This window comes from Cupressus sempervirens, chromosome 6, assembly GCF_028749045.1.
Source record: "Cupressus sempervirens isolate cs-2001-9-10 chromosome 6, ASM2874904v1, whole genome shotgun sequence".
Lineage (NCBI taxonomy): Eukaryota > Viridiplantae > Streptophyta > Pinopsida > Cupressales > Cupressaceae > Cupressus > Cupressus sempervirens.
Window position 1 is genome coordinate 169730100 of NC_143123.1, and position 144179 is coordinate 169874278.

Consider the following 144179-nt stretch of genomic DNA (forward strand, 5'->3'; position numbering starts at 1 on the left):
CAACCGTTCTGCAATTTTAACATAGAGTGAAGTTGAATGAGCAACAACACTTTGTAGGACAACATTAGTAGACTCCATTATAGCCAAGCGATTAGTGAACTGCTAGAGTGTAATTGGATCAGTAAAAGGTGCCATAGCATATAAAAGAAGGTGCCCCTAGAAGCTCATAGCCTTACCACAAACCAGACAGTTTTTCAAATAGTTTATAGACAACTATGTGATGTACAAATCATCAAATAGTTGTAACATGTTTGAAGACATTGGCACCAAACTAGTCCTTGGTGATTTCCCTGTGATAAAAGCCTCTAACCTCTAATAGAAGACATGGAAGGAGTGATTGAGGAGTGGAGTCAAAACAATGACTACTCCCGATCAAATCACTGCAAGGGTCATCAGAGAGCACACTGGCTATGATAGACACATAAGCCGTGGAAAAATCAATCAATTTTTCTACCAGATATCCTTGCAAACAATCCCCATGGCAGACACAAAGGAGAAGAGTAAATCATTACCATGTGATTGATGATGCAATTCATCTAGTGAACAGTGACTATGTATGAGGAAGTAGAGGTGCATGTCCCATAGGGACATGACAATATGTGGCCAATGGCCATGTAGAGTCATGGCCCTACGGGGCCATGCCCTTCTAATTAACTAACTATTTCAATAACAAACTAATATTAATCAAACACCGATAACATATATGATTAAGTGTATGACAATTAGTAGTAAACATATATTAGAGATTATATATGTGTGTGTGTGTGTGTGTGTGTGTGTGAGGAAATCACAAATCATATACTCAACATATATGCAAACTTCACTTCTTTTGAAGCTACACATTAACAAAAAATGCTTTCCACCATTGAAAATTACTTCTGTGCTATTGCATAAATTATTAAACAATAATCATTACATTCTTAGAAGAAGACTTTGATTCTCTAAAATCAATAATTATTGTAGTTGCATCCATAGAGAAAGTGGATAATCCTACTTAAAATTTTTGTATTGGGGTATCAACCTCATGAGTATAGAATGACAATGTTGTAAGTAGACGTGAAACCCTCATGATGATCAGGTGCTTTGAGGTAGCATTATACGGTGGTTAAAATGCTTGCATTTTTGGGGAAGTTCCCTCAAATACTATTGTTGCTTCTCAGTGATAGGATGGTATAGCTATCCCTTCTCTTGGTCTTTTGTTGGAAGCTAGCTCCATTCAATTGGATGTTGTCATTGCAGTCCCTCTTGAGGCTAGTTCTGTAAGTAGAACAAGGTGGTACTTCTACCGTTGTTGCTGATTAGAAAAAGATTGATGTTGTTGGTTCATTCCAGCATGGTGTTGTCAAGTTTGTTGTGGCTAGAAGTGATGTGGCTTTTGTGGAAAAGATTAATGATGTTGGCTCTGTTCAAAATGGCTTTGTGAAGGGTGGATTTTATGCTTCTGGGGTTTTGCTACTACTGGTCCTATCATCAATGGTGTTGGTTCTAGTTTTGTTGATTCGATGGCTTGACACTCTGTAGTAGCCAAGATTGAAGAAGGATGGATTATAGTTAAATGAAAACATTCAAAAAAATTTCCCTCTCATTCTTCTCCTAATTCCCACAAGCAGGGGGTTAAGGGGAAATTTTAAAATTTGTTGTATTTTTTACAGGGTGGTTGGTTTATTAAGTGTTTATCCTTTCCTTGTCCACTAGTTTGGGTTGGTGGGGGGCTGCAAGATGTTTGGGCTCCTCCTTCTCTGTCTATGTTATGTTTTATCTCTACCTCATATTTCTTTGAAGAATGTATTGTATATCTTTTGAATTGGTCTATAGGTTTCTTGACTTTGCACCTACTTTGTATTTGGGTTTTAGGGCCCCTTTAAAACTTGTTTTGCTTAATCAAAAACAATATTGTAAATTGACACAATTGATCTCTCATTTATATTACTCTTATGATGCTTGACACAAAAGGCAACCAGTCACACTAGGTTTCTCTTTTAGTTATTTAGTTCAAGCGTTGTGAAAGCCTATATCAATCTGACACAAGGTAAGTAATTTGTAGATCACTACTTGAAAAACTTGCTTCTCTACATTATTTGGCATTCTTGTTGGCACGAAAAATATACTAGCAACCATCAAATTTTTCTACCTCTTTTCCCAAGGGAAGAAAACCATGTTGGAAGTTTGAGGTTGAACTAGAAAAGGTCAAGTTTAAGATTGAGGGGATTAGGTTGAAGGCATGTAAAGTGGGTTTTGAAGTGGATTTGCTATGATATTTGCACCTTGACAATGACATGGCATAAGATTTATGTATATCCTTTTGAGAGTGGAATTATCAGCTGATCACATAATCATGTTGATAGAAAATGGTTTGTGACCTTGGGCTAGTCTCTAATGATTGTTTTACACTACATGCAACCATGTCATGACCTTGAATATCATGGAACAAAGGATATTTGAAAATGCCTTAGGCCTTATATTTTTAATTTGGGTAGATTTTTTAAGCTGAATGTGGTTTTGCTTCATATGTTATGAGAGTTCAACAATTTTGATGGTATGATTTGGGTTTATGTTCTTTCGCCTTTCATTTTTGTTCGTGTTTCTATTGGCTATTAGTACTATTGTTGAGTTTCCCAACTAGGAGGGAGTGAGAAATACCATGTAGTATGTCATTCTTATTTCTCTTGCTGATTTTAGGGGTTGAGCTAGTGTTTCTTCTCATGCTTGCTAATCTCTTGTTACACGTGCATGTATTCTTACCATTTTTATGGTACATGATCAATTCAAAAGAGCACCTCTTTATAAGACTTATATAGGGAAATTTGAACCTCCTTTTGTCTCATTGTTCAAGGAATGTTTTAAAATGTCACCCAACCCTTAAGGATTCACATGGGAAGTACTAATGGATGAAATACAAAACTTGTTGCAACCTTGTTATGCAATGCACAAAAAGATTTTTTTTTTTGTATTGCATTCAAGAATTTCCTTTTGTTTTCTTTGAGGAACATACATACATCAAATGCTATAAATTTTTTGATATGCTATTTAAAGGAATGAACTAGTCCTCTTGGTAACAAATATTACTAATCCATAATGACTCCTTTGAAAGTTTGAGAGAAAATTGTGAGGATTGCATTTCAAGTGGAAAGTTCCTTAACAAGAAAGTGCAAGATTTCATGAATGAGTTAGGATTTCTTTCTCCCTTGTATATATGAAGCTAATAGCAGGGTCTTCATCAAACTACTTAAATAGTAACATGATATGATAAATTTTTAAGCTACTCAAGATACAATAGCTACAAGATCATAGCGAGGAGTGTTTGAGTATCTTAGATTTGTAGCCTATATAGGATGAGTGGGTAGAATAAATATTAACGTTGAGTGGTTGGAGAAAATTTTTGTTTGTCTATGTGTAATTATCATATAATGTGTGGAGCTGGAATATAAATCATAATAAAAGTGAGATTCAATTGAATTGAACATCTCAAGGTTAATTATGGTTTGATTATCCTTAATGATTATGAAGTATTTGAATAATTGGGTTTGAGGGCTCTTGTGGGGAGGTCTCACTAGAGATTGGCTATAGGGTTGTATGATATGGCGAATGGTTTTCTTAGTAGAATTATTGGCCTTCAGGGTCTAGTTGTGCCTAAGAAGTGTGGATTTGTGAACATATCTAGGTTATTAGTATCAAGAATTCTTTGAGATGCCCTTGTATTGCAGTGTAAAGTGTGCATTGTTACATTTGAATTGACATTAAGAAGAAGAGACTTGGGAACATTTTTCTATGCATTGGAAGGAATGGATATGTTTGGGATTTTCATAGGTGGAGTTTATACATGGACTGACTTCTCTAAGGTTCTCACTTGCAAGTTCCTTCTATTTCTCTTTAATCATTTTCTTTAGATTTGTGTCTATATTTAGTTTTAGAAGTTTGATGTCAAGGTTGGTTAGAGTTTTAGGATACAATTTAGTTCTAGTTAAAATATGAATGTGTTTAATAGGTGTAGGTATTCAAGAACAAATGGAAAGAGATGAAATATTGATGAAAGAGGAAATAAAGGATTAGTGGAAAGGTTGATCTTGTAGATTGAGTTCATATAGACATTTCGATGGTAGGTCAAGAGAAATTGAAAGAAAAATGATTCATAAGGATATAAAAACTTATACTTGATATAGAAACGTATTATATGAATAAGATGTCATGATCATATGCCAAGACACACAATAAATAATAAGTAATTACATGTTAACTAAGTACACATATAACAATGTTAATGTAAGTTTGATAAGATATTGAAAATGAATTAAGGACAACAAAAAAGGATGAAGCATACAATTCAAGGAATGAAATTGACAAATTTAAAGAGAAACAATAGAAGAAAGTTGTAATGACATGACACTACACAAACTAAGCTCTTAACCACCAATTATAAAACAATAAACTACAAACTAATATTAATGATGATATGCTAAGAAGATAATGAAAATCCACAACTAAACAATAAAACAATACTAAACATTAAACCACCAACCCATATTTGGTGGCACTTAAGGAATATGAGGTTATCTATATGAAATAACTACTACCAAAACTAAAACTTTGTAATTTGAAATTAAGAATACTAATAAATGAAGTTGTAATTAAGAAAAAAAACTAAGTGATACATGATATGTTATGTGGAAGATGTTATGTTTTATGAGATGAGATAATGAAGAATTATAGTCTATCCTTTTTGTACTTTTCTTTGAGACAAGATGAAAAAGGCATATGCAAAATAGCAAGCTATAAAGAATTGGAAAGGTAAACAAGCAAACATATAACAATCTTTCATTTTATTTTTTTAAAAGTTAATGATTTATTAAAGAAAGAACATTATTGTTTTTGTAGGAGACATTTTTTTTGAGATAATCGAAACAAAACTATGAAAATTTTCAACTTCAACAAAAATTTCTTTATATTTAAAACCTAGCATGGATCAACATTTTTCATGTTTGAAAAAGAAAAAGAATATTACTTCCACTCTTCTCCTTGCTAGGGTTTTGTCTTTGGCAGGAATGGCCTTGCAATTGGTGTTATGGTGGATCCCACTTCTGCTAAGCTTGCATTTGATTTTTTTTCGGGTGGAGGTAGGGGCCAAGGAACTCCCTCTACGGGTTAAGGTTCTCCTTCTTGGACATAAATAAATTATCTTATCAATGAGGATGTTTGGTCACTCTTCCAAGTTTGCACTGGGGCATGATCTGAAGAAGTATGTGGAGAAAGTGCCTTTCCCTATCTCCACGTCTATTTCTATTTCGTTGGGGATGGAGATGATGGTAGCTATTGATTAGGTTGTCTTTGTCTTTTCTTTCCATGGTCCAATATCTTGAAGTTACATGCTTGGATCTCCCATTATTCATACTATCAAATATATTTCTTATGCTAAGGGATTTTTTATTGCTAAATTTGAGAATATTGTGGCGCTTCTTGCTAATGGCTAAACCATGGCATCCTAATTTCAACCCTTCTATGAGAAACTAATAATTTAGGTCAAACTCCCCTATCCTTCCCATGTCATAACCCCACCCCCCCAAAATAACATATGGGTTGATCCTATTTTAGAAGAAATGGGTGAGACTCTTGCAAACTTTCTAATGGTGAATGAGGAATCTTTTGATTTTTTAATTCTACCTTTGCCTAGATTTTGGTGGATAAGATGTTTCTAAGGGGCTTCCTACATAGATTAAGTTTGTTTTCCTAAAGGTAGCTAGATTCAATCTTTGGACTATATGCTTTAAAATGGTCATGTGGTGGCTCAAGGTGAGCTAGAGAAAATGAAAAATTCAACATGGTAGAAATATGCTTCAACAAAACATTACACAGTTGAGAAGAATTCCTCCCAAAGGAGCTTCTCTCATGTGGTTGTGCAAGAAATCCATGTTTGGTGTTTGTGTTGAGGCCATTAAGTTGCATGTTGCTTGTTTGGTTTTTTTTCTTGTTGGCGTTATTGGGATAGTTGTTACTATTAGTTTTACTCTTGTCGTGTCATTTGATTTTTCTACTTCCTTTGAAAGGGTTCTTGTTGTTCAGAGTGGTGTTGTCTCTTTAGTTGGTTTTGGCCATGTCTCTGAGGCAGTTTCTCTTTATGTTGACAATGTTGTCAGTTCTCTCTTTGGCTTTTGTTGGCTCCATCTCTTGGGAGCTTTTTGGTACAATGTTTGGTTTTGCTTAAGGTGCTACTAGCCTCCCCACTTTGTGTGTTGGGTGTTCGGAACTAGATTTGTTGGCTTTGTAGGGTGAGGTTTCTAAGGTGGACGGGGGTTGGATTATTGTAAAAGGTAAAAATTCTAAGTGGTCTTTACCCTCTTTCGAAATGACCCTTCATTCCCTCAAGAGCAGAGCTAAAGGAAATTATTAGTGTTTGCTTGTTGTGGGTAGTTGGATTGAAGTTTTTTCTAGTTCTATCATGCAACATTTGTTTCAAGTTAAGCTTGTTGGTAAAACCCTCATTTTGTAAATGGTTTTAGGTCCTACAAGACCTACATCTTCCTCAATAAAAACATTTTTCATGTTTGAGGGTGCAACAATATAACATTAGGGTTGTTTGCAACGTATAATTAAGTAAAAATAATTCATCAAAGTTAAACTTTCAATTTAGTATAATATCGTAAGATCTATTGTCTTGGTCATCTATCTGAATGCAATAATGTGTTTTTTTTGTAATGACTATGAGAAAGGAGAGAATCATTCAAGCATTTACCTCCAACCATAAATTAGGTGGTCCCTTTCTTGTTTCGCCCTTCAATGAGAGTGACAAACAATGACATGTATAGTTGTAGCATAACCAAATCTAAAAACCAAGGGTATGTAATTTCCATCACCATCACACAACTAGTTATGTAGATGTTAGATATCCTCTAGCTATTGATGAATTATAATTATTATACAATATTGAGAATAAAGTTAATTAACAGTAAATACAATTGTTGTAGCATCACTTTTCTATTAGTGTATTAGAATAAACACATTTTTACAATACCAAAATGTGGTTTATTTATTTATGACACTACTAGTTTTTGTTTGACTTGTCAATATGGTCATAAAAAAAATATTCAAATATAAGATAAAATTTATATAATAAGTTTTTGGTAAAATGTAGCACATCCCCTATGCTTGACCTCTTGCCCTTGGGTAATGATATTAATAGTATTAAATGTCAATTTTTTATTATACTAGACAAGTACATTTAATATGTTCATAGTAGTAAGACCTAAATCTTCTAATAAAATTTCAATTATGTGTACACAACACACACACACACACAATACTGATGATATTTTGAAAGGTAGATTTAAACTTTATTGAATATCCCTATATAAGATTGTTGTCTCACTAGATGAACACATTAAATGTACTTGTCTAATAAAAAAAATAAAAAATTTAAACTATTAAGTTTATCTCCCAAGGGCAATAGGTATCAAGTGTTTGGAAAATGTTGTGTTTTAAATTTTCACTTGCATTCCAATAGTTATTTTTTGACCATGTTGATGAGTCAAACAAGAGATAGTAGTGTCATGAATAATAGCCCACAATTTTTGCATAACAAAAATGTTTTTATTATTAAACACTCTAACAAAGTAGTCCTACACTTGTATATTGTGAATTAACTATATTCTCAAGATTGCATGGTCGTCAGATTTCATTGATAGCTATAAGGTATCTATGATCTACATAACTAATTGTATGTAATCTTGATTGTAATTATATAACCTTGATTTTTAGATTTGGCTACTTTAATACTATACATTTCATTATATATTAGTCTCTTTTAAGAGTTAAATGAGGAAGGAGCCACCGAATTTAACAGTTGAAAGTAAAATGCACAAACAATCTTATTCATCCTTTTTTAAATTAATATAAAAGAGATCTTGATTACAATACAAATTGAACCCAAAAAGCTTGAATCAACCATTATGCCCATACATTGCAACAACCACAACCACCTGACCCTTATGACTTCAACAACACCCTAACTACACCAAAGTAGAACACAAGAGAAAATAATCCCTACGACAAAACGGGCATGCAAATGTCACCAGACATTAACATAGACTTAAACATTATGACCTCAATGACTCATCATCTCCTCCTTGGATTCATTCACCATGAGTCTTGCCACCATGAAAGACTCCCGTGCAGTACAATCTGTGACCTTTGTTAGCGTATGTTTTTGCTTCCTCATCCTTTAAAACCCTGCACAACAAATGCAACCTACACTTCGAAGACCAACTTTAAAACTCCACCCAAATTTAGAAAGGTGAACCTTTGATCTTTGCGTCGCAAAGAATGACACCATCTGAATCCTTTAATTTTTTTTGGTCTCTTAAATCCTTCTCACGTGCTCAATGTCACCATTCCACTTCCACTTCAGTTAATCAGTCTATGCCATCATTACTTAGTCATGCCAATGTCTACATAATTTAAAAAAAAAATGGAAACACGGACTAAATAAGAGTTGGGTTTAAATCTCTAAAATACTCCACCAAATCGGCTTGATCATGCATTCTCACTCCAACATTGACTATCTTATCGGCTATCGCATTCCCAACCCTCAAAGTGTTAGAGACATGGAATTCTTCCAAAGCCTTCTAGTCCTGCTGATGTGCTTATCCAGAAACCAAGTGTTCATATTTTCTTTAATTATTCCATTAATCACTATTCTTCTTTCTCATGAAACATCCTTTGATTTCTCTCTTTCAAAATTCTCACACTATTGTCAATGGGATCACCACCCAAATATCTACAAATGTTGATTTACCTCTAATTCTTGGCAAGGATTCTAGCCAATCTTTAATTCTACATGAGAGAGGACTAGCCCATCCCAGTTTTTAAAAAAAAAATTCCCAACATTGCCTAGAGAATCTACAATTGAGGAGAAGTTGATCAACATTCTCCTCTACCTCACGAAACACAAAGCATTTGAAGGGACCAACAAATGATAACCACTAAAACCTTTCCCCTATTAAGATTTTCTTGACCCTACTTGCTAGCCAGGTGAAAGCCCCAACCTTAGGAAGGCAAGCTTGATGCTAACAAGTTCTTAAGGCCCACTTCTCCCTTGACTCCTCATTTGCTAACAATTTATACCCCAACTTCACTATGTACTCATCACCACTTTTTGAGAAGCATTATATAATTCTCCCTTCTTCCTCATTAAATGATATATCCCTCTAAACCGTCAATTTTTAAGTCATTGGATGATCCTTCGTCGAATCCCAATATTCCAATGTCTTTCCATTTCACCATCCACTCTATCTACGATATCCATGTAGTCCTGAATCTCACTTCCCCAACTTCATTTTGCTACAATGATAGCTTCCCCATCACTCATCAAGACTTCCATTTTTTCTTGCCCATCCCACAAATCTTCCCAAAAGTCCGCCTTCCTCCCATCTCTAATCTTCCAAGAGATGTTCTTTGTGATAACTGATCTACAACTCACTATGAAGTTCCAAAGAGCTGAGCCCCTGGGAGGGTCTTTCACCTTTAAAATACTCTCCTGGCTTCCTCCCCTTAAGTATTTCTTGTTGAGAATATGATCCCATCTTTGTTGTGGTTTGTCTTACATCTCCTACACAATCTTTCCCCTTGGTGCTTCATTCACCATGCTCCAGTTTTTAGTACTGTTCCACCATTAGATTTAGGCTTGCAAACTTTGACCCAACCCAACAATGAAACTTTTACCTGATCACTATTGTCATTCCACAAAAACTTTTGAATTATTTGCTTAATTTGTTTAACAACCTTTTGAGATATTTGATTACAAGACATTGAATATATTGGAAGTGCTGGCACAACATATTTAAGTTAAGTTAATATACTTTCCAAAGTTAATAACTGCAACTTCTCCCCTTCCATGACCTTGCAACACCTATCAACTAATTGATTCCAATGGTTGGTTGTCCCAACTCCTACATAAAGAGGGATTCCTAAAAGATTACTTGGGAACGTTCTCTTGCATACACCAAAGGTTCTTGCTATGTTCCTTTGTAGGTTTTCCTTCGCATTGAATAAATAAAATTTTAATTTATGTGAGTTGATATCCTGACAAGATGCCTCTTTATAAATATACAATATGTTTTCCATTGCCCTTGACTCCCTCATAGTAGCCTCCCCCACTAGAAAAGTATCATCAGAAAACTACAAATGAGAAGAAGGATCAAGATTGTCTGTAATTTTGACTTCTTTCCATAGTCCTTGACTCCTTTGCTTAGTGATGAACCTCCCTAGAACTTTTGCTAGCAAAATAAATAGGAAAGGTAAAATTGGGTCACCCTAACATAGACCCTACAATGTTGGAAAGAATCCCTATGGAGTACCATTGACATATAAAGAAGACTTATAATCTCCAGTCATACTTTTTATCCAATCAATCCATCTTCTATTAAAACCAAATCTTTCTAACACTTGATATAAAAAACTTATATCAACCCAATCATAGGCCTTCTTAATGTCTAATTTCAACTCATTCCAAAAGCGTTGCACTTTTCTTTCAAGTGGAAATAAAATGTACCACCTCATGAGATAGAATGATGCCATCTACAATATGTCTCCCTCGAGTGAAAACACTTTTCTCTGGGGAAATAAGTTTATCCAGGACTTTCTTCAATCTATTTGTAGCAACCTTTGAGATTATCTTATACATTGTATTACAGTGATAAATCAGCCTAAAGTCCTCTAGCTTTTCTGCTTTGTCTTTTTAAAGAATCAATGCCACCAAAGTATTATTGAATTCTCTCAAGATGAAACTGAAAAGCTCTCGACTCCTCAACTACACCCAACAACTCCTTGATGATTACCTTCCAGAATGTATGGAAGAAGAACACCTGAAAACATCGGGACCTGAAGAGTTATCTCCTACTAAAACAAAAGTTGCCTCTTTCAATTCTTTAAGGCTACCAAGATCCAAGAGCCTTTTGTTATCTTCTTTTGATAAAGAAAGTTGTATTACATCCAGAATTTGATTCTTTCTCAACCTCCTCCCAATATCCCCTTCACTCTACAGCTGAGAGAAGAAATCAACAACATGAATATTAATCTCCTCAACCTTTGTAATTTCTTCCCCTTGAGGTATTCAAAGCTTATATATCCTATTAGTAGATCTTCATTTTTAAGCTAGGCAATAGATAAACTTTGTGTTCTTGTCATTGAACCTGAACCACGACGCCCTTGATTTATGTTTCCAAAATATCTCCTTCCTAACAAGAATCTCTCCATAGTTATGGATTAGTTCCTTCTCATTTTCAAAATCTATCTCATCCATTCCTTCTTCAATGATCTTCTTGTTCAAGGCTGCCAACTATCCCTCTAAAGTCTCCTTCTCTTTCAAGATATTTTTGAAAGTGATCACTATTCCAAAGTTTGAGCAACCTTTTTATGTGTTGCAATTTTTTAAATATTTATTATACTTGGAGAGATGAATAAAATAATGTATCTTATAATATTGCAATGAATTTGAAAGTTTAATTTTGCATGGATAACTTCACTTGCTTATATTGTATAAGAGAACAATCTTAAAATTGTATTGTATTCTTCAATATTCAAACATGAAAATGATGATCCATGATAGTTATTAAATTTAAAGTATTTATTTGATCAAATTAATAACATTAAAAAATGACATTTGATAAAATAAAAATAAGATCCTCACTTTTTTTTTATACCAATAAATAGAAATTATAGAGTTACACCATTTAAATTGATATTTAAAAATATTGCTTATGCATATTAAAGCTTTTGTTGTTCTTCTGACCTATAGTAATCAAATCCCACTTTATTATATGTCTTTGCAAAAAGATCCCACACCTTAATAGGTGAATAGGAAATGAAAAAAGGGTTTCCTTGTGCAAAATGAAGACAATCTTAAATGTACAATTGACCTTACATTATAAAACTTCCTATCATAACACACAATATTATTTTTTAAAAACATAGTGATATGACACCTACATACAAGTGTACACTATCTCCTTGACTAACCATTCAATTTGTAGGTTACATTGTCCTTTTCCTCCCCCTCTATCACATCCATGTTTGTAATATATATCACTTATTTAATTCAGATTGAATTCCTTATTCTCTTCATAATCTCCCACCAATTTTTCCTCCAACTATTTTTGAAGCCACCCTATCCCACCACCAAGAACCAACTCTATCATATTCTTTTGAAAAGGATGTTTCATTCCATAGCTAGCTTCCCTCAAGGGAAAAAAGAAAGATCTCCAAAGAGAAGATGAGAGGACATCTTTGCACCTCACAACCCCCACATCTAATGACATAATAGTCTTTGAGCATAAAAATTTCATAATCCAATTTTAAATTCTCTAGCACCATATTAGTTTCCCCCAAGAAGTGTTTCCATATTAACAATCTCCTTACTACCCATAACATTTAGTAGTGTAGTGAAGAACATCATAGAAACATTAATTCTTTCTCTAATAAAAACTTGACTATGCTTATTAGTTTTTAATTAGAAGATTGCTACTTATTTCATTGTTTGTTTTCACCAATTCCTCATAGCTTACTATATTTTCATATTCCTATATCTTTTGTTTCAAAGAGTAGTATGGGAAGTTGGACTATTATTACTATAGTACATTGAGATATTCATATAAATAATTTAAAAATATTTATGATTTTTAAATTATTAAAAAATAAAGTTGTGAATAGTCATCAAAATAATCAAATGCTTATATATGTGTGGATGAGCATAAACATTTTTTTTTGCATAAAGATAAAGTATAGGAGACCATGTATATATAGTCTATTGTATTTCTAATCAAGGTAAGAAACCAAATTTTGAAAGGGCCCAAACCCTTTTATAAGAGGAAAGCTTTAGTAATGAGAATAAAACAAAAAGGGATAGTTAGAGAACAACAAACAAACTACAAAACATAGGACAAAAGAAATATTACAAACAAACAACCTAAAATCAGGTGATTTACAAAATTGTTTCAATGATGTTTTCTTAACCACACTAAAATATACTTCTCCTTTAAATTTATTTTCATGGAACAAGATAAATTCATAAGACCACAAACTGAATCCTCTCCAATCTTTAAAGGCTTAAAATATAAATCCAACTTCATACTAGGTACCAGATGAAGTTTCCCTTTATTACTTTCCTTTTGCACCTCCTCAAAGGATGTAATAGGCTCTTACTTTCCATGTCCAAATGAATTATTGTTTTTTGTTTTCAAGAAGCTCATAAAGTATGGCCCACTTTATAAATACAATATCAAGTAACATGAGGTTCTTCAAAATCAATGTGCAACGCTTAAACCCCTGATTTGGAAGACAAGTAATTTGAATAGGAAGCACCTTATATTTATCCACAAACAAACATAGTATAGAAAACAAAAAATACTTTTTGGATTTTCTTATTATACCAATAACAAAATATTGCTTAAAACAATAGAAAATAAGCATAAAATGTTTTTCATTCAAAAACTCCAAAGGTGGCCTTGATAATCTAACCTGATTGGGGAGCTTGAAGCTCATCCTATTATTCCAATTGGAAAAAATAAAAGAGGAAAAGATATCTAACATAATAGTGAATTAAACCTCACTTCTAAGTTTCCAAGTCAATAGTGTATATCTTCTAATATATCAATGTTGTGATAGTTATGGCTAAATATTCCAATAAGAGAATTCCTAAGCCTAAAAGATGACTCAACAATTAGAGAATTGAGGATATCAACTTGAATCTACTCCTTTGATATTATCCTTAGTTGAAACCCTAGAGAAACCACCCTTACCAAATCACCCAATAGTTACATCACAAACATAACCTATCTACACTCTCAAAGCATTGAAATCCTACAACATGCAACACTCCCATTTTAGAAAGATCCTTCAAAAGCTTAGGGGAAAATGAGAGAAAAAAGAGGAAACAACTAGCACAACATTACCCACATTAACAAAGTTAAATTAAACAAGATTAGCATTGATCAACAATTTATTAACCTTTAATTCTTTTCAAGTACAAGCCACAAACACCATCTAGTCATTACTATAATTGACTAAAAAAACCAAGCTAAAATGAGAAGAAAGCCTTTCCTGGCCCCCCAAATACCCTCAAGAATACCATCATCACCAAGAACACTATTGGTTGCATCCAAGTCCCCTTTTCCTTCACCAAATTTGACTTCACTTGAAGTAGATTTATCCTTTACTATTGGTAGGGTTCAAAATGTCATATTTTTTATTTCTCTAGAGCTCTTCACAAGTCTATCATCTGAAAAAAAATCATAATAGTAAAATGTATGAGAATATTACAGGTGTAAAACTAACATGTAGCTATAAAGTTGTTCATGAATGAAAATGGCATCAACCATAAACTCATTATATTACCATTATTCAGTTACAACCCTTTACTTTAATACTTTGATAACTTTTATGTAACAATATCACACGCCTTTTAACTCTTCTCTAAGTAACATCCTAAGCATTTTATGTAACAATATTGCATGCCTTTTAACTCTTCTCTAAGTAATATCCTAAGCATACTTCAGCATGTTATATATCTCTTCACAAAGTATTCATTAAAAAATACTTCTATTTACTATTTATTTTGTTGGTCATACATATGCATGATTTGGCTTAAATCACACTTCTTGAAACATCTCCTTTGCAAATATTTAAAAAAAATCATCTTATATAATCTCAATATTAAAATAAATAATATGAAACAAATTCATACATTTCACATTATTATTCTTTGTTAATATTTATTTGTAAGAGGTTAAGAGTTTTACCCCCACTATAACATTTTTTTACTTATTCTAATTACCTAGACATAAAATAAATTGTTTAGCAAAATAAGATCAACTTCATTTATAGTAACCTTAATCAATTAAACAAGAGAGGTGGGCAGAGTGAAGTGGAGGAAGCAATTTTTTGAATTTGACATTGAGCAGGAAATCTATAGAAAAGGGATAGGATGATCAGACTATGGGCCTGGACCAAAGAAATGACAAAGAAAAAGGGGATGCAATAGAAGATGGGGACCCACTAGCTTTGCAGTTAGATCTAGGCAAAAAAGAGGGTAATGCTCCAAAACAAAGTGCACCTGGAGGCACCCTAGGTCCTTTGGGATGATGGACGAATTTGGTTCGAGTCAAACCTTCTGGAAAATCCTCTTTCCCCAAGATTATATATATCTCAAACAAAGAGAAGGGGAATTTTGCCTTAAAAGTGCCTTTTGAGCTTATTGATCATAATATTCTAAGTATGGTTGCAACTCTTGTTGGAAAGTTCCTGGTCCTAGGCTAAACATAGATTTGGTTCAAATATTTGCTAAGGACAAGTGGGATTTAAAAGGATAGTTTGAAGTTACTGCTATGGCCAAAGGCTTTATGTCCTTTGATTTTTCTTGCCCTGAGGATTACTCAAAGATTCTCTGTGCGGGAAATTGGTCGCTAGGAAAATTCACCCTCGTCTTCAGAAGTGGACCTCCAACATTGACCTCAACAATTATTTCTTGACCCAGGCCTCGATCTAGATAAGGCTTCCAGAACTCCCCCTAAACTACTGGCACGAAGATGTTTTTGATGACATTGCTAGCTCTTTTGGGGAGTTGCTATCTATTGATCCAGTTACAGTAGCCAAGAAAAAACTTACCTATGCCAAAATATGTGTTGGGGTGGTTGAAGGCTAGGATATGCTAGAAGTGATTGCATTCCAATCAAGATTGGGGAGGTGTGTGCAACAGATAGATTATGAAAATGTGCCCTTTGCTTGTTTCCATTAGAAAAAGGCAGGACACAAGGACAAATTGTGCCCTATTTTCGTAAAAAAGGAAAAAGTTTGCAAGGCTCAAAATAAACAAGGAAAAAGAAAAGAGACCCAAAATCAACAAAAAGGACTAAATTGAGCTAATGGTACAATGAAGGTGTGGAAGGAGAAAGCCCCCAATGGAAAGATCCTTGAGGGAGAATCTCTAGGGGAGGGTCTCAATGACAAATTGGCAAACCTTCTTGATCACCAGTGCTCAGAAGGAAAGAAAGCAAATGAGGATAAGGAGCAGCAAGAGGCCTAGATTATTAAAAAAGGCAACAGTAGAAAGGGAGATTTTGAGGCCAACCCTAATATCATATATCTTGAGGTTGGGGAGGAAGACAAAGGATTTAGGAATGATCCTGAGGAAGGAGAGATCATAGTGGAGGAAATCAATTAGGACTCCTTCGTTCTAATCACCTAGGAGAATGGGGGAGCTTTGGGGTTGCAGGGCCCTTCTCAATCTTAGGAACCAAACTTAAGTAGAAGCACTTGGGTGTCTCTAAGGAAAATTAATAGATTTTTAGAGATGGTTTTCACTTCTACTCCTGGAAAAATTCCAAGAATTGAGGCTTTGTTTGATAGCTAGAAGGATGACAATGCAAGACCTTGGATAATAATTAAGGAAAAGAAAAAGAAAAATAGTAGAGACCCATCACTAGTCTCTCCTGCTGCTACGAGGAGCAAATTTAAAGCTGACACATGAAATAAATCCAATACTCCAAGCATAAAGAACTTGAATCAAATTAGAAAGGAAGAAACAAGGAGAAATATAGTGGATGGAACCCAGAAAACCATCCAAGAAACATGTTCCCAAAAGAAATTATGAAGGCCATATCTTGGAATACTCGTGGACTCAATGGAATCCATAAACATGAAATTGTTAGGAATACAATAAGGGATCATAGGCCATAAATATTTTTGATTCAGGAAACAAAAATGAAAAAGAAGAAAGTTGAAAGCATTATTTTCAATAAAGGGATGAAGACTATGACTACTGATTCTTAGGGTGCTTCAGCAGGTTTTCTTGTGATTTGAAAGGAAAACTTAGAAGTAGAACATTTTTTATGAAGGTAACATTTTTCTTATTCAATTCAAAAATCTCATGGATTAGGAAAACTAGTTTATCATGAATATTTATGCCCCAAACACTAAGAATGGTAGAAGACTCTATTGTAATAAAATTTATAATATGATGGCCAAGTTGGGAGATCCTAAGGGCATTATTATGGGAGATTTCAATACCCCTCTTTTGGCTATGAAGAAACTAGTTGGGCTCCCTCCAGATTTTGAAATCAGACAACATTTGGTTGATCTAATTAGTGATCTGGCCCTTCTGGACATTGAGTTAGGAGGTGGAAAATATTCTTGGTCTAATAGGAGAGTTGGAATGGATTGTATTCAGGGTAGGCTAGATAGAGCCCTTATAACCTTGGATTGAATGAACCATTATCATTGCAAACTTTCTTCTATGGCTAGACTAGGCTTGGATCACTCCCCTATTGCTCTCACCTTAGAAACTATTAATAGGAAAAAGGATTTCCCTTTCAAATTTGAGAAGATGTGGTTTGCACACCCTGGTCTTTATGACAAAATTAGGGATTTGTGGAGTATAGATGTGGATGGCACAACTATGTATAAGGTGGCTAAAAAACTCAAAAACATTAAAATGGAGACAAAAAATTGGAACAAAATGGACTTTGGAAATATATTTCAATCAAAAGAAAGGATTTTGTAGGAAATTGCAGAGGTGCAAGAATAGATACAAAATGTGGGTTATGATGAAAGTAGGTTAAATGCTGAAAAGAATATTTTGGCTGACCTTCACAACATTGTGGAGAAAGAGGAAATATTTTGGACGTAGAGGTCAAGATCGGTATGGTTAAAGGAAGGGGATAAAAACTCTAGATTCTTTCACCTTTCTACTATGAAACACAGGGTGACCAATAGAATTAGTGGTATTAAGAAGGGGTCCAACACTATAGGGGAAGATAATAAGATTACAGAGAAAGCTATTATGCTTTTCTCTTCTATCCTATCCAAAGAGGACCAGAAGATAATTCTCAATAGTATCCCAAGTGTGATAATTGCTACCTAGAATAAGTTTCCAGTGGCTATTCTAGGGCTTAAAGAAATCAAGGAGGTTGTTTTTTCTCTACCATTTGAAAAAGCTCATGGCCCTGATGGTTTCCCAACTTTTTTCTTCCAGATGTATCAAGAAGTTATTAAAGATGACCCCGTTAAAGTGGTTCAAGAATTTTTTCGAGCTAGGAATTTGCTTAAGGAGATAAATGCTACTTTTCTAGTTTTGATTCCTAAAGTCACATGTGCAGATTCTTTTGAAAATTTTAGGCCTATTAGTCTCTGGAACTCTTTTTACAAGATCTTTTCAAAGGTTTTAACTAGTAGAATTATTAAATTATTGCCAAAGATTATTCCACCTTAGCAATCGAGAATTGTCCTTGATAGAAAAATCCTTGATTCCATCATTGCAGTGCTTGAGGTGATCCATTCCTTAGAGATAGGTAAAAAAGAAGGATTTCTTTTCAAATTGGACCTATCAAAGGCTTATGACATGGTGGACTGGATGTTCATGGATAAAGTTTTGGAAGCTTTTGGGTTCAATGATAAAACTAGAAAGATTATATCTCTACTGATCTCCACCCCCTCTTTTGTAGTGATGATTAATGGGAACCCCTCTAATTTCTTTAAATCTTCTAGGGGTCTTAGGCAAGGTGACCCTCTTTCATTGGTCCTCTTTATCATTCTAGTAGAATACCTGGGAAGACTTATTCATGACAAAAGGAGCAGAGGTGAAATTGTTGGTTTAAAACCATCATTTGGTCCCCTGATCTTCTCTCATTGGCAATTCATGGATGACACCATTTTAGGGGGAGAAGCTTCGATGAAAGAAGTTGGAAATGTGAAGAGCATTCTCAACACCTATTCCAAAGCCATTGGCCAACTCATTAACTGGAGTAAGAGCTCGATTTTCTTTATTAACACCCCTGTTGAGAGATAGAGGAAAATAGTAGGCATTTTTGGGGTGTGATATTGGTTCTCTTCCTTCTACATATTTGGGGCTTCCTCTACAGACCAAACCTCCTAACCTCTTTTGGAAAAATCTCATTGATAGATTCAATAGAAAGTTGGTGAGTTGGAAAGGCATTACCCTGAGTCAGGTGGGAAAAGTGCTTCTGATTAAATCTACCCTAGAGAATTTTCCTACTTATGCTTTAAGTCTTTTCTCTATTCCTACAAAAGTGGCTGATACTTTGGAGTCCATTCAAAAAAAATTCTTGTGGGCTGGTGCTGAAGGAAATAAGAAATACCTGCTGGTAGCATGGGAGACTATTTGTAGACCCAAAAAGTAGGGGGGGCTGCAGATTAGAAACTTGAAATAGTTCAATAGGGCTCTTCAAGAAAAATAGATTTGGAGGATTTTTAACTCCACAAGGGAATGGAGGGATATTTTGAAGGACAAGTATGTAGCTAATATAAATTTGAAATAGTTCATAAGTAGGGACCTTGACCCAAGGGGATCCAATATCTAGAATGACATTTTGAGGACGAAGGGCATAGCCACTAAGAAAGAAAAGTGGAAATTGGGCAATGGTGAAGATATAACTTTCTAGCATGATGACTAGCTAAGACAAGGGCCATTATGAAATATCAAACTACTTAATAGATGGGAAAACTTATGTATGGAGAGATTTGGTTGTAAAGTGAGGGACTAGATGGAGAATAATGAATGGGTGAATCTGACTGATTTTTCCCATGAGCTAAAGCCATTCATGGACAAGATTAGGCATATCCCTATATCCCACAAAAAGGATGCCATTATTTGGGGGGAGATGAAGGATGTCAACTACACTATTTCCTTGGGCTATGAAACCATGCATAAAAAGGAAACAATTCTTGTTTGGGCCAAAGCCTGGTATCCAAATCTTATTCCCAAAATCAACATTTTTTCTAGATAATGCTCCAAAACTGCATCTTGACGGTGGAAAACCTCACCAAGAGGGGGTGGTTGATTCCTAATAGATGCATTCTTTTTAAAAATTGTAGTGAGATTTTGGATCATATATTTATACACTACCACTTCACAAGGGATATATGATCTTATTTCCTATCTTTCTTCAAAATGGCCTGGTATTTTCCTAATACCACTACAGATATCTTTGAACAATGGTGCCATGGGGCTAATGAGGATGTGAATAAAGGTTTGTGGGAATGGATTTTTCCTCATGTTTATTGGGGAGTGTGGAAGGAGCACAATAACATAAGTTTTAGGGAGAAATAAATTAATGCTAAAGTTGTCTTCCACAAAAGCCTTAATGCTTTGTTAGAAAACTACATTACCAATAAAGGACATAACCCTCTTCTCAGCGCAAAGGAAATTGATAGAAATAAGAGGGAGGATTGTAGATGGACTCTCCCGCCTGAGGGTTGGTGTAAAGATAATTTTCATGGAGCTACCAAAGGCAACCCTAGTAAGGTTGGGGTGGGTGGAATCATCAGAAATGCCCAGGGAAAAGGAATTGCCACCATTTTGGCTCCTCTACGTATGCAAACTAACCACTATGTAGAGGTGACTGTGGCACATCAAACAATCAAACTTTCTTAGGACATAGAAGTCAGAAATCTATGGCTGGAAGGAGACTCCAAGAATGTCATTGATTGTCTTAATGAGAAGAATGAGCCTACGTGGACAATAATGAATATCATTGAGGATTGCATTCAAATCCTTAAGTCTTTTGATAATATATATGTGGCTCTTGAGTATAGGGAAGCTAATCAAGTGGCTGATGGGTTGGCCAATTGGGTAGTTAAGAAAGATGAAATGAGGAAGTGGATTAATAGGTATAATTTTCCACCAGAAATCCTAGAGTTGATAGAAAGGGGAGGATCTTGGGAAAAGATCTTGGGAAAATTGGGAAATATTAAAGGTCAATTATGAAAGTTTATGTGCTATAGGAAATGTTCTAAAATATGATGTGTAAGTATGATTACCAAAGTATGAAACTCATTACTAATTTCCATCATCACACTTTGAGGATCAATTTTGGTAATCAAGTACATAAGGTGAAAAGGAGTTTTGCAAAAATACTTCATATCAATTGGAATCAACCTTCAAAGCATATTACTACCAAAAGAAAAAATTGCAGAGAGGATGAAAACATGGTGGGGGAAAGACATAGGAGGGAACTAAGGATGAAGCAGAGAAGTGACGTTGGCGCTCTAGGGTGTGGACCATTTTGAAAAAAGGTGACGTTACCACTTTCATTGAATGACTTCATGGGTGGAAACCCTCTATTAAGCATAGCATGATCAAGAGTTGGAAGAGGGGATTGGTAAGATCAATGGGGTGGATTTTATGGTGATAGAGGAGGTTATCTCTGCAGTGATGGGAATACCCATTATTGGAAAGAAATTCTACAAAGATAGACGAATTTTGGGGCAGGTGGTGATCAAATTTACCAAGGATGTGGAGGAAAAGAAGGTGTTAGTGAAAAAAAGAACCTACTACCTAGCGAGCTCTATAAAACTGTTATGGAGGTTTGTGCTGAGAGTTATCATCGAGTACATTTCCCTAGATATGAGATTTGACTGCCTCTACACTCATCATTTCGTGATGCTTAACCATTTCAAGTATGGGGTAAAGATTTCTATCCCTTTTTTTGCTATACATGTCTATTAATGAGAATATCAATGTTTATAGGGAGAAGCACATAGGTAGTCCCACCTTCCATAAGGGGCTTTTGTTTTTAATCTATGAATTTTAAGGCTAGGACTTTGGGGAAAGAAATTAAGAATAGGAAGGTGAGAAAGGACAGTCAGGAGGAGTCATATGTGTTGGGAGAGGATTATACCCCTGATGCTGAGGACAACCAAGAGATGCATTCAGATACAAAGGAGGAGGCCATCCAATAGCAAAAAAAGGGGAAAAAGAGAATCAAAATGGAGAAAAAGGTGAAAAAGAAGAATATTGATCCTAAATAGGGCATCAAGATTTCATCTAATAGAGACTACAATGAGAGGGCAGAGGGCATGGAAATGGAGGGTGATAGTGCTGAAGGGGAGAAAGATACTATTCTCAGAGAGGAGGTAAATGGGGAGAGGATAGGTGGAAAGAAAAACATTACTATTAAGATACCTACTAATAGAGAGGAGGATTATGTGGGAAAGCCTTTCAAGAAGTTGAAAATATGGAGAGATATGGATTCCTAGGAGGAAAGGTAGGAGGGGAAGGATAGTAGTGAGGAAGATGAGAAGTGGGGGAGCGGGGAATAGGAGTAGGATTTTGAGGAATTTGGGTCCAACCACTACACGCATGATTTTGGGCAAAGACAAGAATGTGGTTTGGAGGAATCTCAATAATGTTTTTTCAAGGATAGAGCTTAAGAGAGACATGATTAAAACTCTAGTTAAGGAGAATAATGAGGGAAGAATCCAAATGGAGGAGCTAATTGACCCCACCCTTATTATTTTGAGCGACAACACCAAGGAAAACCCTGAGAGGGATGTGCTTAAAAATGCAAAAAATAGTGCTATTTATAATTATCATACCACTAAATGGACTTACCATGAAATATAGGAGCTCAAATATAGAGTGGGTAGATTGGAGAGGGATAATTACAACACTCAAAATAGGAAAACTGAGGAGGTAAAGGATATGGAAAATAGAGTGGAGGAAGTGAAGAGTAGAGTTTAGAGCATGGAGGTCACTCTGCATAAAATTGTTGAGCAAAGCTATAACATTCTGAAAGCATCGAATAATAACATAAAGGTGCTCATAAACAAAATTGAAGAACACATGGTATGTAAGGAGGATGAGCAATCTCCCAACAATGACAAAGATAAGTCTCCTGAGGATGGATAGAGGAAGAGAACCAGATCCAACACAAAGAAAAAGGATATCCATGAACCTCACAAAAATCTTTCAGACCTGAAAGAGCTAGTTGGAAGAATGTCTAAGTTGGAGATTTGAGTTGCGAAAATCCTTAGAGAAAATGTCTAAGCTGATCTCCTAGCTTTTGGGCCTTTCTTGGTTTTTTGCACTACTTCCCTCTTTTTTTATCTAGTTTTTTTTTTTTTTTTTTTTTTTGTGAGGGGTTGTTTAAACTTTTGGCTTTTATGTTGTTGATACTTAAAGCACTTTATATATGTTAGTCTTTTAGTATTGTAGGGCTTCAGGGCCCCATTAAGACCTATTTTCCTTAATCAAAAACTTCATTTGTAGTAACAACTCATGTATATATATTGAGTTTGATTTTGAGGACACAATGGCTCTCGCTCACTTCCATAATTAAAAATTTGCATCTCTTTTTTACCCTATTCCTATCCGCTTGATTGTTTTATCCAAGTTTATTGGTGGAGTGAATGTTGGGGCTAGTTCTTGCCTAGCTATGAACAACTCTCCTCTTGCCATTCCTCTACCCAATTTTAGGTTCTCTTCTAGCAACAATCACAATGAATGTTTCTATTGCATGTACATATAATAACTCTTTTATGGTAGGTGTGAATGGTGTTGCCCCTACCTATGTTGCTAGGGCTTTTCTTGGCCAACTATTTATGGGCTAGGGAAGTTTAGTTGGTTTTTAGGTGCCCATTTTCTCTTATCCTGCCAAAGATTTCATTCCAATTTCTTGTGTCATTTCTTTGAAGGTAAACGTAGGCACAAAGAAGGAAATAGACCACAATATGTCTATTTTTCTTCTCATGTTGTCACTTGTAGGTTTTGGGGTTTTTGGCATTGTCTTGTTGAACTGCATGAAAGGATCTATATTATTTGGGAGCCTATTCTCTCTAGTATAGTTCATATCTACCCTATAGCTAGAGTTTTCTTCATCAAATTTTTTGAAATATACCCTATGGGTAGAGGTTTTCTTAGTGAAAATTTTGAAATTATAGAGGATGAATAAAAAATATTGTTTGGACATTTTTTTAGAATAAAGAAGAAACATCCACTTATGGTTAAACCCTGGTACCAAGTTCAATCCTTCTTCTCAAAAGTTTGATAAATATTTTATTTGAGTTTTCTTTTCTCACCTTCCCTTTATCTCTAGGTTGACTCTCTATTTGAGGATTTTGGAAATTCTCTTGGGGATATTCTATTGGTGGATGAAGAATCTTTTGATATTCTTTATTCCACCTATGCTTGAATTTTGGTTAACTTGGATGTCTCAAATGGACTACTAAGATCTTGATCCAGACTTCTATGGGTTGTTGGGCTCAACCCTTGGACTATGAAGGGATTACCTTTAGATGTCTTAGATGTTTTAAAACTAGACATTCACTTGATCGTTGTGAGTTAAGTAAGAAGAGAAGGTTGGCTTCTCAGTGGATTGATTGTTGTGAGTTAAGGAAGAAGAGAACATTGGCTTCTTGGTGGAATGGTGTGTCAAGTCATCATTAACTGGTTGAGAAGAAACCAAGTTGTTGTTTCCAGTGGTTTTATATGTTGAGTATTGTTTTTCTCTCCATTTCCTTTGTTTGTGGGATGGGCAATTCTAGGAATGCTAGAATTTATGGTGATAGTGTTGCAGGAATGAGTACTATTGTTTGATCTCCTCTTCTGGTGTCTCAAGACCCCCTTGATAGTGTTGTTACTAAGACTTAAGTTGGCATTATTGCTTCTCCTATCTCATGGAGTGTTATTGGCTCTATTTTTTATCCTTCTTTGTATGTTGTGAGTCTCTCATCTCTGGGTATGAAGAGTCCAACACTAGATTTGTTGGTTTGGAAAAATGTTGTTGAGGTGGAAGAGGGTTTTGGAAAAATGTTGTTGCTAAGGAGGAAGAGGGTTGGGTCAATGTCAAAGGAAAAAATTCCAAGATGTTTATGCCCTCTTTTGATATGACCCTTTCAACTTTATAGGGTAGGGATAAAGATATATCTTAATGGTTTACTTATTGTAGGTTTTGGGGTTGGATTTTTTCTTGTCTATTTTTCTTTTTCTTTTGGCTTCATGTTGGTTTGTTTATGTAGTGTGCATGTCAGGTTGCAAGATCCTTCTAGTAAAATCCTCATTTTGGTCTTGAGTTCTTCCTTATTGAGGGATGTTTTCGTGACCATCTTGTAAATGGTTTTCGATAAAACCTATTTTTGTATTAATAAAAAAGAAATTGTGTATATATCTAGTTATAGCCACCTTTCACTTGCATGAAAATTTCCTTAGTAAAGACATTGATATCTTCATTCACTAGTATTTTCCCTTTTGCACATCTGCACTAGTTCCTTTGAATTTTCAAGGTTATGAGTTAAACACTCATATCAACCTAAATTACTACTTTGTTTCATACTAAAATATTTTATCATCATTAGGGAAGGCTACATACTCTTTTTATCCTTTCAAGTTAACAAATTCATGTGTCAAAATTGATATATATTTTGGTTTTCATAGTAGCCTAGATTTTCTTCCTCTTTGAACTTTGTGCATGTTTACAATCCACATGCATCCTTGTTGGTAGGAACTTTTAATATAATCTATTGTATTGTGCTCTTGTACTATAGAGATAATTGAAAGGGGGGTTTATGTTGATAAATTGGATTTACAAGTTGTCCCTTTTACCCTAGGTTTATTTGTTTAGGAACCACTTTCATATCATAATGTGTTGGTTTACTAGACCGATATATATTATAATAACTTATTATGTAGTATGTGACCCAAATACTAAACTATCTAGTGACATCATTTTTCATTCCTTGCAACCTTTTAGGAGAGATTTTCTATTGCTTTCATAGGCCTTGTCAAGTTTATTATTAGTTATTATAATATTTCTTTGGTTCTATGTCATTTGGTTGTAAGGTTTTAACATGATCTCTCTTAATGTGTTTGTTGGATGTCCTAATCTTGCTTAAAATGTTATAGTTTGTGGTGCATGATTTCATTCTAGAGTTTAAGTATTATTTTCCCTAAAAAAGTACTCCAACATTTAGGCGTCAAAATATCCCATTGATTCCCTTGTTTTATGTGTCAAATCATGTGTGTGGATTTTTGGGTCTATTATTTCTCCATACTACAATCTAATGATCCTCCTAAATTATTTGCATTGATCTATGTAGTTATTAAAAGAAAATTTATACCATTGTCTTGCAACATCCTCTAGGGATTACACAACTGATTTCAATATGACAACCCCATGGTCAATCACATAGCTATGAGTTATGATGATAAAATGTCTAAAGGTGATCTTACCATGAAATTGCATTATTCTCTTGAATTTTAGAATCTCCCTGCATAAATTATAAGCATTCCTTGTTGATGGGAACCTTTGAACTTGTCCATTGAATGATTTTGTTACATTATAGAGGTAATTGAGTTTAGGTTATGTTTATTGAGCTCTACAAGTTGATTGTTAGTATGCTAATTTTTGTTATAATTTGGTTGTTTAGAAAGTTGATCTATTAGGTCTATATTTGAGCATGTCTAACAAGCTTGGCTTCATTATTTGGCTCACAGGTATCATGGAATCAACACTGACACCATATGGGTGTGGGGCATCATACTTATCATGGTACCTCTCTCTCTCTCTCTCTCTCTCTCTCTCTCTCTCTCTCTCTCTCTCTCTCTCTCTCTCTCTCTCTCTCTCTCTCTCTCTCTCTCTCTACACACAAATGCACGCATGCATGCACGTGCACACACACACACACATACATCTATCTATGCATGTTCTAATATATTATAGGTTATCCTAAAAAATATTCTCATAATTATTACAACATTATCAAGAAAAGCATAAAATGCACATAAATATCTATCTTTCAAATGGACTTAACCATGCTTTCCACTCTACTTCTTATTTGTTCCCTTTTATCTTGCATAGATATCTCTTCATGGTCTTGAAGATTTGTTAAATGTGTTATTCTTTCTACCCTCAACAATTTTTCCAATCTTTATTGTTTGGTTTAGGTAATGGAGTTTATATTCTTCAAGAAAGAAGGAGAATAAGATCTTGCACAAATTGGCACACAGACCCTTTCACAAAGGCCTTGAATGACTATTCTAGGTGAATACCTTCATGATAGAGTTCTTGTTTCATAGGTGTAAGTTTTCAAGTAAATCAAATTCAAAAATACACAAGGAAAATGTCTATAGTCAAAAATGGTTCAATAGTTGGAATTGATTCCAATGTTATTAGTTTGTTTATCCCTAGCAATGTTGCCAATTTTCTAGTTCCAAAATTTGTTACTGTGCATTACTATAGTGTGAATTCATCCTCAAGATTAAAAAGAGGGAAAAGTCATATATAGAACTTGGATGAAACTAAGGCAAATATTTGAAAGTGATTTATCGACACCAACCTTTTCTTTCTGAATATGTACCTTGAGATTGAGAAAATATGCAATAGATTGAAGAATATGGGAGGAAGGAGAAAGAGAGTCAAACCATCTAGTTGTAAGGACTGGAAAAAGAAGAAAGAGATTTGGGATATTCTGGAATAAGGGAAGTTTACGGGCTTTATGGAGAAGCTCAAAGGCAGTAACCCTTCTATTACTCGCCAATTCATTAAAACATGGAAGGATGGGAGCATTCTGGTGGGTAATCAGAGAATGGAGGTAACTAAGGACATCATAACAGAAGCTACGAGCCTTGACATAGAGGGGATCAAATTTTACCAAGACATGAAGCTTTTGGATCGGGCAATGGAGGAATTTGCAGAAATGAAAAAGGAACAGAATAGATTGGTTAAAATTGGTAATTCTTATTTTATCCCTAGTTCTATTTCTTGCCCCTAGAGGTTTGTCATGTTCAGTGTTATTGAATACTTAACTTTGGATGGTCGATTCACTAAGATATCTAGGTACCACCTTATGCTAGTGAACCATTTTATGCATAGGTTTAGGCTTAATCTTCCCTTCTACCTTAGGAAATCATTGGGAACTACAATTTTAGCTATTTAGAATGATCTTGAGGGTGACCATGCCTATCATAACGGTTTAATGGTGCTAGTTATGAACCTCCTTAAATAAAAAAAAGCAGAAAAACCCCAGTTCAGTAATAAAACTATGGAATGCGAGACAGAGGGGAGTGAACAAGATGAGGGATTTGATGAGGACATGGAGAACCAGATTGAGGAGATTGAGGTTAAGAAGAGGAAAAATCTAGAACCTGGTAGCTCATCTTAGAAGAAAATGAAGATTAAGGAGACTAATTCAACTATGGATACAGATTCTGAAGAGGAGTTGAAAGAGGGGAATGGAAAAAATGGTATTGTTGGTAAGGTCTCTAAAAATAGGGGAATAAAATGGATAGGGCCCCTAGTATACCTTCTGATGATGAACCTCTAATTAAGAGGATGGAGCAAAAAGGAAAAAATGCACTTTGCCACGAGAAGACGGATGTTAAAGGGCATGTGGAGACCAATTATGAAAGAGATAATTTTGGTGGGGATGAGGATGACCTTACTCATAACAAGGGCAATGATGACCAAGGGTTTTTGAAAGGGATTTTTGGTAATCTAAGGTTGATGAAGAAGGAGATTAGTAGCTTGCAGCAGTAGATGTAGGAAATTGTTAGAGAATTTGACTAGCTCAGCAAAACTACTAGAGGGGAGAGAACTCTAGGACAACATATTGATAAACTCTCTGAGGTGATTGGTAACATTGAAGATTTTAAAAATTTAATGAAATGTGTTCCAACCCTCAAAAAAAAAAATAGAGCTCAAGATCAGCAGATAAAAGATTGCCAAAAAAAGTTAGATGGTCTAGATAACAAAATAGTTAATATGGAGAAGATGGTCAAGAAATTGGCAAATCAAAATTGCTCTATTCTGAAGACATTGGCTGACAACATTAACACTCTCCTAAACAAATTTGAACAAGGGAAAGGTCAAGGATCCAAGGAAGTGAAAGATGATCAAGGACCTAGCAAGTGCACCAGGGCCAACTTGAAGAAGACAGAGGGTGTTGAAGCCAAAGAAATGGATGTTTTGAAGGCCTCTATAGAAAACATGAATATTGTTGTAGATCAGGGAACAGATCTACTGAAGACCTTGTACCTAGTTTTGTGTTGTCTTTTTTTTTTTTTTTTCTTTTTTTTTTCTTTTCTGTCTTTCCAAACTCGTTGTTTTTAGCTACTTGTTTTAGCTTGTTCTACTCTTGGTGCTGATGCACAATTCTTTTGGATTCCTTAGTTTTTATTTTTCTGCTAATCTGTAAAAAGGTTTCGGGTCCTTTAAAACTTGTTTTTAATTAATCAAAACTAAACCTAGGAAGGTGTTCCTAGAGGTATCATTAATATGACATTTAAAAAGGAATTATGCAATACAACTAGCACAACCAATAGTTATACATAATGTTGAAAACATCCTTACTTTGTAATATCATAGTTTGTCTATCCCTTTAGTTGAATCTACTTAACTTTTCATACACATGTAGAAGAGGGAAAGACATGCAAATATGATTATCATTTAATAGAATTTTATAGTGCTTATGATGGCACACATATTACAAAATTAAATAGTACAAGCATGATAGATCTAAATCTATCCCTAAATATTGAGAATAATATATGTCATACATAGAAGATGTGCTAGATCATTCAACTCTTATTACATTACCTACTTCCAAATGGGTAGTGAAGTCAAAACCTATAAGAGAAGACAACTTACATGCAAACTATATATAGAACTTTCATGCATATAAAAATAAAGGATAAATGCTTATGTAATTTAGAAAATTGGTTGTACATCAAAATATCACAAAAGTTCACAATAAAAAAGGAAAGTTCCATTTTAAACATTTGGTATTCTTTAAAACATTGTCACACATATATCTCATCACTATTACATCTATATTTTTAAATCTGAAAAAAAAAAATAGTGAATCCACAACTAGACTTGAATAATTCCCTAAATAGTTACAAATCACTATGGACGCACCCAATAACACATGTAGCTTCCACTGAAACCCAACCTCCAATAATTTACAAAGTGTGATCTTATCACTTACAAACTAGAATTGGCGGATTCAAACCATAGAATAATCTTAGACAATTAAAGCTAAAGAGAGCAACAATGATCGACCCTTATACATATTTCATCCTAGAATTTATAATGTCTCATTACATTGCATTAAGTGGTTTGTGTGGGGTTGTAGGGTTCATGTGAAAGGAAACATATGATACCTATATGCATAGTATTTTAGAAAGGAAATTATCCTTGAATGTATGACCTGATGAATTGGGGTAGCTAAAATAGTCTTCTCATACTCAAAGGAGTGGTGAGGGAACATTTGCAAACTTGTCCATTTAAATGTATATCCATGTTCAACACTTTAACATGGTCCATTGCATTTGTTTCATACATATAGAAGATCCAATGATGACATGAAGAGGTTGGAGTGGTTGCAAGTTTTAGCATGATTGGGAAAAATCGTAGTAGTTACAAGTTTTTGTAATGTTCAATCTAGATAATTAATGATGCATTAGGATTTGTAGAGAAGTAGTTAAATTTTACTATTTGAATGAAAAAGTCCTAACACAAAACTTTGTTTGAGATTTGTACAAGTACACATGAGCTTAAGATTTCTACATGAATGAGCACTAACAACTATTGGTATTTAGGGCGCACATTGTAACTTGCAAGGAATGGCTAGAAATATATGATGAAAAAATTGAGAATCAAATGCTATAAATATCGTAGCAAGTGTTAGACACAACTGATAATGGTGTATGAGAGAACTTTTATGGTTACACAAGTGATGTTGATGAGGAACACAATAAAAAAACCAAGCTATGCATTGTATGTTATGTTGTCATTAGTGTCAAGTTGATTGACAATACAGATTCATGTAAGTTGCAAATCATCTGAAGGATGTGGTGTTGAATAGAGAGATGCATGGTAAAGATAGAAGATGAAATGAAGAAGTGACGTTAAGTATGTGTACTTAATAGGGAAACTGTTGAATTGGTCTTTGGCAAGATAATATTGGTTTGATTTGTCTACATGATTTGATGAAATGTTAATATGATGCACAAGTCAATTATTTTGATTGGTAAGAAAGAAACAAAGTTGTAAAGTGAAGAGTTAAGAAATTAGTGAATTGCACCAAGTTAGAAATGGTGGTTGGTAAAAGAAGAAGTAAGAAGGTTAAGTAAGTCAAGTTATTTGGAGAACAACATTAACCAAGTAGGAGATGTTACTGAGCAAGCATAGTGTTAATTGAGTGATGGAGGTGTTCGGAGAAGCGAGAATGTAGTTTATTAAAGAAGAATAATTTGTGAAAGATTGATTAAGAGATGACATAGAGTAAAAATCTTGATTGATATAGAATATTCTAAGATAAGGAGCAAGATCAATAGATGAAATTGGCAGTCTAAAATTAAATGGTGAAGATTCAAGACATGTTTTGAGATTGAAGAAAAGCATGATCTATAAAATATTTTACCTAGCGACGGATTCAATGTATCTGAGTTGGTAATTGATCATGTGGATGAGAGGAATTCATGGAAACTGTAATGAATTTGATTTAATGGAAAAAATATTTCTATATAAGGAATGACAAGAAGGTTAAAGGTGTTGGTCAAGATGTAATGAGTTGATAGCCAAGAAATAACAAAAGGGCATACTGAGCATATTTAAAGTGTGAAGCAAAGTAGATTGATGGAGCTAGTGTGATGGTCAGTCAGTAAGGAAAAGATTTGAGTGGAATGGAGATCTAAAAAAGAAAAGGTAGTTACATATTTATCAGATCATTTCATTGTTACTTTCTAACCATTGTAGCAGAAAATCTCCTAACCGAGTGGATTTAATAGTCCTATTTGTAAATCATTTTACAAGGTGACATTCCAATGAATGTTCCCAGTCCTATAGACCGACTACTCATTGAAGGGCGACAAGGTTTAGATGGTGTTTGCTGAAAATCCCCTAAGAGGGTCGCATCTAGAAAATTTGTATGTAAGTTTTAGCAACGCTAGCTCTTAGCCAAAATCACTTCAAAAGAGTGAATTATTTTAGATTAGAAGTCCTAGGTTCTTTTTACCCAAATTGGATTTCCACATTAAAAATATTGGCATTAATGTGTGTATGAATGTTTTACATGTTTTTATGTGAAAACTATTACAACTTTTTATTTAATTTTGTGGGTTGGTTGAATAATTTTGATTTGTATACCAAGTGAAATTAGTGATAAAAAGTATTGAGAATTGTTAAAAAGGACCTAAGGATAACTAATTCACTAGTTGGTATCAAAGCATTGGTGCTTGGAGAAATAATTTTGAAAGACTTAGGATAAAGATTTGAAGATGTATAAGAGTGAGGTACCGAAGTTGAATAAAGAGAACTTCCATTCATGGAAAAGAAGGATGAGGTTATACTTATCTAGAATTGGAGACTGTGCATTATACTACCCGAACAATAAATACACTTTGCCACCCCTTGGACCTATGACAGTTGAACAAATGAGGGAAAAGCAAGAACACAATATCTTAATGATAGAGATAGCTTCTTCCCTAACTGATGTTGAATTTAATGATGTTAAAGATTGTGCTACAACAAAGAAAATGTGGGATGGAGGAGATTAGAATGTACTGAGGGAAAAGGCTGAGAGCGTTAGAGGAAATTTTGATGAAATGACAAGAAGAGAACATTGTACAATACAGTAACAAAATTAAGGAAGTGGTTAATGATATCAAAGGACTTCAATCATAAGTAAAGAAGTTGTAGTAAGAAAAGTTCTTATAACTCTACTACCTATCTAGCTACTAGTATTTTTGCTATTTAGGAATTAAGATCCATACTTGGTAATGTTATTATTCTTGATGCTTTGATCAGTAGCCTGACTGCATTTGAGCTTAATAATTTTGATAATCGTTTACCAAAGATATGAACTACTTTTAATTCATCTCTAAGCATTGGTAGTTCAAGAAAAGAAGAGAATTCTCATTGCAATCAAGATGAAAGTGAAACAAGAAGAACTAGAGGCATTGTTGGCAAAGAGACCACTAGGAGGAAAAGGAAAGTATAAAGGTAAATTACCTTTGATTTGTTTTAAATGCAATAAGTTTGGTCATATCGCATCTAGATGTCTTAATAGGAACATGAATGAAAAGAATGAAAAACAAGAGAATAAAGATTACAAGGACAAAGGAAAAAAATCTTGTTACCTAGTAAAGGAAGACAACATAGAGTATGAAATTGTTGGTCAAGATGATGGTGAGGAAGTTGTTCATGTTTTTATGAAAGATGACTCAAAAGAGGATGAAAGTAATCAAGATGAAAGAGCTCTTATTTATGATGTTAGTAAGAATGATACATGGATTATTCATAGTGGTTGTTCAAATCATATAGCTAATAGTATTGGAAAGTTTGATAGTATAGGATATTATGATGAACAATTTGTAAAAATTGGAAATGATGCTCCATGTCTAGTAAAATGAAAAGGTTCCATTATGTTGAATGAGAAGATTGGGTGTGACAATGCATACTGGGTTCTAGAAATAAAATATAATTTTTTGAGCGTGGCACAATTCAACAACATAGGTCATCGACTGGAGTTTCAAAATAGAAAGATGAAGATCTATGATGATGCTGGAAATTTGATTGGCACTATAAACAAACAAGAGGCAAGAGTTGAGAAAAAGACAAGTTAGAAATTAAAGTTCTTAAGGACTAATATAAGAGGCGAATTCATGTCTAATGAGTTTATTGTCTTTTGCAATGAGAATAGAATTAAGAGACAACTCTCTACATCGAGGACTCCATAACAGAATGGCATAGCCAAAAGAAGAAACAAATCAATAGTTGATTGTGATAGAACATTGTTGATTGAGAAGGAGGTTGTACAAATATTCTAGAGAGAAGCAATCGACATTTTTGTCTATACCCTCAACCGTGTACAACTAAAGAAAGGTACAAACAAAGCTTCTTATGAACTTTGGTATGGGCATACACCGAATGTTAGCTACTTTAAAATATTTGGAAGTAAGTGCTATATTCTAAAAGATTCTACGAATGGAAATTTTGATTCTAAAAGCGATGAAGATATATGCCCAAGTTACTCCACAAGAAGAAAAGCTTATAAATGTTTCAATAAGGTTACTAAAACAATGGTGGAAAGTGAAAATATAAGGATTGACGAGTTTATAGATAAGAATGATGTAGAAAGAAAGGAGCCAGAAGATTATAAAATATTTGTATATGTATAGAAAGATGCACCAAGTACCCTAACTAAGTAACAAGTAGTACATGAGCAATAACAAGTTGCAACTAGGTGACCAGTTGATTCCCCATTGAGTGAAGAAAATGTTGAAGAACAAAGAACCAAGCCAATTTTAGCAAAGTATGTCAAAAGGAATCATTCACATAATTAGATAACTAGAATTAGGAATGTTATAATCATGACAAGAAGTAAGTTGAGAGAAAATACATGTTTGATTTCTAAATTTGAGCCTAGAATAATCAAAGATGTAGAAAATGAAGATTGGATAAATGCAATGAATGAAGAGATTGATCAAATTGAGAAGAATAATACTTGGTCACTAGTATCGAGACCAAGGATAACAATGTTATTGGTATAATGTGGATCTTCATAAACAAGTTAAAAGAAAATAGAGACGTGATAAGGAACAAATCAAAACTAGTATACAAAGGATGCTCAGGAGGAAGGAATTGATTATGGTGAGACATTTGCTCCTCTTGGTAGATTAGGTGTGAGAATTCTACTTGCGTATGTTGCTTACAAAGGATTCAAGGTTTTATCAAATGGATGTGAAGTATGCATTTCTAAATAGAATAATGGAAGAAGTCTACATTGAGCAACAAGAAGGATTTGTGAATAAGAATCAGAAAATTATGGTATGCAAACTACACAAAGCTTTATATGGATTGAAGTAGGTACCCCGAGTGTGGTATGAAATATTGCACTCAAATTTGATGAAATTTTATTTCATAAGAACTATTGATAACAATAATGTTTACTTGAAAGTGAATCTAAAGATAAGATTTTAGTAGTTGAAATATTTGTTGATGATATCATATTTGGAGGACATAAGTTGATGTGTAGATCATTTTCTAATGAAATGAGAATGGAATTTGAAATGTTAATATTTGGTGATATCAAATTCTTTATTGGATTGCAAGTTCAACAAGTTAAGGATGAAATATACATAACACAATCCAAATATATCAAGGAGATTTTGAAAAAAAATGATATGGAAGAATCAAAGACCAGTTGGTACACCGATGATCATAGGATGTAACTTATCAAAGAAAGATGACTAATGAGGTGAATGAAACACTTTATAGATCAATAATTGGTAAGATACAATATATTTTTCATAGCAGACCAAATATTTCTCATGTTAAAAAATTATTCTAATCCTAAAGAACACATATGACTGTTATGAAGAGAAGGATGGAATAGAGCACTATGGTTTATGGTACAAGAAGGATGAGGATTTTGAGTTGAGAATTTATATTGGTGTTTCTTGGGAAGGCAATGTTGATGAAAGAAAAAGTACGAGTGGAGGAGCAAGATTGGTAACATGGATAAGAAAGAAGCAAAGTTAAACTTCACAATCTACTACTAAATTAGAATAGGTAGCAATAGTAATCAATTTCTCTAACATTGTGTGGATCAAAAAATTACTGGAAGGTATGCAATAGGAAGTGACTAATCCTATAACAATCTATTGTGACAACACAAGGGCTATAGACATGTCAAAGAATTTGGTGATGCATGCGAAAACAAAGCATATATCAATTATCATTATTTGAGAGAGAAAGTTTAGGAGAAACAAGTAAGGTTGTAGTATGTCAAATCAAAGGAGAAGATTATTGATATATTTACAAAGTCATTACTTATGGATACCTTTAAATAAACAAGAGGTAAACTAAGGGCCATTCGCCTATCTAATGTTCACTAGGGGCTTGTTTAGTTGCAGGCATAGGAATTGGGATTTAGAATAGAAAATGTGAATGAGAATGGGAATGGAAAATTGTAATTGAATCTCATTTATCCCTTGTTTGGTTGAATAAACTTGAATTAGAATACGGTTAAATTGTAACTCTACATACGAATCTCCCATATGCTCTTAGTGGCTCCTGCCCACTATCTGTCACGATTCGCCACAAGCCTCCATTTGGTGAGCCTATATTATGAAATGGAAATTGAAGTGCCAAAATCTCTTTGTAGATTTGATAATGACCATGCTTTGATTCAGATTAAAGTCTAGGAACTTTGATATTAGAAGTTCGGTGATTTTATTGTTGCAGAAATGATTAGGAGCCAACACTTTGCCGAAGAAGGGGACATATGATAATCACAATGGGCTTACCAAAATTCATTCTTCATCAACTACTTCATATCAAAAAATATGAGGGACAGGAAGTAGATTGATGCCTACGACATTTTCTTGTATTGATTCAACCTCCACAAATCAGAGGAGATCTATATTGATTCCTGTCAGTGGATTTTAAATTTTAATCAAATAGTCAAAATCAAAATGAGAATAGGAATAGCAATTCCAATAACAAGTATTTTTTAGAAAGGAAAAATGCTCATTTTGGGGCTAAAATGGGAATAAGTATTCCTATTCCCAATTCTAATTTGATGCACCAAACGGAAAATTAAAAACAAATTCAAATTTCCAATTCCTATTCTAGTTGAATTCCAGCAACCAAACAGGGCCTAGAGGAAGATGACATCAATTCATGTTTTATCATAATGTCTACTTGTGAGTTGATGGAAATGTGCACTCTTTAGGAGGTTCCTAAAGTTGTGAAGAAAGTGAAAATAATGCGAGGAAAAAATGTAATTAGTACAAGGTACAAGGTACAACTACATAGAAAATTATCATATATAAAGGTTTACCTTTGTCATTGTTTTCAAAGGAGCAAAAAATATCACTAAAAGGGAGAAGAGCATAAAAGATCATTGAAATGGAGATGAGTAGAGAAAGGGGGAGAATATGCAGAGAAAGGATAATGATTTGAAGAGAAGAGTGAAGAAATGAAATATACAAGGAGAATAATAATTGAACGGGGAGATGTTGAGATGGAAGAAGGATTGATACTAGTACTAGATGGTATATTTCATAAATTTGTTGCCATTAATGCCAAAGGGGGAGATTGTTAGACACAATTGATGTTCATTAGGAACAAGGTCACATAACTGAGCCATGCATTGTATGTAGAAGAGTTAGATTAGTTGTTATGTTGTCATTGATGTCAAGCTTATGACAATATTGATTATTGTAAGTTGAAAATCATCTGAAGGATGTGGTGTTGAATTGAGAGATGGGTGATAAAGATAGAAGATGAAATGAAGAAGTGATGTTAAGTATGTGAATTTAATTGGGCAACTAATGAATTGGTTTCTGGCAAGATAATATTGGATTGATGTTTTTACATGATTTGATGCTGTGTTAAGATGATGCACGAGAAAGTTATTTTGGTTGGTAAGAAAGGAATGAAGTTGTAAAGTGAAGAGTTGAGAAATCAGTGAGTTGCACCGAGCTAGAAATGGTGGTCGATAAAAGTAATAAGAAGGTTAAGTAAGTCAAATTATTCAAAGAACAATGTTATCTGAGGAGATGTTATCAAGAAAGGATGGTTACTGAGAAAGCACAGTGTTGATCGAGTGCAATGTTAATTGAGTGATGGAGGTGTTCGGCGAAGCAAGAACACAATTTGGTAAAGAAGAACAGTTTGCAGAAGATTGATTAAAGGATGTCAAGGAGTAAAGATCTAGATAAGATAAGATAAGATAGATAAGATAAATTTATTAATGTCCAACAAAAGACCACAATGTGGGTCTATGGGATTGAAAACTTACAACAAGGAAAAAGCAGAAAAACGGAGCACCAAACGGTGTCCAAAAAAGAACAAGCACAACAAAAGAAGAAGAAAGCAGGAAACATCACAGAAAATATTAGGTACCCATCTTCATAGGGAAAAAGTCCAATAGTGACTGATCTGTGTGGCTACCAGAAGCCCTGTGATGAAGCTGAGTGCTATAAGAGGAGTGTCGCTGGCAAAAAGGTCCCCTGCGGGGTCTCACCAATCTGGAACAACCTGTGTTAGGGAAACTGTACGGTCGCTTCACACCCTGAGCTAGAGTTAAGAGGGAGAAGAAGGTCATAATAAGCTGTGCCTGGGTCTGACTCCTGGGAAATGAAAGCTGTAAAGTATGGTCACGAAGCTGTAAGGACTCACGGAGATAGAGTGCAATGCAACGCTGATCAGTGTACCTAAAAAAATCTGAGAGGGATCTGCAATCTCTAAACAGATAGTAAAATCTCCCTCTAATCTCGTAGTATATGGGGCATCTGAAAAGAAAATGAATCTCAGATTCTGCCTCTGCTAAGGTACAAAGTGTACACACCCGATCCTCTCTAGCAATATGGTGATCGACCTGAATCTGGAGTTTGTGCGAGCCCACCCCAAAGGAGCCAAGGGAGATACGCAAGGCATGAGTCCAGTATCTATGTAAGTACTCAGGGCGTACAATAATCCCATCTTGGATAACTAAGAAGTGCTCAGTGTAGAAAGCCATCCTTGGACATAGTCCTCCTGGAGGATCCACCCAGGTCCGTGTGATATACTTCCTGTAAATGTCAAGTCTAACGTACTCGTTCAACTCCTGCCGAGAAGGGAGTAGATGAGCAAGGGCATCCAATGAGAACTGGTAGGGAGGAAGATGATCAATGTCGATCCCCACTGAACTTAGTAAGACAGTAGCCTGAGCATACCAACCGTGGGCTCTAGTGGCAGGATCGAAATCAGCAATAGCAACTGAGGAGCAGTAGGCTAAATAAGGGTATCTATGTTGGCCTTCCTCCGAGTTAGCAAAGCCACGAAGACAGTGGAGAAACCAGATCAAGTCAAAAATGGCTGCAAGTCTGAATGGGTGAGCACCAAACTCGGCCAAAATAATACTGTGGGGGGTAGAACCGTGACATTTGATAATCTGACGGAGGAGCATAATCTGGGTATGCTTGATCATGGCCCAATTCGAGTCTAAAAGAGAAGGATCCCAAACCACCGAACCATAGAGCATTGTGGGTCTTACTAAGGAATCCAAGAGGGATAGCTTAGACGATGTATCCTGAAAGTGGTGTTTGAAGCACTATCTCTCGAGCATGGCAAGTGAACCCAACCCTTTATTGATCCGAGGCTGAATAGCTAATCTCAAGCTGAAATGAGATCCAAAAAAATTAACCCCAAGGTATGTGTAAGATGATGTAATCTCAACTTCCTGACCCTGGAAGTGAAAATGGAGATGTGAAGTCTTCATATCGTTGAAGAACATAACCCGAGTCTTCTCAAGGTTCACAACTAGCTGTCTCATATCACAAAAAGATGCAAGTCTATCTAAAAGAATAATATTAAAAATTCTAGGATAAGGATGAATTCAGTTAGCAAAATCAATGGATGAAACTAGCAAGGTAAAATTAAATGGTGAAGATTCAAGATGTGTTTTGAGATCCAAGAAAAGTTCAAGTTCCAAGGTGAAGTTACAATTGGTGTCATCGTAAAACATTTTACATAGTAACATATCCAATGTATCCGAGTTGGTAATTGATCGTGTGGATGAGAGGAATTCATGGAAACTCTAATGAATTTGATTTAGTGACAAATATATGTCTATATAAGGAATGGAAAACAAGGTTAAAGGTGTTGGTCAAGTTATTGAATGAGTTGATAGCCAATAAATCATAGGATATACTAATCAGCTTTGAAGTGCGAAGGAAAGTGGATTGATGGAGTTGGTGTGATGACTAGTTAGTAAGGAAAATATATGAGTGAAATCAAAATTTGAACAAGCAAATGTAGTTACACATTTATCAAATCATTTTACTATTACTTTCTAGCCATTGTAGCAAGAAATCACTTAAGTGAGTGGATTTTATAGTCCTATTTGTAAATCTTTTTGTAAGGTGGCATTTTAGTGAATGTTCTATGTTCTTTAGATAGGCCACTCATTGAAGGGTGATAAGGTCTGGATGATCTTTGGTGAAAATCCCCTAATAGGGTCATATCTAGAAAATGTGTATATAACTTTTAGCATGGTTGGCTCTTACCCGATCTCACTTCAGAAGAGTAAATTATTTTGGGTGACAGGTCCTAGGTAGTTTTTACACAAATTAGGTTTCCATGTTAAAAAGTTTGGTGCTTATGTGAATGAATATTTTACATGTTATTTCATGTTTATGTATGAAAACTATTACAAATTATTATTTACTATTGTGGGTCGGTTGAATAAGTTTAATTTGTACACTGAATGAATTTGCTAAAAGTATTGAGAATTGTTAAAAAGAACGCAAGGATAATTGATTCATACACCCCCTTCCAATTATCTAACATCAAGTTGCTAGAAAGTGGAAAAGATATGGATATGTGAGAGGTGGGGCTCAATATGCATTATGTGCAATGTGCAAAGATGTACAAAACAAATTTAGAATAAAAAATGAATAAAGGGAATGCCAATTTGTATATAGTAATACAAAATATTTGAGTAGGGGTCATGAGAAAACACAATATAAATGTGAAATTTAAGGGGAAAAAGGAAAAGAAAAAGTGTGAAATTTTTTGGATGCAAAGAATTAAGGAAAGAAAGCAAGTGTTCAAGGATAAAAAGTTTTTCCATGTTGCATGAATCTCTATAAGAATAGAAAGGCATTGAGAGCGAGGATTTGGGAATGTAGAGAATTAATGATATGAAACTAAAAAGCATGTGGGTAATTACTTTAATAGTTTAAATGTTTGCAAAAGATGGGGGAAAAATAGAACTTGGAGAAAGTAGCAAGAATTACAAACTTGCATATGGACTCCTAAGTTTTGTAGTCTTCAAATTACATCAAAGCAAAGATCATATTTTGCAGAAAGTGCAAAAATGTGCATAGTATCTAAAACTAAAAGTTTAGCAAAACAATAATTTGAATTAAATAATCCAACACTTAAAATGTTCAAATGTTAACATGTCACAAAGGCTTAAGATGGTGTAAGCAACAAAATTGAACATAATGCCACGAAGCTTGTCCATTTATAATTTCTTGGATCAATAATTAGTGCAAGAAAAAAAAAAATAGTTGGGATAACACTTCAATTTAAAATTACAAGATTGAGAAGGGCGGTAACAATATGATTGATTTAGTTTAAGTATCACTTATCATCAAGTGTAGAAGAGAGAAGGTAATGAATAGAAATTTCCTTCAAGATAAAAATAAGGGTTGTATGACTTATTTCATTTTGGTTAACATTGAACAAATGCTTCCATCACATTGACAAGATCATTAAATGAGGTGTTTAATTCATTATTAAGTAAATTTGTAGTAACATAGTTGAAAATGTGTTATGTTTTAGAAGATAATGAAATAAAGAAAGAGATTGAGGATTACTTTCAATCAGTGAATATTTAAGAAGCAAGAGCTTATGTGCATATGATCTTTTATTGCTCAAGAAAGTTTGAAGATGATTGAGGTAACTATATAGTGGCATACTCCAACAAGCACTACAAAGGTGAAAAGCTTTTGTATGTTGATAAGATTATAAATGCAGCATATTAGAAGTTATGGCAACATTACAAATGGAACATGGTAGAAGTTCATATGGAGGTTGCATCTTGACTAGATGTATGAAGAAAAAACTATTCACATATAAAAGTCTCTGAACAAAATTGAATAAAAGTTGCAATATCATATGGCATATCAGCTACACAAATGTGAAAACCAAAATAAATACACACTTGGGAGATTTTAGTTGTTTGGTTGGAAGCAACCAAAAGTAATGGTATTTGGGATCAACTCAACCAAAAATTTTTGTAACAAGTTGGCAAATAAGTTTGTGTGAAATACCATTTTGAATTGTATATGAAAGGTCACCAAGAGGATTGATCGATCTTAAGTATACCAACATATAAAAAGAGCACAAATCCAACGAGCTATGGAGAATACATGCATGAATTATATGAGGAGGCGAGTTTCAATGGAATAGTGAGAAATATACATAGAATCAACAAAATTGGTGCATTTAAGAAAGGATAGCCAATCTTAATGTTTGGAACAACACACCGATTAAAAGAAAATAGAGAAAATAGGGAAGAACAAGTACTAGATAAAAGCACTATTGGATGAGTGAATTGTAAGAAAAGAAACATGTTGCGATCAAAAAGTCTTTTTGTTCAAACAAAAAGGGAAAATTCTTGAAGATGATTCATAGATTTCAAAAGCAAAGTAGCTTAGGCAAATTGGTAGGCAATGTTTATCTCTTTCCCAACTTGAATTGTGAGCATCTTACAACTCTATGGTTTGGTTCCTACCTCATCTTTGGTTTGTTGAGTATGTCGCCCATTCTACAATTCTTGTGCTTAAAAAAAAATTATTAGGTTGAAGGGCATTTTGCAATCAAAGGGGCAAATTCACATGTTGTTGTAGGTGAAACAATATAGACACAACTTTATTCACATTTATTTTGCACCTTGTGAGTTGTACAAATAAAGCCTTGTCAAAAAACATACTACAAAGTTGACAAACCAAACTAATGTTTGATCACACCATTCACAACTCTACCCGTGTCTATACAATTAAGTTTGCACCCTACAAATTTCAAAGGATAATGCTTTGACAATCCACATGTTGCAAACATTGGACTCAAAGCCCAATTGTCCTTAAGTATACTAATGCTTGTTTTGGTACAATGGACATGATTTGCAACATCTACCTTCAGATTCAGTCTACTTCTTCAACATCCAATAAAATACAAATTCACAATGTAAATTTCATTGTGAACAGAAATTTCTTCATCATAACCATAGATTATTAGTTGCTATCAATCGGAGGTCATGAATCTTCATGATCAATAAGTTTTATTGACTTGCAATGATGCTCATATCAAAAGTTTCAATTATTTAAGTTGCTCTTGAATCTTTAGATGGCTTGCGTAGCAGACTTTGCAAAGTCAATTGATAATGTTACCACGCAAAATGGCATGGAGTGTAGAAAGGTGGTGTTCCACATAGGTTCACACCTACATTTACTCATTTTTTAACTAATCTTGTAATGTGTGCCTCAAACATGCTCAGCGAGTAATTCAAACCCCGACACATGATCATAAATGTGCTCTTAACAAAAACTTCCAAATAGAGGAATATAGTAAAGAATGGAAGAGTTTCAAAGAGGGACTTGAGGAATTCCATGAGAGCCCTGTGGGAAAAAAGAAGAAGTGTGGAGTGCGTCCTCTTCCAATTGTATATTGCAATTCTGTTTATGAATCCAATGAATGAAAGCTTGTTTGTGTGTGTAAAATTATATTTCCCTTTCGTTTGTTATGATGTTGCTTCTACTAAGCTCATAACCACACAATCCTAGTCCAAAGCTCTGGAATGCATAGATCTTGTGTTGAATGTACCTAGATAAAAACTTAATCAAGAATTACACAAAATAATAAGGAGGGTTTCTTTCATAGTAAACAGATCTGACTGCCATACGATGACTGTTTAGAAAAAAAATAAAGATTTGGCCCTAAGCACTACACAATCAAAACCATCCTTTAGCCATGGTCATAAACATCAGTGCTTAATCCTTTCATCTGTTATATATAATATAATCATAGATACATATCTAGATAAAAATAATAAACCACAATTATTCCATGAATTGGGCATTAGCTCAGTGATTACTATAATATGTCATTTTCAAGTTTCCAATGTTGCAAGGTTATCAAGGTCTCTGAATGGTATCTTTCTAAGATGATCAATTGAAATTAGTAAAACACAAATTCCCTCCATAGCTATAGCATGAAAAGTCAATTTGAAATATCTAGGACAAAATGACAGCAAAGATGCATAAATTCAATTTTTATTAACATTTGCTCGTTGGTGCAGAATGACAGTTTAGATAGCCAATTCCAGAGTACTTGATCTCAATGCTCACAGAAACTCACTTCAATCGAGACAACTGAAGTAGCATCCCCACATGGAATCATCACCAGGTGTCTCCTCAATTATGGAACACTACTTGCACAAAATCTGACCTTAAACTCTACCACATAGAAGCCCCACTTGATTTCTCTGAAACTTATTTTGTTAGAGGTGACTTTGGGTAACCAATCAAGAAAATAATAAATCTGTATTTTCAATGACACCAAAAGATACATGGAGAAAGACATTTCAATCTTTTCTGATGTCCAGTCCAAAATAATTGCTAGGATGCCCTCTTAAAAGATGAACAACCCCTTATTCAGAAACCTACAAGGCAATCCAACACGTTATTTGTCATTGTATGAATAAAGGTACACAGTTTTAGCTAAAATCATGGATTCTTCAACCATAGTTTCAAATCATATAGATCACCTTGCTCAGCTAGCTTTGTTCTGGAGCATTAACATCTGGTTTAAAATCAGATTCTGATGGTGAATTGCCATTCAAGTGAGTCAAGTTATCACCTGTAGCCCAGTAATCAGCAGTCTTTATATCATCTTGCCGCATTTGCTTTGAGAATTCAGCATGATCATATTGTGAGTTGATCTTGCCACCAAATTCTACAGGAAGCTTGTCCAAATAAAAAATTTGTTGCATGAGGCTGGCACTTTCCTCACTCTTTGTGTAAACGAATTTCACTTTCTCAACAGTCTTTATATCAAGGAAGAACTTGACTACCTTCATACGTAGAGATCAGAATATTAGCTTCTACTTGAAACATGAGAGGTCAGAACGTTAGCTTCTACGTGAAACATGAGAGACAATGAACTATAAGCATTAAAATCAGCATAGTGCACATTTTGCAGAGTATTGACCTTCCAAAAGGTTTCAAATATCCTAGGAGGGTTGTATAGTAAAGCAACTGCCAGCCTCTCGGGATAGTGATTTTGTAAGATATTTGCAGTTTCACGAGCCGTCTTAATAGGCACTGAATTTGACAATGACCAACCGCTGAAATCAATTAACCATACCATCTGTTCCTGGCCTGGTGGTAAATTAATAATGGCATTCTCAAGTAGATATACTAGGTGACGTAGTTGATCATCTTGTGATGTGGTATTCTGTAAAAACAAGATGGCACACACATGATTTGAATGCTATTTAGTATTTACTAGTCCAAAAGGTAAACATATTCTTAGATTACTTCATTACTACAACAGAGACCTGCTTTCCGGGTCGTAGCACAATGATAGTTCTCCCCAACCGATCAAGATAATTAGCTCTGTATATTTTCCCAGTTTCACCTTCTAGAGCAACTTCATCCTGAAAGAAAAGGAATATTAAGAATTAGATAATTGAGCTCTCAATTATAACTTTAAAATTTTTATCAGACAACTGGAACTACAAAGATTTAGCTCAACTTTGAGACTTAAACTGACAGGCTTCAAAAAAACTTCCATACCATCCTTGGCAGGCTGCATATAAATCTGAGGAAAATCCATTCAGGGATACTTCTATATCAACTAAACAAAAGTATCAGAGATGCTACACAACACGACAGTAGGCAATAAACAAAGAGAATATAGCAGATGACAATCTCAAAGGCAATGAAGGGAGGATTTCAAACAGAAGATGAATATGGAAGACACAAAAAAAGTTTGTTAGAAATGCCACTTCTACAGAGAAATCTAAATACTTCAATGCCTCCTATTTAAACTTAAGTTCTGGTAATAAACATTTGCCCCTTACTAGGCCAATGAAACAAGAGAAAAAGTATAAGAATATACATTGAAGACTAACCTAAGGTAGTTTACATGTCAGCTTCTCCACATCCCATATGTTCTTAATAAAGAAAGTTATTATTACCAAGATTCAGGGGCATAACATGCCCTTCCTCAGTTTTTCCTCAACATTTGAGAGGTGTCAGATCAGCTGTATTAACATTTCATCTTCCAAAGTAGCATCACCAGTAACCAGATTGATCAAGATAAGTATTTTGTAATCTTGTTATCATGCAGCTGGTTGATGCTGCAATCAATCATAAATTCTAGCTTCAAGGTTGGGTTCTCTTTTCCACCTATCTCCAAATTATCCACCTGTACTGGGATTTGCGTGTCTAGGATTTTTCTGAGGATGCCTTAAAACTAGGTGAACCCTAGAAGGCAATATCTCCAATTTATAGAAAATTGCACCAAATTTATGGATTAGGTTACAAAAAGTACAATAAATGTGTGTTAGACATTATACTCTTTCTGTTGCTTTGAAATGATTCGTGTTGGTCTGTCTGCTGTTCCATCATGTTGTGTACTTTCTTCAAGCCGAAGAGTATTTTGTTGCTCCCAATCTTAAGTCTCAAGTTTCAACTATGTGCACCTTTATGAGGCCTTGTAGATATCAAATTCTGTTGGACAATGGATACCCATAGAATACTTCCAAGGAAGTGTCTCGGTGAATGGGTGGAAGATTATGGTAACCAATACTCTGATAAAGAAAGTGAAGAAGCCCCTCAAGTCACAAGGACTGTTTAGCTTGGGAAATCACTTGTTAATGATGCCAGCCTGCCTGTTTGATTGGCAGTAATAAGAAGAGGCTAGAGTTCATGGATAAAGTAGCATTAATGATTCCTTCCAGATATTGTTAGCAAAGACATGATCCCTTTTGTGAAATTTGGGAATGCCATTAAGCTTATGAATATTTTCTGAGAAATCCTCAACCACTGTAATTGATGAAAAAGGGAAATGCATTTCCCAAAATAAGCATACTTGATTAGTCTGACCAATAACCTAGGATTGGAAGAAGTCTCTTTTTCACATGTATTGTGCTGATATACATCACGGTAATGTCCTCCTTTCGGAATTGCCCTAACTTTTGCTCTAGAATTTACAAATTCCATTAAACGAGAATTCTGAGACAGTTAGAGATTTAATCTTATCAATAAAAACAACTTTTAACAAAGGTAAATACAGATTAGGGTCCTTAAATCATCAAATAGAGAACTCTTGATGTGAGTTTTGTCCCACTACAACACGCAGAATCAAATACTTAATGTTTCAAGGAGAAACACCAAACACTCAATCCTCTCTTGATATAATGCCATCTCTCATGCTAAGATTTTTAAAGTAAGATCATGAAATGACTTCAAGGTTCCTTCTTAATTGTGGACTTCACTCAGTGAAATAATGTGATTTTCTGGTTATCACAAAGGGACTTACATTATTCATTCCATGGATATCAACTCTTGCACTTCTAAAGATTTTGCTTTACAATGTGCAATGAAATGTAGTTTGATTTTCCAACCCTTCCACTTAAACTTGAACATAACTTCTAGTACAACATTTACCTCTAACAAGGAATGAAAAGCATCATGGATGACTTGGCTTCTACCAGATGTAATCTCACTAGTGGCTCCACCCACCTAGTGCAAGTTTCTAAGGAATACACAAATGATTTTCACATCAATATCCTCTCTCCAATCCCATCATCTAGATGCAAACCAAAATTGCTCAAACTCACCCCAAACTTGAAGACTTGAAAAAAATGTTGCCAACTAAAACCGCCTAAGACAAAGACTCCTACTCACTAAAACGAAAAGAGGTGGTCCCCATTTGCAATGGAGCGATGGTGTGAAAACCACACAACAGGAACAAGTGCTACAACTGGCTATATTGTTAGTGTGATATAATATGCCTTAAGCTTTACAAGTTAATATATAGAGGATATATACAACCCTAACTTAGGGATCAGGGACAATATATAATGCATGTTTGTATTTTATGAAAGGAGTTCATTTACAACATTTAACTTACAAGAACCTAACCATAATGAGGAGTGAGATAAGGAAGACATGATGAGGTGTCCTTGTTGTCGCTGCCCTAGGTCCAAGGGAAGATACTTTATCCCCCTTGGCCCCATAACTTCTGGGTTGGTGTACCTAACGGAATCATTACGCCATTCTCCTCCATTACTCTACCATATCCCGTCTGCATGGCTATGGTCCCTTAACCATCTTATGAACTCTACCGTATGGATTGGGGAAAGGTTACAATAGGGTTCCTAACTCAATCCTAGGCCTAAGAGTGGAATCTCTTGTCCCCCTTGGTCACTTACTTTATGAGGTGGTGTAACTAATGAGGCCTCACCATTCTCCAAAATTGCCCTTTCCTTCTAGCTCATAAGGCTGGTTATTATCGTTGAATTTATGTGTTGTTTGATAAGTATACTTCCATATCATAGATTTAAAATATATTCTATAATCATTATCCTGATTACAGTGTGTGGATTAACCACATTTTATAATTATCTATATATAATATAATGTCCTTTGTTTATGTATGTCTCTACATACTCCAGGTGTGTGTGTGTATTCAGTTCACATTTCATAGTTTATGCACAAGATGCTAATGTTGTGCAGTCCCATATATAAACAGTAATATTAATATCTACAATTGTATTCAGAAATAGATAACATACTTTTCGATTTATCTGTTTTCCCATTACCTTTTATGTAGTCTTGTCTACGCCTGTCTCATTCGATGATGCTTGTATTGGTTGATTGCTTTTATCTTTTTTCTAACTACTGACCGTGTGTATTGCTGTTGTGTTTGGTGCCTGGGACTGTAGACGTATTCCACATATTCCTGTGTGATGCTCCTCCTAACTGTGCAAGCTATTAACTGCTGACTGTATAATAACTTACAAATGTTGATCTGGTAGTAAATGATGATTGGATAAAAGGAAGCTGTTCCCTGTTACTCCCACCTCCCTAATTGTTTTCTTATACCTTTGTTTCCCAAAAGTCATGCCTTTTGAATTATATTTATTAATATTATATATTATATTATTTAATAATATATTATTATTTTGTTTTATTTATTTATGATCATTATATGACTAGCATATTATATTGTTATATTGCTATAGTATACCTAATAATAAATTTTAGTTTTAATAAATTACTGGTATGCAAGAGCCAAAGGACCAATACTAGCACCCAACGAAAGAGGAAGCTAAGGTAAATCATTATTATCTTAAGTTGCCAGTTTGGATTTTGGTTCAGATGCGGGTTTGAAATTCGATCAAATTTTTTTTGGGCTGGGTTTGGGTTCGTCCGTACTAGAATTATATGTGTGTGTGTGTGTGTGTGTGTGTGTGTGTGAAAATATGCTGCAGCAAATAAGTTCATACACCACTATATGAAGCACAGGCGTGTTTTAGGGTTGGATTGGTTGGATAATAGATCAGATTATATTTAAACCAAAACAACGCCTTTTCAAAACAATAAAAACATTAAAAAGTCAACTTTTTTGGTTGCACACCCAAATTTGCAGTCATTCCTCCCGGGCTCTTCCATCAACTACAAAATTCGCTCGACATTTGCCCAAATTTGTCCAGGGTTCGAAAAAGAGAATCCATAGGGAATTCATCAGACAAATGACAAATTTGACAAGAATCGAAATCGACTTCAAATTAGCTACGAATCGAATGTTGAATTTGCATGTTGAGGGGCAAATATGGTAACTTAATTGTTATCATGAGCATTGTCATTAACATGATTCAGTGCAAGTCTTATTTGCCAAAGCTGAATAGCTTCAATGGAGGCAATGAGACAAACCTTCAATTGTACAATTTATTTGTGCATATCAGAGTATCTTGTCCCCAATAGAGTCACCAAAACTGTGATCATTTTAATTTAACTTTCCAAGACAACACAAGACGAAACATGTGAGGGTAAATGTCTCCAAATTCAGAGTTCCTATTGGGGCTCAAATTTGCAATGGTGTTTATTCCCTTGCCCTTTTGGTCCTTCAATTATAACCAATTTGAGAGAATATAAAATGGGCCTATACATTAAGGGGTCTCTGTGTGTTATACATTTACTCCCTCACAATTAGACTATTCATTAAAATTGTCAAATTGCAGAATTGTCTAAGTTTCTTGTGCCTCCAAATTAAAATATTGAGAAATTTGTGAGTTCACAAACCCCTCAAAATGCTAACAAGGGAGTGAGTCAAGGTCACCGAGTTCAATGGTTTGTAAGCTAGGCAAAACACTGCCAAAATTTGTGCGCCGCATGGTCTGAAACCTACGAAGGTGCAATACAAAGGAAGGACAAATCAGATGCAAACGACAAAGAAGTGTTTGCCATATTGCAAAGTTCATGAGTTTGCAAACTCTGCTAAAGTGCAATAAACAAAAGAGAACAGTTCAAGCATCACAAGGTTTGGTAGTTGATGATCCTTACAAAAATACGAAATAATCTGCCTCATTGACAAAAGCATGAAATATTTAAGAATTAAAGAAAAAAAGATGCCAAAATTGTAATGTCACTTTTACCCATAGTTCCAAGAATCACGGCAATTCATGCGATTCACGCGATTCGGCGATTCGATTCAAGCCAAACGATTTTTTGTGAATCGGTGAATCGAATCAGCAATAAAGGGTTTATGAAATAAGTTACTCACTAAATTTCAAGGGTTTTTTAAATTTTCCGATTCATGGCCGATTCGATTCCGATTCATGGCCGATTCACGATTTGATTCGGCCTTGCCGATTTCGATCCGATTCCGATTCTTGTTACTTTGCTTTTACCTATTCTCAAACTCTATGGAAGTACGACACACCAAGAGTTAAGGAAAGAAAGGAAGATAGAATAGGAGGATGAGTTCAAATATCAAAAAGTTACAAATATTGTGACCTTGTTGAAATGTCAAAATGGTTTGTTTGTTCTCAAAAAGGCCAACGGAGTGAAAATAGAGGATGATGCATGAATTTAAAGCCAAAGCCAAGTAAAATTGTTTACTTCATCAAACTATTTTAAAATGTTGGGTGCCAAATGGAATTATATAATTTTCATATCTCCCAAACTATCTGCATTTACTCCATCTTCTCACCGTTATTGTTGGTCTCTGTTCTAGCTACCAACATTATTCTCATCAGATATCCTTTCATCCTAAGAGTCCATTTTGGGAAAGAATGCACTTGCATCGTTGATTGTCAATCTGCTACAGAAGTGCATTTAGCCTCTAGGTACCAATTATGGTTATAGGTGTGTTTTGGTTCAGTTTGAGGAGCTACATAGGGCTTATTCTTAACGGACAGAGCAAGCATCAAACATTGAAGTTCAATTGCAAAAAGGCAAAGGCTTTTGTTTAAGTGTTAGAAGGGTGTATTTTAGGTGTTCTATGTCCACAACAATAGGTACATGTTCAAAGAGATTTATGGATGTAATAGGGTTTCCTCTTACCATAGTTGCTACTATGAGTGTAAGTTTGATTTGATAAGTGCAGCAGCATTTTTAAAGAACAACAATCTTCGTAATGATCATTCATGTATTTACACATGGCCTTGTGCAGCTCAATAATGGATAACACATTGTGTTTGATCTGTAGCACCCTTTGATGAATTTTTATTTTTTGATAAACTATTCTGCACTTTTTCCCACACAACTTCTTGTCAATCTGACTCTATAACCCATTGATAGGCACCAAACTAGGAATATTTTCATTCAATCAAACAGTATAAAGAACAAATCATCAAACCAGTAATTCTAGTTCAGTCCCAACATTCAAGTAGTTCATGATTTTGTACCAACAAGGAAATATCTTCACTAAATTCATTTCTAGTACACTTTGTGACTCATGAATCCTGCCCCCACCTTGGTATTCATTGCAATGGTGCCAACATCAGCTGTATTGAGTTATTAAGATGGCTAGTTGTTCTCAATTCAATGATAATATTTAGTTTTGATTCAACCATTTAGATTTCGATGTCATTATTTTCAATTGTCCATTCTATTTATTCTAACTTCTAGGAATACCCTCCTTAGTCTAAGTTGAGCTCAAAGTGTAAGAGAGAATCCACTCTCATAATGTTGACCATTAACCCTCCATGATCTATGGATGAGCAGGTTTTCCTTTCATGATAACAACCCTGACCTTGAAAGTGAGACTTTGTTCTAGGAAGTGGCAATGGTTTTGGGACCCAACTGAATAACGTCGTTGCAAAGAAACTATTGTGAAACACCTAGAATCATCGAAAAAATCACTAGGATTAGCATATTTGCAGTAATTGGTTTCGATTCAGCGAGGAATCATCAAACTACTTGGAAAAATAAAGATGGAACTGGTTAATTTAGGACAAAATGACCAGGAGCAAGTACGTAACTCGAGTAGATATGATGCCTTAACTGACTTAAGAGACCCAATAAATGTAACTTTGATGGTTTGCCTGATTAGTTCACAAATACAACTTTGATGATTTGCTTGATAACTATGATGTGATATAGAACAATGTAGAGATTGGCATAATGGGTAGGGGTTAGCTTGAAAATGTAAATGTAAGAACATATGACATGCATGATCAAGGCATGGATGCACACTATATTGACTACTAACAATGCTCACCTACAAGATTTCATTGGTCTCGACATGATTAACTCTTCCGCAATGTTGATCAACAAATTTAGTCTGATGTCGATGAAAGGGAATTAAAGTGAGCACATGATTTAATTGACCAAGTTAAAAGGAGACAAGAAACCCAAGTGGAACATGATCAAATAGCTCAAACCTGTGCTCATGCTACACAACAACAAAATGTAAATCTGCAATAAATATCTAATTCTTATGATCAAAACCTTTTATTTTTGAATTTAATATCAACTGCAAATATCTTGCTCATATGAGCATCGACATTAGACCAATACATGTTCTTGTGAGACAATTCATTAGAAATCACATATGAAAGACCAAGAGTCACTACTCACTTTTATTTAGAAACCACCTGCTATCGAAGACCAAGAGTCACAAACTTAGAATAACATTTTAGAATTGAACTTGGGCCTTCATAGTGAGAACCCAATATTTTATTCAATTAAGGTATTGATGCAAGAGCATCATGTGTTGCCTTATAATCCTGCACTTTTTGTTCATTCTAACAATTTAGACCGAGTTCTTTCAGACCTTGCTGAGCTCTTCAGTATGAACTGAGTTGTTCCTTTGGTGACCGAGTTCCATTAGTATGAGTCGAGTTGTTCCTTTGGTGACCGAGTTCCATCAGTGTGAACCAAGTTGTTCCTGTGCTGACCGAGCATTTCTTTGTTCACCGAGTGAACCTGTGTTGTTGATGCTCAGGTCCTTCTTTGACCGAGTTGTCTGAGTGTTTGGTTCTTAGTTGGAACCAACTCTTGTATTTAATTTAGATCATAAATTTAATGATAAGATGTTCTCTAGGGATGAGTGTTGACCGTTTTGATCCAAGATCCAATGTTTTGAAGAACATATGCTTGGGACGTTTTTAGCAAAAAACATGTTTCACCATGATGCAAGATCAAAATGTTTTGGTGTTTAAAAACCAAAATATGCATCAATATGTAATGCAATCCCAAAAAGAAGCCAAATCGATTTGTTTGGAGCCAAAACATGGACCAAAAAATGGATTTATTTGTTGATTTCTCCAAAACCGTGCCCTAGATTGGAGCTTTCAAAAACGTTTTTTGAGCTTGCTAAATCCATTTTGAATGCAAGAAAACTCATTGCAAATCAAAAACGCCTCCAATGGAAGAAATCTCATGCAAATCCATTGAGAAAATCTCCACTTATGATCAAAATCAGATTCTTGGAGGGCAAAAAATGGAGTTCTTCAAAATTGGACTTTTTGAAGGCCATAGCATATATTAAAACATGTCTTAATATAAAATTGGACCTTTTGGAGTCAAGAACATGTTTTAAAATATCTGTTGGTGTAAATAAGTATTTACTATTTATGCTTAAGTTTACTTAGGTTAATGCATTATTTTATTATTTATTTAGGTGAGACACTTAGGAGTTTTTGTACTCTCATGAGTTGTCATGTCGGCAACATAGAAGTACGCAACTCTAATTTAGCACATGGTGTCTACAACACTGGAGTTTGCATCATTCACTGAGTTGTCATATAGACAACACAGTTATTTGCACTCCTAATTTAGCACATGTTGTCTACAACATTGATTTGCGTGATACACCATTGTAGGCTTATCCTCTCATCATCGCACTTACTTCTATGCTTAATTGAGGATAACCCATATTTGGTGGACATGTGCCTAGTTGTATGACTTATCATGTTGTTGACTTCTATGCATTCTAGAAGCTCTCCAGAGGCCTTTATATACAGGCACTCCTAGTGTACTTTCATATGGCATATTGAATGAATATATCATCATTCTGATTATACTCTCTCTTTGGTCTACTGTTGTGCTTGTGTTTGAGTTCCTTGGTCTTGGATGAATTCTGCCTTAAGGCAAATTCTTATATGGTATCAGAGCTTGGGGAGATTCTCTACACATAGCCGTTCGAGACCATTCATACTTCAGCACCTCGACCCGAATCCAGAGAATCTATAGAAATTGGGAGCATCTAGAGCCAGATCTAACCTCCCCATTGCGTCCGAAAAGTCGATTCGGTGAAGATCGACTATAAATTTGCCTATGTTGGGCTAAAGTCGACCGTGAGGCAAATTTTTTTTGCAAACTGGCACCCGAAGGCACCAATTTGCAAATCGGGTGTGGTCATTTAATCGATCAGATTATTTGTTTTTTAGATCTGCATTTTATTTCATCTCTGCAATTTGTTTCTGAATTGGTTATTTTCGGATTTTGTTGCCCAATCAGGAAATTTTTTTTTTGAACCAAGTAGTCACACCCTAGCTCTACAATTTCGAAGGAATATTTGTATTTATTTCGCAAGTGTATATTGCTTATTGGCTGACCTCTGCATATTCCGGGCTTCACATCGGACTAGGCACCGCCTGCATATTTTTCAGCCATAGCCACTGGACTAACTACCACCCACTAGCGACATAACCGGCAGCGCTCTCTCCACAAATTCAGCGAAGAGCCCACCAGACCGGCCAAGCTCCAACCAAGCAGCGACAACTCTTTTACTTAAGTTGCACGGATAAAGCTTTGCAAGCGATCATCCCATACATATGGGATTAAACCCACTTTAACCGGCAAATGCAAACACTCTGGCCACCACGCAACCACTCCAAGCGCAACACGCGGCATTACAATACCTGCAAAGCAAAGGACACGCATCGTTCCTTAATTTGCAACCCCGCCACATCACACAGTGACGCAAACAACAACAGTCATCAGTCACGTGGCGCCATTTAATTTGGCTACGCGTAGGAAACACAGGACTACTGCTCGCCCATAGTAGCATACGTGGTGACACATCACCCTACACTGGCCACTGCGCACACGACACGTGGATACTCTTCCGCAATGTTGATTAAGAGCACCAACTCTTCAGCATCCACAAAAGCAGTTCGTACGCCCATGTTAGCAATCTAACTGATCATCCGTACAACACAGTCAGTCATGTCTATACGGTTCAGTATTGTTGACATCATCACAAGCTGAGGGTACGCTGACATCATCATTTCATTGGCCTAAATTTGACGGCCGTCTGACCATCATCTCAGGGCAAATTAGAACTACTACGACGGTCGTATGACTGTCAAATTTAACCCAGTCTTTTGCTGATGCAACCCCTCTCCAGATTGATTTTTGATTTTGCAATCCGACTTTGGGAGGCCATATCTCAGTCATCCAGACTCTAAATCAGGTGGGAATTTTTTTTGAAATTGGGTAGAATTTCCTAAACTTTTCAGTGGTGCGGCTCTTTTCTGGTTTTGGTGCATAGATTTGTCAGAAATTGCTTTTTTGGCGACTGTACCTGCATAATCCTGCATTTTGCAACTTCAAACGCTCCGTACAAGCACATCTGGACTCGAAAACAGGTTCTGTTTTTTTTGAAAGTGCATTATTTTTCGTCTACTTTTTAGATCCTCAGTCAAATTGTAGGGTTGTGTGGAGAAAAGTGTCACTTTCAGATATAGGGCCTTTCTTTGTTTTGTATTGCTTCAGAATTGTTGTCCATTGTAAAGATTGAGATCTATAATCTATTAAGCGATTGTAACAAGCAAAATTAGAAGTCCACGAAGGCCAAAATTGGCAAGTGGCCATTATGATCGCACTACTTATAAAGTGCCAAAAGCATCTATTTTGGGGGGTTTCTTGATATAGTGAAAAGGGGGGGTGTTCTTGGTGTTGTATTTCTTCTTTTGTGCAATTTTCTTTCATTTTTTGCATTATGAGAAATTTTAAGTTTCCAAAATTAACTCCGCATAATTATGCTACGTGGTCCAACAAAATGTGGTATCACTTAATGCACAATGGAGTTTCTCAATATGTAGATGGTACCCTTCCTAAACTAGCAGGTGATAATGTATCAACAAGTGATATTTCAGCTTGGGTGGCAATGGATAGGAATGCCCTAGGTGCCCTAGGTGATATATGTTTGGGAGTTGATGACAAGATCATGTATCAAATTAAGAAGTGTTCTACATCCAAGGACGCTTGGGATACCCTCGAAAACCTATATGGTAAAGTGTCTGAAGAGGATGTTTTCAAAATTGAAGATGAGCTTGTCTCCTTCGATCCTAAGTCATTTGATTCTATACAGGATTTCATCATTAAGGTGAATGAACTAAGGACAAAACTTACTAACTGTGGGAATTCTATCAAAGATGATAGGTTGATCTATCTTATACATAATAAGTTGCCATCAGAATATTCCACATTTGTTTCTTCCAATAACACCTCAAAGACTATATTAGGGTCTACCTATAAGAAAGTCTCTTTTGATGAATATGCTGATTTGTTGGATACAGAAGAAAAGAAGTTCAAATCAATGGGGATTCTCAATTCACCTAAGTCTAAAGCTTTGGTAGCCAATAATGAGGGTTCTCAAAATTCAGTTGGACAATCTTCAAATAAAGGAAAGGGTAAGAATAAGATGTGGAAGAAAAAATCAGAAGATGTAGAAAAGACATCACCAAAATCCAATGAACAAGGCAAGTCTTCCTCGAACTCCAACAAGGAGGGGGACAACAACAATAAGGAGAAGAAAAAGTGTGCCTATTGTAAGAAAATGGGTCATGAAGAACATGAGTGTTATCTTAAAAAGATTGATGAGTTGACCAACATCATGAAAAAACATAATGTTCCACTACTTAATGCTTACAAGGATAAAGGGTCTTCTTCAGATTCAAAGGGCAAAGGGCAAGCACTCATGGCAAATTCAAACTCCTCAAAGGAATGTATACTTGATTCAGGTGCCTCTTATCACATGGGTTCTTCAAAGGAGGATTTTTCTTCATTGAAGCAGTCAAAGGTACCGCACATCCTTGTGGGAGATGATACCAAAATGGTAGTTGAAGGAAAAGGAAACGTGGAAATAGAAAATGGAGAGTTTCAAGATGTTCTCTATGTTCCAAACCTAAGTTCAAATCTCCTATGAATCTACCAAATCACTCACCTCAGAGATGGACATAGAGTTGAGTTCCTTCCTGACTCAGTACAAGTGCACAGTCTTAAAGATGATTCCTTGGTTGCAGTGGGGAAAGTGAATCATGATAAAAGGTTGTACTCTTTCTCCCATTTTGTGCCCAAGTCTCCTTCAAAGGCCTTGTTATCTCAATCAAATTCAATAATGCAATTATGGCATATGGACATCTTTCCTTCTGCTACCTTTAGCAACTTTGCACAAACAGAATGGTCAAAGGTCTACCCTAAATCAACTTTTCCCATGGTGAATGTTTAACAGATTCAGTGGATATGCATCCAGAGGGGAAGTTACAAAAAGGGAGGTCTTCAAGAGCACCAAGTGTTCTACAGATGGTTCACATGGTATTAGCAGGACCTTTTGCAGTCAACCAAGGTCGCTACATATTGACCTTCGTTGATGACTTTTCAAGATACACTTGGGTCTATTTTCTTCATAATCAGAATGAAGTGTTGGAAAAATTTCTAGCCTGCAAGACTCATGTTGAACAAAAATCGAGAAAAGCCATCAAAGTTCTAAGAATGGACAATGGAAGCATGTATGTGAACAGAAGACTTAAAGACTTTTGTAGACTTGAGGAATTGATCTTCAGAATCCACCAGCATTTAGTGCACATAAGACAGATGTTGCAGCCTTGAGGATTCGCACTCTTAAGTCTATGGCAAGTTGCATGATACAAGCCAAATCTCTAGATCCATCACTTGAAATCGAAGCAATTAGTAGTGCCACTCACATTATTAACAAGTCTCCTCATCTAGCATTAGATGGCAAGACTCCTTTTGAGGCATTGTGCAGTAGAAAACCAACTGTGACACACTTCAGAGTCTTCGGTTGACCTGCATGGGCAAATAAATCTTCCAGGGGATGCAAGGCACAGTCACCTCGGCCTTCTATCTTCATTGGTTATGAAGACAGTGTGAAGGCATATAGACTCATGGATCTAGAGACACATCAGATTTTTGTGAAGAAGGATGTACACTTTGAGGAAAGTTCACCAAGCTTGTCCTCTAATCCTCTCCGCACATCATATCATGTGGAAACTGATAGTGACACCAGCGATAGTGCTTCAACGGATTCAAACGCATAGGGTTCTATCGACTGTTGCAGTGAGAGGTCACTACATCAGTATTCTCCACATGCTTATATTGCCACAGTGATAAGTCCAGCACAACAGGGTACATCCAGCTTCAATGCTTTGCCTCTTCTTCTTGATGCAACAGCACCTTCTTCAGTTGTCACGAGGGCTCCATCCAACCCTCTTGTTCATTCTCTACATGATCAATCCTCACAAGTTGAAGTGATTGTGGATACTTATGATCTTCATTAGTTGAGCAAACAGATAGTTCTTTGAGACAGGTTCTTCAGACAGTTGAGCAAGTTTTAGAGACATCACTTATCCATGGGATTCTTTCCACGCACAGCGGAAGCATCTCTTTTGTACCCTTGGTCTTGTTTCTTCCTAAGGGGAGGAACACCATTCTACAGTCTTGGTTCAGCTTCTTCATCGGAGCAATCACTGGCAGGCATTCTTCTGGGGGGGGGGGAGCCTATCCTATCTCTCTTCCTCTTCTCATCATTCTCTTATGTATATACTGGATGTATGTTGTAATGGGAGGGTCTTGATTACTCCATCCATCCATACATCGTGTGTGTTTTTTATCTCTCTTTCTGAGGGAGGATTTTTCCAATGAGCTTTTCCCTCTTTCTCCGCTTTATGAGAGATTGCATTTCATTATGTACATGGGTACCTAACATGGCCTAGTACCCGGGACCCATCATGCATTTCATCCTAGATTTCGTAAACTTAAGGGCATTCCCCTAAGTTGCACTTAAGGGGGGTGTTGGTGTAAATAAGTATTTACTATTTATACTTAAGTTTCCTTAGGTTAATGCATTATTTATTATATTGCATTATTTTATTATTTATTTAGGTGAGACATTTAGGAGTTTGTGTACTCTCATGAGTTGTCATGTTGACAACACAGAAGTATGCAACTCTAATTCAGCACATGGTGTCTACAACATTGAAGTTTACATCATTCACTGAGTTGTCATATAGACAACACAGTTATTCGCATTTCTAATTTAGCACATGTTGTTTACAACACTGATTTACATGATACACCATTGTAGGATTATCCTCTCATCATTGCACTTACTTCCGTACTTAATGGAGGATAACCCATATCTAGTGGACATGTGCCTAGTTGTATGACTTATCATGTTGCTAACTTCTATGCATTCTAGAAGCTCTCTAGAGGCCTTTATATATAGGCACTCCTAGTGTACTTTCATATGGCATATTGAATGAATATATCGTCATTTAAATCATACTCTCTCTTTGGTCTACTGTTGTGCTTGTGTTTGAGTTCCTTGGTCTTGGGTGAATTCTGCCCTAAGGCAAATTCTTACAATATGCATACAAGCAAAGTTGCACTTTTTCGAGGAGGGTGTATGTTTTAAAATATGCACATAAGTGAAATCAGACCTTTTGGGGGAGGATGCATGTTTTAAAATACATCTCAGTTTTTAAATGTAAAAGCATAAAAACTTCACTTTTGATGCAGTAGCATCAAAAAGGTCCACGTATGATAGACTTCACAAAGGTCCACCAAAATGAACTTTATATGCAGTGACATGTAAAATGTCCACTTTTGATGGATTTTACATGTAATTGCATATAAAATGTCCACTTTTGAAGACTACGTCATTTAATTCACTTAAAACTATAGAAATGTTACGAAATGGGCCATAAACAATATTTATCTATCATATTAAAAAATATAACATATAAACATCATTTAAAAAGTAACATTTAAATAAACATTTGATTTAAAAACCAAAAATTAAACTGGAACGATATAGTTATATAGTTACTTTAAGTGAAAAATTAAAAAGTAACTCAACTTAATATTATAACATAAAGTGCACTATAGTCACTTTAAGTTAAAAATTTAAAGTTAAAATAACTTAAAAGCATAACAAAAAGTGAATATAAGTTATATTTATCAAAAAGTGAAAATCAAATTAAAAATATAACATCATATTTTTAATTTGTGTTGTTGCACCCAAAAGGTCCACTTTTGAAGAACTAAAACGGGCATATCTCTTGACTGACAACTCCGATTGAGCTCTAGGTTAGACCTAATCGAAGGGAAAAGCGAAAGGCATGACATGAGCAAAATCAAAGGACAAAAAACCAACAAACGCAAACTCAAAAGCAAAGAAAAGACGATGAAGGCTTAAAAAATGAAGTAAAGGCTCGACAAAAAGCAAAACGAAAAAGACTTGACAAAGGCCTTCAATAAAAAAATTTGATTCATGAATTGGAATGGATTGATCGATCAACATTAAGCAATTGAATATCAAATTCAAGCTTAGAGAAATGTAAAACTAGCTTGAAAAAGTTTTGTGTTGTTACCAACATTTTATGGAGACAAAATGCAAGACAATAAGATTGACAACCAAGAGTTATCCCTAATAGCATTAGGAGTTCTACCAAATTATTGGGAGTCATTTGTACAAGGTATAAAAGCAAGAACTAAAATTCCAAAACTAGATCGATTAAAGTCTGATTGTCTTCAAGAAGAGTCAAGATTAATGACTAAAGGAAAACATAAAACCTTAGATGAAGACATTCATGTTCTTAACACCAACTTTCATAAGAAGGGTAAGAAGAAGAACACAAAGAGGAAAGGAAACTTTCATAGAAAGGGATAGTCAAAATAGAAGAAAGACTTGTCTAAAATTTAATGTTTTAGATGTGATCAATATGGACATTATGCACTAAATTGTCCTGATCGATCAAAACTTCAAGCATCATTTGCCAAAACTGATAAATCAATCAAAGGTCAAGATTTTGAGAAATATGCCTTCTACTCAGCCTTGTCTAGTCAAATATCAACAAGTCCAATACTTGGATAATTGACAGTGGATCTTCAAGACATGTCACTAGTTATCAAGATAACCTAGAAAGTATGCAAATAGAAACAGATGAAGTTACAATTAGGGGTGATTCTGCACATTCCGTAAAAGGAATTAGGACCTATACCATCAAATTAAATTTCGGAAAATCTATTCAACTTTCTGAAGTTCTATATATGCCAGGTATTAAAAGGAATTGAATATCTATATCAGCACTTGAAGATGATGGTTATAGAATTACTTTCATAGAAGGCAAAGTGCTAGCATGGGCAAAGAATTCAACCATAAAGAAGGCTCAGACAATAAGAGTAAGACAAGGACTATTATATGAGCTTTGCACAAAGACTAATCTTGCACTTGTTCATGAGACTTCAGATTCAGATGAAATCTGGCCTAGAAGATTAAGCCATATCAACTTTCATGCTCTAACAACTATGGTGAAGTTGGTAACTAGTGTGCCCAAATTAAGTCAAATTCATAATGAATCCTGCAAAGGTTGTGCCTTGGGGAAAAACACAAAAAAGTCATTTCCTCATGGTTTGAGCAAAACTAAAAATGTGTTAGAACTAGTGCACTCAAACCTATGTGGACCCATGTCTACACCATACACAGGAGGGTTCTTGTACTATGTGATATTTGTTGATGATTTTACAAGGAAGACATGGATATACTTCCTTAAGTGTAAAAAATCTGAAGTTCTTTCTATATTTAAAGAATTCCACAAACTTGTTGGGATTAAGAGGGAGTTTACAGTTCCCTACAACCCTCGACAGAATGGAGTTGCTGAAAGGAAAAATAGAACCATTGTAGAAGCTGCTAGGGCTATAATATTTGATCAAAACTTGAGCATGTCATTTTGGGTTGAAGCATCTAATACAACAGTCTACATTCAAAATAGATCTCCTCAATCACATCTAGACAACAAAACTCCGGATGAAGTATTTTCAGGTATGAAACCTCAAATTAGCCATTTAAGGATATTTGGATGTCCTGTGTATGTTCATGTACCTAAGGAGAAAAGGACTAAGTTAGAACCTACTACAAGGAAAGGAATTCTTATTGGTTTTGGTGAAACAGTAAAGGGTTACAGAATCTACATACCTAGATAGAAACAAATAGAACTCAGTAGAGATTTCATTTTTGAAGTGGACATTGCTTTCAAAAAACCAAAATTTCAAATGAACTAGAGACCAATGACTTATCTTGTTCCCTAGAAGAGGCTCCTGCTCCTGAGACGTAGAGGGAGTACCCTAAAGAAATTTCAAATGAAAATGAGATACTTCCTCAAACTCAAGAAGAGAGTCTTGACAATAATTCTAAAAGGCCACTTTGGGCAAGAGAAATTATAGAGGAAGGAGATGAATTTGCTGCATCTTCAGGGGCATTCAGAGAAAAGAAAAGACCTCAAAAACTAACATACAATGCATTCATGTGTGAGATTGCAAACTTTGAACCTTTTAATGCTTTTGAAGCTCTTAAACATCAAGTTTGGAAAGATGCAATGGTGGAAGAGTATCGATCTATACTAAAAAATGATGTTTGAGATATATGTAATCTATTTCTGGATTTGATTGTGTGTATAATTTTTAGCATCAATGTTTTAGATCACACTCTGTGATCCATCATCAGGATGAGATAATGCAAGAATAGAATGATAAAATATGCAGACTAAGCCTTACTCATGTGGACTAAAAGAAGGGTAAAGCTCAGTCTTCATATTTTACCATTCTATTCTTGCATTCTCTCATCCTAATGATGGATCATAGAGTGTAATCCGAAACGTTGATGCTAAAAATTATACACACAATCGAATCCAGAAACAGATTACATGTAAAAATGGATTGTGGAAACCTGATAAAATTCATTTGGGATATAGTTCCTAAACCTAAAGAAATTTTTTTTGTTTCATCCAAATGGCTATTCAAAGTTAAGTATGCTACAGATGGTAGCATTGGAAAACATAAAGCTCGTTTTGTGGCTAGAGGATTCTCTCAAAAGGAAGGAATCGACTTTGAAGAAACTTTTGCACTAGTTGCCAAGTATACCTCAATTAGAACTATAATAATCATTGCAGCAGCTAAGGTTGGAAAATTCATCAAATGGATGTAAAAAACTGTTTTTCTAAATGGAACAATTGAGGAAGAAGTATACTTGGAACAACCAGAAGGATTTGTGACTCCTGATGCTGCCTCCTATCTATGTAAATTGAAAAGGGCTCTATATGGACTTAAACAGGCTCCCTGAGCTTGGTATGAAAGGATTGATATATATCTTCTAAGTCTTGAATTCAACAAGAATGATGTTGATACCAACTCTTTACTTGAAAGTAATTAAAGGTGATATGTTGATTCTAATTCTTTATGTTGATGACCTTTTGATTACAGGAAAAGACCATCTCATTAATCAGTGTAACAAAGAATTGACTTCTGAATTTGACATAAAGGACTTAGGGATTCTTCATTACTTCCTTGGATTGGAAGTTTGTCAGAAGTCTGAGAATATCTTCCTACATCAAAAGAAGTATACTGCCGATATTCTAAAAAGATTTGGAAAGTGGAATTGTCGACCTATGTCAATACCTACGGAAACCAACTTACACAAGCTAAAGGAAGTAAGTGTTAAATCCAAACTAATCGATCCCACTTTATACAAACAAATAATTGGGTCTCTGATGTATCTTGTAAATACTCGACCTGATATTTGTTATGCTATGAATGCATTAAGTCAGTTCATGAGTGAACCTCGTGAAATACATCTTGTTTCCTTGAAGCATATATTAAGGTACCTTCAAGATATTATTGGTATGAACTTAAATATGAGAATCCCAGCTTGGAGTTACATGGATATATTGATTTTGATTGGGCCGGAAGTGTAAAAGACTGGAAGAGAACATCAAGATGTTGTTTTGGTTTAGGATCAGCTATGATCTCATGGATCTACAGAAAACAACCTTCATTTTTTCAGAGTTCTACTGAGGAAGAGTATATTACAGCAGCAATAGGAGCAAGAGAAGTAGTGTGGCTTCGAAAATTACTTTCTAGTTTATTCTATGAGCCTCTGAAACCTGACACTATTCACTGTGATAACCAAAGTTGTATCAAGTTGTCCGTGAATCTGATATTTCATGATAGATTCAAGCATATAGAAATCCCTCACCACTACGTAAGAAACATGGTGGAAAGAAGAGCTATTTAGTTGGAACATATTAATACAGGTGATCAAACAGCTGACATTCTCACCAAGGCTCTTCCTAAAGTGAAGGTTGATCATTTCAGAAAGAAACTTGGTATTGGTTGAAATGTAAGCTTATAAGATTGAGTCTCAACTTTGTAAATTTGCATTATTTTAATAAAGATGTTTAAAATGTAAACATATGTGTGACTCTATGACTTATGGGCCTACCCTATGTACATTATTAGAAAGTGACAATCTTTTATAGTGACTTTGTAAATTTGCATTATTTTAATAAAGATGTTTAAAGTGTAAACATATGTGTGACTCTATGACTTATGGGCCTACCCTATGTTGATTATTAGAAGGTGACAATCTTTTATAATGAAATATTGACTCTAACATTATAAGGTGACGACTTTATAATTATTAGATTACTATCATGATGAATATCATGTGACTTGATATTCATAGACAAGTCATGATAGTTAAAAGGACATGTTGATAGATATCATGTGACGTGATATCTGTAGAAGATTAGTATGTTCATTTTTATCATGGTGGGTATTATGTGACATAATATCTATGGATATACCATGATCTCTTATGGTAGATATCATGAGACTTGATTTTCTTAAGTATATCACTATCTAGGTGATATCACTTTTCAAATAAGGAGAACTTATATATATGCCCTTTGTCTTCCCTAGCTAAGAGGGAGTGTTAAAGCATGTAGCTTTGGTCTAACAATTACTATGATCAAGATCTATATATATATATATATATATATATATATATATATATACCAGTATGATTTACATATTGTTATACACACACGCGCGCGCGCGCACACGCACACACACACACACATATATATAATATTTTTAAATGTCATTCTGCAAATGATTGTTGTAGTTAAAACCGATTGAACATATATATATTTTATATGAGATCATATCTCTATCATGATCATAACATTATTCGATCCCTTTCATTTAAGATCATAATCAATTTGAATAAATATCACTATCGGGCTGCTTATGAATCGAGTTCATTATGGTCAGTAATATATGATTAGACTTGTGTTAAGTATAACTAGCCCTGAATGGGTATGATAACAAACACCGAATAGAAGTGACAGTGAATGGTCATGTCTGCATTAGGAGACATGCCCATTCACTCTCACACCCCTCCTTGTTTTATATAAATTCAATCTGCCCAATATTGCAAGGCATCAAAATCAATTAATGCAAGCATATCAAAGGATCGTTAGCATCTCAAGTTCAAGAACATCTTTGTTATCTCTGATATTTTTGTACTAACATATATAGATTCTAGAGCAAATCAAATTCATTGACATCAGTGTTCAAACCTGCAATTAAAGTTATGCATTAGTCAGCCTCATATTAAGATCTGGTAAGAAACTTTACAAGGAATGAAAGAAGAAATCAAGGAACCGGTGGTTATCTATTGTGATAATACAAGTGCAATCAATATATCCAAAAACCATTTTATGCACACAAAGACAAAACACATTGCAATCAAGTACCATTACCTAAGGGAATTGATTCAGGACAAAGAGGTGAGATAAGAATATGTGAACACGAGGTAAACTAGGGGTTATTCCCCTATCTAATGCTCACTAAAGCACATGATAGTGATGCATCAACCAAGTTTCATTGAAGATCTATCAAGTTGATGCAGATTGTCACACTTCAGGTGTGAAATTTAGAACATACTGCATATGAATCAGTACAAAAGGTACATAGTCAATTCAAAATATGTATCCTTTGGCATTTGATGTCAAAGAGGGAGAGTTTAGTATCTCAAGAGGGAAATAATATAGATGGTGAGAATATAAGGCAAAGGAGAATAATGACAAAAGTACACAACAAAGTGATGACAGATGTAAGAGGGAGAATTCATTTGGAAACTACTGAGACAAATCCAGGCAAAATAAAAGAGGGAGTTGGTATGGATGAGAATCAGAATCAAACTAAGGATATTATCTAATTGTCCTTACTTTTATCATTTTATATTGACATGTTGTGTTGCCATCAATGCCAAAGAGGGAGATTGTTGGTAACAATTCTTCAAATTGTATGTTGTCATTGATGTTACACAAATGTCAATATTAACCGAGCAGTCAAGAAATGAAGGACGTTCAATATCAACTGAGTAGTCTGGTAATGGACATCATAGTGTCAACCGAGTGGTTGAGCATCAAAGGAATCACAGTATTAACCGAGTATCAACAGATTACACTTGTTAATTAATTAACTAATTAAGGCTGACTAGTTGATTGTTTAATGATTATTTGAAAGGTATTCAAGCCGACCTGGCAAAGCTTATGATATATAAGAAAGGTCAAGAAGCGAAGTGAATGTGGAAGTAGAACAAGATGGATATGTGATCCAAGAAAAAGGAATAGTAAGCAAGCGTAGAAGATAAGAAACAAAGAATATTTTGATCATCAAGGATCCAGAGGTTAAGCCTAAATAGAGATCTAAATCTGCAAAAGAAGTTGCTTCATAAATCAGGTCAAATTACTATTACCTTCTAATCATTGTAGTAGTGAAGAAATCTCCTAACAAAGATGACTTAACAATAAAGTTGTCAATCCTCTTTGAAGACTTCTAACCAGGCCACTCCTAACAGGGTGAACTAAATCCTCTAACAAGGTCATACTTAACAGTATGTATTGTAACCTTTAACAGGGTTGACTCCTAATAGAGCTCACTTTAGAAGAGTGAAAATATTGTAACTCGTTGTATGGTGGTTTTCCAAAATTGGGTTTTCACGTTAAATCTTGGTGTCATCTGTGTTCATGTTATTTACTTTATGCTTTATGTTTCTACAACTAAGTTAATAAAGACTAAAACATATTAACAATCATTAAGACAATTTGTAACCAAGTTACAACAAGAACTTAGTTTTAGCTGAGCTAGATAAAGAATTGCATTATTAGTGAAAACTTTGTTTTGACTTCTAGGGACAGGAATGGTTTATATGGTAACTGATTCACCCATCCCCTCTCAGTTACTCTCTTCATTTCCAACAATTGGTATCAAAGCATTTGGTGCTTGTAGGAATGGTTTTAAGGACCTAAGTTAAAGATCAAGACGTCATACAGAAGGGAGATTCCCAAGCTTAACAAAGAAAAAATTTCAGCATGGCAAGAATTGATTAAGCTACACCTATCAAGCATTGGAGATACCGGTCTGTTGTACTTCGAAAACAGATATGTGCCACCACCTAAACCTATGACTGTGGAACAGATGGAGGCAAAATATCACAATATAGTGATGATTGATATAGCTTCCTCTCTCAACTATTTTGAACTTGATGAAGTTAAAGAATGTCCAACTGCATTTGACATGTGGGAAAACTTGCAAAATGTTTATGTAGGTGATAAAATGTGCAAAAAGCCAAGGTAGAAAGTTTAAGAGGCAAGTTTGATCAACTGAAACTGAAAGAAGATGAAAATTGTCCAATACAATGAAAGAATCAAAGAAAGTGTAAGTGCAATCAAAGGTGTTGGAGGAAAAATAACTGATGAAACAGTGGTCGGCAAGGTATTAAGAACTCTTTTTCTTATTTATGCAAGTAGAGTTTTAGCAATTCAAGAGATGAGCTGCAATCCAAAGAATGGTATAACCTTGGATGCACTTGTAGGAAGATTGACTACTTTTGAATTGGACAACTTGGATAACTATGCTCCTAATCCCAGCAACTTTGAATCTACATTCAAAGCCAAACTAACTCTTTGTAGACAAGGAGGTAAGTCAAAGGGCAAATAGGTTGATAGTGAAGAATAAGATGACACTGATGATGATCTTGAAGTCATTGAAGCCTTGCTTGCAAAAAAGATTACCAAAAGGGAAAGGAAAACTTGATGCAAAAAGAGATGAATGTTTATTCCTAGGTTACTCCAATAAGAGTAAGGCATACAAATATTTGAATCGTGCTACTCACAAAGTCATAGAAAGTGCACATGTGAAGATTGATGAGTTTGTAGAAAGAAGTGAAAAACAAAGCAGCAAGGAGCCTAAAGACTACAAAATGTTTGTTTACTATGAGGAGGAACCTAAGACTTACTCACAAACAGTTGGAGCTGAGCAACAACAAAGTGAACCTACCAAGTCACAGACAATTCAACCCGAGTTGCAGTCAGATTAGACAATGCAACCCGAGTTGCAGTCAGATCAGACAATGCAACCCGAGTTGCAGTCAGATCAGACAATGCAACCCGAGTTACAGTCAACTCAGCCAAAGGAACCCGAGTCACAGAGAGAGGAGCCCAAGAAAAAGGCATAAGATCACAAGCATGGAGAACCAAGTGAACCTAGTTCAGAAACAAGAAGGAAAGAACCTAAACTTGCAAAATATGTCAGAAGTCATCATGTTCCTGAACAAATAATTAGACAAGAGACAGATGGCATACTGACAAGGAACAAATTAAAAGGTACATGATTACTTAGTGAATTTGAACTTAGATCTGTAAAAGATGTAGGCAATGAATGAAGAAATTGAGCAAATAGAAAAGAACAATACCTAGTCTCTTGTACCTAGACCTAAGGCTAAGAATGTGATTGATACAAAGTGGATATTTAGAAATAAATTAAATGAGAAAGGAGAAGTAACAAGGAACAAGGCAAGGCTAGTATGCAACAAATATGCATAAGAAGAAGGTATTGACTATCGAGAAACATTTTCCCCTGTTGCAAGATTTGAAAGAGTCAGAATACTACTAGCTTATGCTGCACATAAAGAATTCAAAGTATATCAGATGGATGTAAAATCAGCTCTCTTAAATGCAATCCATGAAGAAGAAGTCTACATTGAACAGCCTGAAGGTTTCATTGATCCAAACAAAAAAGACATGGTATGCAAACTACACAAAGCTCTATATGGACTGAAGCAAGCTCGTAGAGCATGGTATGAAAAGTTGCATGGATATCTGGTAAGAATTAGTTTTGAAAAGACAAATGATAATAACAATTTTTATATAAAGGAAGGACCTCTAGACAAAATATTGCAAACAGAAATATTTGTTGATGATATCATATTTGGAGGACATGAGATGTTATGCAAATCATTTGCTGATGATATCATATTTGGAGGATATGAGATGTTATGCAAATCATTTGCTGAAGAAATGAGGAAAGAATTTGAAATGTCTATGTTTGGACAGATTAAATTCTTTGTTGGCCTACAAGTTCATCAAATGAAGGATGGCATATACATCACTCAGTCAAAGTACATCAAGGAAACATTGAAAGCATTTGAAATGGAAGATTCCAAACCAGTTGGAACACCTATGTCTACTGGACATAAACTTTCAAAGAATGATGATTCAAAGGAGGTAAATCAGACTACCTACAGATCAATGATTGGAAAACTTCAGTATGTGGTACACACCAGACCTGATATTGCATTGGTAGTTGGCATAGTTGCAAGGTTTTCTACAAATCTTAAAGAAAATCGCATGATGGCAGTAAAAAGAATTTTGAGGTACCTAAGAGGATCTGAAGAATATGGTTTATGGTATAAGAAAGGGGGAACCTTTAGTTAAGAACATTTATTGATGCAGATTGGGCAGGAAGCATTGATGACAAGAAGAGCACAAGTGGAGGAGCATTCTTTCTTAGAAAAAGATTAGTATCTTGGGCAAGCAAGAAGTAGAATTGTATTTCTCAATCAACAACAGAGGCAAAGTATGTTGTTGCAACAGTTAATTGTTCTAACATAATATGGATCAAGCAATTATTGTCAGGAATGAAGGAGGAAATCAAGGAGCCAATGGTCATCTATTGTGATAACACAATTGTAATCAATATATCCAAAAACCCTATGATGCACAAAAAGACAAAACACATTGCAATCAACTATCATTAAGGGAATTGGTTCAAGACAAAAGGGTGAGATTCGAATATGTCAACACCAAGGAGCAGATAGTAGACATATTTGCTAAGGCATTGCCTAAGGATGCATTTATGCATCTAAGAGGTAAACTAGGGGTTATTCCCCTATCTAATGCTCACTAAAGCACATGATAGTGATGCATCAACCAAGTTTCATTGAAGATCTATCAAGTTGATGTAGATTGTCACACTTCAGTGAAATTCAAAACATATTGCATATGAATTAGTATAAAAGGTACATAGTAAATTCAAAATATGTATCATTTGGGATTTGATGTCAAAGAGGGAAAGTTTAGTATCTCAAGAGGGAAAGTATACATATGATGAGAATATACAGCAAAGAGGGAGAATAATGATGAAAGTACACAGAAAAGTGATGATAGATGTAAGAGGGAGAATTCATTTGAAAACTACTAAGACAAATCCAGGCATAATCAAAGAGGGAGTTGGTATGGATGAGAATCAAAATCAAACTAAGGATATTATCTGATTGCTCATACTTTTATCATTGTATATTGACATGTTGTATTGCCATCAATGCCAAAGAGGGAGATTGTTGGAACAATTCTTCAAACTGTATGTTGTTATTTATGTTACACAAATGTCAAAATTAACAGAGCAGGTGGGCAAAGAAGGACATTCAATATCAACCGAGTAGTTTGGCAATGAATGAAGGACTTTTAGTATTTAGTATCAACCCAACAGTTGGGCAAGGAAGGACATCACAGTGTCAACCAAGTGGTCGAGCATCAAAGAAATCACAGTATTAACCGAGTATTAGCAGATTACACTTGTTAATTAATTAACTAATTAAGGCCGACTAGTTGATTGTTTAATGATTATTTGGAAAGGTATTCAAGCCAACTTGGAAAAGCTTATGATATATGAGAAAAGTCAAGAAGTGAGGTGAATGTGGAAGTAGAACAAGATGGATATGTGATTGAAGAAAAAGGAAGAGCAAACAAGCGTGGAAGATAAGCAGCAAAGAATCTTTTGATCATCAAGGATCCAGAGGTTAAGCCTAAACAGAGATTTGAATCTACAAAAGAAGTTGCTTCATAAATCAGGCCAAATTATTGTTACCTTCTAATCATTGTAGCAGTGAAGAAATCTCCTAACAGAGTTGACTTAACAGTAAAATTGTAAATCCTCTAACAAGGTGACATTTTAAGATTGAAGTGTTTGAAGACCTCTAACAAAGTCATACTTAACAATATGTATTGTAACCTTTAACAAGGTTGACTCCTAATAGGGCTCACTTCAAAATAGTAAAAATATTGTAACTAGTTGCATGGTGGTTTTCTCAAATTGGGTTTCTACATTAAATCTTTGTCTCATTTGTGTTCATGTTATTTACTTTATGCTTTATGTTTCTGCAGCTAAGTTAGTAAAGGTAAAAATAGATTAATAATCATTAAGATTGTTTTGTTAACCAAGTTACAACAAGAACTTAGTTTTAACCGAGTTGGATAAAGAATTGCATTATTAGTGAAAACTTTGGTTTGACATCTAGGGACAAGGAATAGTTTTTGTGGTAATTGATTCACCCCTCCCCTCTCAATTACTCTCTTCATTTCCAATAGGGGGAGTTATTGATTCAAAATTAGATATCTATGAGCTCACCACCGCCAAGAAAAGCATTAACGAAATGGTGTATAACATCAACACAGACATTTTATCCCCATCATCTTAAACCAAATGAGCAAATTTGTCTTTTTTATATTGTGGTACATTTGATTCAAAAATTGGATATTGTTTAAGGCACAAACTCTTAAGACACTCAAAGAACCTTAAATTAAAAGCATTAAAATTTTGAGCAACAAAGAGCATCAGGTAAGCAATAAAAAGAGTCAATATAAAGTTATCACAACTAGACAGGGATGTCAAAAGAAAACCTCTTTCAATTAAAGACAAGCTAGATAGACTAATGTCGCCCTGAAGGACTTGTCATACAAAGTTAAACAAAATGATAAGGTGTTGTCTGCTTAGGTACACCACACATTTCAAAAAAAATGAAAGCTTGCACAATAGACTCTACAGTATTGATTGGTCTACGAGGCCACGCCAAAAAGACAAGCAAGTTGGCCCAAAGCATGTAATTGTCAAATAACAAGACAAGGACACATAGGGTCCTCTAAGAAGAGCATGTGAACTTTTAGGAAGAATACTTAGGTTGAGTCTTGCTTCCTTCCTCATAATACTTTGAGTTGTGTGGTTGCACTTTTAGTGAATAGGGATGAAGAGTTTCTAAAATGAGGAGGGTAAAGATAAGTACTATGAGAACAAGATTGACCAATTTAATGTATTAGGTTATGGCTAAGTGAAGAGAAAAATATCATAGCAGTCTTGATATTAATCATCAAGTTCATCAATACAAATGCAATTGCAATCTGAATCAATATTACCTTCCTCTACATGACTTTGAGCATTTTCAAGCTATCATGAGGCAAATCTACAAGATGATAGAACTATTAGACAAGGACATTAAAAACCTTACCTATGTAGCAATCATATAGGTATATGGTGGTTAACAATAAAAAAATAGGTCAAACCTAGTGCATGGGTTAGTAAGTTTGTAAAGGCTAAAGCAAGTGTAACTACTCCAAAGTCCAAGGCTAGTGAGAAGGGTGCGAATATAAATGATAAACACAACCTTCTAATTAAAGCAAGCCACTCAAAAAGGCATTGCTTGGTCTTAAATGTAGTCATCTGAACTATGATGTGCCAAATGCAAATTAGCCACATAAATGCTCCCCTATAACACTTAACCTTCAACTACACTCGTCACTCGGCCTTTAGTACCCTTTGACATCACATTGCTTGGTCTTAAATGTAGTCATCCGAACTGTAATGTACCGAATGTAGGTTAGCCACAGAAATACTCTCGTACAAAACATAACCTTTGCCTACACTTGTCACCCAGCCTTTCTCTAACACCCTTTGGCACCCTTCGACACAAGACACCCTCTGACACACTTCAACACTCAACACCACACCCTTCGACACTCAACACCCTCTAAAATGTTCTCATAGTCTTCAAATATGATCTATTGTATCATAGAGTAGATTCACAAGCAATGTAACACAAGGAATCCTCCCCCCTGCCAAACCCCCACACACATGGTTGAGCACGTCCCCCACCTCCGCAAGAATAATAACATGTGCATACAAACCCTACAAAAATAATATTATTAATTTTATGAATAGAACTTCAACAAGCAAAAATTGTTGTTTTATAGATAATCCCCAAAGGAGACTTTACAAATTTGCCAAATTAAGTAGAAGGTGAAATATCTTATATGATATTTCCAATGGCAAAATATGGTGAGGAATGACTCTTACTAAAACTTCAAATATAGACTAGGTAAGATCTTCCACCTCGAAAATTGCAAACAAACAAGCCACTGCAGCTTCTAACAATGCAAAAAAGGGTTCAAATACATTCCATAATGGTTTCAATACCAAGTCATCTCCTTACAAAAGCTTCCGAGAAGTGGTCAAAAAGTTACAATAGGTCACAGGCCAATGTTATTTTTATTTTTATTTAAATTTTAGGACCACTTAATTAAAACACTTTATAAAAATTGGGGATGTTATAATCCTCTCAGCCCAAGGATTACTTGCCCTCAATCAACCAACAATGTATCCACTATCTGATAGGCTCTAGGATCCTAAACCATATAGGAATACTAATAGCCGTATCTAGGGAAATCTTTGTGTCTCATCATAACCATGTGTGCACCCTCCTTAAACCATATGGATCCAATGTTGTACAAGTCTCCAATAAGCTTTCATTCCTCTAAGCTAATATAAACAATGCCCTATCTACTGCTGCCAAGCAAATCCTCATGATCCCTTGAAGTGTCTTTTTCGTTTTCAACAAGTGTTGGTTCTTGATGTTGAGACACATATGATCTCACATGACTCCTAATCTGCATTCCCAATGTGTTCTTCACTTCAAGAGCTTTCTCATTCAGAGGGTCATTGGTAGAGCCCCCATCTCTGAAACTGATAAACCAATGTTGGCATGGAAAATTTCATATAAGCATCTTCTTCATCCTTGTGGCTGTCTTGAAGATTTGAATGTTCTCCATTTGAAGGGAAAATTATTGATTCTTGTTTGTCCATATCCTCCTGTGACTAAAGTAAAGTTGTGAGCATTCCTTCATCTTCCTTAGGGTGCATGGCAAGTTTTCAATATGAATCTTCATCCTTGTCATTGTCTTAAATATTTACATGTTCTCCATTTCAAGGGACAATTGTTGATTCTTGCTTGTCCATATCCTCCTATGATTGAAGTTGTGAGCATGCCTTGATCTTCCTTAGGGAACATGGTACTAAGTATGTCATTGTCAATCTCCCATCTATGATTGTTGTTGTACAATCTATTACCTTTCGAGAATGGATACCTCATCCTCAAGTCTATGTAGTCCCTAAGAGATATGTGCATTTTCCATCCACCATCAACCCAATCCTTATTGAATTTCTTCAATGACTTAGCCAAAGTGGGTGTTTGCATTTCATGTTGCCCGATGTTCAGAAGGAAGTTTGACATCATCATCCTTGGGTTGAACCACTATGAAGCTCCCTTCATACTTGATTTTGTCAAGTGAATAAGCGTCCCCTCCATCTATTCGTATCCTCTTGTGAGGGGCTTACTAAGTTGTTGCCGACTTCTTGTTAACTACCTCAACAAGTTTTTTATATAGGCATTTCCCATTCCATAACTAGTTGTCCTGATTCTCTTGATGGGTTGGCAGAATCACTAGCTTTGATACCACAGCAATGTACCAGATGTAGGTTAACCATAGAAATACTTACAACACTTAACATTCGCTTGCACCGGTCACTCAATCTTCGGCACCCTTTGGCCCTTCACCCTTCAACACTCGACACCCTCCAATAATATAGTCATAATCTTCCAATTTGGTCTACAGTATTATGCAATAGCTTCCCAACTGACAATAATAAAATGTAAAAAAAAAAACAAACAATAATATTAAAAAACTTATGATTAAATATTCAACAGCAAGATATCTTTATTTTTGAGATAATTTGAAAAGGAGACTTTACAAATTTGCCAAATTAAGCACAAAGTGAAATATCTAAGATGATATTTCCAATGACGGACTAGGGTGTGGAATGATTCACTAAAATTGGAAATACTAACTAGGAAGAGACTTTCACCTTTGAAACTACAAACAACCAAACCCACCTTCAACCTCTAGCTTCCGGCAATACAAAGAAGAGTTCAATACATTCCACGATGGTTTACAACACCAAGCCATCTCCTTATAAATGCCTCTAATAAGTGTCCAGAAAGTTACACTAGGTCATAGACCCACATTATTTTAATTATCTTAATATTTTGTCTCCTTTATTTATTAATTAAATTAGTCCTTATGAGATTTTATTTTTTAGGACCACTTAATGAATTGTCTTTATTAAAACACTTTATAAAAATTGGGGCCATTACACAAACATCTTTTATTTGAACTTGATGATATCCTAACTTTAAATCCAACGTAGTGAAATGCCCAGCATGGTGAAATCGATCAAGTAAATCATATTTTTTATTATCATCTATATGGGGCAGTTGCAACCTATTCTTGCTAGCTATCTTGTTTAGTACTCAAAAATCTCTGTGATACCGATTCGTGGGCATCAAGGGTGGCTTCCGCATCCGAGGCGGACGGATGCGTGATGCGCCCGAATGCGCTGCAGGTGCTTGCCAGAAGCCAGCCACAGGCAGCCGAATGCACGAGGAAGCTTACCCGCACATTCGGCTGCCTGCGGCCAGCACCCACAGGGCATCCGAGCGCATCCACGGGCCCAGCACCAGCTAAGCCCAACAAACAAATTTTAAAAAAAAAAATTTTACTTTAATTTGCATTAAGACATGTGATGGAAAGCATTTTTAAAGTGTTTTTTCACTATGAAACCCTAAAACGACCCTAGAAGTCAATATAGAAACATTCACAAGAGTCATTTTAGAACTTTGTTTGCACCTACAGCCACTCCTTCATTGTGAAGCTAAGTTCAGCATTTTCGAAGAGGATCGATCGAAGAGGGAGAGATAGCTTTCTCAAAGAAGTTTAAACCATTCAAGGTAAGTGATCAATCCTTTTCTTGAGTATTTAGATGAATTTTTTTGAGTTTTTAATTTTTTTTCAAGTTCTTGAAGATTTTTTTAAAGTTTTTTTTCAAATTTTTTTTTTTTGAAAGATATGTAGAAGCAACTTTGGGTATCTATTTAAGTAGTTTTTCTCACTTCTTTCCACTTGTATGCATGATCATTGATGCTCATAGTTGTTAGGAACTAATTAAAATTTATTTATTTTCTTATAAAATAGGTTGCAAAAAACTAGGCAAGAATGGATACCAATGGTAGTGCTAGTCAAAGTTCAGTGGGGTGCCAAGGAGGGGAAGGGACTGATAATTTCAAAATTGATTTAGGTTCTCCTTTGTGGAGACATACAACACGGATATCATAGGTTTCAGGAGGTGGCTCATACTATTGGAAGTGCAATTATTGTCAAAGTAACAAAGGAAAACCTTTCAATAGCTCATATTCCCGAGTGAAGCTTCATTTTATGGGCCCTGCTAGCAAAGGATTTGGAATGTGCAAAGGCAAAAATGGTACTGGGATGACTAGTGCGGGAATACTTTCATTTGTAAGAGAACAAGAAGTTGCTGATGCATTGATCAATAGATAAAAAAAAAGCTACTATCAAGGTCCTTCCTCAAAGAGCAAGCTACAGACCAATTGCATCCTCCCAACACCCATTCTTGCAAGCACCTGTGCTAGGAGAGGATGAGGAAGAAGTGGAAATTTCAACCCGCAAAAGAGGCCCATTGCACACCGCATTTAAAATGGAGGCAAGAGACCGCACTAATGAAGCTATTGGACGTTGCCTCTATGCGAATGGGCTTCCTTTCAACTTGGTGAGATCGCCATATTGGAAGGAAATGGTGGCAGCAATCAAAGAATCACCAGCTGACTACACAAGCCCGGGGTATGAAAAGGTGTGTACAACTCTATTGCAACAAGAGAAGGCACATATAGAGAAAGACCTTCAACCAATCAAAAAATCTTAGAAAACTTTGGGTCTAACTATTGTGTTAGATGGTTGGAAGGATACAAGAAACCGGCCACTAATTAATGTGATTGCAGTTTCCCCCAAAGGGGCAATGCTTTTGAGGGCTATTGATTGTGAGAGGCAAGTGAAGGATTCCGAATTCATTTCTAGAATTCTCATCAAGGCCATTGAGACGGTGGGTAGTGAGAATGTGGTATAGGTGGTCACAGACAATGCCAAAAATTGCAAGGGTGCAAGTGCTTTGGTTGAGAGTCGGTATGAGCATATTTTTTGGACCCCATGCACTGTTCACTCCCTTAACTTGATCATGCAGAGGATTGGCATTGAAGTAGATTGGGTGAAGAAAATATATCAAGAGGGGAAGGACATACAAATGTTTGTGACCAACCACCACATGTCACAATCCATTTCTAGAACATACTCCAAATTGGAGTTGCTGAAGGTAAATTAATTTTTTTAAATTACTAAGTTTTAGGGTTTTGTAATTTAGTTACAAATTAAAATTTATAATTATATTGTCAATTGACATATTTTTAACTTGCTTAGGTTGTTGAGACCCGTTTTGCATCTCATACAATTGTTATGAGACAACTCCTCAAGGTAAAAGATGCATTGGGCCAAATGGTCATCGGTAATCAATGGGGTGTATGGAAGATCTCAAATTCAAAAAGAGCACAAAGGATCAAGGATTTGATCTTGAGTGAGAGTTGGTGGGCTCGTGTGGCATATGTATTGGATTTCACCAAGCCCATCATGACTATGCTCCGTTTTGCTGATACAGATACACCTTGCTTGGGGGATGTGTATGATGGCATGGACACCATGGTTGAGAAGGTAAAACATTCTATACAAGCACATGAGAGTGACCCCACACAATGTGAAGCCTTATGCACCCAAGTGCAAGCAATTATCCACCATCGCTGGAATAAGATGACTACCCCATTGCACCTTCTTGCATATGCCTTATCTCCTAGGTACTACAGTGAGGAGGTAGTTGGTATGTCGGGTAGAGTTGCACCATTTGTGGATGAGGAGGTTGCTGAGAGGTGCCACAAAGCTCTTACAAGACTCTTCCCATTGGAAGAAATGCATGAAAAAATGAGGGAAGAATTTGGGTTGTTTGCTTTGGGGTTAAGGCATTCTCCATTTGCACTAAAGGACCAAAATAGAATGGGAGCTATCACATGGTGGTACATGTATGGTCAACCTTTCAAGCATCTTCAACCTCTTGCAATCAAGGTCCTATCACAAGTAAGTTTTTTATTTTGTTTTGTAAATTTTTTTTAAACTTTTATGTTTACACTTACATTTTAGAATTTAGTGTTTCACACATTCTTTAAAATTAATTTGCTTTTCATTTGTATGTTTTGTGACAACTATATAGGTTGCTAGTTCTTATGTTGCTGAAAGGAATTGGAGTACATACTCCTTTATCCATTCAGTGAAGCGCAACCGGTTGGGCTCCAAGAAAGCTGAGGACTTGGTCTTTGTCCACACCAACTTTCGTCTTTTGTCACGTAAGAATGATCATTACAAGGAAGGGACAACAAAGCTTTGGGATGTAGCCCCTGAGTGTGCAAATTTGGATGGAACACTTCATGATCTTATTACAGTTGGAGACGGTGATGATGATAGCGTGGCACATGGTGCATCTAGCATAAGTGGAACCATGCTTGGTTCAAATAATATTTCAGCAGTTGGAGATGATGATGAGAATGTGGATTTTCTTGCGAATCCCTATGATTCAAAGGTAGACTCTGATTGATTGAATCTTTAGACTTCAATCATTAACTATGTTTTTATTTTGTTGGAATCTTGAACATGACCTATTTGAACTTATCGTTTAAAAATTAAGACTAAACACTAATTTTGGACAAGCACATATTGATATTGATATATCATATGAATTTTGAAATATCTTGAATTTTGATAAAGGGTTAAGTATCATAGATTCATAGTCATATTATCAAATGATTTGTTTTTGTATATTTCTTGCATTTCTTTGCATATATAAGTATATTTGATATTTCTTGCATTTCTTTCCATATATATATATATATACACACGTTTCCTCATGCATCCGCATCCAAAAAAAAAAAATCCCCGCATCCCGTATCCGCTTCCAGAATCTGCTTCGGAATCCACATCCGAATCGGTAACTTAGAAAAATCTACATCTTGTGTGCTTCAACCAAACTTTGATGGTACAGCCCTATATTGGACGAAACTGAATTCAGTGACATTTGGATTTCATATTCAATGGAATTGTTAGGAAGCATCAGGCAAAACTTTAGGCTCTAGAAACGACTCAGAAAATTGCTTCACCAGCTCATGTTTCAGACTGTTCATGATGACCATACAGCCAACATAAGCTTTTTACTGCCGGACCTTGCTCTTCTTTCCCTTGAAGAAATAAAAGAGAAACTTCCCACTTGCAGTTTAGTCTCTTTACTTCCCCAGCATTAACCATGGCATTGTTTGCCTTCTTTGTGGATGAGCTCAAGTGTATATTTCACCATATTCACAAGTCAATACTGCATTTTCATCCAGATGTAAATGCATCACTTGTACACAAGTATGGACTTCCAAATGTGAAATTTCAATCAACAAACATCAAGACGAATATCATTGACTGGAAATTCATACTTAAAATGGATAACTACACAAAAAATAAACTTGAATTATTCATACACAAATATATCCAAACCTTGTTTCAGTCAACTATGTGAATAAGGCTGAGGTTGCTCCATGATTTGCAAGCATAAATCCCCAACTAATTTCTGAGAAGTCCAATTAGCTTGTAAGGATAAATCAAAATGTGACCCTACCTTCTGTACTTGATTTGTATTTTGATGTGGAATAGTTTAGTCGTAGCAAATTCATCTCCCTTCTTGGAAATCTCTCCCACCACACAAATTTCCTTCTGGACCACACAGCTTCTCTTCAAGACCAGAATCACCATTGATCTCCTTGCCTTTCCTCATAAGGATCGTGTCATTATCAAAATTCATTTTCTCCATGAGGATACCAAATCAGGGTGTAGTTTCTAACACCCCTCATCCAAAAGCCTGTCTTTGTCACAATGTGCAATGAAATTTGTTTTTCCCTTTGTGCGTAACCTTATTTCAGACTTAAGTGTTGGGCATCCTTCTTTTGTTTACCATTTTGTCTTGTCATTGTATTTGTTTGAAAGAGAAGGTTTTCTTCTAGTCCCACTCCACAGAATGTGCTTGAGTGCATCCTCAGTCTATATCTTGTTGTGTTGTTATTATGAGTTAGGACAGGTAACTTAAGATGTCAGAACAGCCCAGCTATGTAACTTGTCAAAGATTCCGTGTCCGTGACATCTTTTACCAATCACACAGCCCTCTTCCCAAACATACTAGTGTACTCTTGAACACTTTGACCGTGCTTTGATAGAAATAGTGCCATCACATAACCCTCTGCTCTCCATGACAAATTGATTAAAAGTTATTACTGCTTTTTCAGTAGACTCTTATAGTCTTCCATTTGAATATTGGAGGAAACTTCCAGCATTCCAAAGATAAAATCATAAAAGCATTATTTTTATTCCGAGTTATGCACAGCCAACTAGTTTGTCTTCAAAAGAATATTTTCTGGTGAGAAGAAAGCTTATGAAGATAAAGTAGACCTCCATCTGAGAAATCCATTAATAGCTTCATAGTTCTGATCTCCCCAACATATGGTTGTATCTCTATATTAGCTTCAACATATAGAAGTCTCTATGTGAAGTTTCACTTTGCCTAATTTGGCCTTCTCCCATTCCTTCTCTTCTTCATGAAACCATGCCAGCCCAAGCTTCTCAGTCAAAGCCAACACAATGGTTCAAAGTCTACCAATTTTTCCCACTATGTTGGCCATCCTTGCAACATAATCATCAAGAATCTTAAAACCACATTTCTCCATTTTCTTCCTCTAGCGCCATTGTCATAGCCGCTTGTCTCCACTTTCTTGCACCAATATTGGATTCCTGTTGAAGAAATTTAATCTTCTACTTGAACTAGTGGTTGGCATAACCTATTCACAACTCCTACTTGGAGATACTTCCCTAGAGCTCACCAGCAATGGATAGCACCAAGCTAATTCAATGATCATTCTTTAAAAACCACATACAAACACCTCCTTAAGATGCAAAATAATATTAACATATCTTCTCCATGATTGAACATGCCAGAAACATGAAAAGCAAAGCATCAACTAGAAAGGACAAACACGCATAAGACTAAACACAAGATTTACCCTAGAGGAACCTGAAAAGGATCTAAACTCCAGTAAGAGTGAGCATTACATTCCTCATATCACTATCTTGGTTCAGAAACAATTGCAACATCACAAAACAGGCTAGTTGGAACCATAAAACACATATGAAACTTTCCTCTTCTTCTTGAACTAGTGGCTGGCATAACCTATTCACAAATCCTACTTTGATCTCAATGAAGCTCTAAGCCAATGGATATATAAACAACTTGGAGATACCATCCAGAGTTCACCACCAATGAATAGCACCAGGCTGATTCAAAGATCATTCTTTAAAAGCCGCGTGTGAAAACATCCTTAAAATGCAAAACAATATTAGCATATCTTCTCCATGATTAGACATACAGGAAACATGAAAAGCAAAGCATCAACTAGCAAGGAAAAACACACATAAGACTGAACACAAGAACTGCCCTAGAGTAACCTGAAAGGGTTTAACTCCAGTAAGAGTGAGCATTTCAATCCTCATATTACTATCTTGGTCCAAAAACAATTGTTACATCAGCAAAAAGGTTAATTGGACGTTGGAACCATACAACACATATGAATCTTTTTCATGACTTCTATACAACACCTACGGCTCAAAACCTAGTCTCCCACACTTGCAATCTTCACACAGGACAAGAAATATGAAGGTTATAGCCTAAGTCAACCCTCATTACTTCAATTTTACTTGGGATATAATATTCCTCTATCCTTCCATGGTGCCAAAATAAGGGGAAAAAATGAATTGATTCAAGTGCCAAAAAGTAAAAACCTTCAGATTTCACTCGCTGTCCTAATAATCATGCATTTGCCACTTCTACTGACTGCCAGACAGGCGGTCATGCATACAGTGCAGTACATGAAAGATTTCTGGGGTATCCTATGAGATTGCAATGGTGGACAGTGTTCTCACTACCTATACACAGAAAATTTGTCATTCTTGCCTTTCTACTTAATCTTAGAAACTGCAAATTTGTGAAGACTTCCCAAGATGTTTTGAACCACCTCAGCTACTCTCAAAACATCACCATACACTATCATGCATTAAAACACACCATTCTTGAATATTCCATGTTTCCAAGTTCTAGCCAACTTCTTCAATGAGTAGATGTTCATGGCCCCATTACTCCAGATTCATTTGAAATACAGCGGAATTGTATTTCTACTTGGAATTTATAAATGTTACAGTGTTGTTTACTTGGGAATTCAGAGGGCAGACTTAGAAATTGTAATGTTTACAGTGAAATATCTCCATAGAGTGTTGGTCCAAGTCTTACAACTTGCAAGTGAATGGGATGTGTAATGGCTAACACTTGGGGTGGTGTATCTAATACAAACATGAAGAAAACATTCAAAGTTTCAATAGTAATGAATTGTTGATATAGTTTGTCTCTGGTCATTTGACCTAGCAGGCAATGTGTCAACAAATGTAAGAAAATCTCGAGATGTTTTTGAAAAAAGCTCAAAAGGTTTTTAACTTTTTAGTATCCAGCTCCAAAATTGCTTTGAGGCAAAGAGAATTCACAAGGGCAGACTTGTAATGGACCAACAGACTTCGGAATAGAACACACACACACACACATATCTGTGTGAGTGTGTTATTTGTTTCCAAAACTTCTCCTTAATCAAGAGTACTTTTAACATTCCCAGGGATAACTGCTCCGGCAATAAGCTTCTTTTGCCTCCTAATATGGTATTAGATAACTAGGCCAAGGGAAAGGGCTAGGACGATGGTTTTGAGTTGAGAAGCAAAAAATGGGTCAACACAAAGATTGCATATTGTAGGTACAGTTGCAAACAGCTTTTTCAGAGTGATTTGCCTGAGGGCCTTCAATATGGATGCAATCAAGACCCAGAAGGTCCCAGAATATTGATGGTTGTCCTATTGTTTACCCAAAAACTATTCACATATTGCAATAGTCATATTAAGATGATTCTAGAGGTTACTATCATTTGCAACTTAAAATAATAAATTTTAATTCTTTTTTAAACCAGTTTTCCAAAAACTATCCTTTTGCAGATATATTTGGCCTCGAAAGCCATCAAGAATAAATTGACAACCAGAGAGAGTTTAAAAGAAAGTTAGACCTAGGAAACAAAGTCTACCCGTCAATAGTACATTGTCAAAATCTTTCCTCAAAATCTAAAGTTCACTCCATATTACAGTTTTGCACTGCATAATAGCCTGCATCGATCACTGTTGCTTTCATACTATCTCTAGGAGTTTTTTATATAAACCATACATTACCAATAATCAATAAATCTTTCAAATCAAACAAAACTCCAAGATTATAACATAGAACATCACACCAAAAGAACTGTGAAGGCAATTAAGTAAGGAATTTCAACTAGTAATAATCAACATACATTGAGATTTGAGTAGCAATGCCATTTCAATGCAAAACCCTCCAAATATAAATACTTGAATTCCACAATGATCTCTTTAGATGCCATATTCTGTTTTATAACCAGAATTCAGGGAATCCCAGAAGCTCCTTATTAGCATGACCTAACTGGAGAGAAAAAGCTGTGAAAAGTCTAAAAGACTAACCAAGGTTTATGCTCCACAAATATAGACTGTGAGTAGTAATCATGTCCAAGGTTTATGGTCATCAAAAATACAACCATTAAACAATGTCAAATTTCAAATCAAGCCTACATAAACTACTAACAGCACAACCAAAATTGCTGATTATATACAATTATTAATATATATAGACAAATATGAGCTGTTATAATGATAAAAAGAAAAATATTTGACCTCAGCAAGCAATCATTAATGTTGAGCAAGCTCATATATCCAGAAAAGTTCCTAGAGTATATCATAAAGCTTAAATCCAGCAGCAAAGAAGACAAGTAATAACCAAAGTCATAACATAGCACAGTAAATGGTAGAACCAAATACTAAATCAGCAATTTTTCAAATTTCACTTAATTAGCACCCAGAGTAAACAAAACCTTTTGTAAACAATTACCCAGAGAATTTCTTCTGGTTTATACGCTGCTCTCCATTTTAATGTCTCCTCGAGCATCTTCTTGGCTTTTTTGTGGTTCCAATTTCGGGCTTCCAGGTATCGTCTCAAGCATGCATCTGAACAAAACAGAAAACTATGGCCAGATAGCGGCCCAATGGCAACCCTGAGCTCATTTATCTGTATGCACAGCAAGAAAATGTAGGTAGATTGTCATTAGAATTCGCAACCATTAAAAATACAGTCTTCTTTTATCTTAGCTCTACAATTAAAATTTGTAGATAGCTTCTTCAAAACAGCAGGAAAACTCAACATTTACCTTGGCCTGTCTTTCAGCACAAACTTGTCCATTCTGGTTCTTGCCACTCTGCCCTCTTCGCCACATGATGATAACCAAATATAATAAATGAAAGAGAGCCTACAAGAACACGGACTTAATTTTCCCTGCTCACCAGTATATGCATCCATAGCAGTTCTTTGTCAGAAATTTTTAGAGCTACATTCTAATGCTTTTCTACAAAAGAGATTAAAGGCACATTGTCCTCAAACATCACCAGTCTTAAATCAATATTGCCTAAAATGTATATTGCTTCAACAGTGCTCACAAAATAGACATGTTTGATAAAGATAAACAGAAGCCCCAGAAGCAATAAACAAAGCTTGAAGAGTTTGTCATTACGATTCATGTGTTAATCCAAATTGAGCAAAGCTATCTTAGCTCTGTACATTACCTTAATCTCTTCCAAACTATTTTAAATTTAATATATTAATCTCTGACCTGGTGAAGCTATGGAACATATTGACAGTAGTAGATGCACCAAGATAATAGATGAAACATAACTCAGTTTACATCCTTATTATAATTTTGAGGCAATAGTAGTCTTTCATAGATATCTTTTAACTATTAAGCTCTATAAATTAAAAAATAATAGCACAATTGCAGCCTAAACAGAGTTACAGAAATAATATGAGAAGAATATGTACACAGAATATCTACACATCTTTGCTGCAAACTGCTGGAGGACTCATCAAGAACCCTGGAGCAAATAATGATTGCCAGCTGGTTTCTTGGCATATTGATCCAGGTCTCAATTGGAAGCATAAAATGAATTGGGTTATATTACATATCAGCAGAGGTTCTCTATTCCCTATTGTAGTTCTATAAAACATTATCCCCTTCGACTACATGAAATCAAAGTAGCACTCTGATAAAATCCAACAAACTATATCCAGATGACAAGAATTCGAAAGAATTGACAATTTATGCTAAAACAACCAAGTGCTCACAGATATTGTCAAAAGAGAAATGAAGCACACCCTATGGTTTTGTCCATTATGGTGGTGAGATGCCAAAAGGAACTAAGTTTCTATTTCGACACCAGTGATGGAAAAATAACCCAGAAATTGAAATAACAAAAAACCCTGGTCAGTGATGCAAATTTCTCAGGAATCATAGATCTACAATCATAAAAAAAGTTCCACAACTCAATAACGAGATCACTGTCCTATCCGTGCTTGGACAATTTCAAGCAGTAAGCTATATTGAGAGTCAAGACAATTTCTGAGAAAATGAAAGCAAGGGATGGATTCATTTCCAGATTTCAAGAGCTATACATCTTTATATACTCTGTTTTTTGTTTGCAAAAGCTTTAACCTCAAGCACAGTTAACCCAACTAATCTTAGCATATAACATAAATTAAGTTGACAAAAGCCAAACTGATAATTCATTATGTAATTCACAATAGACTTAACCACTAATCTACTTGAGAATGAATCGTACAGATGACAAGTTCTTAATTCAAACCCAAACTTGCTACGTAGTTGACCATATAAATATATATTAGAAAACCTGGCCAAACTGAGAAAAGTGAATTGCTGTCCGATAGATTGAATATGCAAAAATGTTTAGCCAGTGTTTAAAAGGAAATTGTCTACAAGAACACATAGTTTCCTGGTATTGCTAACAGATAATAGGACACACTGAACAGGTTGTCTCGAAGCAGTCTCAAGTCCCAAACATAGCAAACATATAATAATATTTTCAGCAACTCCCATGTAATGAAAAGAGAATGGAATACCCTAAGCAATTTAGAGTTTATGTTGCAAGGCCAAAGATAAACAGGAAGCTATATACAAGAGAATATGGCAAGAAAACTTTCAAATTTGTAGGTAACTCCCAACTAATTATACCTCGTTGTGACTAAGGAAAGCAATTAGAAATCCAAATGATAAGCCTAGCAATAGATAGAACTAACAGTTTAGGGAGGAGCCCTTCTGGGATTGCTCCCGGTGTGTAATGCAGGCTAGCCTGTCTTTGTAAGGGTCCAACAAATAGACCGTCAGATATGAAGGTTGCTGCCTGTCAACTCCAAACTAAAAAATATTAACTCCAATTATCACAAATTTAAATCGCCACAAACATATGGCATGGCGTTTACCAATGTTAAAAGCTCGGGTCCACATTGGCCTGGGTTAATGCGGTGACATTGATTCGGAACATATTAGGAGGAGATTGGACGCAAGCTCCGAGTAAATTTGTTTGAATGCAAAACCGGCAGACATGGTTTCTAATTCTGTATATTGACTCTTAAAATATACAGATTTCAAACGGAAAAATGGGCATTCACATTTACGTATCTCTTCGCAAAAATAAGCACATTTATAAGCAAAACAAAAAACAGATGCCTGAGTTACCCTTAAAAAAGCTCTCGACAGTTTTATCAGTCTCCTAGCAATATTTTTTCCAATGTGCATTTGATCCAAGAAAAATCCCGACCCTAAAATACAGAGAGCGGTGATAGGAGAAAAACAGCTTGTACAATAAAAGCAGGATCTAAAAAAATTGTAAAGAAAGATACAAATTAAGTTTGCCTAAAACCAAAATCAGTAGACGCTGAATAAAATTGAAATGCAGTGGACAACAACATCCAGACCAATTCAGATTGAGCGAAAGAATGTGCAGCGTAGCTTTGTGAAAATGTAGAGAAGTTGATAATTCAATGCAGAGAAATGCAGCTTGTTATAAGTTGAGATTTCTCAAACTTAACACTTTAATGTTCAAGATGAATCCCAAAATGCATAGATGAATTTAAGAATCCTCGAACTAAACTGCTTTTCTCGATATAAAATTGTAACTCTTTCTTTCAAGTGCGCTACACTTGCCTGCAAAGAATATTGTTTGCTTTTCTTTGCCTGTGGACGCAATTATAAAGAGAAAAAGGAGAAGTACTCGACAAATTCACTGGACTCGCTTGTTTTAGAAAACGGGAAAAATCGTTTCAGAATCATCTGAAATTTATGTAATCTTTGCCATTTTCGGAGCCATCGGAGAGATCATACAATCAGCAACGGCGGCTTTCTTATAGACGGAAGATCGCATTATGATGATGTTGACCTTAGCAAATTTAAAGTATGGAATATGCCTTCTTTTAGATAGCTTAAATATATCTATTTAAAAGACATTTATAGTTAAATATATCTATGATAGATGTGATAATGATTAAAGAGGTCAAATTTCCCCAATCTTACCATTATGGATATTATAATCGGTTTGTGGATTAGATCGTGTTCAACATTATGAATCACACTACTTCATGAAAATGTGCAAGAGATGCAAAACAATGGATCATGTAATGTGATTTGAAATGTTGATGGTAAAAAATTTCAACACAATCTAATCCAAAAGCCAATCATTATAATGATAATGATTATGTTTAACTTTTAATGAAAATTTTGATATTTTTCAATATTTTTACATTTGTTAGTAGTATAAATGGAATTAACATAATTGCGTAGGATGAATTTTATTATAATATTATTTAATAAATATAATAAATTTATTATAATATTTAGTTGTTAATAGATAGATTAGGCTTCATCGTGTTCTTTGTGATAGATCTAAGGTGAAGTGTGAATCCTGAATATAGGGTGGGTTAAGGTCAATTTTGATGGAACTTCAAAAGGGAATTTGAGGCCTTCAAGTGGGTGTGTTGATTAAGATGTGGATGACGCTTTATTAGCTATAGAAGCATGGAAATTAGAGGTTGGCACCAATAATCAAGCAACAATGAAGGCAACATTATTGGTTGTGGATTTGGCGAATAGAATTAATGTTGACCAGCTTCATCTTAAAGGTGACTCACAAATAATTGTGAATGTGATTTTAAATGGTAGTGCACATTCATGGAATATTGATAAGATCATGCATGTCATTCAAATGAAGTTGGAAAAAAAATAGATATTTTGAAGTTACATATACACTTAAAGAGGGTAATAAAGTTGGGATACCCTCTCAAAAGTAACAATCACCATTTGCATCAACTTTGGTAGTGGTATTCTTGAAGATTTAAGAATCGTTGATGTGACATATGAATGATGGTGAGGTGGGTTGGTGGTCGGGAGAGGACATCTCATTTATGAGGCTTATGTTTCAGGTTGGTCATGTGTGTGAGCAATAAGTTGAATTATATTGGCATTTCAAAGACATCCCTACATCATTTGATTTGTAGTAGAAGGGCAAACTCCAGTGGAAACATATTTTAATTTGAAAGCCACAAAGCACCAAATGTCTTTTTGAAGGAGGGTATCTAAGGGTAGATTAAGGAATATATTTACAATGGACGATGTTTTCTTCCTTGTGCTTATCTATTCTTCCATTGTGGATGATTTCATGTTGGCTCTTAATAAGTACTGCACAAATAGTAAAGTTATGTCCATGTTTTTGTGCTTAGTGTTTGGAGTTGGGTGAGAAATAAGAAGTGAGGAAAGTGATGATTTAGTGTGTTAGGCCAAAGTGGCATTAGGGCTTGGATCCATGTTCGTATTTCAAATGTGGGCAACTAGGTGGACATACTTGGCTCTCCACCTTCTATGTATCCCTGTATTTCATGGCATGTGTTGGAGGACATTTTCTCTCATAGGGATGAAGTGACGTAGACCTGAGGCTTCATAAAAGACTGTATAGGATTGTGAGGCAACTCTAGCATTGGGAGTCTCAAAGGAGAAGACAGAGAAGCAAAAATTATGCTTGAATATGTTGATTACTAGAGAGTAGACTCTTTGGATGCAATGAGGAGGGGTCTCAATCCATGAGGAAGAGGTTGAGCATAGAGGATGTATGTGAGTGGTGCCCCTAATTTTCCTCACTAGGTTTTTAATAATTTTGTATCAAGTTTCCATAGTTTTTTGGATGACTTTGTAAATGCATATCTTAGTGCCAATTGATATAATTGTCTATTAGGAAGTCATGATGTGAGCCATCATTTGCAGGATGTTCTATAGGGGGTTTCTTTGCACATTTGGCCAGTTAAACAATTTTTTGTTTATTAGACATGATGAATAAGTTTGACACTACTTTTCATAAAAAAAAAATTAATCTAATTATTATTATTTTACCAATAATAATAAAATTAATTTTATATTCTATTTATACTAATTTTATAAAATTTATATTAAACAAATGACAACAAAAAAATTGCTAGTTTATAATGGATAAAAACACAAACTTGTGTCATCCTTTAGGACATTTGACAGGGTTACAACCAAAAAGGTTACGACTGAACATGTTATGGCTGAAACAATTTCGATCGTACATACGTGATGCTACTTGGCATCAATGTGGCGCAAAAGTGGCTAAAAGTTATGGGTGAAACCCTTTCAGCTAAAACTATACAGAGAAAATATATGTTTATCATGGTGACCCTTAGAGGGTCATTTTCATTGTAGCGGTTTCTAAAGTTTGTGGAGCGAGTTAGCATATTTCAACTGTAAGAGGTAGGTGCAATTTGTTTTTTGATTTTTGATTTTATTTTGTTAAGTTTTTTTAAGTTAGTAAATGTTAGCATTAGTTAGATTAGTTTTATTTATTTTGTTTAGTTGTTATATGTTAGATAGATTAAATACATTAGAAAATTATATAGTTAAATTTAATCTAAGTAACCATAGGTGTAGATTCAACATAGATAACTAGTCTTACAATTTAATATCTAGTTAATCATAAACATAGAATAAATGTAGATAAGTATAGTCAAATTTAACATTAGTTAATTATAGTCATAGATTAAACTTAGTTAACATAGATTAATGTAACTAGTTAATTGCATTTTAGAAGAAGTTAACTTAGTAAACCTAGAATACAGCATATCTAACTTTTAAGATATAGATCTGACATAGTCAAACATCAAGTAGAACTACACTAGAATAACTTAGTTGTTCATAGTTAGAACTAAAACTTAACCAATTTCAAAAGATATATAACATAAAATCTAGAGGACCAACTTAGTTGTTCAAATATATATACTAGAGTTAATTTTCATCTAGACATCAAACCTAGAGAACTTGTTCAGACCTATAGTTAACTTAGTTGTTCAAATTTAGGAAATAGCCTTTATCTATACACTTAGTTTCAAATTGACTGAACTATAGTTTTTTATTGTACACATGTGCATATTTTTTGTTCAAACAGATGAGCTATACATTGTCAATGTCTATAGATGTTTTAAAATGATCCATACTTTTAAGTTGTTCAACTTAGATCTAATTAAATAGTGCATATACATAATGTTACAGTTAATATATGTTTTAAATTAAAAGTTGATTATTTTAATTTATATTATATGTATATGTGTACATATATGCATGTGTAGATCTATCTTTGTCATACTTGCATCTTAGCTCGATTTATAGGCATACACGTCTTTACATACATCATACATTATGGCATCTAGTACTCAGGGTGCACCTGCATCCTCAAAGGAGGATAGTGTTCAAGGAGGGGGTAGTAGTGCTAAGTTTGGTACAACACGTAGAGCAACATCATCTATTAAGGAGAGAGAATAGTTATTTAGAGATATTGTTGCTAGACTATTGAGGTCCTAGATTCTACACTCTTGACTTCTACCACCCTCCCTAATAGGGATAAGGTTACTACTATGAGAGATGAGTTGTATCATATGTTTTAGACAATTGAATCATACAACCTATATGATGATATCAGTATTGAGTAATTTTATTCTTCTCTTTCTCGTAGTGTCACTGGCATTGCAAAGCATAAGCAAGTTGATACACATATCTCCACTGCTATGGTGAAGACCATGTTTCCCTTTTAGACAAGTTACTCAACTATGAAGTGTACAGATAAGCTTGTTGTACCATTTATGTATCCTCGTTGGATAGCCACACATCATAGATGACCATAGAAGGATGAGTTTCTCCTATATTTCTAAAAATAATTGTTTGCAAAATTTCATTTACAATATGATGTAGATTATACAAATTTTCCAAGTCATACTAGGCAAGGCCTAGGAAGATTATCAGATCGGTTTAGACCTGCGAACACTACTACACCTGTTAATAAATGAGCAATGGTGGGTCCAAACCTTTTGGTTATGACACGAGGTCTAGAGATGACCATTGCAGGTTTGAGTGTTCCAGATGATACAATTAGGATTCACATATATTCTAGCATTGCTAGAGTGGCTACACAATTGTAGGAAATGTCATCTAATCAATGTGGGAGATATATGTTGTGATCTCATAGTACCATTCCAACAGTTGTATCCTCTAGTATAGGATTTGATGATGCATATGGGATAGTAGATATACCTTCTCCACTAGAGGTTTCTGCTTCATCGGATGTGGATGCACTGTGTTGTATAGAGTCATATTTAGCTAGTGATCTTCTTGGTTCATATCAGGCCTTATTGATAGTCACAGAAATTCCTCTTAATGATATTAGTGGACACATCAACCACATTCTCTCACGCACAATAGGATCATAGGTTTCACAGAGTCAGGAGGATATTTGTGCACCTTCTACAACACTTGTTCCTACTTAGGCCCTTACAACACCTCGTACAAAACCCCCCTACTCAGGCCCCTACAACACCCCACTTTACTCAGGCCCCCATGGTACGCCAATGTCTATTTACCACTATGCTTATAGATGAGATAATCGATTTAGGTATTGACCCTATTTTATCACTATACAATCCAAATATTAGTCAGATCAGTTGAGCATTACACAATCCATGGTAAATATATCTATTTTTAAATTTATTTTTTGTAATTTACAATTATACTTACACATACTTGAGTTTAAATACATACCTAGAGACATACATGTTCTTGATTCAATATAACTAAAATATGTGTACATGTACATGTGCTATAGGGCCTTAGTAATGTATGTTACATTTTGGTGATCTTCAGACACCTACAAATCCCAAACAACATGACTCAAAGGTATGCATTATATATATATATATATATATATATATAAAATGTGTGTGATTTTATAACTCTATAAAATAAATTTAGTTTGACATGTATGTATGTATTACAAACATTTGACATAGAGTTCAAATGTACATCATAGAGCTTTCTAGGGTGATGGATCAGGAGGGGATGTAGTTGATCGACATGTGTAATGTGTACCCCTAGTTGACTTTTCATATTGGATTGTTAGATTCTTTTAGGCTAGTTTTATGATTAGTGGTACTTGAATACCGTATTTGATTGGATGTTTATGATTAGTGGTACTTGAATATCGTATTTGATTGGATGTATTTCATACTCAGTTGATATATTTGATGAGCTACTTGATACTCAATTATTTCATGTATTCATGATTATTCTTTCAATGATGATTCTTATAATGACTTCAATTATTTCATGATGATAGTTAGATGGATGTTTTATATGTAGTTTCTATGGATACTTACCCCATACTTACATGTGTTATGTGTACTTGTATGTTTTACTTTATGTTTGACATTTTTGATGTGGTTGAGGAGGTCGTAGTCACCTACTAGTCGGGATCTACACGATGCACCACTCCTAGCCATTGCCTATTTTGTTTAGATTATACGCGTATGTACATGCTCAAATTTTATGCAGATTGCAGGTACCAGGCATTGACTTCCCTGAATTGCCAGGATGAGTGTGCCCTATTGCAATATCTCAATGGTAAAAGAGGGGAGATAATTCTTGAGTCCAAATCCTAACCTTAAGCCAATTGTCCTAGAAAGTAGGATAGGTATCTAAATTTTACCCTTCCAAATTCATCAAGTGACGTGAATTCGTGATTTTGACCCTTGAGTTTGATCTAGTACTCTATTTTTTTAATAGGTTTTCTTATTTAGTTTTGTGGGTCTAATGTGATTTTCAATTATAATTAAATCAAATTAAAAGATAATTTAATGAAAGTTTTATAAATAAAAATCAATATTTAATTAATTGAGAAATTATTTAAATAAAAGAATTAAATTTAAAGATTTAATTAAATTTCTAATTTTGGCATAGTTATATTTATTTAATTTAATAATAATTTATTTAGGAGTTTCATTTTTTATAATAAACTATAAATATTATTATTGGTTAAATTAATAAATATTTTATTAAAGACGTCTTGTGATTTAATAAGAGAGAGAAGGAATTAATTTAATAAAGTTTGTTTTAATTAAAATGCAAAAGTTTGTAAATGAAATTATAATAAAATAAAATAATAAAGAAAAAGGTTTTGCGAGATTGCAAAATCGAAACCCTAATTGGAGAACACTCTTCATTAAGAGATTAGAGCTCAGTTCTCCACACACGGGTTTAGAGGAGCCAATTTCAAGAAAAGGGCTTTCAAAGAAACATGAAATTGCAATCTTTGAGCATTCATCTGGTTAGCATTAGATCGATGTAGAATTATGCTTGAATTTATTATAGTAATTTCTCTTTATACTTTTCTCTGTCTTCTTTGTGCTTGTTTGAGAATCTTGTTTTAGAAATGGATTTGTTTGAAACCCTTGTTTATGAAATTATTGTTCTTCATTTTGAAAATGTTTGTGAACGAAATTAGATTTGGAAAACTTTGTTTGAGAAATTTAGTGATTAGTTGGGTTGATTGAAATCAAGATGGGGGTTTAAAAAAGGAAAAAGTTGATTGTCTCTATTTTGTTGCCATATTAGATCTAAAATTGATATGTATAATTTTCAAATAAATAAAAAATAGTTGCTAGAAAATTATTCGTATACTAGGTCTTTACTAGATTTTATAAAAATAATACTTTTTATATTGGGGGGTGTTTTCTTTTATGTAAGAAAAAAAATTAATTTAAAAAAAAATTAAAAAGAGAGGAGGGGTTATGACCCCTCCGCCTCGGCTACGATGGCAAGACATTGCCAAGGCAGCGGGCTACCAAAGCAACAAACCACAAGCGACCTCCCCTTACGTTGGGGCTATGATTTTTTAAATTGTAGGTTTTATATATATAAGTTTTATAGTGTATGTTTTTAGTGATTAATATTATTATTAGTTTTATTGATAGTTAATTATTATATTATTTTATTTTAATATTTATTATTTTATTTTATTTTTTAATTTTTTAATTGGTAAACGGCCAAGGCCTTGAGTATTTTATTAAATCAAAAGATTAGAGTACATAGTGTTTCTCCGTTTAAACGGGCACTAGTAGGAAACAACGGAGAAGAAAACCTCCAGTCCTTCGCGGGACATTCGTTTTATATTATTACATGTTCAAAGGGGCAATACCCCAGTCCAGACATTATAACACAAATTTAAATACAAATTTATATGGGCATGCCATATGCATATCCTTGAAAATGTAAATCATTTCCAATACTCAGTTTGGCATATCAACTTTAGATCCTAAGTCCAAAATGTACCTATCTAACATACTATTCAAATGCATCTTAAAACACTTACCACGTTAGATAGTCCCTTGTCAGAAAATAAAATTACTAAATCAAAGCTAATTTATCTCATTAAAACTATCATCCTAAAAATCTCCTAGACCAAACTATCACTCAATATCAATCCTCTAAAACTGAAACTAATCAAGATTTCAATGAGATCTACTTTAAACCTAATATCATAAAATCAACCAAAGGGTTTGAGTTACCATTATTCTAAACCATGAAGAAAAAATATATACATCCCTTATTAATATTGCCTATAAAATGTTGAATACATTCTCGGATCTAATTAGAACACAGTAAATCTACTAATTATCCCTTCAAAATGTTATTCCCTGTAGTCTTAAAGTGGGAGCCATGTTTAACCTTTTACCATAGGGAGCACGTTCATACAGTTAAACTTGATCACACTGTGGAGCACATAAACTAAGCTACTTCCATAAGTATTCCTAATTACAGAAATACTCTATGAAACCATAATAGTGCAAATAACCCTATCCAAGGTAAAATTAACATTAAATCTTTGAAATCAAAGCATTCATTTGAGCCAAACATACCATTGTATAAGAAAAAACTAGAGAAAAGCTTCAAACTAAGTCTAATATAAATAGCAAAGAGCGTTGCTAGATCAATGAACAATCATTTCTATAAACTGATCTGATCCAAATCACGAAAAAGGATTACCCAAAAGCACACCAGGAGACTATATCGATATGACTATTATTTTAAAAGATTAGATATGACTGTCTTTGGTAACTTTCAGAGAAGCTACCACAAAACCCATACCACCATTATACTATAATACAAATAGATCTAAATAAAAAAGCTGTGTCTTACCTAATTTAAATTTCAATTCTGAAAAAATTGAGCCCTAGAGGAAGGAATTGTTCAAACTTCCAAGCAAATCATACCTATATTCCATAGGGGGACAAATTGAAATAAACTATCCTGCAAACCTCAAATATCAGATATACATCATCAAGTCATAGAGATACCATCAAAAATAGTCAACCATTTATGTGGTATCTAAGAGAATAGGAATAAAACACACAATGATAGAGTCATAGACAATAATATACACCAGATAACTTCACCTTCCTTTATACTGAATTATGCAGAGTTCCAAAATGGGTTACCAAGAAAAGCTCCACATCACACCAATCATATACAATATCCATATTAAAAGTTAGATAAAAGGTCTGTAATTACATTCGAAGGAGCTTTCCCAAAAATGAAAAATCTTCATAATATCTTAGTACATATGAAATGCTAATTCGAAACACCCTATATTTGCATACTTTAACTGTATAACCTAGACATATTATAACTAGTCCTATCCTCACCAAGAACAGCCCATTTGAAACTTACTTCTTCCAGGTGACCATGATGACCTTAGGAATTTCATCTGAATCATCCTTGATGAAATTGGTCGAAAGTTCAAAATTGACTTTTGCCCTACTCATTTTCTCTGAGTTTAGGGTGCTGACTTCTAGGGCATTGAGATCCTCAAATATGACTCCCAGTTGAACATACGCATTAAACATCGTGAGGAAGTTCACAAACTAGTCCTTGTTCTCTTCCATTTTGATCTTTCGCTATTGAAGAAGGAAGTTGACATAGGATTCCATGCGCGACCACTCCTTTTAGAAGGCCAAACTTTCCCTAATGATGAGAGATTGCCTACGAGGAGTAGTTTCCAGGTCTATTGTGCCCAAGGGAAGAGTCATATATTTCTCAGGTAGGGGAATTCAAAAATTCTCATCAATACTATACACCGCCTTAGCTAACCCTTTCTGCCAAACAGGATTGAAGATATCAGAGCACAGTTTAACAATGTCCTCGTGCTCTATCTTAGCCCTCACCATAACGCCAATAAACGAACCAATAATGCTACTATTGGTCCTCCAAGTGGCTTTGTGATCAAAAACCTCTTCTCCTATAGATCTACTCATGGTGAATCCGGTTAGATCATCCACTAGTTTTAGGAGATGACTCCACCTCTCTGGTTTGACCTTTCCCAAGAATGCCATGGTTTTGTTCTCTGTCCTATGAAACACATGGATGTTCAACTCCATATGTACAAGAAGATTACTCAGCTAGGGAAGTGCAAATGACACACCTCTAGAGCTATTTCTGCAATTAAGCCCCCAACACATCTCTAGTTGTAAATGCTCCAGCTTGGAGTACATAGACTTAACTAGCTATGAATGCCATTTCTACAGGTTTTTAAAAAACAATCATGGAAACTAGTGTTGACACTCGACTTGTTGGATATCACTAGTTAAAAGTACTAATCTACATAAAGGTGTGTATTAATGATACAACTTATATCACAAGGAATCCCACTACAGTCACCACACTTAGGATCACTCAAATATCTAATGGATACTATACGCAAGTATGATGACAGATGGGAAACCTTTCCCAATATTTGCAGAGGATACCAAATAATATGGGAGAGAGATAGACTTACCATAATAATAATAAAAATAACTCTTTAATCTAGCTAATCTAAACCTTAAACTCCTAAATATCAATCCCTCCAATGGTTACTATGAATTTGTCAAATGCAACTACTTTATGAGTCTTTAGAAAACTCATTGATTATTATAAATTATCAATTTTTCGTTAGCACCTTTATTAGCTAGCCTATCCACTTTTTGATTGCCTTCTCGAAATATATGACCAATTTGTATATCTTCGAAAAGATCTATCCATACAAGAACTTCCTCAAGTTTTTAATTTAGGACCCAATTAGGAGTCTCTCACTTCCTAACTATATTTAGCACGATCTGAGAATCTCCCTCAATAATAACCTTAGATAAACCTAGATTGTTGCAGAGTTGTAAACCTCTGTCTAGAGCTTCTAATTATGCCATGTTATTAGAAGTAGGAGATAAAGGAGAGGCTAGTTTAGCTATCCACTTACCGTAATCATCATTGACTATGCAACCAATACTAGCCACCCCTGGATTTCCTCTAGTAGCACCATCAAAATTTAGTTTGTACCATCCACACAGGGGGGAGCCATATTGCAGTTAGCCCTAGCCTCTTTATTACTTGATTTGTAAACCAAGGGTGGGTTAATGGGGTTGGACCAATTCTTTTTCATATGTCCATCCCAGAAGGAGAAAGAACCCTCTTCTTTGAAAGATTTCCTAAGATGAGAATTTAGCAATTCCACTATGGAAGCTTCTAAATTAACAAGCAACCTATCCACACTCATTTCTTTATCTCGAAAAATGCGATGATTCCTTTCCTTCCACAACTCCCACACGATGATAGAGGGGCTAATATTCCAAATCTTATTGTAAACCCCACGAACCAAGTTTGTGGGCCATGATGATAAAAGGACCATGAGAGAATCTGGCAGAGGGGTGGACCACTCAAGCCGAGTCCTCAACCATTCACATCATGATAGCGCAAAAGGACAATTGTAGAATAAGTGATCTACATCTTCATTATCTTGTTTGCAAAGAACACACCAAGAAGGGCCAGGGATACCATATTTAGTTAGTCTGTCAGTAATCAAAACTCTTTTTTGTAGAATAAGCAACAAAAAGAATCTAGCCTTTGGGAGACAGGCTACATCCTAGCATAGTTTCAATGGAATCTCAATAAGATTCCAGCTCTGAGAATGTACAATAGCCTTATATCCTGTTTCACATTGTATAAACCATCCTTAGAGCCAACCCAAATGAGATTGTCTGACCTTTCAGACTGCTTGATGTTTTTTTCAAAGATAATTTTCTTGAAAACCTTAGTTGAGTTGGGATCTAGACCTAAGTTCTCTATCGAACGCCACCTCCATTCAAGAACCCCATCAAAGAAAACCTTGCATTTATAATCCTTGACCTTATTACCCCACATAGATTTCAATTTAAGTTTGAGGGATTCATGGCAAGAGGGAAGTTGGATAAGGGGATTCCCATCCTAGGAATCTTCCCAGAATAGAGCTTTGTCTCCCAAGCCCACATCCCAAGATAAAAATTTACTTATCAAATTCTGACATTTAGCCATAAAGTTCCAGCATTTTAATCCTTTAGGTAATCTTTTCATCCTAGAAAGTGACATCAGGTTTGTTGAGTCAAGATATTTATTGTAAAAAATCTTGGCCCATTTGTGATCATGTTCCTTATATAACCTCCATATAAGTTTTGCACCCAATGCTTCATTTTGCCACTGAAGCTTCTTAATCTCTAGGCCTCCAAACTCTTTAGGTTTGCATAAATTATCCCATTTGATGAGAGCTACTCTCTTATCATCTTCCTTATCTTTCCACAAAAAGTTCCTAAGTTTTAATTCGAATTTCGTAGATGCCCAACTTGAGATGGATAGACAAGCATTGGGAAAGATAGGAATAGTTGAAAGAACTGACCTGATCTTAGTAATGTTGCCAGGCTTAGTAAGCCACTTATCTTTCCAACTTCCTATCTGCTTTTCTACCTTCTCAATCATGTCCATCCAAACTTTACTATTCCTCGAACCCTTTTCCAGGGAGATTCCTACGTATTTGCAAGGGAAGAGCCCCTTTTTAAAATCCATAATCCTACAAATCTGATTTTCCAGTTCCGGGTTGGTATTTAGAAAGAAAATCTCAGATTTGTCATTATTGACTTTCTGACCTGACACATCCATATAGGCTTGTAAAATATTTTTAAAGCCCAAGGCCTCATGAACAAAGCTCTTGCCAAGTAAGATAATATCATCTGCATACTGTTGATGAGTTATGTTAGGAAGATTTCTAGTAACAGTAATGCCCAAGATCTTCTTATTCAGATATGCATTTGAAACTGCTCTACTAAATGCTTCTACCATAATAATAAAGAGGGAAGGAGATAATGGGTCTCCTTGTCTAATGCCCCTCGAAACTTCAAAAAAACTTTCAGGGATCCCGTTAATAAGGATAGAGATCTTTGGAGTAGAAATAGACTTGAAGATAAGATTAATCCATTGGTGGGAGAAGTCAAATGCCTCAAGGACCTTATAGAGAAAACACCAGTCTACCATATCATAAGCCTTTTGTATATCTAGCTTCATAAACATACATGCTTCTTTGTCTTTGGAAGCTGAGAGGATAGTTTCTTGGATTGTAAGAATACCATCCAAAATAGATCTTCTTGGAACAAATCATGTCTACTCCTTAGAGATCAATTTGGGAAAGACACCCTTAAGCCTATTAGCTAAGATTTTGGAAAAAAAATTGTATATCGTATTGCATAAGACAATAGGATGAAAGTCTCCAGGGTGTTCCAGCCCATTCCTTTTAGGAATCATAGTAATAAAGGAATAATTGATCTTAGCCAACAAAGACCCTCCATTTCTTGAAGCTTCAATAACTTTCCAAAGATCTTCCCCCAAAAATGTCCCAGCACTTTTGAAAGAAGAAGGCCTAAAACCCGTCAGGCCCTGGAGATTTGTCGAGGTTCATACTAAAAAATGTGGACCGAACCTCATCCAAAGTAATTGGTTTGTTTAGACTTTTATTATCTTTCGGTGTAATCAGTTTAGGGATCACTTTTAGCATGCTGGATTGGGCCTCCCTGTTTGATCCTTCAAAATTATTTAATAAACCCTTAAAATGGGAGACAAATGTATCTGTTATTTCTTGTTGGTTCTTTGTGTGTTCACCCATAGAGTTAGTGATACTAGAGATTTTATTTAAGGATCTATTATAAATGGTTGAGTTATGAAAAAAATTTCTATTACGGTCTCCTTCATCCAACCATTTCTCCCTTGATTTCTGCCTCCAAAAAATTTCTTCTTTGGAGAGAATGTCTTCCTGTTTTGAAAGAAGCTCTTTTTCTAACATAAAGCTTTCCTTATTCATACCATACTTTATAATGTGTTGGTTCAGATTATTTAATTTTTCTTCAATTTCCAGCTTTTCTTTAAAGATATTATTAAAATGTTCTCTGTTCCATCCAAGAATATTTTCTTTTAATAGTTTTAGTTTAGAAATGAAGATGAACATTTTAGATCCTACAAAGCTTGCTTGTGTCCACCAAATCGTAATTAGTTCCAAAAATTTTGGGTCTTGGAACCACATCTTTTCACATTTAAATGGATTTCTAATAAGTTTAGATGGTTCCGACAACTCTGCGCATATCAAGAAATGGTCTGATCCTGCATAAGGCAGTATAAAAGAGTGATAATTTTTATTATGCTCTGATATGTTTCCTAAAATAAAGAACCTATCTAACTTTTCTGCAATGTAGGCGTCATCCTTTCTTCTATTATTCCATGTGAAAGATCCATTGTTTAAAGGGATATCTATCATACCATGTTTATCTATCCATGCTTTGAATTCTAGTGATGAAAGAGTTAAGTGTTGCATCCCACCTACTTTTTCATTCAAGCAAATAATGGTGTTAAAGTCTCCTCCCATTATAATTGGGTAATCTTTATAATCAAGAAAGATTGAACTTAATTCACTCCAAACAACTTTTTTTCCTAAGGGATTGTTTGGAGAATAAACATTGATTAAAATAAATTTCAAATCTGATTTAAGGCTCTGTGCCTTGACACACATCCAATTACTACTGTTCTTAAGGTGATCTAAATCTACTTTCTTGGGATTCCAAATAATACCTAAACCACTGGATGCTCCATTAGCTTCTAGGAAGAGAGAATTCCATATACCTAACATCTTATTTAGTTTAAGACTATTTGACTGATTTAATTTTGTTTCTTGAATTAAAATTACCTCTAAATTAATTTTTTATAGATATTGTTTAATTAACCTTTTTTTTCTAGGGGCATTTAGGCCCCTAGCATTCCATGTGGTAATCCTCATGTTACCTTGGGAAGGCACTTCCACTTCCCAATATTTAGTAATTCATCTATTTTGATCTGTTCTATACAGAGTCCATCAGCTTCTCTTAACTCCTTCAATGATTTCCTTCCCCTTTTCCCTTTTAATTTGCCATAAATTGGGGAGCTCAGTCCTTCCTGATTCATGTGTAGACCTAAATCTTGCTGATAATCAATTGGATTGTGTACTAAAGGGGGCCTAATATCCCCTGATTTTCCAAATTCTTCCATTTCTATTTCGTTATAGACCTTGCTTCCAATGTCATCCTTATCCAAATTTTCCTAATGAAATTCTACCATATCATCAATGTCTATCCTGCTCTCATCCTTATCAGCTTTATATTTCTCATACTGATCTAGTGATTTGTCCTCCATCTCAATCTTTAATATATCTCTCTTGAGATCCTTAGCTGTGTAGTCTTTACCCTCTAATCTTATAATTCTTTGTATTAGTTTCTCCTTCTGAGAGGTAGTACTATTGTTAATGCTATGAAATCTGAAAACCTGAATTAGTTCTTCTGATAATTGTTCTAACTCATTGTCATCTGCTGCTATAGTCTTTTCCTCAGGAAAGTAATTCACTTCTTTGTTTAAAAAATTCTGAACATCTATAACAATTGAATTCTGAATATTATTTCCTTCCTTCATCTTTCCTAACTGCATATTTTGTGGAGCAAAAGGAGAAGTAGTATCAACATCTAGAGTTTGCTAGAATTTAGAAGATGATTTGATTTTCTTATTGCTAGGAATGACTGCCTCGACATCCCCACCTTCATCTTGAGCTTGTTGTGAAAAAACCTGTCTTATCTTTGGTGATATGTTATCCTTATCTACTTCTTCTAATAGGGCAAAAAGTAAGTTGTTTTCTGCCTCAACTAAATCTGTTTTCTTTGCATCTTCTAATGTCTTGCCTTGGTCTCTCCCTATATCAACTGCAACTGTAACCGCCTCTGGTGGAGTGGACTGTATTTCTCTGTTGTGATCTACTTTCCATGTTTGCTCCATATTTTCTAGATGAGCTATCATAGCTCCCTTATTTTTGTATGCCAAAGTAATTTCATTTTCCAAATCCTCTTTGATAAATGTTTCCTCTCTTTCCTCGGCCTCAAACCTGTGTGACAAAGCTTTGGATGGATACTTATTTTTCTTAGTTTTGCTCTTTTTCGATTTTCCTTTCTCTTGGTGTGGCACTAAAGCATTTCCATTGACTATGATTGATTTTATTTTGTCACTTTGATCAATTACATCATTATCCTTTTGTTGAACCCCATCCTTTGAAAACCTCATATCTGGCTGAGCCCTATTTCTATCTTCAGGTTGAGAACATGATTCGAAATTTGCAAATTGTAACCCCAACTTATTTCTCAAATGGAAGATTGGTGGAAAAGTAGTCTGGAAATCTGAAGTGAGAGGTAGGTTTTGAAGACTCATGCCATTATGAGCCTCTATTATGATAATCTTTGAAATGTCATCTTTATATTTATGTAGATTAAGCTCATATTCTTCCCTTTTAGTTTTAACCTTTTTATGAATTATGGATTCTTGATTAAATTTGGTGTTTATAAGAAGTTTAACATTGTTATCAAACTCATACGAAGCATCAATTCCAATAAATTCTCCTAATGCTGCCCCTTATAGTTTGAGAATTTCAATTTGATTTAATTTTAGAGGTAGGGATTGCATCATGAACTAGATAGGGCACTTAAAATTTGCTTCTGATAATTTAAAGTTTGGGGACCATTCAATAAATTTAACAAAATGACCATTAAACAAACATTCAGAGACCTTTATTAACTCATTTCTAACTAACTTGTCAAAATAATTTAGATATAATACATTATCACCAAAGTAAGAGATACTTACCTAACCTCAGCAATTTTCTTCCAGCCAATTGGACATGAAAAACATTTCTTTTCTAGATCTAGTCCAAATTGCAAAAATGCCAAGGTTTTTGCATTCCATCCATGCTTCCTCACTTTCCTCGCTTTGAATCAAAATTGTATTTGCTGGATCTACATTATGCTTTAGGATTTTTGAGGATTTTGCTAAACTCTCTTTATTTTTCTTAGCTGATCTTCAAAATGGGGGAATATATGGTCTCGACATTACAATCATAAGCGTGTCCAGATTTTCAAGTAGAGTTTTTGGAACCCTAGTTTCTTCCTTTGAAGATGAAGCAGGGATTTTGTAGCTTGCAACAACATATTGGGTCATGTTAAAAAACCTAATCTGTTGATTTAAGCTTTCTATTGTGAATATTGTGTTCGCGTGAAACATTTGTGGCTTGTTTTGGTAGATCCCCTCCTTAAAAATTGTCCTGACAAACCCATTGATCTGTGCATCTTGATTCTAGTCCTTCTGATTATCTGATTCAACGAGGATGGAGAAAGCATTGCTAGTTTCCAAAGCAAATTGCACCTTATTGCTACTATTCACAAAGTGTTGGGAATGAGGTTTCCATGGGCTATTTGCAAAATTGTTCTTAAGATTTGCCCTTTTTCCATTCCTCGCGCGTCTGCTTGGATGTGTGGAAATGCCTTTATTGTCTGCTCTAAAGTAATTCAGATGTCTGCTCTTATTCATATGATTGTTATTTTTTGCCATAATCTTTTTTTTCAAAATATAATTTATGACCTAAAAGTTGATTTTTAATACTTATTATTATTAATAATTTAATATATATTATTTTAAAAATAATTTAATAAATATTATAATAAAAAATTCTTATTATTAAATTTTAATAATAATATTTAATTTCATGTAAAATATTATTTATTTATTTTATTGAAAAATATATTTATATATTTAAATAAATAAATAAATGGTTTTCAATCGTATTTGTGAGTGTTTTGTTTTTATATTGAGGGTGTTATTTTGTTTAAAAGAGAAATGAAATAAGTTATAAGGAAATGGTTCCTAATATTAGGGAAATTCTATTGATTCGGTTTATTCAAAAAAACTAGCAACTTAGTTACTTGAAGAAAAAAATGAAAAAATTGGGATTCTATTTAAAGTCAAAATCTTATGTTTTTAAAACTAATCAAAATTATGAAACTATACTTGTGATGCATGTTTATTTCATGTTGGTGATTCGAGTTGACTTAGAGCGTTGACCAATTTTTGGTTGTTTACCAGAGGCTTGGGAGTCATTGTTTTATGATGTCTTTCGATGTCATGGTTTTGTTCTATGATGATGTTATGGTTATTATTTGGTCACAATCTTTTATACCCGACCATGGTGATGTATCATGTATTTCTGTGACGAGTTTTGATATGTTTGTTAGCGCTTTCCAGTTGCTTGTATAGAACTGAGGTGATTATTGTGACTTCCTTTCTATAACGCTTGAGTTTTCAATTGGTTATCTTTTGGTGCTTTTAAGTTGCTTGTATAGGATTGAGGTGAATATTGTTATTGGTCTTTAGGTGCTTTCTAGTTGCTTGTAAAAGATTGAGGTGAATACTATATTTTATCTATAGGTGCTTTCCAGTTGCTTGTAAAGGACTAAGGTGAAAATTGTGATTCTATTAGTTGTACTTTTCATGAGCTTAAGGGTAGGTAATCTATTTATATGTTTGGAAGTGGCTTGCAATGGAGGCCAAAGTCCAAAAGAGGTTGCATGGGTAACCCATTGCAAGTTTCTTTAATAAGTGATAACATTTCATTAAATGAGAGTAAAATAAATTAATAAGAGTCAATGTTTTTCCTCACCCATGCCTTGAGTGCTAGTACAGGCTAGGATGGGAGTAGAGAGGATGCTTGGTTGCAACCTTGCCTCATTAGTATGCCTTATTTGTATGAAAGGATATTGATGTCACATAAAGATGCTAGGGGGCCGAAGTCTAGAGAGGCTTCCCGAGTAACCTTAGAGTTGGCTCATGCAATAACACTTGACCACTTACATAGTAGATTTCCTATGTGTCTTTGTTGCCTCTAGGTTTAGATGTTACTTGTGTCTTGGCACCTTTCAGATAGATTTCTATCAGGATTTCCTTGACCTAGATGTTGGTTATGAATTGTGTATTGATATCCATATGAAACTTGAGATTATCTCCTCAACACGGTGGGAATGGGCCATTTAGGTTCCACGAGGTTGGGTGGTAGTGTTTCTTATACCATTGAGATCCGACAACTAGATGTCATTGTTGGATGTACTTGTGTAGTTGTTCCTTTCATTCTAATCTTGTATTTTTGATGGATGGTTATATTCTATTATAGTGTACTTGATTATTAGAGATCTTATGACATGATGTATTTATTTATGATGTATATTCTTTGAACTTTCATACCATGTGACTTGTACAGTGGATGATTATACATTCTAGCTATGCCAAGTGGCATCTTATGTAATTGCATATTAATTAATTGGATTTGTACTTGTGGTTTATCTATGATGTGGAGTTGTTATATATCATATTTAATATTAATAAAACTTATGTATGTGATTCAATGTCACGAAACCCTTAGGAGATGTACTATGTTTATGGATGGTTGTATGTATGTGAGTTATTGCTTCTGCTATGTTATCTCTTGTTGTTTATTATATTTAAAAAAATGTTTGGAAAACTTTGTGAAACTTTAGGTTAATTTCTTTTGGGTTCCCTAGCAGGGTGTTACATCTGATATCAAAGCCCAAGTTTCTACATTGGGAGCTCTAGGATATTGGAATGTTGCTAGACGAGAACTAGTTAACCATAAATGAAACTTAAACTACAATATGTATCTATTATAACTTGAACACTTGAAATTTCATACTAGATTTCTTGAAACATAGAAAAAGGGTAGAACTTGAATAACTCTTGAGTTCTTATGATTTTTCCTTAAGGTGAGATGCCTTTGTTGACTTTTTGATCATTTTTATTGTTCTTTCTTGGGTGTTGTTGGGTGTTTGAGAATAGATCTGATGTTAGGGGTCATAGCGCAAGCATAGGTAGAGGTCATAGGAGAAGTAGACATGATAGTCCTCTTCCACTCATTAAGAGAATCCTGTTTAGCAAGAAAATAGGGAAAGAGCAATATAGAAGAGCATGATGACTAAGAGGAATATAATTTGAGACAAATGATGAGGACAATCTTAGAGAACCTACCTCCTTCAAGGGGTACTGATTAGGAGGGATTACATCATTTTGGGAATGAGGAAAGGTAGAGATCTAGGATTCCTCGAAAAGACATCCATGGTGATAGATAGAGGTCAGTTAAGGCCACTTAGATGAAGGACCTACAAAGGTCCAAGAACAAACCTTTCAATGGGGTTGGTACAAGATATATGGTAGAGTAGTGGTTAATTTCTTTAGGTAGATGTTTTTCGATGTAGGACTTTGACTCTAATGTCAAAGTGAGGTATGCCATCACCCATCTAGAGCTCTTTGGGGCTACATGGTGGAACATTGAGGAGAAGAAACTAGGTGTGAACATGAACACAATTACATGGGAGTTATTCCTAGAGAACTTCTGTGAATGCTTCCTACTAGAGGAATGACACCAATAGAGGGTAGATGAGTTCCATGATCTGAGGTAGTGTACTATGACTATGGAAGAGTGTGCAAAAATTATATGAGCTCATGCCCTATGTAGGGATTAGTGATAGTTCATCACTAATGGTTCAACATTTCATTTTGGGTGAACAACCATCTCATTGGAGGTGTAAAGGTTTTCCAACCTAAAACCCTCAAGGATATGGTACATTAGGCTATTCTTGTAGAGCAATATGTCAACTTGGGACATGGTGGTTTTTTGGGAGCACCTACAACATTAGGATCCAAAGGTAATCTAGGAGAGGGTAGTAGTAGGAAGCCTTCTTCTTCTAGAGGCAATCAACAACTGTTGGACTAACCGCCAATGTTCCCCTTTGGGATTCATGACATGGCTTAACTGTCTCCTATGTTGATCAGGTGGATAATTTTAGTGAAAATTGAAGTGTCTTCAAATCTCTAGATTTTTGTACCATCAAAAAGATCTCAGTGTCCTGATTCCAATGCAATTTGAACGGAGCAAAAAGGAGTCTGTTCATGCAAGTTACGCTCGATCAAAGTTCTGGTCAATAGGTAGACCAGAGGGCTAGATAAGGGGTGAAATCAAACCATCTCAAAAGTGGTCAACAATGGATTTCAAAATGAAGAGCCTGATGAGAGCTTTCCAATGGCATTCGTTTCGTCAAAAACGGACTTCATATGTGAAAGTTATGGCCGTTTGAATTGTGGAGGCAAAATGTAATAGTGATGACATCATCATGATATCAGCAGCTTAGGTGATGACACATGTAAAAAATATGAGCAAATAAAATAGTGCCACATGGCACCTCAAGCTCAAATTTGGTGGTTTAAAATTTTGTTGAAGAGGTGTGAACCTTCAACCTCTCATTCCCTACTTTCCTTCCTTGCCACTCGACCACATGGAGCATTTAACAACTTTATAATGGATTTTTCATTTAACCTATGGATGTCGCCAAACCACTTGATGAGGTTTGAACCCGTGACCTTGTAGGTATGGCAAAATTGTGATTACTATTGCGCCATGTGTTGGACTTGAAGAGCATGTGGCAAAGTTTCTATTTAACTTTTGAAACAAATAAACTGCCCACTCTTCAAATAGGGATTATTTGTTATTTTATTAATAACTAAACCCCAAAATTGTATAAATGCCAAAATGTAAAAATGGCAAAGGGGTTATTTGAAGGGGGTGTTTTGTTTTATACCCTTAATTGGTTTTGAGCCAATTTAAGCAAATTATTTTGTATAAAAAGGTGGGTAGGATGTCATTTGGAGGCAATGGGAAATTAAGGTAGATTTGGAGAGAAATTGCTCTTGGTGAAGTTTTGAAGGATTAGGGAGATTTTTTTAGGAGATTTTTTTTTGGGGCCATTTTCGTACTTCGAAGTATTGCTATGCTATCAAAATGCTAGAAGAAATGGTCTTCTTGGTGCATAATTGTAATTGATTTCTGGAGATTAATCGGATCGGTTGTACTCTATTGGAGCTGACCCGGAGACATAGTCACATTTGTGGTGAACTCTAAAATCAAACTTTGTTTTCACTTTCTATCTTCTTCTCTCTCTCAATTCTGTTTATTTCACCTCAAGTTTTTTGAGTTTTGATGCTTAATTTCATTTATGTATAAATGTATTAAGACTTCCCCTAAGTTGTGTTTTTAATTAAGCATTCAATAATGCAATTAGTCTAGATCTGTCCATCAGATCATATGTTCTATAAGTCTAGTGGTTGTATTGGGCATTGATAGGTCAATCTTTTGGTGCAACGACAACTCTAGCTTGTAACAAGTGGTATTAGAGCTTGGTCACAAGTTCAAATCTCCTCGTGTAATGCTGAGGGGGGATTGTTGGACTAATCACCAATGTTCCCCTTTAGGATTCATGACATGGCTTAACTGCCTCATGTGTTTTATAAGTCTAGTGGCTATATCTGGCATTGATAGGTCGATCTTTTGGTGCAACGACAACTCTAGCTTGTAACAACAACAACAACAGGGAGGATCTTTATTGGAATACTTTAGAATAATTGAAAAAGGGGAGGTGAATCAGTTATCTAAGGTCTAGATGTATAAATAAAACTTTTCATAGCTCAGTGAACCCATAAAACATTTATCATCATGCATGCATCCATAAGATTATGCAATCACTTAAAACTTGTAGGTTGCTATTAAATCAATGTGTAGAAGTGTAAACATGAAACATAACAGATTCAACAACACATTTGACACAATGATTTATGTGGAAACCCAATTCGAGAAAAAGCACCAGTAACATACTACCCTTTTCACTCTTCTAAAGTGATGCACTTTGAAAGGCCAACCCTGTTAAAGGTTACACTATACACACTATTAAATCAAGCACCCTGTTAGGAGTGGGCCTTGTTAGAGGAATTTAGACCATCCACTTGGAATTTCACCCAGATAAAGGATTTACAAATGACTATTAGGTCAACCTTAATCCAAAGGATTTACCCTAGACTAATATGATTATTAGAGAGTAATAGTAAGGCTTGATCTAATAACATTGTACAACTCCATTTGTAGATTACAGATCTATATTTTAGTCCTCCATTCTGCTTGGTCTTCACATATTTTAGCTCTGAGAGCTTGTTCACCCTTAAAGCATTCATACCCTTAAGCCTTCTCTCTTAACATGTCAATGTAGACTATTCTCTTAAGTCACTTGATGAAGCAAAACCCTTGTCTCCTTTTCTTTCTTAGGTTCTTGCACATAACAACTCTTGCTTCTGACCAACCATTCCTATAAATAGGAAATTAAGATCTTTTGCCTCTCATTCTCCATTGCCCAATTTAGGGTTAGGACAAATTAGGTAGGATACAATGAATCTACCCATATTTCATATCTCTTCTAGAAACTTCTCCTTTAATTCTCTTTGAATTCACCTCAAAATGGTCTACCTTGAGTTCTGTGCCACCAGCTCATCAATCTTATCTTCCACCTAGTTCACACAATACAAGAAAACAAACTTGTCAGCTTAGATCCATCGAATTCATGATCTTTGAAATAATGTAGCCACTCAACATTAACTTGCTTTTGATGCTCGACATATACTAGCTGCTCAGAATCCTCTATGAAATCACTTGGCATGAACTAAAATTTATTGGTCCTCAGCATCAACTAAACTTTAATCGACATCCATTGTTTTGCTCCACATACATTAGAATAGACTTTTACTCGGCTCCAACTAGTTTTCTACTCGGTTTGCACTGACTTTTCTTGGCACCTACTATCCACTCGGTCAAGCTTGGTAGACAAATTTTGTTTAACTTGTTCTTCTATATTTGCTTAGTGTAACCAACCTTTGTAACCTTAAGTAGATTATCGATAGATCATGTTATCACTGTCTTAACTAATTCTTGTACTCCTTTACATATCATAGCTCAACCTTTCCTCTAGGTGTTATTTTTACATCTTCTGATCAAATCCTCTTTAACAATCAAATAAGTGATAGTACTTAAATCATATAGCAGTTGCCTTACAAGCAAATAATAATTTTGAGATCAGTGATAAAATAATGATTGAAACATATTAATCATACTTGTATCAATCTATTCTCAACAATCTCTTTCTTCAACAGATTTTATCCTCCAGCATGGAATGGAGGCAATGGTTCACACTCTAGGAATTCTTAGTACTCCCAGTGCAATAAGTGCGACTAGTATGACTAGCCATCATAGAGTACTCATTCTTTTGCTAGTGAGGGTAGTTTTCAGTAGTCCATCTCACCTAGAGTACATAGGAGTTTTGATGGAAGATGTTTTTCATGCAGACAACATGGACACAAGTCGTCCCATTGTTCTCAATGGAAATCACAGTTCTCAGATCAGAGACCTATAACTTTAGAACCCATGGTTCAAGATATGGGTAGATCATAGAGAGTGTTTTTAGTGGAGTCTTATCCTCCTACAAGGGGAAAGGGTCCAATGGGATCTGCATAACGAGTGCTTTCGTTTTACCTTTCTTGTAGGCTTCCAGGAGTAAGCCTAAGTCTAGGGGGGTGTATATAATGCCTACCCCTAGTTGACTTTTCATATTGGATTGCTAAATTCTTTTAGGCCAGTTTTATGATTAGTGGTACTTAGTTACCATATTTGATTGGATGTTATTTCATACTCAGTTGATATATTTGATGAGCTACTTGATACTTAGTTATTTCATGTATTCATGATTATTCTTTTGATGATGATATGTATAGTGATTTCAATTATTTCATGATGATTGATGGATGATTTATATGCAGTTTCTATGGATACTTACCCCATACTTGCATGTGTATGGTGTACTTGTAGTTTTACTTTATGTTTGAGGTTTTAGATGTGGTTGAGGGAGGGAGTCGTAGTCACCTGCTAGTTGGGTTCTACATGATGCAACACTCCCTGCCATTGTCTATTTAGTTTAGATTATATGTGTATGTACATGCTTGGATTTTATGCAAATTGTAGGTACTAGGTACCGACTTCTTTGAATTGCTAGGATGAGCATGCCCTATTGCAGTATCTCAATGGTAAAAGAAGGGAGATAATTCTTGAGTCCAAATCCTAATCTCAAGCTAATTGTCCTAGAAAGTAGGACAAGTATCTGAGTTTTACCCTTCTGAATTCGTCAAGTGACTTGAATTTGTGATTTTGACCCTTGAGTTTGATGTAGTACTCTGTTCTTTTAATGGGTTTTCTTATTTAATTTTCAGTTATAATTAAATTAAATTAAAAGATAATTTCATGGTTTAATTTAATGAAAATTTTATAAAGAAAAATTAATATTTAATTAATTGAGAAATTAATTCAAAAAAGAATTAAATTTGAAGATTTAATTGAAGTTCTAATTCCGACATAGTTATATTTATTTAGTTTAATAATAATTTATTTAGGAGTTTCATTTTTCACAATCATCTTTAAATATTATTATTAGTAAAATAAATAAATATTTTATTAAAGATGTCTTGTGATTTAATAAGAGAGAGAAGGAATTAATTTAATAAAGTTTCTTTTAATTAAAATGTAAAAGTTTGCACATAAAATTAATATTAAATAATAAAGAAAAAGGTTTCGTGTGATTGCAAAATCGAGACCCTAATTGGAGAAGGCTCTTTATTAAGAGATCAGAGCTCATTTCTCCACACATAGGTTCAAAGGAGCCAATTTCGAGAAAAGCCTTTCGAAGAAACGAGAAATTTTCGCAATCTCTGAGCGTTTTTTTGGTTAGCATCATATTGAGGTAGGATTGTGCTTGAATTTATTATAGTAATTTCTCTTTGTATTTTTCTTTGTCTTCTTTGTGCTTGTTTGAGAATCTTGTTTTAGAAATGGATTTGTTTGAAACCCTTGTTTATGAAATTATTGTTCTTTGTTTCGAAAACGTTTGAACGAAGTTAGATTTGGAAAACTTTATTTGAGAAATTTGGTGATTAGTGATTGGGTTGATTGAAATCAAGATAGGGGTTTACAAAAGGAAAAAGTTAATTGTCTCTATTTCATTGCCATATCAGATCTAAAATTGATATGCATAATTTAAAATTGAATTAAAAATGGTTGCTAGAAAATTATATCTATACCAAGTCTTTACTGGATTTCATAAAAATAATACTTTTTATATTGGCGGGGGGCAGGTGGGGGGGTTGTTTGCTTTTATGTAAGCAAATTTTTTTATTAAAAATAATTTTAAAAAATAGAGGAGGGGTTGTAACCACCCTCCTTGGTTGTGATGGCATGATACTGCCAAGGCAACAAGTGCCACCAAGGCAGTAGACGCTGCTAAGGTAGTGGGCTACTAATGCAACAAGCCAAAAGTGACCTCCCCTTATGTTGGGGCTGTGATTTTTAAATCACAGGTTTTTAAAAAAAAAGTTTTATAGTGTATGTTTTTAGTGATTAATAGTATTATTAGTTTTATTGATAGTTAATTATTATATTATTTAATTTAATTATTTTATTTTATTTTGATCAGTAAACAACCAAGGCATTGATTATATTTATTAATTCAAATTTTAATATTTATTATTAATAATAATTTAATATATATTATTTTATTGATAATTTAATAAATATTATAATAAATAATAAATTCTTATGATTAAATTTTAATAATAATATTTAATTTCATGTAAAATATTATTTATTTATTTTATTTAAAAATATATTTACATATTTAAATAAATAAATAAATGGTTTTCAATCATATTTATGAGTGTTTTGTTTTTATATTGATAGTATTATTTTGTTTAAAGAAAAATGGAATCAATTGTAAGGAAATGGTTCCTAATATTAGGGAAACTCTATTAATTTGGTTTATTAAAAAAATTAGCGAATCAGTTACTTGAAGAAAAAATGAAAAAATATGGACTCTATTTAAAATCAAAATCTTGTGTTTCCAAAACCAAACAAAATTACGAAACTACACTTGTTGTGATGTATGTTTGATTTCATGTTTGGGACTCAAGTTGACTTAGAGTGTTGACCAATTTTTTGATGTTTACCAGAGGCTTGGGAGTCATTGTTTATGATATCATGCAATGTTATGGTTTTGTTTTGTGATTATGTTATGGTTATTATTTGGTCATGATATTTTATACACGACCATGGTGATGTATCACATATTTATGTGATGAGTTTTGATTAGATGTTTGTTAGTGCTTTCCAATTGCTTATATAGAACTAAGGTGATTATTGTGACTTTCTTTTTGTAACCATTGATTTTTTGATTGGTTATCTTTTGGTGCTTTCCAATTGCTTGTATAAGATTTAGGTGAATATTAAGATTGGTCTTTAGGTTCTTTCCAGTTGTTTGTAAAGGACTGAGGTGAATACTATATTTTATCTATATGTGCTTTTTGGTTGCCTGTAAAGGACTGAGGTGAAAATTGTGATTTTATGGGTTGTACTTTTCATGAGCTTAGGGTAGGTAATCTATTTGTACATTAGGAAGTGACTTGCAATGGAGGTTGGATCCCTAAAGAGGCTACCTGGGTAACGCATTGTAGGTTGTTTTAATAAGTGATAACATTTCATTAAATGAGAGTAAAATGAATTAATTAAAGTCAGTGTTTTTCCTCACCCATTCCTCGAGTGCTAGTACAGGCTAGGATGAGAGTAGAGAGGATGCTTGGTTGAGACCTTGCCTTGTTAGTATGTCCTGTCTGTATGAAAGGATATTGATGCCACATAGAGACACTAGGGGGCTAGAGTCTAGAGAGGCTACCAAGGTAACCTTAGAGTTGGCTCATGCAATGACACTTTCCTACTTACATAGTAGATTTCCTAAGTGTCTTTGTTGCCTCTGGGTTTAGATGTTGCTTGTGTCTTGGCACCTTTGAGAAAGATTTCTATCAAGATTTCCTTGACCTAGATGTTGGTTATGACTTGTGGATTGATATTCATATGGGACTTGAGATTATCTCCTTAGCATGGTGGGAGTGGGCCATTTAGGTTCCACAAGGTCAGGTGGTAGTTTTTTTTTATACCATTGAGATCTGATAGTTGGATGTTGTTGCTGGATGTACTTGTGCAGTTGTTCCTGTCATTCTGATCTTGTGTTTCTGATGGATGGTTATATTTTGTTATATTGTACTTGATTATCAAAGATCTTATGAGATGATGTATTTATTTATGATGTGTATTCTTTGAGATTTTCATACCCTATGACTTGTACAATGGATGATTATGCATTCTAGTCATGCCAAGTGGCATCTTATGTAATTGCATATTATTTAATTGGATTTGTACTTGTGGTTTATCTATGATGTGGAGTTGTTATATATCATATTTAATATTAATAAAACTTATATATGTGATTCAATGTCATGGAACCCTTAGGAAATGTAATATGTTTATGGATGGTTGTATGTATGTGAGTTATTGCTTCCGTGATGTTATCTCTTGTTGTTTATTATATTTAAAAAAAGTGTTTGGAAAACTCAATGAAACTTTAGGTTAATTTCTTTTGGGTTCCCTGGTGGGGTGTTACACATGTATTTGTAGTGCTTGTCTTATTTTAGATGTACATTTCATTGACTGTAATTGTATTATCCTAGATTTTAATATGGAGACATTTTGTATGTTATTTTGGATACATTTGATATGGATTTCCATGTTTTATATGTTATTTGGATACATTATATTATTATTTTTGAGGCAATTTATATGGTATTTTGGAGATATTTTATATGAGTACATTTTTATCCAAAGACATTTCATTATATATACATAAAGATACATGTTATTTCATAAATGTGTTATTTTGTAGATGTATGTTATGTTCACGTGTGTCGTGTCTTATGTTTATGTTTATGTTCACATGTTATGTTCATGTTGAATGTACATGTGTGTTTTCAAAATTCATATTTATATTCATGTTTGTAATCATGTCATGTACATGTTATTGATCTTGATGTTGATATTTACATTAAAGCACATACGACAATCAAATCATATCACATGTCTTAAGGGGTGGTCGTAAAACATACATATAAGAACATAAAAAATACACTAAAGAATATATTAGAGCATTTAATCATTAAATAATACATAAGAACGTATATTAAAAGCATAAATAACATTTTTAAATGAATCAAAGCATTCAATCATCAAAGAAAGTAAATAAGAACGTATAAATAATATGTGATAAAAATACATTAACACATTTAATTAGTAAATAATACATATAAGCATGTGTACACAAAAAACATAAACTAAAGCATAAGTAACATCTTGAAACACATATATACATCGAACCATCTAATGTACACACAAAACATATTATTATATCTACCAAGTACATGACTTAAGGGGATGTCTTAAGGGGAGGTCCTAAGAGGATGTCTTAAGGGGTTGTCTTAAGGGGAGGTTGTAAAACATACATAAGGACATAGATTAAAGCATAAATAAAATCTTCAAACAAGTCAAAGCAGTCAATCATCAAAGAAAGTACATAAGAACATACACAAAATATGTGCTAAAGAATACATTAAAGCTTTTAATTACTAAAGAATACATATAAACATGTGTACATAAAAAACATAAACTAAAGCATAAGTAACATCTTAAAACACATGTATACATCGAATCATCTAATGTACACACAAAACATGTAATCATAAAAGCATATTTACCAAGTACATGACTTAAGAGGAGGTCTTAAGGGGAGGTCCTAAGAGGAGGTCTTAAGGGGTTTTCTTACGTTGGGGGGGGGGGGGGGGGGGGGTTTCCTAGAACATACATAAGAACATAGATTAAAGCATAAATAATAGCTTCAAACAAATCAAATTATTCAATCATCAAAGAATGTACATAAGAACATATAAGAATATGTGCTAATACATTAGAGCATTTGATCACTAAAGAATACATATAAACATGTGTACATAAAAATCATAAACTAAATCATAAGTAACATCTTGAAACACCTATATACATCAAACCACCTAATGCACACAAGAAACATATAATCATAAAATCATATCTACCAAGTACATGAATTAAGAGGATACCTAAGAACATGCATAAAGACATAGATCAAATCATAGGTAACATCTTGAAGCATAAATTTAACATCAAACCATTGAATTGTCAAAATATAAAATATATATCCAACATCCAAAATATATCCAAAATCCAACATACATTAAATATTAAAGTATGAGAGCTAGATGAAAACAAGTTTAGCTTCTGGAGCTCCACAAAAATTGTATTGTTAGGATCCTCTCTATCTTTTATTATCTCTAGATTTTTTTCATGTTCTTCAATAGATAGTTTCTAATTTTGATTTATGCGATGTCCTCTTCTTTTTATTGCCCCATATTGCAACTTTGTTGCTATAACATGGTTACTATAATGTAAAATTTTCTCTCCATGCATGTATTCAATAAATTCAATACCACTTTTGGTTTCCCTTGTTTTTTGATAACATGTGCCTTCAATGAAAATTGAACCAATTGGATGTAATTTTCCATCAGCATCTGTAGTTCCTTCTAGCAACTTGTGGATTGCTTTTGTGCGTCTTAGAAGATAATAGTCTACATTTTTCACATTATCTGCTAAGGCTTGGACAAAAAAATTATCTCCTACATGTACATAAAAATAGAAGGAAAATTTTTAATGTAATATATATATATATATATATATATATATATATATATATATATATATATATATATATATATATATATATACACAGATGCAGAGATTTGTAGTAGCTAAATTAGAAATGCGCATATAATCAACTAAATATACAAGATCGTGAATGTCAATGTTAATGTCAACATCTTTGAAAGGAGGTTATCTGATTATCACCTTCAAATTCCAATGTGGAACATATCCATTTGCAATCATATTCACTCATTGGATTGTCCTAAATGCAGTCATCACCAAAACATGATGTCTCTCTTACTTTAATCACTGGAGGTTTGTGGTGTCCTCTAGTCATCATTTGATGTAAACTTCTAATATTAAGAATCATTTGAAAATTTTAATGATTAGATCAATCTATATCTGTTACAAATACAAGAAATAATTATCTCATTTCAAAATAAATATATTTAAAAACTTAAATTTAAAGAATACATCAAATATATATAAGTCACCTTTCACTACCCAAAAATAATGCTTATTGTGTTCAATTACTCGACTAGCAAAATCAACTTTGTAATATTCAATAAGTTGATTTGCACTCTCTATCCTATTACCTATATGTGTATGTATATATATGAAAGTTATTGTTGGAAATGTAAGGACAAGCAAGTGACTAAGGGCGGGGGGGGGTGTTGAATCAGGAACCAATAAAAATTTTCACACTTAGTTTACTTCAGCTTTATCTCTTTGGATTATCTAATCTATTTCCATGCATGAACATAAAACAATAAATAAATCAACACCATGGCACTTTGACACAAGATATGGTAACCCAAAAACCCTTCGAGTAGAAGGGAGAACTAGGGTGGAGATGACACCCACAAGCTTCACTACTACAAAAATAAAGTTGACCTATTAGGGCTTACAATTGATCACTTCTAGTGATCTACTCTATTAGGAGTATGAAGGATTTCTAGATCCACCTTGCAAAAGGATTTTACAATACAATGAAATATCTTCTTTGTTAAGAGACTTAGAAAAACACTGTTAGGTCCACCTGGTTAAAGGATTTGGCCGATGCACCTATTAGGATGAATCAACAAGATGATCTTTGCAATTCAACTTTAGTTGATAAGTAAGATCCTTTGAATAATATGATCACTTGACTGTGATGGATGAGTCTCTTCTCTGTACTTTATATTGCCTTGTAGCCTGATTACATATTCTGCTCCATATTTGCTTCTTGTCTCCAAAATAACCATGTATAATCTATTCTTCAACTATTACACACTTAGAAAAATGAATTTATCTTCTTTATATACCCTTAAAATAATAACTCTATACCAAGTCAACTCCCACAATAGATAACTTCATAATAATCAATTTATACCTTGAAGTCGGCTCAAGTATTGATACTCAGGTAATACAGTGCTTTTGATATTTTGTTGACACTCGAGAAATGTAGTGAGCCAGGGTGACATTATTGCTTGGTTAATACTGGAAGCTTGGATGACATTATGGACCTTTGGTGATATAGGAGCTCGGTTTACACAGAGAGCTTGGTTAAATCTATGAACTCAGTTCACACGTGAACTTGTTTCTATTGAAAAATATTAAATAGCTTAGTTTGTACTATGAGCTTCATTAAAAAAGTATACCTTCATTTGCTTGGGCTACACTGAAATCTTCTCACTGGTGGAAAGCTCAGTTGCAGTATTAATTGACCTTCCTAGATAGCATAAGTGGTTTGTCACTAATTGAAAATATCTCTTACCATAGCATCAAAAATCTCCCCCTTTGGCATTAGTGATAAAAAAACTTATCTTGAGTAGTTATGTCAGTAATAAAAAACATCTTAATCAAAATTTTCTTTTCAAACTCCTCCTTTGCATGTACTTGATTGTGTAACTCGGTTTGAACTAGGAACTGTAACTCAGTTGCAACTTTATGATAATTTTGGACTTTTTCAAAATTTGTTTTTGTTTGACTGGACATTTGATCTATATCATATACATATTCCTCTATACATTTCCTCATATACATATTTCCTCCTTGATTATATATATTATTTTCCCTGTTGTTTTTTTTACGAATGCCAAAAACATGTACTTACAAAGTAATACCAAAATGTGTGAGCAAAGCATTATGCACTTTCAAAATTAAAGACATAGTTTTATCCCAATTTTCTTGTAGTATCTTCAAAATGTGTAGTTCAATCTAGAGTTTCGCTGATAGCTCCATCACGAGATTTGTAACTTAGAAGTTGATGTAATGTACTAATGTCTTTGCATGTGCCAAATGCTTTTGCATCACATCCATATGAGGAAGTATCATACTCTGGATGTCTGAAATGGTTGCCCTTATTTTAGCTTCTTCCCTTAATAACTCTGCCTACAAATCTGTCAAAAATTTGACCTTTACAAAATTATTTGAGCTTCTACTCAGGTCAAATGCTAACTGACTAGCACTGCTCTTTAAATCTTCATCATTTTTTGTTAGTTTGTCTTTCATTTCCTTAGTGAAAATTGATGTATCACATAATTTTGTAAACAATGAAACAACATTCTTTAAAAATCCTTCGAGAGTTCCAATTAGAGTGGACAATTCCACTTGATCAATAGCAATCTTCTTTGTTATATTTTCCAAAATTTTATTTCCAAACTTTCTTTCTGCCCTTTGCAAAAGTTTTTCTTGCCCATCTATATCCTTATTGAATTTATGTATAATATCTACTAATTTCTTAATAACAAGAGCCTCATTATTTACCTTTATTTGTATAACATTCAAAAATGTATCCTTGATGTCTTCAAGAACTTTACCTATGTCTCTTTATTCTCTCAACTTCCTTTGTTGTGCCCTTTTCCTCCATAGATCACTAAGAATCCCCATCTGATCAATGGTGAGATTGGATTGGTCCCAATTTGGAATCACAATCTTAGTATCTAGGTCTATCTCATAAAAAATCTTTACCTTATCCTTACCTTTTATTTTAGCACTAGGAGAGACTAAGATTGCTTTATCTTTTTCATCAGCTTTCTTGTCCGCTCTACCCGGTTAACTCTTAGGTTCTTGTTTTCCTTCTTTGTCAACCTTGTCTTCATCCTTTGGATTTTTCTAGGTTAAAGCTGTCCCAGAGGTAGATTTAGTCTATAACTAGGTTCTTACTTGGGTAGATGGAATACTTTGCTCCTTCTTCTCTGATTGTTCTACATTGTAGATTGGAGGGTAGAGATGCAATCAAAACTTTGTCATCATCTTTGTATTAAAATCTTCTATAGTCTATACATCTTGCTCTTCATCCTTCTTCATTTTGACTTCTTCCTCAGAAATGGTTTTCCACAAATTTGTTGTGGACTGCACAACATCCTCAATACTGTTTGTCAAAATTTGGAAGGCTTTGAATCTTGGAGTCTGCCTATTTTCATGCTTTGCCAAGGTCTCCTTGATTTTTGCATTAGAGAGGTTAGGCATGATGTTTTTTAGAGTTTTCTCTCTAATATCCATTTCTATTTTTACTACATTAGTCCATCTCTATGTGACTACCTTCAATAGGACATCAGGGGCTTGGCCTTTCAACTCATTTGGGTCATATTTCCATTTTTTCATCTTCTCGACAAGAGAATATTCAATCTATTGTTTCTCTTCTTTGGATTTGGTTTCATAATTGATTTATTTGAAACCTTCCATGTCATTTCCTTCTCTTAATCTCTTTACTTGTGTATCATCTTAAAATGGAAGCACTTCCATGTTAAGAGCATTTAGCTCTCTAAGTAAGTGGTTTGGGGTCATGTAAAGTGCCTTGGATGGGTCTTTGCATGGATCTATCCATTTTCACCCTGTTCTTCTTCTTCTCTCTCTCTCTCTCTCTCTCTCTCTCTCTCTCTCTCTCTCTCTCTCTCTCTCTCTCTCTCTCTCTCTCTCTCTCTCTCTCTCTCTCTCTCTCTTTATTTCCAATCTATTTATGATAAACTACTCTATGAAACTAAGGACTTTGGCCTCTAGGTAAAGGATGACCTTCTGAGTCAAGGTCAACCTTGACCCTAACCTAGTTCAAGGACAACCTCAACCTTGACCTAGGGCAAGGTCAACCTCTTCCCTGAGCCTAGGTCTCATTTTCAATTTTCGGGATCTTGGGCTTCAGAAAGTTTCTTTTCCCACTTCTGAGTCAGTTGTTTCATGTTTCAAGATGGTATACTTTTAAATTAAATATAGTCTAGGTCCACTCCTAGGGGTTAAGGTTAAATGGGATTTATTGCTCCTATGTTTGCCTTCTCTAGTAGTTTGTGCCCTAGATCTCTATAGAAGGAAGCTTTCTTCCCTCATTTTATCATCTACTTTCTATCCATTTTTGTATGAGCGATAATCTACACTCTATGCATGATCAATCTACTTTTCTATGAGTTAGGAGCTATGATTTAGGAAGTGCATCCACCTACATGAAGTGAAGTTCTATCAATTATTCAAGCATTCAAGTGTTCAAGTATCTAATTCATCAAGAAGATCCATTGTTAACCATTGAAGGATTCAATCTCTATGGAGCCCTCTTGTTGAATATTTCTCCATCCAAATTCATCCAAGCCTTCTTCTATGTAAAGACACATCCAAGATTATTTTTGAAGATCTAATGCCATTGATTTGAGACATCCTACATATATTTCTACATTCATTTGGAGCATCCATACTTGTGGATTAAAGGATTTGAATCCTCCATAAGGATTTCCATGCAAGCAAGGTGTATAGTTCCATTTAGTTTGTTTATGCATATTATAATTTCAATTATATTTCAAGGTTAATTCCAAATTGGGGTTTGATTGAGGCAAACCCCCAATCTGACAAAAAAATCAATTTTCTTGTAGATATAAGTGTGGAATGGTGAATTGGAGAGCATATTCAGATACCCTTTTTAGTGAACTTGCAAGATCCAGAGACATAAATTTAGTCAAAGTAGTACAAGTCAAGGTCAACTTTTTAGGGTACAATTATGCCTCAGGGTAAGATTGTGCCCCATCAACATGGTCAAGGTTGACCTCCCTTCAAAAAAGACAAAATATTTATGGGTTTTCTCCATCTTGACATTTCCAGTTTAGAGTGGGTTACAGATTTTCCAGAAACTACATACAGACATTAGAAAACAAAATTTTCTATATTCAAGGTTAGTATTTGTCTTTTATCTATTTTAGGATTTAGGCACATACTCCCCCATAATAGGAAGATCATATAACCACCTTTCTCCCTATTTTCCAACACTTGATCCATTTTTGCATTGAACACTCTCCTGCATTTAATCAATTTGGATCATTCCTTTTGGAAATTAGGGTTGAGAAGAGGTTTCCAATTTCTTTCTATTCATTTTGGTGAACTCAATACTCTTACCCTCTTTTCTTATGTGGAATTAGATGCCCTATTGTGTTTTAGATTTCCCTTTATATTATCTTGTGGTGTTATATTTCCTGTCATTTCATTAGGTATTTTCTTGCATTAAGATTAGATTTAGCTTATGTCCTTGCATTTTAAATTCAAAAATACAAAGAAATTGCAAAATCTCTTTCAAAATAAAAAAAAATTGTTGTTTTATAGTTTAGTTTATTTTCCTTGTATTGGTTTATGAGCTTTATTACTTCTAGTCCTACTTCTAATCTTAGGGTTAGACACAATCATAGACTTATGGGTACCTTTGAGCCTGAGTCTTCTTCTCCTTTCCTTAGGATTCTAGATGAAACTTTGATTCTTCTTAATTCTAATCCTCTTATGGAGCAAAACTCTTCTCACTCATCTCATGACAAGGATGATGGTTTAAGAGTTCCTCCTAAACAAGTCTAAAAACTTTCAAATGAACTTGATAAAATGGGTAATTGGCTTCTTCAAGAAAACCATAATCAAGATTCTATTCAAGCTATTGAGGCTCTTAATAAAGTTCTTCATGATAGTGACCAAGGTGTTAATCTTTTGCATGGTATTAATCACCTTGTGCATTCCAATGTTAAACCTTTAGCTCAAGCTCAAGATTTAGGGTTTTTTCCTCCTATCACTAGTGTCAAACCTTCTTTTTTTCTCTCTTCCTAGTGTTCCTACTTATACTCCTTCTTTGGTGATTGTGATGGTTCCCTTTATTCCTATGAATGTTCCTCCTGTGTCCCTTCCTATATCACAACTTTCTTATCATACAATTCATTTTACTTATTCTACTCATATTGAAACTATAGTTCTTAGTGTTCCTCTAGTTGTGTCTTCTATTCTTGCAACTTCTTACACTTTACCTAGTGTATCTAATGTTGCTAGTTCTCCTATTTTTTCTCATGATTCTACAATTATCAATTTGGCTCAAACTATGTCATCTTTACAAAAACAACTTGTATCCTTGACTCAAAACAAGTTTAGTATCCCTACTTGTGGCATGGGAAGTCCTTTTTCTTAGGATATTATTCATATCTCGTTCCTTAGCAAGCCGATATGCCTCGTCTTGAACATTGTAATGGTGAGGGAGAATATTTTCATCATGTTAAAATATTTCAAATCCTTTGTAGTGATTATACTCATGATCATAGAATTTTAGCGAAGCTATTTGCTCGAACTTTTTATGACAAGGCCTTACAATGGTTTTGTTCTTTGACTCCTTATTGTATTCATTCATTTACTCAACTTGCTAATGCTTTTATTCCAAATTTTCAAAACAACATTGGCCCGCAAGTGTCTTTGACTGATTTGATGCATTGTAAACAAAATTCTAAGGAAAAATTGACTGAATTTATTGTTAGATTTTAGCATTTGCATGCTCAAATTTCCTATCATGTTCCTAATATTGATATTCAATGTATGTTTATTTTAAATTTGCAAAAGGATATTAGAGATAAGATTTTGCTTACAAATTTACTTCTTTTCAACAAATTTGTGCAACACTTCATCATTATCAATTACAAGTGAGTCAATTTGAGAGAACCACTCCAATGACTCATATCCCCTTTTATACTCTTTCAAGATTTAACACTTTTAGGTCGACCACAAATAAGATTCAAAATGAAAAACTTGTACATTGAGCTCGAAACCCATTTAAAATCAATGCTTGAGGACAAGGTTGACCTAGGACACCCTTGACTAGGACAAGAAAAACTTAGGAAACCCTTGTACAAGAGAAGGCCGACATAGGCCAACCTAATCTTGATAGGGTTAATTTCAAAGAAGAATTGGGGCTTGTGAAATATGAGAAGACTTAAGGAGAGAAAATGAAATATTTGAGAAATTGAGCATAAATACATTGAGATCTTGAAATCACTAAAATAAGGATTTGTAGGCCAAGGTTAACTAGGTCAACTTTATCTTGATAGGGTTAATTTCAAAGAAGATATGGGGCATGGGATATGTGAGAATTCTTAGGGAGAGAAAATGAAAGATGTGGGAAATCAAGCATAAATACACTTGGATCTTGAAATCACTGTGTGCCATCATAAATTGGAAGCACTCCAATTTAATAAAGGTATAGCACCCATTTAATGTGATTCTATCATCTATTTGCATTTATATTCTATTTTTCCTCCATTTTAATAATTCATTTCATCTCATTGGACCTTTTCTTAATTTGAAATAAATACAAATGGGTTAGACCTTTATTTCTCTTAAATATTTGTCCTCATATTTTAACAAATTAAAATTAATATTTAAAATTGGTCCTATCTTAGATAATATTTTATCTCCCTTATAAATTAATATTATGTGTCTCCTCTTGTTTTAATTGGGTTAGACCTTTATTAATTCAAATTAATAATCCTTCATTTACTCCCCCAAGGAATCTTATTATGGTCAAGCATTTATTGGTATACTTTAAGATGGTTCTCACCTTATTTTAAAGTTTGAAGCATTGGCCACTTTGAGATCTCTATAAAGTGAGACTTCTTATATGATTTTCACATCAAGACATCAACCATTCACAATATCATGCATACACGAGATCAAGCACTCGTGCTCAAGCTCTCAAATGCTCAAACTTCCAAGTATTCTTTGAGAGATTCTTCCATTAATGATCAAGGATTCAAGCATCAAGTCATTGAAGGAGATAATCTAGCAAGATCTTCTTCAAGATACTTTGTTTCATCTTCCACATCCATTCATCTTTTTCTTCTTGATCCAAATCAATTGGTGAAGTAAGCACATTGCATTCAATTCAAGAGATCCTACTATTGTAATGTGAATTTTTAATTTTACTTTACATTTATGAAATTCAATTATTTAAATTCAAGGTTAATTCCTAAACCAAGTTTTGACCAAGGTAACACTCCCCCCCCAAAACCCCCCTCATCAAAAATAAAAACCTTTTTTGTTTTAGGTAGTGGATCTTAGATTGACAAATATGTTTTAGATCTAAGTACCCATTTTGGCTTTCTTCCAAACTACAAAATCAGAATCAATGTCACACACTATCAATTAGGGATTCAGTGCACCCTCGATGCCTCCAGTTTGGCCCTAATTGATCTAGTTTTCTTCTGATGCCTCTAGTTTGGTCTTGATTGGCTCCAGGTCAACCCTGATTGCTGTAGGTCAACCTTGATTGATCAATTTTAACTTTGATTAGAGAGGTTAACCTTGACATCTTGCAAAATGATTTCTAGGTTTTGTTTATAGTGTAGTTTTCAGTCTAGATTGCACTAATCAACCCTTTTGGAGGTCATTTGGTAGCCACTTTTAAAGGTTTTTCACAAGGTATATCATTTCCCCTCTTTTATTTTAATACACTTTATCATTTCTTAATAAATTTTAGTTCTACATTGCACATCTACTCAGTTTCTCTACATAGCTTTTGTTATAATAGGGTATTAAGGACTTTTGTATCCTTTCTCAAATACTATAACCATTAGATTTTTTTTTTTATTAGTGTTCATATATCACTTAATTAGCACTAATCTTCTTAGATCTAGTTACCTTAGATATGGGATTAAAAGGATCAATCTCCTTGACTCTCCCTCTTTGAGTTGTGTAAGTGTAGTTGTGTGATGAACTCAAGATTTATATTGTTGATTCACATTCCCCCCTTAACATATTTGGTGGACCCAACCACATTGACTCTTACTTTTGTGGTGTTAGATTCCCCTTTGCATTCTCTTGTATGTTCACCTTTTACATTTCTGGTGAACCTGACCTTGTGCCTCTTTCTTATTGGAGTTAGATTGTTTACATTGGGTGTTTACCATCTTTGGTGAACTTATATTATTGCATTTTATTGTGTTCAACATGTACATCTTTAGTGAAATTTCCATATGACATTTCCACTTTTGATTTTGGTGATTGAATTGCCTTCTTTGTTTAGTTTATTTGTGTGTCTAGATCTACTCTCATTTGCATTTATAGTATTTATATATTATTAGCTAACTCTCTTTTTCATGGATATTACAACATTGAGTATTTATTTTTCATGCTTTATTGTTCACATGTTTATTGGATCTTCTATACACTTCAATGACAAAATGATTAGTTGAATTTTGTCTCCCCTATAAATTTAATATTATGTGTCTCCTCCTATTTTATAAATTGGATTAGACCTTTATTAATTCAAATTAATAATCTTTCATTTATTCCCCCGAGGAATCTTATTAGGGTCAAGAATTTTTTGCTCCACTTTAAGATGGATCTATTGGAAATATAAGAGAAGTAATTAAGAGGGGAGGGGTGAATCAATTACTACTAAAATAAATCCTTGATCCCTTGGATGTCAAATAAAATTCAGACTAGTAAAACTGATTACTGCTGATACTCGATAAACATACATAAATTGTTGTAACTTGGTAAATGAAGAGTGTGTATTACTTTAGCAGACCTTAAGATGTTATCAGTAATTACTTGCAAGAATGAAAGAAATAACATGAACACATAAGACACCAAGATTTAACGTGGAAACCCAATTTGGGAAAAACCACCAATGTAACTTGTTACTATTTTTCACTCTTCTGAAGTGAGCCCTATTAAGAGCCAACCCTATTAAAGGTTACAAAACACATTGTTAGGTGCGACCTTGTTAAAGGATTTAATCACCCTATTAGGAGTGGCCTTGCAAAAGGTCTTGAAAAAATTCAATGGAATTGCCACCTTGTTAGAGGATTTACAAATGATTGTTAAACCAACTCTGTTAAGAGATTTTAGTTCACTGCTATAATGGTTAGAGAGTAACAATGAAATGACCTAATTGTGATGCAACTAAATTGCTAATTACAAATCTTTGTTCTAGTTCATACTTGATCCTTCCTAATCCAATAATACTTTTCTGCTCCATAAGGATACCTGCTTATCCTTGAAATTTTCTTCCTCTCTTCTTATTTCTTTCAACTCATTCAACTTGCATCTCACACTCTGAAATCACAGCTTGACCTTTTACTTATACCTTTCAAATTTTCAAGTTAGCTCAAATACAAATTAGAATAACCAATATTCATCACCTTAGTTGCCTTGAATCAATAGGTAACATAATTAAGCTTTATATGCCAAAATAATAAAATCCTTTGGTAGCCGACCCAACTTGGTAGAAATTGATTTTGAAGCAATTTCCTATGTTAACCAACAAAAGCTCGGTTAACACTGCAAACTTACAAAATCCCTTTGGTAACTGAGTGAACTTAGTTAACATTGACTCTGTTCTACTTTCCCTTCATTAACCAAGTGAGCTTATTTAACACTCTTTTTTTGCATAACTTCCTTCGACACCTGAGTGAGCTTTGTGGATACTGCCTTCTATAGTAAACTCAGGAATTCTCAGTAGACTAGGAATACTATCTTCATTGACCAAGTGAGCTTGGCATGCACTGACTATCAACTGATATGGCATTTTTGTAACATCAAAGACAACACACATTAATCAATTGTATCCAATAGGATCTCACCTCATTTTAAAGTTTGAGGTATTGGCCACTTTGGGATCTCAATAAAAGGGAGCCTTCTCATTTCATTTTCACATCAAGACATCAAGAATTCACAATATCATGCATACACAAAATCAAGTATTTGTAATCAAGCTCTCAAGTACTCAAGCCATCAAGCATTCTTCAAGCAATTCCTCTATTGAAGGTCAAGGATTCAAGTATTAAGCCATTAAAGGAGTTTATCTAGCAAGATCTTCTTCAAGATCCTTTGTTACATCTTCTACATCCATTCATCTTCACCTTTTTGATCCAAATCAGTTGGTGAAGTAAGAACACTATATTCAATTTGAGAGATCCTACTATTGTAAGGTGAATTCATAGATTTACTTTACATTTTTGAAATTCAATTATTTCAATTCAAGGTTAATTCCTAAACTGGGGTTTGACCAAGGAAAATGTCACATCAACAAAAAAAACCTTTTTTTGTAGGTTGTGGATCTCAGATTGATGAATAGGTTGCCTATATGAGTAACCTTTTTTACTTTCTTCAAAACTCTAAAATAGGACCCACATCACACACTATTAATTAGTGGTGCAATGCATCCCTGATACTCCCAATTTGACCCTAATTGATCTAGTTTGTCCCTAATGCCCCCAATTCTGTATTGATTGGTTCCAAGTCAACTCTAATTTCTCTAGGTTGACCTTTATTGATCCATTTTGACCCTAATTAGGGAGGCTGACCTTGACATCTTGCCAAATGATTTCTAGGTTTTGTCTATATTGCAATTTTCAATCTAGATTATTGGATTAACCCTTTTGGAGGTTGCTCGGTATCCTATTTTTTAGTTTTTTTGCAAGGTGTATCATTTCCCCTCTTTTATTTCAATAAACTTTATCATTATTTTATACATCTTAGTTCTACATTGAACATCTACATAGTTTCTCTTCATAACTCTTGTTACATTAGGGTTTGAAGGACTTTTGTATCCTCTCCAACACTATAACCATTAGATATTTGTTTGCATTAGTGATCCTTTATCACTCAGTCGACACTAATCTTCTTAGGTCTAGTTACCTTAGAATTGGGATTGAAACGATCAATTTCCTTGATTCCCCCTCTTTGAGTTGTGTAAGTGTGGTTATTTGATGAACTCAAGGTTTATATGCTTGATTCACATTTCCCTCTTAACATCTTTGCTGAACCCAACCATGTCAACTCTTTATTTTGTGGTGTTAGATTCCCCTTTGTATTCTTTTGTGTGTTCACCTGTTACATCTTTGGTGAACCTAACATTGTGCCTCTTTCTTATTGGAGTTAGATTGTTTACATTGGGTGTTTACCATCTTTGGTGAACCTTCCTCTTGACATTTCCTCTTTTGATTTTGGAGTTATATTATTACATTCTATTGTGTGTTCACCCTATACATCTTTGGTGAAATAGACATGTGATATTTCCACTTTTGATTTTGGTGATTGGATTTCCTTCTTTGTTCAACTTTTTTGTGCATCTAGATCTACTATTGTTTGCATGGGTAGAATTTATATTTATTACCTTTCTTTCTTTTTCATAGATATTGAAATTTTTTTTTTCATGATTTATCATTCACATATTTATTAGATTTTATGTACACTTCAATGACAAAATGACTAGTTAGATTTAATTTAGATGTGATTCTCTTTTTCTTATGTTGTAAAATTTATTCTTTGAACTTCATTCCCTTATCTTTGTCCTTAAACACCATCCTCCTATCAACTTAGCCTTACCATATGATCTTCCTTTTATGGAGATGATTGGAGGATTGATATTGACCCTTCTCCTCCTTCAAGCCTTGACTATGGGGACACATTGGTTGAGGATGCTCCTATATATTATTTTCATTCTCCCACCTTTGTGGACCTTCCTTTAACTTGTGATTCTTCTTCTTCAATGGTGTGCTTTATCAATAGATATCTTCCCTTTATTGATAATGTCACTATTTGGGATGAACCTCTAGACAAGGATATTGATTGTTCTCTTCCTCATGAAAAAGCTATCCTGATGAGTGATGCCTTTTAATTTCACCATGGCTAGCTTGATATTTCTTCTTCTCCTAACATATATCCTAGCAAAATTTTAAATAAAAATAGAAGATATCATAAACACTTTTATCAAATTGAGCTTGCCTTCATTTGATACTTCTAGTAAAGTGAAAATATTAATGGATATCCATAATCTCTATTCTAAGGGTTCTTTAGGAAAAGAGGATATTGGCCATCTACTTAATGTTCTCCCATCTAGTGTAGAATGTATGGAGATGCAAAATCTTAATCAAATTAATATTTTTCAACCTCTCTTCACTATTAAAGGTTACCCTCTTCTCACTATTAAGGGTTGTCCTCAACTGACTGTTAAGGGAAAATATAGTGATCCTTTGCATTATAATGTGGTGCCTTAAACCTATCATACACAAAACAATCCTTAACCTACTACTTCTCCTTCACCTTCTCAACTTGTTCTTCCTCTCCCCCTCCATCTTCCTCAAAATCTTGGATTGGAAATTACAATCTAGTGTTGCAATTATGTAACAATCTTGCCAAGATTTCTCTTTGGGAACTTCTTCAAAGATATCTTATACATCATAAAGCCTTGAAAAAATATTTATCCAATCTCTCTATTCCACCTCCTAATAAAGATAACATTAATGCCTTTTTACAATGCATGCATACTACTCTTGTCCCACTAGTAATTGTGTGTTCTCATGAGGATTTTCGTTCTAAAGGGACTCAAGATTGTCACAACCCTATTATGGTTTCCATGTATATTAATAAAATGAATATATGACAAAATTTGATTGATAATGGATCTAGTTTGAATATTTTTAGTATGGATATGTTAAAGGTTATGAATGTTGATCTTTTTACTATTCAACCTGATGATGTTCATGTTCAAGGAGTTGATAACATTTCTAAGAAAACTTTGGGTATTATAACTGTAGCAAATGAATTTTCATAACAAAATAAAGGTGATCTAGAAAGAGTTTTCCACAACCAATTATTGAAACAAAATACCTTGAATTCCTTTTCATGAGACGTTAACTAGTTTTAACTACAACAAGATAAAAAAACCCAACTAAAATAACTATAATAATGATTAACTGAAATAAATGTAATAATAATTAACTAAAATAACTATAATAACTATAATAATAATCAACTAAAATAACTATAACAATGATCAACTAAAATAAATATAATAATGATCAATTGGTATAATTGAAATAATGATTTACTATCTTTCCTTGCATACAAGTAAAGTAAATGCATAACATGAAATAGAAGAAGAACATACGAGAAGTAATTGGTGAGTCTTTAATTGGTTGTGCAAGCCTCAACTTTCGGTAAGAGGAGAAGCATTGGCTTAGTCTTAACCTCCCAACCTTGGGCAACATTCATCCCCACACAATCTATTGAATAGAAAGGCCCTCCCTACCCTAGGATCAGGCTTTGGATACTTTTAGTCCATCCACCTGAGCATTTTGGTGTTTAGAATGTTCATGTAGTTATGGACAGACATGTCTAAATAACTAGCACTACTAACATAAAGTGATCATAGATGGAAAACATGCCTTTAACAACCTTGGCCAAGATTTTTGGATGGGTTGAATGACCTGATCACCACCACTCAACTTGACAATAGGGGAACAATAAGTATGAACATGTATGAGCTATTAAATTATTTTCCATTTAAAAAAATAATTTAGAATTATTATGTCATGTCTAATTCATATTTCCATGTTATTGCATATTTCTATCTCACCTCTTCCTTGCCTATATAGTCAGGTGAGTCCCAGGTGTTTGAATCTTATAGCAATCATCTCTTTTTGTTGATCCTCTACTAATATAAAATATTACATGTTTACAACTTATCACATTTTTTTGATCTAAGAAATGTAACTTTAAGACTTGTAGAATAAATACCATTTGATTCTAACATTCAACAACATAATAAAGGTATGATATCATGTCATGTATACTTGGTTTTGACCCATCATAAGCAGTTTTGTGCTAAAGTGGGACTAACTGATGATATTTAAACAAAGATGATTTACAACATATTCTGGAACTATATCTTACTACTGTAATTTCACAATGTAGTAGTATCTGAAAATAAAACATATTACAATAACTATTATATGGGGACAACCACATAACCTGGTAAAATCTAGAAATATAATTGAGTCTTGGTTGGACACTATCAATCAACCCCCTTCAAGGAAGAACTCTGGTTGCAAACTTAGTTCGGTTACTTAATCATGTGCTTAAGCAAGGAAAATATAATGGAGAAGGGAAGTTATCATGGTAGAATTAATATGTAGAGAAAGAACGAAGAAAATGATCTCAGAGAGAATCCACCATAAAATATACTACAGAGGTATATCATGTCCTGGTCTCTCATGGCTTCCATAATTTAAAGAGGTATTTCATATCTTCTTGGCTTCCAAGAAGCCATAACTCATAAAAAAGAGACTTGGCTTCTTGATGGCCAACAAAATATGCCAAATGTGCATTTCAGTTTCTAGCAAGAAATTGAATAAATATGGAAAAAGATTTGAAGGTTATAAATCAAGGATAATTATAATATATTTATCTACTTGCACATAGATGTACTTATGAGGTGGCATCATCTTATTTTATCCAAGGTTGTGTCTATTATTAAGTATATCTAAATACATGCTTTATTTGAAAGATTATTTTATCTTCTTATACATGTATTTAAATGTGCGTACTAGATAAAATCTTGTATAAAAATAATATTATGGTGTCACTTTTATTTCTATATCTATGTAGACGTACATAAATATATGTTATAATAATGTGTGGAAAAATCAATCAAAAACCATTTGAGGTATGCATTATTTTTAATTAAAATAATTAATGTTTTAAATATTTATTTAATAGCTCATGCAGGTCCATCGATTGTATCTTGATGTTCAAGTCACTAGGTCCTTACCAAGATAATTAAAGGTCATACCTGTCAACCCAATAATTGGACTAAACTAGTATCCCATTCCTTTTGATCCTGTTTAGCAATGCTTCTCCCCTTCATATTCTCCTGCAATCACCCATGCAACATAGTTACATGATAATAAAAAGTTCGATGATAAATCTATAATAACATTTAATGTAGATAAGGAATTTAGTTATTAACCATAATTCTAAAATCAAGCAACTATTAATCATCACATGACAAACAATGGATAACGACCATCATCATTAAATAGTTAATATAATGAATACAATGGATATATTTAACCACCACTCTTTTCACATGATCATGAAGGAAAATCCATTCAATCCAATGGCTATAAATAAATTTAAATTAGGTAAAAATTTTGGAATGTAATAGTAACACTTCCTATTAAAGTGGGTATGGTGATATTGGATACTCCTATAGTTGTGATGTCTGGCCCTCTCACTTATAACCTTCTTTCAAGACAACCTTGGTTGCATTCCACGCATGTTGTTCCTTCAAATCTTTATCACAAGTTTTGATTTGTTTACAAAAACCTTCTATATACTCTTCATACCGATGACACACCAAATTCTTTTTTAAATGTAGACCGTGCTTGGGTTACTCCTCCTACATAGGAAGTGAAGAAACCTGAAATTAAAGAAGATCATTCTTCTTCTACTTTATCCAATAATGATTGGGTTAGATTATATTTTAATCCTACTTTTATTCGAGAGTATAGAGTTAATGATCTTTCATTCATGAGAAATCAAGATGCTCCTCTCTTTACTAACTTTATTTCTACCTCTAGTCATGTAAACCTATTAAACCTAGTATTCCCTTAGGCAATTCAGGGCATATGCATTTTTTCAACATGATTGTCTCTCATGTAGTAGGATGTGTGCCACAAAATGATTCTTTGTTGACATCTCCTTTATCCTCTTCTATTAATCAAGAGCTCCTTTTTCCTAAGCTTCTTTGTGCTAAGATGATTACTAGACCTAAATGTTGAAATAAAAATAGTAATTTTTTTATGAATCTTCATTTTGTATTTATCATCATTATCATTATTACTCCACTAATGATTGTCAAGCTTTGCATTTTAAGATGTAACAACTAATTAATAATAAGGTTATTTATATGACTTCTTTTGATGAGTTTTTTTTTAATATAAGTGTCTTTAAACAACATTTAGGTTGTTATTATGCTACTCTACACCATGTAACATTGTTAGCCTCTCTTTTGGGGGCTCATTGTCATGCATGATCTTCTTTGTCATGCATGATCTCATAGGAGATGCGACCTCTTTGGTCTGGACTGGGTGTTTCTTGTGGATACTATATTGATGCTGAAATCATTTTATCCTTCTTCATCACTTCCTTAAGATGCCAAAATAAGAAATTATTTTCCCATCTTAAGAGGGGGCATACATGATCCCTTTATTTTCGTATGTTGTGGATTTGGTTGACTAGCATGATACACACACTTGCTTGACCATTTGACCTATCCTTGCACATTTCAAATCATTTTTGTGGAGTATTAAATATGGATTATGAGTATGGCTTAGGGTAATTTAGCCTTGTGGGCTTGATATGCTTCTTGGGTTGTCCTCAAATCCATGCATTGCTACTTCAATCATCATTTTTGCATATTGTTTCCCTTTATGGATTAGGTATAATCCTAAAGCACAGATTCTTTGTGGGAAGAGAGAATCCTTGACATTCTCTCTCTCTCTCTCTCTCTCTCTCTCTCTCTCTCTCTCTCTCTCTCTCTCTCTCTCTCTCTCTCTCTCTCTCCCCTTTTCATACAAATGCTAAATGTTGTCTACAGGCAACACATAATAATTTGCTAAGTCGCATACATGGGTAACACAGTGTTATTGGACCTTTCCATGGTGATACAAAGAACATTGATCTATGAGTGGGCCTTCTAATGGGTTGAGTAGTGGGTTACCATCCTATTAGTTCATTCAATGTCATCTTTTGCACTAGCTCTTTTAGTGATTAACAATAGGGTGAGCACTCTACTAGGCGAGATAATCACTCCCCTTCTCTCTCTTCTTTTTAGTCAATGATTTCTCTCTTATTATGATCTTGCAACTTATCAAGTTCTTATCCATTAGGGGCTTGGGAAATTCTTGGTCAGATTATCTCATTTCTTGTGCTTTACTTTACCAAGAGTTTGAATCAAGTCCATACTCTTGCTACAATAGGAGCTAAATGTAGCATCATAAATTGGAAGCACTCCAATTTTATAAAATTTTAGCACTTATTTAATGTGATTCTATCATTTATCTTCTATTTTTCCCTCTATTTAAATAATTCATTTCATCTCATTGAAATTCTATTAATTTGAAATTAATACAAAAGGGTTAGACCTTTATTCCTATTAAATATTGTATCCTCATATATTAATTAATTTAAATTAATGTTTAAAATTGGTCCTATCTTTGATAATATTTTATCTCCCCTATAAATTAATAATATGTGTCTCCTCTTAATTTATAAATTGAGGTAGAAATTTAATAATTCAAATTAATAATCCTTCATTTACTCTCCTGAGGAATCTTATTATAGTCAAACATTTATTGCTTCACTTTAAGATGGGTTTCACCTCATTTTAAAGTTTGAGGCATTAACCACTTTAAGATCTCTATAGAAGGGAGCCTTCTTGTTTCATTTTCACATCAAGACATCAAAAATTCACAATTTCATGCATACATAAGATTAAGCACTCATGCTCGAGCTCTAAAGTACTCAAGCCTTCAAGCATTCTTCAAGCAATTCCTTAATTTAAGATAAATGATTCAAGTACTCAGTCATTCAAGGAGTTTATTTAGCAAGATCTTCTTCAAGATATTTTGTTACATCTTCCACATCCATTCATCTTCATCTTCTTGAAACAAATCAATTGTTGAAGTAAGAACACTAAATTTGATTCAAGAGATCCTACTATTGTAAGGTAAATATGTAAATTTACTTTACATTGATGCAATTAAATTATTTCAATTCAAGGTTAATTCCTAAATAGGGGTTTGACCAAGGTTAACACCCCCCCCCCCCATCAACAAATAAAACCCTTTTTTTTTTTTTTCAAGTTGTAGATCTTAGATTGACAAATAGGTTTCATATCTGAGTACTCTTTTTAGATTTCTTCATAATAGAAAAATCAAAATCAGCATTACACATCATCAATCAAGGGTGCAATACACCCCTGATGCTCCTAGTTTGGACCTGATTGGCTCTAGGTTGACTATGATTGTTCTAGGTCAACCCTAATCAACCCATTTTGACCCTGCCATTTCAACCCTGATTAGGAATGTCAACCTTGACATCTTGCCAAATAATTTTTGGGTTTTGTCCATAATGGAGTTTTCAATCACAAGTCGTGAGGATAAGTTCTTTTAGAAGTTGTTTGACAACCCATTATTTAGGTTTTTCACAAGGTATATCATTTTCCCTCTTTTATTTCAATACACTTTACCATTTCTTTATAAATCTTATCTCTACATTGCACATCTACTTAGTTGCTCTTTATAGCTCTTGTTACATTAGGGTTTAAAGGACTTTTGTATCCTTTCTCCAACACTATAACCATTAGATCTTTTTTTGCATTAGTGCTCAATTAATTAGTTGGCTATAATATTCTTAGATCTAGTTACCTAAGAGTTTGGATTGAAAGGATCAACTTCCTTGACTCCCCCTCTTTGAGTTGTGTAAGTGTTGTTATGTGATGAGCTCAGATTTTATATTTGTGATTCATATTTCCCCCTTAACACACTAAAATAGGTCTTATAGGTCCTAGAGCCTCTAATTAACATGGGTACTTACTTTTTAGGATGATACACTTTCAAATGAGAAATTATTGGGTGTTATGGTGTTTTTGAACTTTTATTTCCATGAATAGCACGAGTTGAGTTAGGTAACTAGTAATGATTGTTCAACCAAAGAAAAAATCATCTTGCTTATTTAAGTGTGTGACTCATGATGTGTGATCATGTATTATTTAACATTCCATATTTTTTAGTTTTAATTTGGTGTGTTTTTTATTAGTGAATAAATTAAACTCTTATAAAGAATGAAAAATGTAATAAAAGCTTTTAATGTTAGTTTCTTCGACATTTGTCTCCTATAAAATAACATAACTCTATTGAAGAAAAGTTAGTTGATAGTTAAATATAATTGTAATGTCAAATTTTATTCCAGTTAGCATTGTAATTAACTTATTATTCTTCTTTTATTATAATTAATAAAAAGTGGATGGTGATTTCTATTTGTGATAAGTATTGTGCTAATCTGAGGTTATGAATCCTCAAGCAAGGGCCACTTGAGGCAATGCTATTCTCTAGTAGTGTAGTAGTTAGTTTCACTTTGATTAATACATTTCCCATTATACTTGTTAATGTAATGGATGGTTAATATGAGTTGCAAGTTATCTTTGGTGGTTACTATAGTTTCAATTAGCTAAATATTCTAGTTTTAGTCCTTTGTAAATTAGTGAAGTTTAGTTAGTTCTATTAGATACACTACTTTTGTCACACACAACTACACTATTTACCATAAACCAAATCTTCCTATGTTGGGATTACATTAGAATGCTTTATGTACCTATTTTCAATTTAGTTCTAAATTTTGGTATGTGCAAGAATGATTGTGCTACACATATAGCAAGTGTCATCTAAGAAAATATGTCCTTGGTTGATAATTAAATGAGTTTTTATTAGGGAGAAAGGTTTCTTAATTGAAGATTAATTTCTCTCATTAAGTTGTGTATTGAGTTGTCTACACGTACTAATCACCATTGATGATAACTAGTTGGATGAAGAAAATGAAGACAATCATAAATATTTGTTCAAGTTTCGCACTGACAACTACAACCAAGTATTGCATTAGACACATTGCAACATTAAATCCTATCACAAATGATATTTCCTAGTTGGTTGTGGTTACTACCCACCACCCTTGTAGGATTTTAAAAATATTTTACATTTTTTTAGTAGCTCTAACCTAGACTCTAGATCCAGTAAGAATAATTTCCTTAGCTATAGGTTTTTCTATACTTTTGGCCTTAGGAGTAGGTTTCTATTGAATTTGTTACTTCCAGTACTTATCTATACAATGATGAAAATCTTGAGGTAGTTGACTAACCACTGCATATGGTTACCTTTTGGTTATTGTAATTTTTATGTTTATTTGTTGTTACTGTGCTATAAAATTTATATCCTTGGGATGTAGTTCTGTAAGGGCCAAGACACCTGTTTTGTTTTTGATTAATATAAAAAATAAACAATAAAAAAAAAGGTTATATCAAGCAATTAATAAAAAAACAATAAAAACTATTAACACTTAAGAAATGTATAAAATGATAAAAAAAAAAATATATAACTTAACAATAGTATATCCTTTTTTTTATAGGTAAAAGGTAATGAGGCCCAAGATTATGTTTAGATTTTAAAAATCATCTCAATTGGGAACCAAAGATTAGAGATGGATAGGTATCCTCGGTGTAGCCCTAACATAAATATCTCAAAGTGCTTTATCAAATTTCAGCACCTATTTTTTATTTTTGAATTTATAACTTTACTCTTAATACTTCCTTGTGAATATAACCTAAAAATTAAACTTGGCCATAATCAATTTGTTAGAGCAAAAAGAAGTATGCTTCATAATAAAAAAATAAAACTTATCTCCAATGAACTTTAATTTTATGATGAAATGGTATACATGAAAAAGTTTTTGAATAACCAAAAATATGTCACTTATTAACATTAAACTTCCATATTGTCAACTAACAATCTAATATATTATTTCCTATGGATAATGGTATAGTGAAGGGGTTTAGGGTTAACCAGTAGGTATGACAGTCATGGAGTTTGGGAAGATGGAGTTGACAGAGGAAAGAGGTATCATAGCTAGAATAGATTGTTTTGATGACCTGAATGGTTTTCCTACATAACTCATGGAGAAAGTGGTGGACATTCGTGGGAAAAAGAGGCTTTGAAAGAGAGGAATTGGTAGGATTTTCTATTAGGGGTGAAGGTGGATATCTAATGGAGAATTCTATAGAGAATGGTGGGGATGTGAGGGTCATAAATCATCCCCCTACTCCCTATCCAATGCAACATTTCATATTCACAAATCTAGGAGGAATAGTAGATCTCAATACAATAGCACAAAAGATGTGGCATTCCAAAGTAGCAGAGAATCACCTCAAACAGTGTGTTGAGGATCCATTAGTAGAACGATACATAGTAGATATTCTAAAGGTGGAGATGTGTTCTTGGAAAGATTTAATGAGACATCTAAGGAGTAATGCCTTCTTTCAAAAGTGGGGAGGGAAATGGTCGGCTATTTTGAAGTTAAAATACTAGTGTGATAAATAGTGGGGGCATGTTAAAGACTTTAAAACTCTAGAAAATGGGTTTTCTATTATCACAGTGGATAGTGCCCAAGATAGGGATTGGATTTTAAATAGTGAGCCTTATTTTTTAGAAGGAATAATGGGATTTTAAATAGTGAGCCTTATTTTTTAGAAGGAATAATGGGAGCCCAACTTTGATTCGACTAAAGAATCCATTAGTTCTTTTTCAATTTGGATTGGGATAAGGAACTTACCCCAAGAATATTGGAATGAAGAATGTTTTCAATTAATTGGAAATAAGATGGGGAATTAAGTTCAAAAGGTGGAAATGGTGGAGAGGGAGAGCTTTCAAATGTTTCCTTGCATCTATATAATGTGAAATGATTGTCACCCTTTACTAGAAATGACATAATTTTTCTCTTCGGAAGGAAAATGGAGACAAGCTCTATCCATAGAGGAGGAGTTGCATGTCTATGTGGTGTGTCTAAGTGAAGAACATGACTATGATGGGTGCACTATGGAAGGAAGGTTAAACAAGAAAGAAGCAGAGAAGCTTCTCAATAGAGTATTGGTGTTGTCTAAAGCTTTCTCTATAAATGAAGGAAAGGAATGCCAAAGAATGTTGAATGGGAATGCAATATGGTCATGAAATAAATGTAAAATAATGGTTGGATGGGGATTATGGGGGAAAGGCAGAATGCTAAAGGTGATAGTGAAGGAATGCAATTTCTTGGAGGAGAGGAGGAGGTTTCAAGGAAAAATGGTGCAAGGGAGAATGGGTCAGAGGAGGTTTTAACATGATATGAAAGGGTTAAACAAGGTGAAATTTATTTCTTGAGAGGGCAAGAGAGGCATTTTAAAATTGTGGAAGGTGGGTCTCCTTGACATGATAGAGCTGAGAAACCTAGTCATGATTGAGAGTTGAGTTTGAGAAGAAGAATGGAAAATCCTGATAAAGGGGCATGGTACTATTCAAAAAATTTAGAGGGAGATATGATATTTAATAATAGTTTTGATGGTTTGGAAGATGTAAGGATGAAATATATAGAAATCTCTCCAAGAAGAAATTCGAAAGATTCCTTTAATGAGGAAGAAGGATCTAGGGAAGAGATAAAGGATAATGATCTAGAAGAGGATGAGAGGGAAGGATCAGCAAAGGTTTTTTTAGGGCTCTTAGATAACATTGTGATGGAGGAGAAAAGAATTATGTCTTAGTCAGAGTAGAGAAACCATAAGATTAAGGTTGGGGAGAGTCAAAAGAAAGGAAGAATGACTTTAAAAGCTTTAATCCAGATTGTTGGAAGTGTAAAAGGAAAAAGTAAATTGAAAGTGTGAAGAGGGTCAACCTCTTCCAGAAAGAGATGAAGCTCCTTTTGTGGAATTACAGGGGTTGCAATGCCCCTAACAAGACTCACTTGATGAGGGGTCTCGAACATGTGAGACCATATGTTGTATTGTTTCAAGAAAACAAATTAAACTGGAAGATATTAATGGGATGAAGAAAAGGTTTTGTAAATGGAATAGTGAATAGATGGAAGGTTGGAGAGCCTCAGGAGGCTTAGGGGTCTTGTGAAAAGGGGAATATGCTTTAGTAACTATTATGCAACAAAGTTTTAATTAGTAATGGATTAAGATGAAGTTAAAGCAACGGAACAAAGTTTAATTTTATCAATATTTATGGGCCTTCTCAAAATAGGGAGAAGAGGGAATTATGGAAATCTTTGAAATAGTTTTTGGAGATTTTGAGTGATGAAATGGTGGTGTTAGGAGGTGATTTTAATGCAATCTTATATCTGATAGAAAAAAGTGGGGGCAGGGGGGGGGGGGAGGATGGAGGGAGTTCGGAAATTTAGGATGACTTCACAAACTATGTTATGGAGAATGGATTAGTAGATATTCCTTTCAAAAAGGGGGAGTTCACATGGTCTAATAGAAGATTAGGGTTTTAGATATTGCAAATTTTTTTTTTATAGATTCATAGTGTATGGAGATTGGACAAATTCCAATTGGATAGTGGAAGCTGAAATCCTTCCAATTCATGGCTCTGATCATTTTCCCATTGCCTAGGCATCTAGGAGGATTCATCTCTAGAGAGATTCCCTTTAAGTTTGAGGCTATGTAACTAAGGGATGAGGGTTTTAAAGAGTAAAGCGGGATGGTGGTGGACTAGTGCACCACCCTTTAAAGGAAATAAAGCTTTTTTTCTTTAAGAAATTACAAATTTTGAAAGAGAAAATGAAAAAATGGAATAGGGAGTCCTTCCATAATACTTTTTAAAAGTTGGATTTGGAAGTCTTTGAAATCTTTAAATGAGAAGCTAATCATCCAAGGAATGAGGGAGGAGGATTTTTAGGAAGAAAGGGCTTTGAGTAAAGAATATTAAGAAAATTTAGCAAGGGAAAATTTTTTTTGTTATCAAAAATCTAGAGAAACTTGGCTAGATGAAGGGGATAGAAATATAAAGTTTTACCATAATTCAGTCAAGGAAAGGATGGCACATAATAATATTTTCTCTATTGAAAACATGGAAGGGGTGTTTCTAAGGGATGAAAATTTGATAAAATAGGAGGTTGTCTCTTTTTTTCAAAGGAAAGGAAAACAAGAGGTTGTAGATGTTGTGGGCTTGCATGAGGTCATGGAATGCATCCCTCAAATGGTAACCTTATAACAAAATAGGATATTGCATGTTGAAGTTTCAAAAGAGGAAGTGTTTCAAGATTTGAAAGGGTTGAGTATGGATAAAAGTTCAGGTCCAGATGGGTTCCCTACAAGGTTTTTCAAAGCCTTTGGGGATTTATTGGCCTAGGAGGTATGTGAGGTGGTGAAGTCTATAAAGGGAGGTTTTATGTCAAAAGATTTGAATAATACTTTCATTTCTCTTGTGTCAAAGAAGGATGAGGTAAAGAATTTTTGAGATTTTAGACTTATTACATTGTGCAATACTATATATAAGGTAATCTCAAAATTCATTGCTAATTGAGTCAAAAGGATTCTTGATGTGGTGATATCCATAGAGAAGAGTGGCTTCTCTCTGAATATTTATTTATTAATGGGTAAGAATTGCTCACAAAATGATTCATTCTATCAAGTTTAAAAAGCTGGATAAGATGATGGTGAAACTAGACATTAAGAGGGCTTATGATTAAGTGGATAGAGCTTTTTTGGTAAAGGTTCTAGAGAAGTTTGGTTTTGATCCTAAATGGATTAAATGGGTTAAGAGTTTCATCTCAACAATGTTTTTTTTCTATTTTGGTAAATGGAAGTCCTTAAGGCTTTTTTGAATTAGGGAAAGGTTTAAGATAGGGGGATCCCTTGTCCCTATTTCTCTTCATTAATTTGGCAAAGGTTTTAGGTAGACTAATTGGTAAAAGAAGAAGGGATGGGATTTAGAAAGGAGTGAAGATTGCTGAAGGGGTGGAGATCATCTCTCATCTCCAATTTGTAGATGACACTTTCTTAGTAGGGGAAGCTTCAAAAAGGTAGGCTAGGTTAATGAAACAAATGCTTGATATATATGGTAAGGCTTTAAGTTAGAAGATTAATTGGAATTAAAAAAATCTTCTTTAATTTTCCCCATAGTAAGAAAAGAGATATTTGTAGGATCTTGAATATTTGATATGGGACCTTGCCAAGTAAATATCTTGGGATTTCTATTTTCCAAGGAAGAAATAAGGCTAATTCATGGAAAGGTTTGATGGAGAAATATTTAGAAAGGATGGAGGGATGGAAGGAAGATGGTTAACCTCTATAGGGTAGATTTTGATGTTGAAATTGATTGTCTATGTGGTTCCTATTTTCTCAATGATGTGTTTAAACATACTAAGAAAATTATTCATAATATTGAACAAAATATGATGAAATTCTTTTGGAATGGCTCTCAAGAGGGTGAACAAATTCCTTTGCTGAGTTGGGATAAAATATGCCTGCCTAATAAGTGAGGTGGTGCAAGGTGAAGGGTTTGGAATTTGATGAATTTAGCTCTTGGGGCTAAACTTGCTTGGCAGATTTACAGACGCTCTGATATATTATGGACTAAAATCTTAAAAGAAAAATATCTAGACTCAAATGATGGGGAAAGGATTCTCATAAATTAAAACCCTATTAAAGGGTCGACTATCTATAATTTTATTATTTCCTATAGAGATGTAATCTTTGATCATGGCTCAATGAGAATAGGGGATGGAAGGAAGGCTCTCTTTTGGGATAACTCTTGGAATGGTTATGCAATGCTCAAAGAAGAGTGTCAAGATGAGAATTTGAAGAGAGTTTTGTGTGAAAAATGGGGTGTTACAATTCAAAATTATATATTTGAAGTTGAAGGACCCCTTGGGATAGAATGGAAGTGGATGGATTGGAGAGTCAAAGAGTTATTTGCTCAACAACAAGCCTATTTGTAGACTTTGTTCTTGTCAAGAAAAGTGTGTCTAGTTAATAGGCACGATGAAGTTAAATGGTGTACTTTGTCTTCAAGGGAGTACTCAATTAAACTTGGTTATGAAAT

General features: G+C 34.4%; 1 protein-coding gene across 2 annotated transcripts; it reads right to left on the reverse strand.

Moving 5' to 3' along the window:
• Nucleotides 1-43587: 43587 nt before the first annotated feature.
• On the reverse strand, nt 43588-87817 carry LOC149551793 (uncharacterized). 2 transcript variants are annotated; one of them, XM_089787284.1, is made up of 7 exons: nt 87567-87817; nt 84723-84847; nt 84407-84583; nt 44890-44988; nt 44541-44786; nt 44098-44403; nt 43588-43992 (listed from the first exon to the last, which is right to left on the reverse strand). In XM_089787284.1, exons 2-6 carry the CDS (start codon nt 84786-84788, stop codon nt 44107-44109), a joined length of 885 nt encoding a protein of 294 aa, XP_089643410.1. In that variant the 5' UTR covers nt 84789-84847; nt 87567-87817; the 3' UTR covers nt 43588-43992; nt 44098-44106. The 2 variants fall into 2 exon arrangements, with proteins under 2 accessions (XP_089643410.1, XP_089643411.1); XM_089787285.1 differs by having other exon boundaries at nt 44190-44403; nt 87567-87705.
• Nucleotides 87818-144179: the final 56362 nt, after the last annotated feature.

Coding starts and splice junctions, on each gene's coding strand:
- LOC149551793 (XM_089787284.1), bottom strand. CDS start 84,788: ATGTGGCGAAGAGGGCAGAGTGGCAAGAACCAGAATGGACAAGTTTGT. Junction 44,787..44,889: donor TGCTACGACCCGGAAAGCAG/GTCTCTGTTGTA, acceptor TTGTTTTTACAG/AATACCACATCACAAGATGA. Junction 44,404..44,540: donor TATTTGAAACCTTTTGGAAG/GTCAATACTCTG, acceptor CTACGTATGAAG/GTAGTCAAGTTCTTCCTTGA.